This window comes from Eurytemora carolleeae, unplaced genomic scaffold (assembly GCF_000591075.1).
Source record: "Eurytemora carolleeae unplaced genomic scaffold, Eaff_2.0 scaffold125, whole genome shotgun sequence".
NCBI classification, from domain to species: Eukaryota; Metazoa; Arthropoda; class Copepoda; order Calanoida; family Temoridae; genus Eurytemora; species Eurytemora carolleeae.
Genome location: NW_019396104.1, coordinates 234,126 through 378,304, shown reverse-complemented (window position 1 = coordinate 378,304; position 144,179 = coordinate 234,126). Strand labels below are relative to the sequence as shown.

Genomic DNA, 144,179 nt, shown 5'->3' with positions numbered 1-144,179 from the left:
AATAGGAGAGTTGATAGCAGCACTATCATAAATAGGAGAGTTGACAGCAGTACCTTTATAAACAGGAGGGTTGACAGCAGTACTATCATAAACAAGAGAGTTGACAGCAGTACTATCATGAACAGGAGGGTTGACAGCAGTACTATCATAAACAGTAGGTTGACAGCAGTACTATCATAAACATGACGGTTGACAGCAGTACTATCATAAGCAGGAGGGTTGACAGCAGTACTAGAGTTGACAGCAGTACTATCATGAACAGGAGTGTTGACAGCAGCACTATCATAAACAGGAGGTTGACAGCAGTACTATCATAAACAGGACGGTTGACAGCAGTACTATCATAAGCAGGAGGGTTGACAGCAGTACTAGAGTTGACAGCAGTACTATCATGAACAGGAGGGTTGACAGCAGTACTCTCATGAACAGGAGAGTTGACAGCAGTACTATCATAAACAGGAGGGTTGACAGAAGTACTATCATCATAAACAGGAGGGTTGACAGCAGTACTATCATGAACAGGAGGGTTGACAGCAGTACTATCATAAACAGGAGAGTTGACAGCAAAACTATCATAAACAGGAGGGTTGACAGAAGTACTATCATCATAAACAGGAGGGTTGACAGCAGTACTCTCATAAACAGGAGAGTTGACCGCAGTACTATCATAAACAGGAGGGTTGACAGAAGTACTATCATCATAAACAGGAGGATTGGCAGCAGTACTATCATGAACAGGAGGGTTGACAGCAGTACTATCATAAACAGGAGAGTTAACATCAGTACCTTTATAAATAGGAGGTTGACAGCAGTACTATCATGAACAGGAGGGTTGATAGCAGCACTATCATAAACAGGAGGTTGACAGCAGTACCTTTATAAACAGGAGGTTGACAGCAGTACTATCATAAACAGGAGGGTTGACAGAAGTACTATCATCATAAACAGGAGGGTTTACAGCAGTACTATCATGAACAGGAGGGTTGACAGCAGTACTATCATAAATTGTAAACTGTACATAATTTAGACTTCAATCCAACGAGGTCTTAGTGTAAAGGTCAAAATCTTTTTTTTGTCATTCATTAAAAAGGGACCATAGCTGAAAACTTTAGAATGAGATATCCTTAATCCCGATTACTTAATCTGAGTATCCAATGGACACACTTTTGATTTTCTTCTTAAACCATTCTTTCTTGGATATAGTAGAGAAAAATAAAAACCGGTTTTTTTTTAATTTAGAGAGTCCTTCCCGTTTCTTGTATAATCTTAAATGGCGCGCAAAATTTCAAATTTATCGGCTTCATATACTCGACTCTGATTGGTTGAATTTGATACACTTTTCAGGATACAAATACAAGATTAGGTTAATCTCGATATTAAGAAAAAGAGAGGATCAAGCATTAGACTCGATATCCACCATTCTAAAGTTTTCAGCTCTGGCCTCTTAAAATTGTTTGACATGCCTCCAATACAAACTATTTAAGTTTAACACAAATTGCTGAATATTTAACGCAAGAAACGTAGTTTATCCGATGACCTGAGTATTTGAAAACTTGAAGAAGTGTCTTAACAACAAAATTGGGGGTTTTAACACATTCAGAAGTGATTGTGTTCATATTGAACATTGAACAAGTTTGTATATAGTTAATACAGCAAAGCAAATAATTGTAAAACTCATATAACTCCAAAGTAGTTTTCATACAAAGTATAAGATAGGATTCAACTAATTTTAGTTTAAGGAAATAACGAAATTATTTATTATGGGGGAAAGATTTTTTTTGCAGTCAACAAAATAAACCAATGTTAGGAACAGGTCTATAATAACACATCTTTGTATTCAAATTATTTGACAGGGTTAGTTTACATGTGTACATGGTTTAGATGTATTCATGTTGTCAACTTGTTGAAAGGGGGGGCGTACCCGGAACAATATTATAAATACAGGGGGCGTGGCAAGTCTGAGAAGGGGCGGGTCTACCCCAGGGGGAGGATCATGGGAGATTCAAATAAGCATGTGAATTGTTATCCGATTGTTGGAACGTTTTTAAGAAAGAAAAACGAGATTTGAAATCAAAATGGAAAATTAAAAAAAAGATGGGTGACCCTGAGGCCATGTTAGGGATAAGAGACCAATTCAGAGATAATCTTTTTATTTATGCTACACACCGAAGGAAGTACTACCATCATCATGGGGAGGGGGTAAAAGTTTAAAAAAAAAAAAGATTATCCACAGTAGAAATAAGCTATCCCTCTCTCTTAAAATGTAAAACAAGATGAGTGCAAATCACGACGACATTAATTATACTCGACAGAGAACATGATATTTCATTTAATCTCTTCTTTATCTTTTGTTGTTCGATGACAACTCTTTTTCAAAAGATTTCGCTCATTTGTTTTCTTAATAATTAATTAATTTGGAGTTTATTGAAATCTAATAGATTCATTAATCATTAAATTTTTACCCCCGATGGTCTGCGGAAAAAACTAGAAATTGGACATAAAAGGCATCCTTTTTTATACTTTCTAACCCAGAAGTCATGTTTTCCCCTAATAATCATATATTTTCCACGATTTTGAAAATAGTTAAGAAATAGTTTTCAAAGGGGGGGGGTGCTGTTTCAAGAAAATATACAGCCTGGGACGATATAAAAATAACAAGGGCAACGCCACCGACCGGTTACTGATATATACTGATTTATTTTTACTAATTTACTCAAATGATTTAAACTTAAACGCACTTCATAGATGCAAAGGTGTAATAGCAAAGTCGTACCACCAATGTTTAATAATGTGCTTTTTAGATAGGTAAACAGAATAAGTTTTATTTAGAAAAAATCTCACAAAGGGGGCAGGCCGGGCTGGGTCCTTTGCGACTATTGCAACATACCTTAAAAAGAATATATAATAAATAAATTTTTTTTAAGTAGGGAGGGATCAATACAGAAGAGATTCATGAGCTAAGAGAAAAGAGGGATAAGGGGATAAAAGCTAGTTAACAGAGCCAAGGTGAATTATTGAGGGGGGGGGCGGGGGGTTAAGGCGAGGCAATTATATAATGATCTGCTCTATTGTCTGTTAATTGACCTTGGGCTTGACATTGTAGTGGGAAGAGGGGGGGGGGGGTGTAGCCAAGAATTGAAACTGGGCCTAACAATATTTAAAAAAAATACTATTTTTTCATAAAAAGTGTCATTAAAAATAACAAAAATATTTTAAAGAATTAAAAAGGGGAAAAATATTTGTCCCTTGATTCATATCTTGAAGAAGTAGCAGACCCAAGAAACATAACATCCGTTGAATAATGGATGGTGGTGGTAGATGGGGAGAGGGAAGGTGGTGGTAGATGGGTAGAGGGAAGGTGATGGTAGATGGGGAGAGGGAAGGTGAAGGTAGATAGGGAGAAGGAAGGTGATGGTAGATGGGTAGAGGAAAGGTGGTGGTAGATGCGGAGAGGGAAGGTGGAGGTAGATAAGGAGAGGGAAGGTGGAGGTAGATAAGGAGAAGGAAGGTGGTGGTAGTTGGGGAGATTGAAGGTGGAGGTAAATTGGGAGAAGGGAAGGTGGTGGTAGATGGGGAGAGGGAAGGTGGTGGTAGATGGGGAGAGGGAAGGTGGTGGTAGATGGGGAGATGGAAGGTGGTGGTAATTGGGGAGAATGAAGGTGGAGGTAGATTGGGAGAAGGGAAGGTGGTGGTAGTTGGGAAGAGGGAAGGTGGTGGTAGTTGGGTAGATGGAAGGTGGTGGTAGATGGGTAGATGGAAGGTGGTGGTAGATGGTTAGAGGGAAGGTGGTGGTAGATGGGTAGAGGGAAGGTGGTGGTAGATTAGGTGATGGTAGATGGGTAGAGGGAAGGTGATGGTAGATGGGGAGAGGGAAGGTGGTGGTAGATGGGGAGAGGGAAGGTGATGGTAGATGGGTAGAGGGAAGGTGATGGTAGATGGGTAGAGGGAAGGTGGTGGTAGATGGGTAGAGGGAAGATGATGGTAGAAATGGGAGGAGCAAAAGAAGCAAAATGAAAAATTATTCTTCCTTTAAATTCTATTTATCACAAGGATATGTTTTTAATTAAAAATATCCAATTTCGTTCATAGTATACTAGTATGTTAAAAAATACAATTGTTTTATTTTATCTTATCAAATATTTGCTTCAACTTCAAATCAAAGTTTACAAAGCTACATATGCTAAAGGCTATGCAATGTTCACAATACACACTAGATTCCATTAAGATTCATTTATTTTTCATCCCTCTATCCGCCTTGGAAAAAATGGATCAATTAACATTTTTTCAAGATTTACAGATCTTTTTAAACAAAAGAAGACTTCAAATTATTTATCTTTTTTTGTTTCTTATTTTTAAGCTAAAACTTGATGATCCATTCAGAGAGAAGAACATTTTTAAATATCTTTCTTAATGTTCAGTTCAGATTTGGTTTTTAGAGCGGAAAGTCTTTTTTAACAGTTTTCGGTTGATATTTTGCACTGATACAATCACGAACATTAGTGTTCATAAAAATTTGAAGATTTTGTGAGAATATTAAAAAAATTTAATTAATTTTAAATTTTATGAGAAAGGATAAGATCTGAGATTTTTTAGAAAAATCAAATGATATCTCAATCGATTTTTACCTGTCATTCATTATTCATCAACCTACCCTTCCCCATATGCATTCTCCTGAATATGGTACCCCCCCATCATAATTATCCACCCAAATATGGTAACCCTACCCCTTCATATGTATCCTCCCCAATATGGTACCCCCCCCCCACATGTATCCTCCGCCATATGTATCCTGTGTCCCCCTGTATCCGTGTATCCTCTCTTAACCTGCTCACAGAGCAATAAAAATACCAACCGGGACAATTAAACCAATTTCTAAAACTGGTAACATCCCCTTCTTCCTGCCTTCCCACCCTGTCCACCTCCATATATCCAAGGTATAATAGATGTAAGGTGTGGGGTGATAGATAGGATTTCCGTAAATTTAAATGCGTCGTTAAGTCGTCGTCGTTTATATCAATACAGTTCAGATGACTTTTCATTTCAATTTTTTATTTCTACCAACCAAAAAGAAAAGAATGAAAACAAATAAACATCAAAACAAAGAGAAGCTGTCGAATATGCGATTCTCTTTGTAATTTGAAAAAAGGTTGTTAGAAAACCAAACATAAATAGAAATGTCGTCTTCATTGTGTTGATATAAAGAAACTGGTTTATGATAAACAAGCCCTACCCAGAAAATTTCCAACTTTTGCTTACAATCGTTTTTATTTTGTTAAACTAGTTAAAACAGTGATAATACGTGAAAGTCAAATGTGTACACAAACCCCATCCCCCCCCCCACCTTACATCGACTACACCAATTGCGTGTATCCATTTCTCCCATTGATAGGATTCTAATTCTTCTAATCAACATTTTTAGTTGTCAGGTGGATTGATTAGCTCGGATGTATCAATGAGCACAGTTGTATTTGTTGTAGAAAAAATGTGTTAATTACAGCTCTTTATAACAATGAGATACTCGTCATCATTAATTCTACAAAAAAGGTAAAAGCTAGAACAACAGGACATGATCAACTGGAGACTTTTGAACAAACAAATGAATATAACTTGCTTTATAAATTCAAAAGTTTTCACACCATATCTTTATATTAAATCAAGGTTAGGATTTACGAGACTCGTAACAAATTTTAAGAAGTGAATAAAAAATAAAACTATCTTTTTATTATTTTTAGCAAAATTAAAAATGAATTTATCTTTCTAGTTTTAATTTCTAATCCATAATTTATTACAAATTTTAACTACATATTGCATGTTTCTTATAATTTAATTCAGCTATTTCTAAAAATGTTCTCCCCCCCCCCCCCCATTTATTTTGAAAATCAAACTGAGCTGTTAGTAAAAGGGGAAAAGTCTGAAGGTTAGAAAGCAAAATTTCTGTTTAAAGATATTTAACCTTTAAAACTTACACATGGATCTATATTTACCAATATGACCGTATTTTAATCTAAATGTATTTCAATTTATTCAAATATCAATTCATATATCACAAAATTGTATCTACCACATAAAAACTCACTTTCTAAAGATCATTTTCATAATTTATATTTTAATCTCAGGTTTATCAAAACTTATTTTACATAGATAAAAACAAATTAAAGTGCATCACATTTCCATGTATACAATACAATGAGATTTTAAAAATAGAATTATGCTAAAATTAGAGAATAAAAGTAAAAATAATGAGACTTGTCAAACATACACGACTAAACAAATACCAAATATTGTAGTTGTACGCTAGAAAAAGATAAGAATGGTAAACTAAAATAACGCAATATTGTACACGGTGCTCCAGCAATCCGTGTTATAGAAGCCTTTTAAAGCATTCAAATGCCCCCGATTTATGCCTTAAAAATAAAATTATGGGGCTGACTTCTTTTCCTTAAAAAGCTTCAAAAACACGTATCCCCCATTATTTATGGGACACCCTGTATTTTTTGATGCTTTTAAATCAAAGAGACGATGGTAAAGATGCTGATAATCCCAAGGAACCTTTCCTAAAATGATCTCTGCATATGAAATCGCCTGAATCATAATAGTAAAGGATCCCAGAGAAAAAAAATATTTCTTCTCAGTAGTTGAAGGCACCTGGAGAATCACGATTGGATTTTCTGGAGAGGCAAGGCTGGGTTATCTGTTGTTGATGAATACTCGGAGAAGCAAGTTTGGGTTCCCTGTACCCGGAGAAGCAAGGTTGAGTTTTCTGTTGTTGCTCTATGACCGGAGAAGCAAGGATGGGTTCTTGGTTGTTGATGTATATTCGGAGAAGCAGATTTCGGTTTCCTGTATAATTGATGTATACCCGGAGAAGCAAGGTTAAGTTCTCTGTTGTTAATCTGTAGCCGGAGAAGCAAGGATGGGCTCTCCGTTGTTGATGTATACCCGGACAAACAAGGATGTGTTCTCTGTTGTTGATGCATACCCGGAGAAGAAAGGATGGGTTTTTCTTTTCTGAAGTTGATGTATACCCGGAGAAGTAAAGATGGGTGCCCTGTAGTTGATATATACCCAGAGGTAGTTAATCTTTGCCCGGAGAAGTAAGGATGGGTTCTCTGAAGTTAATATATTTACCCGGAGAAGCAATGATGGGTTCTCGGTTGTTTATGCATACCCGGAGAAGAAAGAATGGGTTTTCTTTTCTATAGTTCATGTATACCAGGAGAAGCAAAGATGGGTTCTCTGTAGTTGATGTATACCCAGAGGTAGTTGATCTATACCCGGCGAAGTAAGGATGGGTACTCTGTAGTTGATATATACTCGGAGAAGTAAGGATGGGTTCTTTGTAGTTGATCTATACCCGGAGAAGCAAGGATGGGTTCTCCGCAATTATATACCCGGAGAGAAGAGGGTTGAATTCTCTGCACTTAATGTGATACCCGGAGAAATATTTAGTTTTCATCACTATCCCAGGTTCAAGAAACGGATGAGATGTTTCTCAAATTATGTTTAGAATTCTTCACAAGAAACGGAATGCTTTCGGAATTCAATAGATCCAGAAAAACTGAGAAAAATATTTAAAGATTGTAGAAAAACTGTTCCGTGAAACGGATGCTTGAATTTAAAAATTAGAAACAGCATTCTTTTTAAGCATCAGAATTTCGTGTAGGGTTAACTTTGTGTGCACTACTGAAAAAAACCCTAACATTTTTTTTTGACGAACGAACGAAAGATTAAAAAAAAACGATATTTTGCTCGATATTATTAGAACAATGGCAGGGATATTTCACAAATTTTTACATCCACAACTTACTAATATTAGTAATAAATAATTTCGAATTAGTTTTTTTAAGTTCGATATTGCATAAAAAATGTCAGGGTTTGTTCACGTCAAAACAAAGGTTGACCCGTCATATTTCAAATTTGCAAAACAAGAAACTGACCAGCATGGCTATTTAGGCCAGGTTTGTCAAGATCCAAGATTTAAACAATAAAATACGAATAAGATTGTTGCATGTCTCTTTTGTTTCTTTCAAATTCAAAATATCAGTCAAATATTTGGCTTACACATTTTAGAATAGTAATAAAACAAAAAGCAAAAAGAATTGAAATTGATCACGAACTCATCCTTGCTGATTCTCTCCATTCTTTTCTATAATGAGCAAAACATTGTAATTTAGCTCAGTGAAGTATTTTTCCTAGTTTTATACAATTAAACTATACTGATCTATGTATCCATGAATAAATTATTTTCAAGTCTATGTATCCAATTATCCATAAACGAATGTGCATAAGAGCTTAGTATCCAAGTATCCATGTAAGAATATTAATCCAAGTAAAGTATCCAAGTATCCATGTAAGAATATTGATCCAAGTAAAGTATCCAAGTATCCATATAAGAATATTGATCCAAGTAAAGTATCCAAGCATTCATGTAATTTATGTATCCAAGTAAAGTATCCAAGCATCCATGTAATTTATGTATCCTAGTTTAGTACCCTAAAATTTACGTAAGAATATGTTTCCAAGTTTAGTATCAAAGTATCCATGTAAGTTTATGTATCCAAGTTTGATATCTAAGTAGAAAGTATCAATTTAAAAGTATGTATCAAAGAAGCCATAAAAGAGTATGCATCCATGTTTAGTATCATTATATCCATATAAGAGTATGTATCCACTAACCAAGTATACATGTAAAAGTATGAATTCAAGTTTAGTATCCAAGTATAAATTAAAGAATCTGTATTAAAGTTTAGTATCCATGTAAAGGTATAAATTAAAGTTTAGTATCCAAGTATCCGTGTACAAATTTGTATCCATGTTCAGTACCAAATTATCCATTTAAAAGTAAGTATCCACTGTCCATGTAAAAGTGTGTATCAAAGTTTATGTATCCAAGAATCAAATAAAAATTCTATATCTGTATGTAAAGTCTAGCATCCAAGTATCCATGTAGCAGCATGTATCACAGTTTGGTATCCAAGTATCCATGTAACAGTATGTATCCAAGTTTAGTATCCAAGTATCCATGTAAGTATATGTATCCAAGTTTAGTATCCAAGTATCCATGTAAGTATATGTATCCGAGTTTGTTATCTAAGTATCCAACTAAAATTATGAACCCAAGAAGCAATATATAAAAGTATTCATCCATGCTTAGTATTCAAGTATACATATAAGTATAAGCATCCGAGTTCGGTATCTAATTATCCATGTAAAAGTAAGTATCCAAGAAGCCATGTTTAGTATTATTGTATCCAAGCAAGAGTACGTTTCCAAGCATACATGTAACAGTATGTATCCAATTTTAATATCAAAGTATATATATAATAGTATGTACCCAAGTTTAGTATCTAAGTATTCATGTAAGAATTTGTATCCAAGTTTAGTATCTAAGTATCCATGTAAGAATTTGTATCTAAGTTCAGTATCAAAGTACAAATAAACTAACATATGCAGTTAAGGCTAAAATCTGACTGGCCAAATAAATCTAGGAACGTGAGAGAGGGTATTTGCTATCTATCTATCTATCTATCTATCTATCTATCTATCTAGTCTGACCGGAGTGCTACCTGCCCAAAACTTCAACCTGGCCGTAATCACCCCCTCCCCCTTCTCTCCTATCCTATGAAATCTTGAAAATATTATCTTGGAAAGTAGAACATAGAATTCTCATAAATATGCACATATAGCATATTTGTACTAAGTGCTAAGCTTCAATATTTTACTAAATAAAAATTTGTACGATAAAAGTTTTTTTTAATAAGTAACACAAAAAAGTTTTAAAAAATCTCCGAAAATCTTTTTCCGTGAGAGGAAGGGGATTGCAAAATTATACAACCATGACTGCTCAGTAAAAGACATAAAATAACTAACCGAAGATCTTGATATTATTATTACAAATTATTGATTAGTAAATTCAGAACTATAAAGTATAATTTTCTATCCTTGAAACATTTTTTTTAAAACTAGAAACTAGATTATCATAAATTTTAGACACAAAGACAATAAAATTTCTATTATAAATAATTAGATCAACTTAAATGGTATCGATATGAAACATCTTTAAAAGAAAGATTACTAAAATTCTGTAGACCAGACCCGTTGAAGAACTGGAACTCTAACATGACATGTGAATAAACACATCTAATTCTGCAGACGGAAAGTGGTTCCCAGACCCAGTATTCAGGTTCTCAGAATTAAAGCCCAATAAAAATAAAATTAGAAATTTCGGAAAATAGATAACAGAATTTAACATTAAGAGCTGAAGACCCCCCTACAAATAGAAAAATTTGCGAATTTTACTCTTGTTCTTGAAATTGGCTTAACTATATGCCAATTTAGAGACGAACCCGCGGTATCTCAGAAGTCAAGTCAACCACACCAAAGGCTTATTTAAAACCCATTCTAAACCATTTAAAACCCAAGACAGGTATTTAAAATCCAAACAAAAAAGAGCAGTATCAAGATTTTTTTTGTTTTTCATTGACATCGATGTAACAGTGAAATGAACAATCTCAGATATTTATCAAACACAACAACAGTCTTAAAACCCTAAAATAATATACACCTAGAATTTTATTGTTTGACATTTAAGTTTCTCTGGAACTTTAAAGGGTCTCCTTGAAAATCTGAGAAGTTAAAATAAATTTCGAAATCACGTGTTCTTGATTTTTTCTCTTTGCTATTATGAAAAATGTTGACTGTGACAGGCCTATCTTCGGTCTGAATATAAATTTTAACTAATAAAATATTGAGATAGATTTTTGGGATAACGTTTGAAAGTAAAAAAAAGGATACCCAACACTAAATGTAATTTTCCCAACGGCATACCAGACCCCCAAAGTAGATGAAAAACCAACAGTAAGTTAGATGGGCGTGTTTACACTGTAAGATCTAGGGTAATAGCTTCCTTTATATCTATAAATAAGTATAATAAAAACTGTTAGAACTCAACGGTCCATCCATACTTCTTAAACCTATCTTATCATCATCTTTCACAGGATTGTTGAGTTTAAGAATTTAGTAAAGAATATTTCAAGTTTTAATAAGTAAATTAAAGTGAGTTAAAAACAGTGTGATAAGCGTCGTCTTCTTAAAACATATTTAACGAAATTCTTATTTATTGTATTTTTGCAATATTTAAGAAATATATTTTCATTTTTTAAACTCACATGTTACCACATAAAATCCGCGAAACTTTTTTTTACTGTCAAAGTTGAAAGTAAGGAAATACAAAATGTGATATAGATATAGATAATAGATATCAGATTCTAAAATTCCATTAATATCAGTCTGACCAATAGAGAGATATATTTGTTAAAGATTCCCTAAATTTGAATGAAACTAAGCTTTTATCTGCTATTTAAAAATTTTGCGGATTAAAAAAAAAGTTCGCGGATTTTCAAGAATTAAATTTTATTTTACAAAATTAAAGACCTTTAAAACACTTTTTAAAAATTTTATCATTCATAAGCCTTCCCGGTGGTCAAACAAACAGAAACCAAGACAGACAAGCCAAATTTATATATAGATAGATCCGATGTCTTTTATTTAGTTGATAATAGAAATATACATATATATATATTTGTTTCTTCAAAGTTTAAAATTAACTGACTAACTAACTCGTTAAAGAAAAAAAGGACAAAATGACGAGAAATAAAAAGAAAAAGGAGAGGAAGACAGTTGACATAAAATTATTTCATGACACAATCTTCCATTCAATTCTTATACATCCAGACAAAAGCGATCCCCCTCTTAAAGGTTGTCACAGGGTCATGAGAAACAAAAAACTACATTTATATAATTACAAGAAAAAAATTGAAATGAATTTAGTTGTCTCCATTTAACAAAGCAAAAATATAAAAAGACATGCAGAATTAAATAAAGTTAAATTTGCAGGAAAACAAAAAAAGTAAGAAGGAATTTAATAAACATAGGTCAAAGGATAGAAAAATAAGATGAGGAGCAGACAGATGTTAAAAGAAGTTAGGTAAACTTTTTGTTCAGAGAATACAGCAGAATAGCGATAGTATACAGCAGATTCTGGATAGTAGACAGCAGACTACAGACTGTGGTTAGTATGGATAAAAGACAGTAGACTATGGAAAGTATACAGAAGACAATGGATAGTATGGATAGTAGACAACAGACTCTGAGCTGAAAACTTTAGAATGAAATATCCAGAGAAGTTCATAATTTCTTGATATCCAGATTAAATATTGCTTGTTCTCCACATGAATTTAAACTCCAGATTAATTATTCGACGGGATATCTGGATATTTCATTCTAAAGTTTTCAGCTCTGGAAAGTTTACATTAATCTATGGATAGTTGATAGCTGATTATGGAAAGTATACATCAGACAACGGATAGTAAACAGCAGACTATGGATAGTAGACAGCAGACTAAAGACAGTAGACAGCAGACTACGGATGATAAACAGCCAAGGAATAATCAACAGCAGACTCTGGATAGCTGACAGCAGACTACAGACTATGGATAGTATGGATAAAAGACAGCAGACTATGGAAAGTATACAGCAGACTACTGGCAGTAGACAGCAGACTACGGATGATAACAGCCAAGGAATAATCAACAGCAGACTAGGGATAATAGTCTGTACTACATTTCTTGTCAATATTCAAAACTTGAATATCGCAAAACAAATAAAAATCAACTCAAACTAATCTAAACCTAAACGGAAATTGAAGTTGAATTGAACTAAACCAACACCACTGATTAGAATCCATTATTCAACAATTCAGTTATATAAAAAAAACTTTCAAACAATTTATGTATCACGTGAGACACATATTTTTTCTTACGAAAATTCTACTTCTAACCAATTGAGATTCGCATTATTTTTAAAATTCTTGTTTAAATGTACTTAAAAATCGATGTTTTAAAGAACAACAGATGAGTAGTAATACATCTTCTTTTTAAAGATTATTTTTTTATTTATGCCCCCAACCTCACAGATAAATAATATTTTTTAGATGAAATACACAACTATACTTTTTTTTACAAGAAATTGAAGTTCAAAATCTGCGCGACAGGTGGCAAGAATGTAATACCCTCTTTCAAAACACATTATGAATTAAACAAGTTTTTAATCAATTTTTCTTTACTTAAAGGGACTGTCACGGAAAAATGAAAGGGAGTATAGGCTGAAACCTAAGCATTTTAGGAGTTGATCGAGACCCATAAGAGTTCTATCTGATGTTCCTGTCTCGAGAAAATTGATATAAAACTGTGTCAAATTTATACAGTAGGCTTTAATAGATTATATTCAGCCAAAACGAAACCAATCTGAAAACGACGATGTCCCAGAGAAGCCTAAGTAACTAAGGTTTGCTTGAATTTAATAATTGTCCGTATCACGGGATCAGAACTCCCACCAATTGCAGTACAGCATACTGGCCACGTGAATTATTAAATTAAGACGATAAAAAGAGCAAAACTAAGTTACTTAGGCTCCTCATGGGATATAGTCATTTACAGATTGGTTGCGTATTTGCTGAATATAATCCATTAAAGCCTACTATTTTTATTCAAAATTTTATATGTATATGTAGATTTTCGTATACATTTGTCACAGTTTTGTATCAATTTCTCGAGACAGGAACAACAGATAGAAATGCTTAGGTTTCAGCCTATACCCCATTTTATTATTTCTTTACAGTCCCTTTAAATTTGTTTCTTACCATTTTAAAAACATGGCAAATTTATCGAATAAGCTTTTTTTTTTATCCCCCTCCTAGTTTGATACATTTCCCCCTATATAGAAAAATAAGATCTACAAAACCGTTCCATCATTTTTTATCTTTTGATTACACTTTTTCTAATTAGCAAAAGCCTAAGCTAAGGGAAAACGAATGCTTGTGCTCGAAATGTTTTTGTGCACACTGTTTTCCAATTTACATATTTATTTCTTCAACACAGTTTAAGTTTAAGATCTAACGTGCTAAAAATAGGGTGGCGTTATAAGCAACGATTGGTGCACAATTCTGTGAAAACGGTGGCATAAAAAAGATTAAATGTAAACTCGTGTTTTTTGGTGCAAAATTGAAAAATTGAAGTTCAAGCAAAAAAATCTGTGAGAAAAGTTGCAAAAATGCCCCCCTCCCCCGCCTACTCCTTTTCCTGGTTGGAAGGGGGGGGGGGTAGAGGTATCACGGTTTGATATAAAAATAGCGTGGTAGAACACATTTATCTCCTAGTAATGAGCTGATCAGACGAGTACAATACAATCACTAATAGTCGTGAAACTTAATTAATTTCTCATCAGAAAACTAATCAGACAAACACCAAACTATACAGACAAACTCAAAACCTGACAGAAACCAAACTATACAGACAAACTCAAAACCTGACAGAAACCAAACTATACAGACAAACTCAAAACCTGACAGAAACCAAACTATACAGACAAACTCAAAACCTGATAGAAACCAAACTATACAGACAAACTCAAAACCTGACAGAAACCAAACTATACGGACAAACTCAAAACCTGACAGAAACCAAACTATACAGACAAACTCAAAACCTGACAGAAACCAAACTATACAGACAAACTCAAAACCTGATAGAAACCAAACTATACAGACAAACTCAAAACCTGACAGAAACCAAACTATACAGACAAACTCAAAACCTGACAGAAACCAAACTATAAAGACAAACTCAAAACCTGACAGAAACCAAACTATACAGATAAACTCAAAACCTGACAGAAACCAAACTATACAGACAAACTCAAAACCTGACAGAAACCAAACTAAACAGACAAAATCGAAACTAAACAGAAACCAAACTATACAGACAAACTCAAAACTGAACAGAAACCAAACCAAACAGACAAACTCAAAACCTGACAGAAACCCATCTATACAGACGAAACCAAACTATACAGACAAACTCAAAACTGAACAGAAACCAAACCATACAGACAAACTCAAAACCTGACAGAAACCCATCCATACAGACGAAATCAAACTATACAAACAAACTCAAAATCGGAGAGAAACCCATTTATACAGACAAACTCAAAACCTGACAGAAACCAAACTAAAGTGAAAAACTCTGAACCTGACAGAAACCAAACTACAAAGAAACACAAAATCAGACTAAACCAAACTTTAAGAACAAACCACCAACACAAAAAAGTTAATTTCATTATTATTTATAAATTTCATATTTTCATAAAAAAAATTTAAAAACATTCTTCTTCTGCGCTTCTAATAAACCTATTTATCATTTTGCATTTTTCAAGGAAACATACCTGGAAATAATAATTTTTATAAATAACAAAATTATCAGATGCCGTAATTTTAGAATGAGCATACATCATAATCAATGGCAAATTCAGTAGATAATACATATTTAACTGAAGATTTTTCCCACACTCCTATATGTTTTTCCTAGACCAAGCTTGATAGAACATTTAGCAATAGACTTCACATATTTTTTAATGATTGTAAGTAATGATGTTCAGATATGTGATATTTACTACACTTTTTTGTTGGCATCGATAGAAATATAAACACTAACGTACAATCGACAGCATGTAGAAAGTAGAGAAAATGGTTGTAATGGTATCTTTCAAATCTCCAACCAATTAGAATCTAGTAGATGAGCCACCTTAGATCCAAATATAGGAGCTGACACAGAACCAAAAACGAAGCTGACACGGGAAAAAAAAGAAAGGGGGTTGACATAGATACATGCTGAGAAGATTGTTCAGTACAGGAACTGACAAAGAATCAAGTAAAGGAGCAAATTAAAGGGAGCTGACAAAAGGAACAATAAGGAGCTGTCTTATAAAAAAATAGATAGGGGCTGACATAAAAACATGTTAATGAACTGACATAAAGAAAACAGGATTGGAGTTGACATAAAGAGAACAGGATTGGGGCGGTAATAGAGAGGAAAGGATTGGAGCTGACATAACGAGAACAGGATTGGAGCTAACATAAAGAGAACAGGATTGGAGCTGATATAAAGAGAACAGGATTGGAGCTGACATAAAGAGAACCGGATTGGAGCTGACATAAAGAGAACAGGATTGGAGCTGACATAAAGAGAACAGGATTGGAGCTGACAAAAAGAGAACCGGATTGGAGCTGACACACAGAAAACAGGATTGGAGCGGACATAGAGAGGAAAGGATTGGAGCTGACATAAAGAGAACAGGATTGGAGCTGACATAAAGAGAACGAGCTGACATAAAGAAAACAGGATTGTTGGAGCGGACATAGAGAGAACCAGATTGGAGCTGACATAAAGAGAACAGGATTGGAGCTGACATAAAGAGAACATGATTGGAGCTGAAAGAGAGAACAGGAACGGAGCTGACATAAAAAGAACAGGATTGGAGCTGATATAAAGAGAACAGGATTGGAGCTGACATAAAGAGAACAGGATTGGAGCTGACATAAATAGAACAGGATTGGAGCTGACATAAAGAGAACACGGAGCTGACATAAAAAGAACAGGATTGGAGCTGATATAAAGAGAACAGGATTGGAGCTGACATAAAGAGAACAGGATTGGAGCTGACATAAATAGAACAGGATTGGAGCTGACATAAAGAGAACAGGATTGGAGCTCACGTAAAGAGAACAGGATTGGAGCTAAAAGAGAGAACAGGAACGGAGCTCACATAAAAAGAACAGGACTGGAGCTGATATAAAGAGAACAGGATTGGAGGTGATATAAAGAGAACAGGATTAAAGCTGACATAAAGAGAACAGGATTGGAGCTGACATAAAGAGAACAGGATTGGAGCTGATATAAAGAGAATGTTGAAATCATGTCATGTAAGATCAAGTAAAGAAGAAGTTTGACTTTATCCCTTTTTGGTCAATTGGTCCACATCAGTCCAACCAGTCGTGCAGGGAGTGGGAAAAAGAGACCATTATGTTATGTCCGAAAGCATAGCGGTTAGGACATGACAATTTAACTGAGAATAAAAATTAACACGATATGGAATTGCATTCTTTTGCAATCTTTCGGGTTCTTCACATTTCGTTTGGAATAAGAAAAGAGAAAATAACTAACCATGCACTGCACTAAAGAGGTTTTAAAATTGGACTGAACCCGTCCAAAAAGTTTTAAAGTAGGACTGTTTTTGTTCATAATTAAAAACACAAATCAGCAAAGAACTGTTAATGAAGAAAATCAATTCAGTATCTTTAAATTGGACAGATCTAAATATGAATATAAATTAAACAATTAACCAAATTATATAAAACCCTTTGTGTATTAAATGAAAGGGAACTTGGGAACTTAAAGTAGAAGGTTTCCCATTGCAGTGGGAACTATCTATCTATAAATATCCCCCCCCCCCCCTCCCTTTTAGCAAATCATCAAGATTGGCCTTTCAACACAAAAATGTTAAAATATTCAAAACTGAAATAATTACAACCCAGAACTAGCTGCCTAATGAGGCCACAAACATAACAAATGGGTGCGGAAGGGGGCATTCTTCATAATCGCCATTTTTTGCGCAAATGAAATATTAAATGCAGGAAGAGGGTGGGGGAGGAACTAAGAATGCACCCAGATTACGCGCTTCTATGAAAATTACGCGCCTAGTTGTCAGGTATATCTGACAACCCATATATTTGGAGGGGGATGGGAGGGGGGGACCACCCAACTGTAATGAGTTGATATCAATATCAACTGTTTTCTATGACACGCATTTCCTGTCTCTGGTCACAGTTTATCTAATTCTATAAACTTAACCCTTACTCTATATTTGAAGGAAAACAGGGCGGAAAAATTACGCGCATACTTAAAAGAGATGAAAAATCAGATTTAAACAAAATGTAGCATTGAAAACAGAAAACAATTATCAAACACAAAAAAAATGAAGGTTAAAAATAAAAAGTTAAATTAAGAATAGAAACGAAGGAAAAAAAACAAGAAATAGGAAAAGAAAAAGAATGGAAAAAACAAGAAATAGGAAAATAAAAAGAATGGGAAAAAAACGAGAAATAGGAAAATGCAAACCAAGATGAAGGAAAAAACAGGATGGAGGAAAAAAAAGACGATAAAAAAACAAGTTGGAGAAAAGAAAGCCATAAGGAATAACTAATAAGACAAATAAACAGAAAAACAGAAAGTAGAGAAAACAATAGAAAGTGTATATTTGAGTCTGCGAGGTTGATACCAAATTCAATAAAATAGACTAAATTATGGAGGGAAAAACACAAGATCAAGGGAAAAAAATCGAGAAAAGAAAACAGGATAGAGAAAAATCAAATTGAAGGGGGGGGGGGTTACGAAAAAAAAAACAATAGAAGAAAAGAAAGCCATAATGAATAACAAAGACAAATAAACATAAAACCAGAAAGGCAGATAAAATAATAGAAAGTGTATATACGAGTCTACGAGGGTCCAAGACGTGGGAACCAAACTCATTTCCGCTTCTTCACTACTTCTCTACTGTCACTAGTATTATGTCCAATTCACAGGGGTACCCTATATTCAAGGGACCCTCCATTGTAAATGTTATGTCCAATTCACAGGGAACCCTATATTCAAGGGACCCTCTAATGTAAAATTTATGACCAATTCAAAAGGGTACCCTATATTCAAAGGACCCTCTAATGTAAAATTTATGACCAATTCACAAGGGTACCCAATAAACCATTTCACTTAAACTTTCCAGATGAAATTCACTGCTTTCATATTTTTGTTATCTGCATTTAAACAATTCAGAAGCTCTTTTCTTAAGATCTATCTGAACTTCATTAATATATATGTTTATGCATAAAAACTCAATCTTCTTCCTAAAAATGAGTTAGGATTGTTCAAACAGGGGTGTGTAATGTATATTTTAAAGAATTCCCTCCCCCATGGGCTGGAGNGGGGGGGGGGGGGGGGGATAATTTGTGAAGATCTGGGGGAAGAAATTAAAAACTTCACATCAAAAGGCATTTCTTACCACATTTATAATACTTTGCAAAATTTTATTTTTTCCTCCAGAAAAATTATTTATTTTCCCAAATTGAGCGAAAAAATCTAGAGATTATTTTTCTCTACGCGCAAACACACCCAATATACACCCCTGCCTAATAAAAAAATGTCTCTTTACCTCTTTCAAACGAGAACTAATAAGCAAAGAAAAAACCAAAATCCAATTTTAAACTTTTATCCTATCTGCAGTTCCATGGCCCAAGATATATGTTTATCTAAAAGTTGTACGCTATCTGTATTCGTATCTTGTAATCTTATCTAGATTTTATCCATCAACTCAACACAGATTATACGCATCATCTAAGCACAAAGAATATTGACCCCACACAATGGAAAATATTCCTTCGTCTTCTAGTCTCATATTAGTCTTCCATTTATTTCTTGAAGGGACTGTAAAAGGCAAAATGAAAGTGGATATAGGCTGAAACCTGAGAATCTCAGGAGTTTAACGATACCTTTAAGATGTTCCAGTCTCGAGAAATTGATTTAAAATTGTGCCAAAATACAAAATTCTTATATATGCAATTTTGTAAAATAGTTGTAGTATTAAACAGATCATACTCAGCAAATACGCAACCAATCTGAAAACGACGATATCCCAAAGGAGCCTGAGAATCTCAAGTTTGCTCCTATTATAATTTTTTTGTTTTTGCATTTTAAATAGAAATAATTTATAATATTATTACATATAAAGTCCGTTCTATGTCACCAGAATTTCAGCCAATGGAAGTGCAGTATAGTGGTCACGTGATTTCCGTCTGGATCACGAGACAACGATTATACTATTATACAAAATTGCATGTATAAGAATTTTCGTATAAATAAGTTTAATATCAATTTCTCGAGACAGGAACATTAGATGGATGTCTTGTATGTATCGTTTAACGCCTGAGATTCTCAGGTGTCATTTTTCCTTTACAGTCCCTTTCAGGCAACCCTAAAACCACGAATGGAGTTAAGACATCATGCTCATCAGCACCTTCTTCTGTCTTCTCTTCTTTCTTATATGGGGGGATATCTTGACTTCAGTATTTTCATATCTTTCATCTATAAAAATGTAGAACAGATATTTAAATAATTGAAAATACTTTCTAAACAAACTGAAAATATTTCTTTAGTAAAATTCTGTAATTTTACAAATAGAGGTCAAAGATGAGAAGAGAAGAGGTAAGGGTCAACATTACGCCTCAGTAATAATATACAGGAAGAAAGGAAGGGGAATAGGGTCAGGGGGAGGGGGTTTAAAGTCCAAGTANGAAAGGGTCAGGGTTGGGAGGATTTGATCATTTAAGGATTCTTCACACTCTTCAGTAATACTACTTGATGTTGTATTAGCAGGCATGCAAACATTCTCAGGATAAACTCACTTTCATTCATCCAATCATTCATCCCTTCATCCTATCTTCCTTTCATTCATCCCTTCATCCTTTCGTAAATTCATTCATCCTTTAGTTAATCCTATCATCCATACATGCTTTCAATTCATGCATTCATCAACACATCCATCCTTCACTTTCATTCATCTATTTATATTTTCATTCTTAAATACATCCATCATTTATCCTTGCACACATCCTTCACTTATTCTTCCATTCATCGATTCGTAATTTTGTCTTTCCATTCATTCTTTTAGATTTTTTTCACAACTATTTTAGTCGGTAAATTATTTCCATTTAATTATATTTTCTTTTAATCACAAACTCCAAAAAAATATTTCATAGTTTCATTTTTGTTCTTCATTTAATTCATGAAATTAATTCATCCATTGCAAAATTATAATTAATTTTTATACGAAATTTGTCAAGGTTGTTGTGACATATTGAAAAGCTGTTACATTTTGGAACTCAAGAAATTAAATATGAGAATTATTTCACTACTATCTCATTTATCTGTGACAGATAAATCAACAGCAGTTGGAACGTTAAAAAGACTGTATGAGTGTATATTGGCAATATTGATTCAATCTATTACAAAAATAAAAAATTAGAATATTGTTATCGTAGTAAATAAGAAAGGATTTAATGATAGGTGAGGAAAGATAAAAAATTATCTTACCACTTAAAGATACTCACTCTCCCCTCACAAAAAAATCAAGCAAGTTCTTCATTAAATTAACTAAATACCCCAGAGGGTGGTGTATTTTTCGACCTACACATATCCGCCATACTCCGGACTTCTGACACACGCCAAATCCGCTATACTACACATCCGAACTACTAGCACGTGGTATTGCAGCTGCTAAATGGACAATTGTGGCCGCAGCGCCCGGCCCCCTAGCCTGTCCTATCCTGGGCGCTAGGCCCAGAAATTGTCTTAGGCCTAACCCTCAAATAATACTAAAATAAACAGCTGGCGTAGGTCCGATATTGCAGTAGGTCGGATAGTTAGTAGGTCAGAAATTCAGTAGGGGGGATGTTGCGTATAGACGATGTAACATTACCACCCCAAAGCTTTATAAAATACAAACTTGAGTATATCTGAAAAAATATAGAATCCAAAAACTTATTTTCTGAATTAATCCAACATGTTTCATTTTGTATTAAATAATTGTATAATTTTGGGAAATTGTTTAAAAAATTAAATAAAATGAAGCTTGAAACATAATATATGGCTCTGCAGTCTGCAGGTATTATGAATGATTCAAGATATTTCTGGTCAGACTTCAGTGATTTCTACGCCTTCCCACGCTTCCAATCTCAGGGGCGTCTTCAGAAAACAGGAACATTTTAAGGGGNGGGGGGGGTGCAGTAAGAATAAGATATTATAAAATCTTGATTAAGATTGAAATCTTGCATCTTTTCAATCATAACTTTTCTTGTAGAACAGCTATTAAGAAGTAGAAAACCTATTGAGAATTACAAATATGCAATAAACTAAATTTGCTGTTTTCATACTTGTGCCTAAAATCATAGCTTCAAGGGTTACGAAGTCACAAAGTTGTAAAAGTAAAATCGCATAGATTTGAACTTCTCCTTTGTAGAGTGTGAGTTGAAGTCATTGGAACTCAAATTGGATCTAATGAAAAAAACAAGAAAAATTATTTAGAATTTAATTCGACACCCCTGGGCTTCGTAATGTTTGACCAACTTGTCATCAAGAATTTCTCCCGCGCCCCACCGTCCAAGTTTATTCACGCAGCCGCGCGTAGAGATTACTGCTCGAGCACCCAACTGGAAAATTATACCAGGAGGGTTTGACGTCAGTCTCAATAAGATATTTTCCAAGAAATAATTTCTCACACCTCTTTTTCTTAACCATTAAAATTTTTTGTTCTTTTAATTATTTGCTATTTTAAACTGTTTAACAGAGATCAAAATTCATGTTTTTTAATGCAAAATCAGTGTCTAGACTCTAGAATCCATTTCATTTTGATGCGGATACGGTCCGCCCTAAGAAAATGGTCCAGGATCCACAACCTGATCCGGATCCAGGTCATGAACGATTCTTCAAAATTTACTGATTTTTTGATCAAATAAAAATCTTCCACATTTTCTACTTTTTTCTTGCTTATTTTAATACTGCAGTTTCAGTTTTAAGTAGAAAAAGTTAATTTTTACCAAGTTTTGGTTGATATTTTGCTTTCTTGATCCTAACTTCCCAAATAATTTCATGTATACTTGCACGGTGTAATTAAAAAAGACAAGACTGAATAGGGAGGCAATGACCATCCACCAAAACAATTATCAGTGATTTTCTCGAGTGTTTATAGTTAACTATTTCATCATATACACTGGTAACAATTTTGAACATGAAACAAATTACTATGACAGTTAAAAGTAGGAGAAAATGTGTTATTTTGAAAATAATCTAAACATGTATTTACCCTAAAGGTTTTGAATCAGTGAAGTGTAACCTAAGACACAATTCTCACGGTGCCGGGGTATAAGGTTCGATTCAATCCAATACAGTCCTTTTTCAATTATCTTTAGATCATTCTTCAATTATCCTAATATTGCTAAATCATTCTCTAAATCGCTCAATCGTTGATCAATATTTTGATACAAAGGAGGAGTTATACAATGAATTATACAATATTACATTTGGCAAAGTTCAACAAATATCAAATTTGCACGATGTTTACTTATTATATGTTTTTATCAGTGCTTAGGATCCATTTAAATTTGATGCGGATCCAGATCCTGGATCCGCAATGGAAAAAAATGGATCCGGATCCAGGTCATTTCTTTAAGATTTACTGAATATTTTTTAACAAAAATAATGTTCAAATTTTCAGTGTTTCGGATCCATATCATTTTGATTTGGATCCGGATCCGGATCCGCGGATCCGCATCCGTGTTCATGGATCCGGATCCGGCTCCTGATACGGATCCGGATCCGAGGTAACTTTTGATTCTGTGAATCGGATTTTCCCTATTAAATGTTATGCAAGGTTATAATTTATAAACTATATTTATTATTTTAAAAATGTCGTCATTAATTTACTATTATATAAATGTAAACATTAAATTATTAAAGATAATTTTGAAAAATTTTCGTCATGTAAAATGTAAATAATACATTTACGAACCATTTTGATTTATTTATTCCATGGTTTTGGTTAATTTTTGACGCTACCCGGATCCATATCGGATCCGCATCCTGATACGGATCCGGATCCGACCAAATGATACGGATCCGAAACACTGCTGAAATTTTATTCGTTTTTTTTCGCTTATTTTTTTTCTGAAACTTGATGAACCATTCATCAGAGGAAATTTTTATAATCTCCCTTTTTTCATAAGTTCACATTTGGGGTTTAGGAGTAAAAAAGTTTTTTTTACCCCTTGGATACGGATCCGGATACAGGAAGCCAAAATCTTGCGGATCCAACGGATCCGGATCCTAAGCACTGGGTTTTAACTAAACGCTGTACAATAATCAAGTAATTAGGTTGTCTAAAGAACCCTAATACTGCGATTTTAAGGTCTCCAGCTCTCAAGAAAAGAAAGATGAGAATTTTGCCAATTACTTCTAAAACTAAAGCTAACAAGTGCTAAATTATAAATGTAAAGGGCTACAGAAAAGCATAAGTGAGTTAGAAGCGGTAAAATCAAAGCCCAAGACGTTGCGACACTTCAAAGTCGACCCTGTTTAAAAAATTGATGAGCCTGTTTATAAGCAAGCTGAACTTTGTGCTATAAAGATGCAAGCATGGACATGTGTGTTAGTGGCCGCACAGTTGTCTGTCCGTTTGAGCCTGACCCTGGGTTCATGAGAAGATTTATTTAAATTATCTCAGACTAAAAAAAGAAGAATCTAATCTTTCTAAGCGTCATATTAGGGATACTTTCTTTCAGTGCTTACGATGTAATCCATTTTGATGTGGTTCTGTTCTATTTCAAAGATATTTCGTAGAATTCTTTATTTAATTTCAAAAACCATGAATTCAAATCTTTATCTTTTTTCCGCTGGTCAATTTTTTAACAAGTTTTTACTTTCATTTATCAAGTTGCGTTTAGTGATCAAAAAGTTTTTTCTTTTAAAATATAAAATATGGTTAATATTAGTTTGCCGATCAACTTACTGATGTTCAAATACTTTGCACAGTATCAGCAACAAAGTTTTTGGGTTTATGTTTTGATGATCGAAGACAGTTAACATACCTGAAAAAATAAGACAATTTTATTTTAAAAAGTTTTAATAATCTCCACAAGGAGGGCATTACAACTGGATTTTCCTTAAGCCTTTAAAGGGACTGTACGCGTAATTTCATGTGACCATTCATGCAAAGATGGAAATGTCCGATTCACAGCGATACCTTTGAAACCTTTATCTGCTCAATAATGGCAAGATATTGTCGGTATTTTAGATTTAGGAGTTTTTTTAAATTATAATTTCTTTAGGATTTCCAGGAGTAGAAATGCGAAAGTAACATGGAAGACAAATCACAATTGAAACTATCAGTTTTTCTAAATTATGAACATTTAGATATCTAATTCATACTTGATCGGGCAAGTGTTTAAAGGTACCGTTGTGAATCGGACATTGCCAAGTTTGCAAGGAGTCACTTGAAATTACGCTTACAGTCCCTTTAACTCCAATAATAATAATTATTTCTGATATCTAGTTAAAACTTTTTTACAATCTGACTACCATGTTGCGAATATGTCTAAACTTTTTTCCAAAATATCTAACTTTCAACTTACTATCAGATATGTTTTCTTCAAAAATCTTGACTTGTTTCGAAACAAAACATTATATTTATAATTTAAAAAAAAAACTGTATTCTGTATAAGCTTGCTTTTATTAAGCTTAGCAATAACTTTTTTTAAATTGAAAAACAATCGTTTTGTTGTTATGTCGTTGTTGGTTCGTTTTTTTGCATATATTTTCTGTCGGGGTCAAAGTTTGGCATAATATGAGAACAGAAAAGTTTAGAATAATCATCCAGTAATTATCTAATCAAATATATCAATACATTTTGCAAGAATACTATCCCTTTATATATTTCTATTAAAAATGGCGTCTAATTTATGTTCAATCTTTAAAATTGGTTTGTGAAGATTAGCATTGTAACAAATTACTTTATGTCCAGACAATTTCGGCCAACCACAACCTGGGATTTCCGTCTCGTCCAATCAATGCAGGGCCTTGACCATCTCGACCAATGAGAGAAGACTGCTTGACCATCTGGACCAATAGGAACATAGTATTCAGGTCCAGCAATTATCAGCGGTCTAACGTTAAACTCTCTAGCTTCTTACCACTTAAATGCCGCATTTGAGAACCCCCTCTTGTCCCCTTTATTTTCAAGCGTTTTAATATCAAAATAAAAAAGGTTATTCAAAAGAATCCTCCCAATTTTATTACATTGCATTTGCAAATACTGAAATTTTGATCAAATAAACTTATGTCATAAAATACGAATAAAAGACTGCTTTGTTATTTCGAGAGGGTAATGTCTAAATCACAACGGTAACCTTAAAACCTTTTCCTACAGAATACGAAAAATTATTCGTCTTTTTTTTCATTTTTTTCTAGAGCAGAAATGCGAAACTAAATTAAAAAAAAAATTTTGAAGAAAAGATGAAGGATATCTTATATATTCTTTAGTAGAAACAGCTCTTTGGAGTATTGTAAGAAGGACAAGCCACTCAATAGATAGATTGTCACTTGAAATACCGTAAACAGTCTCTTCAGCCTGAGATCGGAGTCCTCTGCAGACCTTAGGCCTTATAAACACTTAACATGAATACTAGCTCCCAGCCATACTGACGGTTATTGTTTAGAATTATGGTATCTTGTTGTATGACTAGTTTTAAAACAATCAATCAAGTAAACCGACATCATTTTGTACACACAAATATTGATTTATACGGAAAAAATAAAGAAGTCAGAAGAAGCTTAAAAACCTCAATTTAAACAGTTCACAGATATATATATATTATAGGTGTGCATGGATATTAGGAATTCTTTTTTAAGTATGAAAATATTTTTTATATGGTTTTTGACTTCTTTATTCATGACTTATCATAATAATAAGCATGCAAAAAAATCCAAGGGATCCTTTTTTTGAGGAAAATGTAAAAATTCCTTCAGAAAACTTAAAGGCATATTTTTATCTGAACAAAATGTAACATAAAACATGTTATATCAATGTATATTATATATAATATCTTGTCTTTTGAAACTTATTATTAAAACTGTGGAGCAATAAAGTTAAAAATCTTAAAACATGAGTTAAAAGCAATTGATTCAACAAAAAAAGACGTTGGAAGAAGGGGGTAGAAAGGGGTTAAGGGGACATCATCAGGTGGTTCGGGGGAGGGGGGGCTCGACCCCTTTCCCAGGGCTCTAAAGCCGTTTCTACCTTAGACTTCATTAAGCTTGCTTTATTTCCCACGCGCCCAATCACGCGCGTTAACTCCCCTCTGACCCGCGCCCAAAGGGTCGCAAACGGTCGTCATGCGCGCGTAAGACCAGGCGACAACGAAAATATGCGCGCTCAGGATCGGATGTGTTTACTGGTAAGGATTTAACCGCCACTTTTGATAAAGGCAACACTGAACATAAAATATTTATTTCCCAGTATAATAAATAAGTTCAATAATAATTAGTATGGTCAAAAAAGATAACTGCTACCTTCTGCAGATACTTCACTACAGAAATTACATGATTAAATTTTATTTTTGTTCTTCGACTTAATGCAGCAGAAATGCACATGTCACTTTAGTAAAGAAACCACAATTGAAAAATAATCCGTTTTCAAAATTATAAACATGGATATCTAATTCATCCTTGCTCATACAAAGCTTTTAAAGGGAGTGACGGGCAAAGTATGGTAGTTTAGCTGAGAATGTAGTATTGTGGCGACATTTTTTGGGATTCATTGGAGACATATAAAATGGTGTATAAAATCATCCATTTGGGTGGTTACGTTTTCAGAATAGATTTTTATTAATCATTAAATAACGACAACAAAAATCATAAAATGTTAAAAATATTCTACAATAAACTGATGGCATAAATAGATGCAGGTTGAGAAAATAAAAATCAACTGTTATCATCGGAAATAAGTAATGTTTTTTAGTTATTTGTTTCTGCAATGTCTCATTATTCACAAACGTTTTCTGTAGATTTCCTGAAGAAATTCAATTTACTAATGTAAAAGAAATAATTGATTCTAATATTGATTTATTGACAAATATGTTCCTAAACATCTAATTAGTTTAGTGTAGATTTTTTTTTTGCATTTTTCGTCGTCGTTATTAAATTTTTTTTTTTGATAAATCGATTCTCAAACGAAACCACCCAAAGTGATGATTTTGAACCTCGACTTTGCACTCAAACTCAATAATTATGCATCATTAACACGTTTTATTTATATGTCTCAAATTAATCCTAAAAAATTTCTCCACAATACTATTTTCTCAGTTCTACTACCATACATTGCCGGCCACTCCCTTTAAGGGAACCGTTGTGAATCGGACATTGGAGGGTCACTGAACAACACAAATTAAAAGCAACTAACATGCGCATATATTTGATGGGAAAAAGTGAATTCTTGATCCTAGGTTCCCACACCCCCTTATTTTACACTTTACAACCTACAGTCGAACCGTTAAACTCTGCCGGGGAAAATGGGGAAATCACGGCAAAATCCGGGAAATTATTTTTTTAAATGACGGAAATGTTAGAGCTGTGGCCGGGAACCCACAGTTCCTTTTCTAATTAATTTTACCAATTTTTGGCCCAATATGAAAACAAAATCTGAACCATATGGTGGATAATAGCACAAGGCTTCTAAAAATCAATTCTTAAGAACTGAAACCGTAGTATTTGATATTTAAAACATGCAAATTTTTGGTGCATTTATCATATTTAACTCTTTTAACCGTTAGCTTCTGATTTGCTTTACTTCCTTTCTAAACCTGAATAACATTTTTACCTCCCCCCTCTCTTCCTACTCATAAACAGGTATCATTCTTACCAATCTATCTAGCAACCCAACCATCCCTACCCATCTATCTATCTATCTACCACCCCAACCATCCCCCATCTACCTGTCTAATTATCTTCCGGTTTATGTGTAACAGAATTTCTCACCAGTACAGTCCCATATCTTCCGGTAAACCAGTATTAATTAATTGCTGCCTTCTTCTTCCTCCCTTNCATTTCTACTTATGGTGACACCCCCTCTTTTGCTTCATTTGTGAAACCTTATTATTTAATGCTGCTAGGATATTCTTTGCGAGTTTCTTGAATGTTCCTTGAATGTTCCTTGAATGTTCTTTGAATGTTTCTTGAATGTTTCTTCAATGTTCCTTCAATGTTCCTTCAATGTTCCTTCAATGTTCCTTCAATGTTCCTTCATTGTTCCTTCAATGTTCCTTCAATGTGCCATGAATGTTCCTTGAATGCTTCTTTTAATCTTGCCAATTTTAAAATTGCTGTAACTTTGTTATTGTTAGGAATTTTTCCAATCCAATTTGAGTAATCATAATATGAACGTTTTGTTTTTACAATGAAAATTCACTATTATACTACCAAAAATACGCAAATTTAGTTATTTTGTTTGAGCCATATTCCAATATGTTATTTTCTAAAGAAGCCAAGATTTGGATTGTTCAGAACTATTCTTCTGACAAAGGATTAACTCAGCTTCGCAAGGATTACATTGTTAACTTTACCAATCACTAACAAGAAGACTGTTCCTCTTGTGAAAGCCTTTAAGAGAGTATGTGTTGAGAACTTTGTCAAGAGAATCTCACGAGATACTCTGCTGAGGGTTGCTGATAATTTTTGTACCAGAGCCAAATTATGCATTCAAGAGGAAGGTGGCCATTTTGAGAATATCTGTTATAGAAAAAGAAGTGAACCAAGTGACAATTAAAAGGACACCCTGTATGTTCCTTGTATGTTTCTTGTATGTTGTTAGTATGTTCCTTGTATGATCCTTGTATGTTCCTTGTATGTTCCTTGTATGTTCCTTGTATGTTCCTTGTATGTTTACAGTTCCTTGCATGTTCCTAACAGTTCCTTGTTTGTTCCTTACAGTTCCTTGTTTGTTCCTTACAGTTCCTTGTATGTTCCTTACAGTTCCTAGCATGTTCCTTACAGTTCCTAGCATGTTCCTTACAGCTCCTTATATGTTCCTTACAGTTCCTTCTATGTTCCTTACAGTTCCTTGCATGTTCTTTACAATTCCTTGTTTGTTCCTTACAGTTCCTTGCATGTTCCTTACAGTTCCTAGCATGTTCCTTACAGTTCCTTGTGTGTTCCTTACAGTTCCTTGTATGATCCTTACAGTTCCTTGTATGTTCCTTACAGTTCCTAGCATGTTCCTTACAGTTCCTAGCATGTTCCTTACAGTTCCTTGTATGTTCCTTGTATGTTCCTTGTATGTTCCTTAAAGTTCCTTGTATGTTCTTTTCCTAATCCTAAACCAAACCAAATCAATTGTAAATCTGAAAGGGAACTCAAAGACTGCATAACTTATATAACTCAGAGACTTTGATATTCCTTTGATTTGCTCCGTTGTTCCTTATAACTAGATCATAGCACACTCCGAACCAAAATGGGCAAGCTCTAACACAAAAATCTAATTGTATTTTGCCAATTACACGTTTTAAACTTAAGCTAGAAACAAGCATATGTCCAGGGCTACAAAAAGGTATAAATCAGTTGGTGATGTAAAATCAAAGGCCAAGGTGCTGAGATTTTAAAGTCAAGACTGTCTAAACATTTAAGTTTCAGAGTTTTGTCTATATCTCAGTGAGCATGTTCAATATGTCCAACAAATTCTTTTGATATTTTTTAGACACTCCTAACAAAGCCTAAGCTGCTCTTGGTTATTCCATACAACATATTCATTGATTGAATGATTCGTGGTCCTAGTAGATTTACTAAATTTGCAGAAGCATACCTGGGTGTTCATGGAGACTAACGGAGGCATATTATGATCTGTCCAATCAACAGCTTGACTTTTTAAACGATTAACTTCGTTTAACAACATTTACTTAACTTAAACCACATTCAATTACTTATTCACTAGCTTTGCAAAATACTTTGTAATTAATCACCGTTCTATCTAAAATGTTGGCTCAAAAATAAGTTCAAGGGCCTATTTGGTATTGCCGTATAAACCATCAGCCTAATAGCGTACGATATTAATGGCTGATAAATAACAATTGACTCCGTTATACACTTTAAAAATCGTTGATATTTGTTCACAAATTCATAGTATTACGTACATGCATGTTACCCTGAGAGGAACTAAAACTGAACCGAATAATAAAAACGGTTATTCTCTCACTACTATATGTAGATAAAAGAGGAGTTCGAAAAAAGTTTTGACAGTTAACATTTTTTCTGATAGATACAATATTCCGATCTTAAAGCTGTCGGGGGGTAAAAAGAGGGATTAAAAATATCCTAAAAACTAAATATTTTAGAGAACACCCTAAACTAAAGCAGCTGTCTTCTTTCTGCATCTTGGTCCAACAGTTTAAAGCAGGGGGGGGGGGGGGGGGGGGGGGGGGGGATTTCAGAATCTAGGGAGATTCTAAACGGGAGAGGGATTTAAGGGACAGAAGAATTCAAAATAAGAATGTGATTTTGTGGGGAGGATTATTAAGGAGATTTCGGGATGAAAAATAGAAGTAAATAAGGAAGGATTATTAAATATGGGCTTATCATGATCTACAATATATATAGAATTTTTTAGCTAACCTCTACTCATGTCAAATTCACAACGCTGAAGAAAGGTTTAAGGAACCAACAAACAGGGAAAAACTAAGTCTGAATTGGGGATTCAAATGACAAAATAATAAATAATAAACAGGGTAGAAGCAGAAACTGTTCAGGTTTGAAATCAACAAGATTTAAAATTGAATTTAGTCTTCGGCTTTGAAACACTAAATGTTTCGCAATGAAAAAAACTATTTTTAGATGCAGGAAACTTTGAAAAAAAAATCCATAACATTAAAAAAAATCCGTAAAGGAAGGAATAAAAGATCGGGGAGTAATAACAACTTGGCAGAATTGTAGCCGAACTCAGATGTCGTCTTTAATTTGTTAATTTGAAAGTATGTCGTCTTAATAAAAATATTTGGATTTGATAAAATTTGTTCTTTTGCGAATAAATGTCAACTTTCCACAGCCTCCCCCTGTTAACAATTCAGAATTACTTCGATTCATATTGAAAATATTACAAAATGTAAATATTTTTTCTTCTTTTTATGGTTAACTTTTATAATCAGTTTTAAGTTTGTTTAGCTTTTAGGCTGATCAAACTCTAAAAATACGTGGCAGCCATTTTTGAGGTAAAATTATTTTTTTTTCTCCTTATGCGTGTTTTTGAGTTTTTACATTACGTTTACATGAATTTCCCAATTAAGTTCCAATAATGTTTTAAAACTTAAAAACCCAATTCACTTTTCGGAAGAATCCCATGGTTGTTTCACATTTACAAAATAGGCTTTTTATGAAAAATATGTCGTCGAATGGTAATGTTACATCGTCTATACGCAACATTCCCCATACTGAGCGTCTGGCCTACTAACTTTCCGACAAACTGCAATATCGGACCTACGCCAGCTGTTTATTTAAATGTATTATTTGAAGGTAGGTTAGGTTAAAACAATTTCTAGGACGAACGCTGCGGCTAGGACAGGATAAGAGTAGATAAATTCCTACCTTTGATAATGTTGAACGGTTCTACCCTGGAGTATTCCTTGGATTACGAGATATTTTTCACTAATTTCACATTCACTTAATTATCCCCCATTTTAGAATGGGGCTAAAATCTGAAAAATGAAGATTGATGATTTTCCGAAAATATAAAAAAAGAAATAAAAGTTACATACATTCACTTTTGGCTTGAAAACGAAGGAGCAGAGGGGACTATAGGGGATATTATGGATGGTGAAAAGAAACCAAATGAGCATAAGCGTTGAAAACCTTGAGAAAAGAATCACAATTTAAAGGAGGAAAATGTCACAAGAAAAATATTGGAGTAGTAAGAGGAATCTCCTTTAGAAGGAATTGGAAAAATAGGAGACTGTAAAGCTTCCTTTAGGAGCAGTAATGGTTGTTAGAGGTGGTCAAATCCTTCTTTTATGATTTAAAAAAAAATAGGAAGTTTGTAAAATCCTTACAGAGGAGTTAAAGAAGGTTGAAAAGGATGAAAACTCCTTCCCAAGGAGTTTTCTAATATCCGATAGTCTCGACCACTCCACAGGAGTCTACAGGGTTGTAGAAGAAGAAGTTGTTGTGCGGGGAGTCCTTGTTCGATATCGCCTAAAGAAACAATATATTAAATGAATATCCAATTCACAATGGTACCCTTCAAAATAAAGGAAAATAAAGGAGATATCTAAGTTTACATCAGTAACCTTTACAAAATCACATTTGTTAAGATCCTTGACAAAATTATAAAAAGAAGTGATGCTCCAGGGACAATTACAGCTTCTCAAAGTAAATAAATAAATCAAAATACAGACAATTTTTTCATCTATTTTTTGGAAAAAGTCACATTAGACGTTTTTCAAAATTCCCTTAACTGTTTTCAGACGAGCTCTCTAACAAAAATAATTCTATTTTTGATCAGCATAGGTTTTTTTCTATGTTCATTTTTTCCAATTTTTAAATCCCAACATTTTTAAAATGAATAATAATAAGCAAAATGAAAAAAGTTCAAAGATTTGAGTTTTAAATCAACATTTAAAAAAACATTCATTCACTATACATTTGTGCCTTTCTTATAACAATACCCATTCACCCCCTCCACTACAAGATAAATTCCTTCCCTCTCCTGTCACTAGAAGAGAGTCTTCCACCTCTTTCGTTACAAAATAACCCCCCCCCCTTTTCTCCCTCATTGTCAATAGACGTTTTTCTCGAAACCTTCCCTCTTATATCTCTCTAAGATGAATCAGCTGAATCTCAAGTTCTATCTCTGACCCTTGTTCACTAACTGAAAGAATAATGCATCAAGTGCAACATCTTCCTGGAACAAAACAAGTTTTTTTCCTTCATTATCGCCCCCCCCCCTCTTCTACTTCTAATCACCCCTGTTAGCTATCCCCCCCTCCACCACTAACACCAAATGTACTTTCTTTTTCTATTCCAATGAAATAAAAAACTCATAAGACCTCTCAGTAACAATCTTCTTGGCAGCCCTATTGACCCTTTCAAAACAGGATTGGTTTAAAATTCATGCAGGGGAATATAATTTCACTAAAAATGATTTCTACCCCCATCTTAAAAAACCATTTCCCCCTTACATGTTGGGGGAAATAAATAATTTTAAGGTAACAAAAATATATGAAGCAAAAGAAAAAACTTGTCAGTTGGAAGTTTATGAGCAATCCCTACCCCCCTACCCTACCCCCAATAAAAAATATATGGAAGGGGTGCGGTGTTAAATTTTCAGAATAAACACCCCTGTTTTGAGAGAGATAACATCTAGCAATATTCAGCTAAAATTGCATTCTCAAAATATGTAAACTGGAAATCTGTGCATTAGATTACAAATATTCACCACTGCTTAGTATCAAGTACAGTAACCTTTTGGAAACCTGAATTTACAAAAAAGTGCCCGAGGGTTTTGAGAAAACGTCAAATGAAAAATGCATATTGATGCAAAAATTCAAGAATTCAAATGCATAATTCCTGCAGTAAAGGAGGGTGGGAGGGGGGCTTAAACACCTCAGCCAGCTTCTCAATCATTAAAATAATCCTCCAAAAAAAAAACTTTTTCACAGACTCATCAATTTTGTTAAAGTGATCTGCTTGTTTACAAGCATCAGAAAGAAATTGCATACTTCCATGGAGAAAAAAAAATTTAAAATCAGAGTTTTAAGGCGGCTTACATCCAAAACACATTAAGGGGGAGTGTTAACAAATGTGCAGAGGTACAGTGAAAACCAAAATACTGTGCAATGCGTAGACAACATTTAGACAAAAGGTATAACTTCAAATAGTCCCATGAACAAGTAACATCGAAATTTTGAGGTGTACACATACCCATTTCACTTACTAGGTTATTTGATAAGTTACAAGTAAAACTATTTCTTTGTTACAACATCAATACAATAGATTATTGCTTTATTGTCATCTTCCCGTTCCACTGTTTTCTGATTCCCACTGTATTATAAACTATCATCAAATTACTGTTTTAATTTTTTTCCTACACGGTAATTGAATGCAGCCAGCCATAAAAATAATGCAACGAAATTGAGTTTTTAACTGGCTTATTAATCAAGAAGTAAGGACAGTAAATAATTAAAATAAGTTAAAACGTAAATGAAGAATTGAAAAATAGAAATGACAAATGAATGAATGAATGAAGATTGACGGAATGCATGAACACATAAATGAATAATAGAATATATTAAATGATTATTAAATAAATGAATGAATGAAAAAATAACAGTTAACAACTGAACAACTTGACAAAAATAAATATTTAGTATATGCTAATAAAATAAATTAATTAAAATACTATTGAATAAATATATAAATGAATAAATAAATAAATGGAAGAAAAACTAATGAAGGAAGGACAAAAAAAATGAGCTTAACAAGAATAAATATAAAAATATGAATAAATAAATGAATAAATTAGCAATTACATTAATCAAACGCTAAATAAAATGAATAAATGAAAAACTGAAGAAAAAAAATGAATCAATGAACCAATGAATCAATGAAAAATGAATCAATGAACCAATGAACCAATGAACCAATGAACCAATGAGTCAATGAGTCAATGAGTCAATGAGTCAATGAGTCAATGTGTCAATGAGTACTTGAATACCTGAATACCTGAATACCTGAATACCTGAATACCTGAATACCTGAATACCTGAATACCTGAATACATGAATACATGAATACAATACATGAATACATGAATACATGAATACATGAATAAATGAATTAATGAATAAATGAATAAATGAATAAATGAATAAATGAATAAATGAAAAGATGAATAAATGAATGAATAAATGAATGACCTTGATAACCTCCTGTGACAGCACTCCTCCTACAATGGCACAGACAGGACTCAGTTCAGAGAAGAGAAGAGAGAGAAGTTCATCAGAAACCTTGTCCACTGGTACACTCAGCTTCGTCTTGTAATAATCGATCAATCAATCAAACTACAGATCGATCATTCAATCAAACTACATATCGATCAATTTATCAAACTAATCCATTACTTAAATCAATTAAATCAATCAAACTATCAGTTAATCAATCAATCTGCCAGTTAATCAATCAAACTGTCAGTTGATCAAGTAAACTGTAAAAAAATAAAACTGCCGGTCCGGTCTTCATATTTCAAAATCAATTAATCACATTACCAATCGATCGATCAAACTACCAATTGATCAATCAATCAAACTGTCAGTCCATCAAAGATATTCAACTGAGCTCATCTTTTATCTATTTAAATCAGAAATGGGAGTCAAATAAGTCAGAGTTTCCAGCTTACAGTTTAATTGTAAACAAAACTTGTCCAGAAATAAAGTTATGAGAAGAAACCGTCTTGGTGCCTAGAGTCTTCACACAACAAATAAATAAGTATACCAGTTGAGTTAAAGTACGGTAAACTACCTAATTAATCAATACAGTTGATAGTAGACCTTTTTCTTCAAGAGTCTATCATTTTGAATTGTGCCAACGGATGCATTTATTCTAATGATGCTGCGACAACCGAGAAACTTTACTGTTTCGGGAAGGGTTCCCTGACCTCGTGAGTGTAGGTTTGATGCTGTAAATGTGACCGTGAAACCGTGTCCGATGCCTCAATCAATCATGTATGTGAAGATTGCGATACATAAGCTAAATAAAGCATTGGCGTTCAATGGTGGTAAAAATGAAAATACTGTTCTCAATTTAAAGGGTGACCCAGAGTAAAGAGAAGAAGTTGTAACCACGTCTAATAGTAGAGAACAGGTTTGCGCATCTCAACATTTCATCGAGTATGCCTGGTCGTACAATGGAGATGGCAGACGTTGCCTCTTGATGTGTCAAAATGTTTGATGCAGTTTTGAGCACACTGTGAGCAATGGATATTTTTTTTATTCCAGAGTTTTTATGCGAACTGTCCAGTTCTCCAGAAGATGTAAAGATAAATTTGTATTTTCGTCTTTATTTGTGTGATATATTTTATTATTACAATAAGACCAGTTTAAAGATTTATAAAATTTCGTCATACACATAAAATTACGATTTAATAGCACAGGTTCTTACCAGTGTTGAGTTTCTGACTTCCTGGAGTTTAGCATAATCCTGATCCCTAGTAGCAGGGCAGGGAGGGTGCCCTACTACATTCTGGAACTCAAACAATACCTAGATAGATAAATAGATGGAGGTGCATAAATAGATAGATATTTATAGATGTTCATCTTCGGTCGAGACTGAATAAAAATGGTTTAATAAACCGAAAATTTGGTTAACAGAGTTTTTGTTTCAACTAGAAATAAGAGTGTTAGATTTAGATGAATTAGATAGATTATATATTCAGTTACATAGGTGGATATATAGATATTCAGTTACATGGATGGATTTATTGTTGGAAATATACATAATAAAAAAGACAGATAGATGAATAGTGGATAGATAGATATTTAGTTACATGGATGGATTTATTGTTGGAAATATACATAATAAAACAGACAGATAGATGAATAGGTGGATATATAGATATTTAGTTACAAAGATGGATCTATTAGTTGATGATGACATATTCATAATAAAACAGACAGATAGATGAATAGGTGGATATATAGATATTTAGTTACAAAGATGGATCTATTAGTTGATGATGACATATACATAATTAGATAGACAGATAGAGGTGGATAGATAGATATTTAGTTACAAAGATGGATCTATTAGTTGATGATGAACATAATTAGGTACACATATAGAGGTGGATAGATAGATATTTAGATACATATTAGTTGATGATGACATATACATAATTAGATAGACAGATAGAGGTGGATAGATAGATATTTAGTTACAAAGATGGATCTATTAGTTGATGATGAAATATACATAATTAGATAGACAGAAAGAGGTGGATAGATAGATATTTAGATACATAGATGGATGGGATAATGATATAAACATAATTAGGTACACATATAGAGGTGGATAGATAGATATTTAGATACATAGATGGATGATAATGATATAAACATAATTAAATAGACAGATGAACAGTTGGATAGATAGATAATTAGTTAGATAGATGGATCTATTAGTTGATAATGACATATACATAATTAGATAGACAGATAGAGGTGGATAGATAGATATTTAGATACATAGATGGATGGGATAATGATATAAACATAATTAAATAGACAGATAGGTGGATAGATAAATAAATAAATAAATAAAAGATCAACCATCATTCCGTGGAAATCTATTAGTTGATAATGACATATACATAATTGATAGACTCGGAGAAGGTTCCTAGTAGTTAACAGTGTACATGGAGAAGGTTTATAGAAGATGGAAGGTTTACCTGGAGAAGGAAGAAGGAAGGATCCATTCTCTTAACACGTTTTGCATACAGCTCGGAGCTCCAGTCAACCTGTAATACAAACAACTTATTTTATACTATATTGTGTCAAACATAGTTCTGGTTCTTGTGTACATACATTTCACAATATTTCAAGTGAATCACAACCAGCGTACTTTATTAGGTTTAAATTTACAAGACGAATGTGTGCAAGCACAACATTCTAAAAATATAAAAAACTATCCCCAAAAAAGATATTTATAACACCTAAAGTTTGAGGATCATTTTTAATTCGTTTTTTGCCAATATTTTCTGTCAGCAGGGTCAAAATTTGACAAAGTTTAAGAGAAAAGCAAATGTTTAGAATACACTATTTTGTAAACAATTGTTATTCTTACGCTATTCAAATTTTGATCTTGAAAGAAAATGAAGACAAAAAAGAACCAACTTAATAAACATTACTTACTATAACTGTTTTTTGTTTACCTTAAGCGCCTCTGCCAGACTAACGAAGGTCATCGCCTTCTTGACACTCTTGGTGATGGTCTCCTCCAGCTTCTGCTTCTTCTGTCCAGGTTCATCACCACCCTCACTCTACACACACAAATCATCATTATTACAAATTAAAGGGACTGCACTTGTAATCTCAACTTTTGACACCTAAACTAGGTCTATGGTCCCTTTAAGTGATGTTCAGCAATGGGACGATGAATTATGATTTTATCCCAATGTTTGGCAAGTTTGAGACGGCCAAAAGTTTCGGCAAATATTACGAAATTCTTTTCTTTTAAATACATTCGCAATATACCTTGACACAAACATATCATTTTAAGTCTTAACATTTTTGAAGACTTGGTACAAGAATTTATCCAAAAGTTAGGAAAGGTTTACATCCAAAAAACTGGCAAAATATCACGAAATTCTAATCTATAAATTGAGAGTCCCTAGAAGTGAAGGAGGCAGTGAACTGAATAGAAATCATCATTGATGAAAATATTTAAGGATTGGTAAAGGTTCTTTTTTTTCTATTATCTTGCATTTGTTGCACATTGTAAAATGCATTGAAGGGAGTATTAACGAAAAGGGAAAAGGGGTCGAAATTTAGATTATTATTGAGATTAAAATTACTAAAAAAATTAGAGTTCTCTTTACATACATGTCGGATAGAAATAAAAATAGTGCCGATCGATTCTCTATTTGATCCATTCTACAACTTACAATAAAAATAGTGCCGATCGATTCTCTATTTGATCCATTCTACAACTTATTTAATTTTCAGATACTCTCACTTTAAGGTGTGAGGCTTTGTGCATTACAGATTTTAAAGAAACGCAAAAATTTCAAAAATGTTTTACAGTCGATTTTAAAATTCAGGATTTTATTTCAGCTTCCAACAAACAAATTAACCCTTTAAATAGGGCTATTATTTAATAACTCCCAAAAGGAATTTATTTTCTTGTAAAAAAAACATAACTCTTTTTCAAAGACTGGGAAAATTTGAAGGGAAACTTACAATTTTGGGAAGTGGTGTAACTAGGGGGGGGGGCGGATCATGTTTCGCCCCTCCCCCCTCAGCATATTTCGACCCCCTCTTGCCCCCCTTACTTGACTCCAGCATGACCAATATTATGGACCATCTTTTATCAAATTTTGTCAATTAAGAAAAAAAAACCAAAATTTTTCTTTGGGGCGATTCGCGCATCATTTCTAATAGAATTTCTATTTACTTAAAGAAAGTCAGTCAAACTTAATTTATCCTCTACAAACAAACCTGTATAGTATACACATATCTTGCTAACAAAAGCCTGTATGTATAACTACCTGAAAATTAAATAATATGACGATTCCAATGATTTAGACAAAGAAAGAAATAAGATTACAGTTTTATTTAATCATAGAATAAAAGGAAACGGGCATTAAATTTCCGTACAGTCGTCTTTGAACTCTCATCAATTGTGGGTAACCCAATATATAAATAAACGGTTATAACAAGCAAACGATTCAAATCAAATCAATCGATTAAGCTGTCTTGGTCATGGGCTTAGAATGGATAACCAGAGAAACCACCAAGAAATGTTTTCGATGGAACCCAACAGGTAGAGAAGCAAGGGCAGACAAAGAACAACATGGAGACGGAGTGTCGAAACTAAGCTAAAGAGATGGGACTAAACCAAACTCCTGGGACGGACATGAGGAGAAGCGGAGAATCTATCCAAGGATGGACCAGGATACAGGTTGCGTGTGGTCGTATTCAACAAAATGGAGAGACGCGGTTAAGTAAGCAACTGTATATAAATACTAACCTGGGATGGTTGAATGTTCTGAGTAACCTCTTCCTCTACATATTCATGCTCAACTAGATCCATGAAGGAGAACCCGTAGAAACCCATCACATCACCAGCATAGAACTTAATCTAGGAATACACAGTACACTAGTATTATGTCATTATGATCATTGTCGTTGCTATTGTCATAATCAATGTCATATCATAGTAGTCATCATAATTGTCATCATTACTGTCATCATCATCATAGTCGTCTTCATCATAGACATAGTCGTCATCATAATTGTCATTGTCATCATCAAAGCAGTCATTAAAATTGTCATCATTACTGTCATCATCATCATCATAGTCGTCTTCATCATAGACATAGTCGTCATCATAATTGTCATTGTCATCATTGTCATCATCATTGTCATCATCATTGTCATCATCATTTTCATCATCATTATAATCATTATAATGTTTTTCAAAATGGTCCAAAGCAGTCTGTATTAATGTGATTCTGTATCTAAAACTCTTCTCACCTTCTCTGCTCTACAAATACTGTTGATTCGAACCAACTCATCCTGAACAGTTTAAACTTTAATTTCTTTTTGTGGAAAACAAAATGCAGATCTTACTCGAGCGAGAAGAAGAAGGGTTGCTATAAAAATTTATTAACACAGCTAAATACATATACTTTGGTTGTCTGTATCTTTGTCTGTTCGTCTGTATCTAATTACGGCTGAACCGATCGGGCCCAAATTTTGTTTGAGACCTCACATGACCCCTGGCAAAGTATTTGAAAAAACAAAATTTCTAAATGCTGTCTGAAAATTATTCGATAATTGTAACATTATGAAAATCCACGAAAAAATATCATCAAATCTCCCAACTATTTTGTTGAGAATTTGCTCACAGATTGAGCTACAGTTAAAAGTTGAAATAGAAGATAGGCGGAAAGCGCCCTAAAAGCCTAGTATAAAATAATTATTCAGTATATACATAATTTACCCAGTAAGTTGTTTAAAAAGACATTTTTTCTCAATAAAAATTGTTAAATGTTTGAACATTACCATTTACCAACCTTAGGAGTGCAGTTTGCAATAACAATTGTTAACAGTTTAAAGATACCCAACCATAGGACAGGTTGCAATAACAATTGAAAACTGTTTAAAGATTACCAACCTTAGGACAGGTTGCCATAACAATTGTAAACTGTTCAAAGATTACCAACCTTAGGAGTGCATATTGCAATAACAATTGTGAACAGTTTAAACCACAGGACAGGTGGCAATAACAATTGTAAACTGTTTAAAGATGACCAACCTTAGGAGTGCAGGTTGCAATAACAATTGTAAACTGTTATAAGATTACCAACCTTAAGTGTGCAGGTTGCAATAACGTTTGAAAACTTTTTAAAGATTACAAACCTTAGGAGTGCAGGTTGCAATAACAATTGTTAACTGCTGAAAGATTACCAACCTTAGGAGTGCAGGTTGCAATAACAATTGTAAACTGTTTAAAGATTACCAACCTTTGGAGTGCAGGTTACAATAACAATTTTAAACTGTTTTAAGATTACCAACCTTAGGAGTGCAGGTTGCAATAACAATTGTAAACTGTTTAAAGATTACCAACCTTAAGAGTGCAGGTTACAATAACAATTTTAAACTGTTTTAAGATTACCAACCTTTGGAGTGCAGGTTGCAATAACAATTGTAAACTGTTTTAAGATTACCAACCTTAAGAGTGCAAGTTGCAATAACAATTGTAAACTGTTTAAAGATTACCAACCTTAGGAGTGCAAGTTGCAATAACAATTGTAAACTGTTTAAAGATTACCAACCTTAGGAGTGCAGGTTGCAATGACAATTGTAAACTGTTATAGGATTACCAACCTTAAGATTGCAGGTTGCAATAACGTTTGAAAACTGTTTAAAGATAACCAACCTTAGAAGTGCAGGTTGCAATAACAATTGTTAACTGCTGAAAGATTACCAACCTTAGGAGTGCAGGTTGCTATAACAATTGTAAACTGTTTAAAAAATTCTGCTTCCTTCTCCGTTGATGGGGATTTATCAGCTGTCACCTCAACCTTAATTAATAAAGAATATAAATATAATGATGTTTAATGATCTGGGGGAAAAAAAATTTGACTTGGAACAGTCAAATTTTTGTTATCCTCTTTAATACTTTACATCCAAAAATTGAATTTATTTACACCCAATTCAGGGAATACAACAAAATTTATGCGCTCCGCGCAAACTTACCCAACTTCCGGGGAAACCTTTTTTTTTTTTTCATAGTGATTGTTTTTTTCAAGAAAATATACACCCCCTGGCTAGCTGAGTCTTAGTAGGGAGTGCGTGGTCCGTAGTACATTTAATGAAAACTGAGCATCTTTTAATATGAAAACGGCCATGTAAAAATTTAAAATTTATTTTTGTTGATATTTACCATAGGGTTAAGCTGCTGCACCCGCTCCAAGGAGGCTTCAGCTCTATTGCTTCCGATCTAAAGAATATCTAATTATTTTTTAAAAATAAAACAATCAAATTCTGTAGATAGTTAGGTTAGGTTTGTTTGTGAGCAAGGATATGAATCCTATCTATCTATTATGACGCGTCTGTACCCCCTAAGGACTACAGAAACCCACCCCTCAGACAGATCCCTTTGTATACAAAAGTAAACAGACTGGACCGTAGAAATTGTTCTGTACTTGCAGGAAATTTTACGAAAAAAGATGAAAAAGATAAGCAGGCTGGTAGACCAGATTTTCTAAATAGAAACATAGTTGAACCGTGTAAACACACTTTTTAGCTTGTCTCATCGCTTAAGAGAAGTGGTTCAACTTAGTCCAAGCGGTTCAACTTAGCCCAAGTGGTTCAACTTAGCCCAAAACCGGCTTTCCTTAAATTTCATAAAACCGTTTCCATTCAATTTAATAAAACCGGGTTTCCACTTAATTTATTTAATAAAACCGGGCTTCCATTTAATTTAATAAAACAGGTTTTCCATTTAGTTTGATAAATCCGATTTTCATTCAATTTAATTAAACCGGGTTTCCATTTAATTTAATAAAACAGGTTTTCCATTTAATTGAAACCCGGTTTTCCATTTAGTTTAATAAAACCGGTTTTCCAATTTTTTAATTAAACCGGTTTTCCATTGAATAAAACTGGTTTTCCATTAAATAAAACTGGTTTTCCATTTTAAAAAACTGGCTGCCAACCTTATCCCTGGGAGCTAGGAACTGGCTGGTTGCGTCTTCCTCAGTAACATTGGCTGGATCCACCATCTTCAAGCTGTTAATACCAGACAGAACTAGATTCTTTGCTACCTAGAACAATAATATAAGTTAACAATGGTATTTGTTCATTGTTCGGCAAAAGTTAATTGTCAATCTGTTGGTTGCATTATCCATCAGACGCCTATTATCTATGGTTTGTCTTTTGTCCGTCGTTTTCTATCATCCATGGATTACCTTAATTTCTATGGTTTTTCATTTATATTTTGTAATTCCTTTTGTCTAAACATCGGCTTTGGTTTGTTCTTTAAGATTAGTTAATACAGCCAAGATAAATCTTCAAACCCTAAAAACCCTAAAAAACATATTTCTCACCTCGCATCCTAGTCCTCGCATACCGATGAGACAAACCTTGGCAGATCTTAGTCTCTTCTGTGCGTCTAATCCCCACAATCTGGGAGAAAATACGAAGTTTGGTCAAATCAAAACATAAAAATCCAATCCAATCCAATCCAATCGATAGTGTATAGTGATTGTATGTTCGGATCTTAAGGCTGTCAATTCGAAACAAATCAAATTATTTCAAATTAAGACATTGCTGTTGGGATTTGCTTTAGGGTAACAAAACATTTTCCTAAAAAGAAGATCATCTGGTTCAAATTGGTTTAGATATTTAATGAAAGTCTGGTTAAAATATGGCACATAGATTTTTTAACAAAAGTCGGGTTAAAATATGGCACATCGACAAGGAGTATAAATTATTTTGATTTGTGATTTTCGGCGATTTGTAAGGATTTAGCAAAAAAACTTTCCACTCCAGGCCGCCCATTACTTAAATACACTGAGGGAAAAAGAAAAAATTCTTTCTGAAGAGGATTAGGGGGGGCCTTTTACAAAGTGAATAAATACTAAAGTGGACCAAACTCATAGTTGGATGACGACATTTTATGTCCCAAGTATTTAGAAATATGTATATATATATATATATAAATTGGTCTGTATACGGAGTGTACAGTACAACAGAAACTGGACTCCCTTTGTTTACAATCACAGACTTAGAATTTGTATTTAACTTAAATATAAGCTAACGTAAATTAAGATTTCAGAAGTGAATTTTAGCCATTTTACTGCACAATAAATGATTTCAGACAACACAATAATGCCTGCAAGCATAATCTGTAAAACAAGGAATGCACAATTTGTGATACCGAAAAATGAAGATCTTCGAAATATATCTCTTGGTCTTCACTTTTGTATTTTGACAGATTTAAGAGTGGTTGAGAACTAGACATAGTTTTAAAGATATTAAGGGCTTACATTTCCTTTTCTTTTTGGGAGGGGGGAGGCCGACCCCCCCCCCCACTGATCCAGGAGGGGGATGCGCCACCATAGCCCCCCCTGAATACGCCTCTAGATGATAACATAGATCTGTTTTAAGAAATTTACAAACATATTTTAAAATGGAGGGAGATTTGAAACAAAACTAATCAGTTTTAAAGATAAATTCCTTTAGAATTAGAAGTGCCAGGCAAAATCAATGAATTGATTAAGCGACTAAATAGTATTTACATATGAACTACATAGAAACGTACAAAAAATTTTGATTTTAAATCGTGAAAATTTCGAAGTTCTATCTGAAGACGACATTTACATGAGTCTTTAGTCTATTTTTTCTAGTCTTTACTTTCCAAACGAAATCTTTTCATGAAATTATTTCCAAACCAAATTAAACCTTATGGCCCAACCTGTCGTCGTTCCCTTAGTCTGTTCCACTTTAGTATTTATTCACTTTGGGCCTTTTAGGCGTGTGTTCATTTATACTCACCATTGCTTAGGAAGCGGATCCGTTGGATCCGCAAGATTTTGGCTTCCTGGATCCGGATCAGCAAAAATATGCGAATCCACGGATCCGGATCCAAGGGGTAAAATATCAACCAAAAACTGCAAAAAAAAAAAATTTTCATACTCCTAAACTCAAATCTAAACTTTTGAAAAAAGAGATATCATAAAAATTTCCACATTTCTGAATGGTTCATCAAGTTAAAGGATAAAAATAAGCGAAAAAAAAACAAAAAATATGAAAATTATATTTTGTTAAAAAAATTCAGTAAATCTTAAAGAAATGACCTGGATCCGGATCCATTTTTTTCCAGTGCGGATCCAGGATCCGGATCCGGATCCGCATCAAAATCAAATGGATCCTAAGCACTGATACTCACCAAATTATTTTTCGGGGGGGGGGGGGGTGTAGGAAGAGGAAAAAAATATTCCTAATTGAGGTTTTTCAATTTCTAACCTGATCTGTCGATCATACAGCTGGGCCTCCTGCTCAGAGATCTGGATGTTCTCCTGTTCAACCATTTTCTCTGAAAAAACATAAAAATAAAATTTCTCAACACAATAGCAATATTAATGTCATAACAAATCACAGCCTTAGATCATCTATCACGTTATATTAGGATTAAATTGAGTATCAAACTAGATTCTATTGGGATTCAAGTGTGATTCAAGAAGGATTCAAGAAGGTTTCAAGAAGGTTTCAAGAAGGATTCAAGAGGGATTCAAGTGGGATTCGAGAAGGATTCAAGAGGAATGCAAGAGGGATTCAAGAGGGAATTAATTGGGATTCAAGTATTTAATTGGATTTCGGACGAGATATAATAAGGATAAGAATAGAATAATATAAATTGTCAATGGTTCAATACAATTATGTATTGTAGAAGAACTAAATCATATCTCTGAAAAAAACCTTATATCAGGATTATAATATCCTCACTTACGATTATTCTGTTAAAATGGGTTGCGCAAATCTTCGAGAGCAGCTTCATATATGGTATTGGCTGCAGTACACGACAGTTTGTTTACAAACAAGCAGTACAGTTTAACCTCCTCTCTACAGATATACCGACGTACACGGGCCTAAATTTTAATGATTTTTAGAACTTTTGCTCCCCGCCCCCCGGATCCTGATTCATAAAACTATACAGAAACATAAAGTCGGATCAAAGTTGTATCGAAAAATATAAATTAACATATAAAAAAAGTGTAGCTACAAAGCTTAGATGTTGGCTTAAAAATACAATTTTCAATAAAAATCAAAAACAAAATAAGTAAAATGTAGAAAAAATCTGTAAAACTCGATAATTTTTAAAGTTTGAATATAAAATTTGAGAAAAATCTTTTATTTCCTGAAGGAAGAATTGATTTCTCAACGACTGATGAACAAACTTCTCCATAGTTTTATCTAATATGAGATTTAGCTCAAATTAACCCTAATCTACTCCAGTAAAGGGAAAGCGGAGCGGGGGATATTGGCTAAGCTACATTTTGCCTAGTCACATTTTGCCTCGGAACATTTTGCCTAGTTCAGTTTTGACTCAGTAACTTTTGCCTAGTCACAATTTGCCTAGTTACATTTTGCCTTGTCACAATTTGCCTAGTCACAATTTGCCTAGTCACAATTTGCCTAGTCACAATTTGCCTAGTCACAATTTGCCAAGTCACAATTTGCCTCGTAACATTTTGCCTAGTTCAGTTTTGACTCGGTAACTTTTGCCCAGTTCAATTTTGCCTGGGGTAACATTTTGCCTACTGCTTTCTTTCAAACATATTTTGTCCAAAATTAATTATCTATTTTTTTAAAACCTGAACCAGTTAAATTTAAATGAATTCTATGTTGGTTAGCACGTTTAGCATTCCAAATACTATGACTCAAAACCTAAAAAATGATGAAAAATTTTGATTCTCATTTTCGGCAAAATTAGTGTGTATTTACTCTACAAAAGATTAATCATAGTTATGTATCAGATATATATATTTTAAAAATACAGTTTACATCATGGAGCAAGGGTTTGAATATGATTATGTTTCGGCATGGCATGGTATGGTAGGAAACTGAATAATTTTCAAAAAATTGAAGAATTTTTGATGACAAATTTGCGGATTTTTGTAAACTTTCTTTTTAAAAAATTATGAACTATGTAAAAAAAGTCACTCTTATGTTACCCTACGCAAGCAGTTACTTAGGAAAAATGTAGCTTAGCCGGGGATATTCAATATGACTTAACTCGTCAGTGCCCTTTTTGAAAAATAAAAAATAAATGTTATGCTTTTTTGAACTTTATAAATCCGCAAGTGGCCTTACAAAAACAGAATATAAACATTCTGATTAAAATTAAAAAATGTTGTCACGCATTGGTTTCTTGAAAAAAGTTGAAGGTTAATATTGTATTCAGTTAATAATCTGATAATTTCACGCATAAAAAGGAAACATATTTGAATTTTGTTTGTAACTTAATATTTGATAAAGATCTTGAGCACTAATCCCTGAGTTTTGTTTCCTATGCTTGGAATAAACAAGTTCCCCTTGATACTTTATCTTCTCTCGAAGACTGCAAGAGTCTTCAGCACTAACCGATAATATTAATATTCAATATAAAACAACAATAGAATAGCTTTGGGCAAATATTATTAGTATTTATAATATTTCCGATAATCTTTTTTCTCAAAAATATTTAGAAGTAATTTATTTTGCTTGATATAATCTATAGGGGAGAAATAAATTGGAAAGAAAAACGGAATTTTTTTATTATGATGTCAGGAAAGTTTTCCCCCCTTTTAGATACTTTTTTGCAAACATCATTTATCTACCTGAATTCAGCGAATTCCTAATATACTAGGAAAGAAATGAAAAAAAAATAATATTTTGACGTTGTCCTTAAAAATTCGGAGTTAATGGAATAATAAAATATACAATGAACTAAACTTGTAGATTTAAAATACGATAATAAATCAAAAGCGTGTATTTGCAACAGTAAAAACTCAAATTTCTTAATCTAATTTGAATATGTTCCTAAGGTTAAGAAGGACGGGTAGGTGCTCCAGGTTACTGGACAGTAGAAGACTTGCCCCAGTTCCATCCTGAACCTCAACACAAGAGGAACAACTAGATTAAAAAATAATTCTACATTAATTAATTATTTAATTGATCAATCAGTAGGACGGGTATGTTCTGTAGTTTACTGTATATTAGAAGACTTACTCCAGTTCCATCCTGAATTTCAACACAGACAGAGCAACTAAATCAATCAATCAAACCACAAATTAACCCATCAAAGTACCAACTCATAAAGATATCAATAACCAAATGACTCAATTACATCCTAAGCGGAGGTAGAACAACAAGATCAATAAATCACATCAAACACTCAATTCCATCATGAACACATCTAGCGCAACCAGTCAAATATTAATCAATCAGTCAACAAATCCTTTAAATGCAGTCTGTAAGGGAGAAATAGGATCGGGATATCAAAGTTTCAAGTTGGCTGTGTTAGTTTACCTGAGCTGAAAATTTTAGAATGGGATATCCTTAATCCCGATCGGTAAATTAATCTGGAGATTAATAACAAGAGGAGAACAAGTGTCATTTAATCTCGAGATTAAGAAAAAGAGTTGATCAAGCATTAATCCCGATATCCACCATTCAAAAGTTCCCAGCTCTGAACAGATTTGGGAACAGTTAAAGACAGAACATAACAATACTATTAAATCTGCCTTGTTTTACTAACAGAAGAAAAAAAGAAACATGTCCTACAGATTTATTATGTTAACCACTTATGTAACATAAAGAAATTAAATCTGCAAAAGAACCCAATGAGGACTCCTCAGACCGCCGCCACCTCTGTAAGGGTCCTTGGTGTAAACAATATTTTACTTTTAGAATCATTTGATATGAACAGAAGTCAAATGATGCAAATGCAACTCGACTTTCAGTTTAATTTACCTAAAGTTGAATGAATCAGGAGCATTGCAGCCCACGTAGCTGCAAACACCCTTCTCCACTCCACTTCCACAGGACCCGCATTCAACTCTAGAATAATCCTCATTTCATGACAGGATTCGGTGACAGTGGTGAATAATATACGATTATTTAGCTAATTTTAGGATGATAAGTAAACAAAAAATTTTTTTAAAAGGTTTGAAGTATTTCTTTTTACCAAAAGCTTTAAAAGTCTGGTCATACCAGTTCCCCACTGGGGCAATTATTTAGTATCTAAAATAAAAAGAAAACTGAAAAATCACACAACCTGATGTTGATCCTAAGAATATCCTCAATACTAATAATTATTTCTGAAATAATCTCTGTCCCCTCCAACAGTGCTTTTATACATCCCAATCTACGATCCCTGAAAAAGTTAGTTTTTGTCAGGGAGGAATATTTTTGCATTTCTATTTGTTTGTATCAAAAAACAAGGGAAGGTTTATGTCCAGTAGAAATACAAATGTTGACTTAAAATAATTTGATTTTTAACAACTTTGGAAATCCATTGACAAGATAAGATAAGAAAATATATTACAAAGCTTACATATAAAGAACTGACTGCTCTAAGTCTACATCTTCTACTCCCATGAATTCAAGATTCGAAAGCACACCTGTTACTAAAACAATAATGTAAAAAAGTAATGATTAAACAAAGTTCAAGATTTGGATGAAAAAACCTTTAAACATACCTAAATATATATTCTCCTTTTTAGAAACTACTTTCATAACATTAGAAAGTTTCCATAGTGTGCCTGGAACAAGGCCGACAGGAAGCTGGAAACCAGTTTTAATGTAAACATTGACTTTGTTTACATTTTGAACCAGTTGAAGGACGAGGGTTGGTGGAGAAGAATCATGAATAAGTGTTCTACTGCTTATCAAACCTAAACAAAACAATCCTCATTTACAATATATTGTAGAAAAAGAAAATGCTTTCAGATAGAGCCTCAATCAAATGTTAAAATAGAAGATGAGCGCGAAGCGCCCTAAACCCACTGCTTTGGATCCATTTAATTTTGATGCGGATCCGGATCCTGGATCCGCACTGGAAAAAAATTAATCCGGATACAGGTTATTTCTTTGCAATTTATGAGCTTTATTTGCTTATTTTTATGCTTATCTTGATGAACCATTAAGTAATCAGATAATTATCATATTCTCTCTTTTTTCAATAGTTCAGATTTGGGTTTTGAGATTTAACGGATCCGGATCCTAAACACTGCTTTAAAGCATCGAATATACAACGCAATTAGTGTTTTATGATTTACAATTGTTGAGAAAAAAAATTAAATTAAATTAAAAATAAAATAATTTATCTGTTGAGTCTATAAGATAATCTGTCTTGGCATTTCAAATCGAGATTCAAGATCTTTTTTAAATTTATTGACTACGTTAACCATTTTCAAATAAACAGGGGGGTTTATCTTCTAATATTTTGATTACCAACATTACCCTTACAGTGACTGTCCTTGTAATTTCAAGAGACTCTCCATTTAGAGGGGGATAACAGATTCACAACTCTTATTTTATCAATAATCTTGAAGATATCGTCGTTTTCTAGCTTCAAAAGTTACTATTTCGGACAATTTTCTCAGTTTTATTTTTCTGGAGTAAAAAATCCGCAAATCACTTTTAAAGAGAAATCACAATTAAAAAATAACTAATCATTTGAAAATAAATAGCAGGTCGCTTGAAATTACGTCTACAGTCCAATGGACATTAGGCAACTTTGTATCTACCTGAAATATTAATGATTTCTCCCTGAAAACAAGTGTGTAGTTGATCTATCTGCATCTCAGGATCTGGGTGTACAAGTTCAGGGGCAGATACGTTATATACAACATCCTGTAGATAACTTACATGTTCTGGTTGCAATCAAAAAACCAGGGCTGTTATCTTTTTTATTAAATCTTTCTTTAAAAATATTTTTTGCTGGTTTTGGGTTTTCTTTGTTGAATTAGGGAAAGAAATGGTTTTTAGGGAAAAATAAATAAATATACAAAAGTATCGTCTACAGATGAAGGTTACACACGGGTACCGTTGTGTATCAGACATGGTCATTTTTGCATGAAGGGTCCCTTAAACTTACACTTCCATTCCCTAAAATTATAAAAATAAGAACATGTGAATACCTGGTTAATCTCGTAAACCTGTTGACAGGAAAACTCCTCTGAGAGTTGAAGAACAACCTCGGATGTCAGGGATCCTGTCACCATCTAGAGTACAGTCGTCGTTAACATCAATACAATGAAGACGACTTTCAGTTTAAATTTTATTTATATCAAGCTTTTGAGCAGCATGAATACACATAAACATTAAAACAAAGAGAAAATGTCAAATCAAAAACTTCTCTTTAATTACTTGTGTACGTGTTATTCGAAGAAAGCTTGTTAACAATCAAAATTAAATAAAAAAGTTCGTTTACATTGCATTAAAATTATTGCCGACCACTGTACGTATGTTAGTCAAAATCAGTAAAAAACGGAAAAAAAGTCATCTTTAAATTGGAACTGTCGTTAAGGATTTTGTAATCTTCATTTCTTATTAAAAGACAACTTGAAAACGTTCATTCCGATTTTCACGACCCATTAAATAATACCTTAAATGGCTCATCGGATAGTATGGTCAGAACTCCATGGACCTGGCATCTCTTGTAGAACATCAAATTGGTCATTTTAACCAGAATCATCCCTTCCTCACTTGAAACTTGAAGCAGGAAGTAACTTCCTTTTCTCTGCTTAAATATCATGCTCTTACACAGGATCTTGAACTCAAGGGAGGAAGTGAGGGGGGAGGGAGGGGGAGACAAGACAGTGGCGGAGGTTAACTCTTTACAAAGATTAGCAATTTTGTCAGAGAAGTCAACAGCGTTGGCTAAGCGTTTTATGTTTTTGATGATCAGATAAGAGTTGGGTTGAGGATATTTCTCCGAACAGAGAATAGGACGGGTTACTTCAACCAGACACTGTTCTAGGTCCTCCTGGAGACTGGTGAGGGTTATCAAAACCTCGACTGTATCAACTCCATCACTGAGCAAGGTTTTATCAGCATTAGATCTGATAACTCCAAACAGCTGTATACAAAGTATTACATTTTTTACTATTCCATTATTCTTAACAGAAAAGTCTTTATTAAAAAATGCTAAGACTTAAATTCCTTAACATTTAAAAAAAATTTTAAATAATCGTCAACTTTTGAGTCCGGGTATAAACTTTATGCACATGCTTAAAGCTTATTGCTGGCTCTATTTATCTGATAAGTGAAAAAAAGATTTGTTAATGATTTGAAAGAAAAAAAAATGGAATGAATTTTTTCCTTGATATCTAGATTCTGGTCCAAATATTCTGTTCTGAAGCAGTTCTCTATTTCCTCCTTATTCTCCTTTTCCTCATTTTCTTCTTCTTCTCTATTCTTCAAATATTCAATCATCTCTTTCACTTCAACTACACTAATAAAACAAAAATATTACATTTTATATTAAGAGAAGGGAGAAGGGCTGTTTTTTATTTATTGAAAATATATTCCGACTTTCATGAAATAAGAAGAAAATCGTAAAAGATAATAGGTAAAAAAGCGTGCATTTTCCTATAAAATTCGATATTTATGTCTAAGGTTTATATCTATTTATGCTCTGGAAAAAAAATCAAAAATTGGAAATTAAAAGACAATTTTTTTTCTGTCGTTTTTTATCCAAAAGAATGCATTTATTTTCTTTACTCTTGGGGAGAAAATATGATTTTCAAAAAGGATAAGAATGAATATTCAAGAAAATTTACACTACTGAGAGTTGGTTACAGGAAAGGGAAAAACTCACCGATAAACTTTTGTTGTGTCCGTTAAGTTTTCGAAACCACAACTAGTACTGTGCAATAGAAATTCCTGAACATTGAAGCAATGAATGTTTTTTAGATAGGTTTCTTCTACACTGATCAGAGATTCAATTTATAAAATATTCACTTGAATTTTAATAAGCAGACACAAGAAACATACGAGAAAACCTTCTCTGAAATCGTTTATATTATAAATAACATAAAGAACCTATTAGAAATGAATAACATGATCATGAAAAATCGATGATTTTAGGCATTTGAAAAAGTATTAGTATAAATAATATATTTTTCAGTGCTTTCGTTACAAGTGCCAAAAAACCATGATTAAAATGCTTCAGAACTACCAAAAATCCAAGCGAAAAGACGTCCAAAAGGGGAGGTGATAAATACTTTCTTATTACCTTGAGAAGGGACCGTTTTGATAAAGCATCTTGGTGCTTAATGGTTTTAAAGAGCAACTTTTTTAGACTATACTTCCTCGCGTATATTTGTGAAAACTTAGTCTTCAGTCTTATTAAACAATCATCTGCTTTCAAGCACAATATTAATTAAACCAATAATATACCATCATTCCTGGGAAAACCAAGCATAGAGCTTGTTATGGCTTTTTTAGGTAATTTTAGGATTATCGAATATTTTAAATCAGATAAGTATACATGCAAAAGTAGCACCGGCTAACACCATTATTCATTGAGATATTAAAAACTGTCATTATGGCTTTTTAGGTAATTATAGAATTATCGAGTATTTTAACCAAAATTTATTATGGTTTTTTTTTTGTCTGAATTAAAGAAAGTATCATAAGGTGGATCTTTTATCTTGCCTCAAGTTAATAAAATAAAACGGTTAAAGTTAAATTTTTCGAAGATTGTAGAATTCCTTTCATAGTTTTCAAAGAGTTTGAAGAAATCCTCCAATGACAGTGAATACTCTGCGACCAGAGATAGAAGGGGATGAACAGATATTGCGTAGTTTCCGGTTGACAGCATCGAGGATTTATCTCCGATATTTGCTGGACCGGAGTCATCGTTTACAAATAGATAACTTCTTCCACACAAAACTAAATAAAAATTTAAAAAGGCTTTGCTAAAATGGGCGAACAAATATCATTTCGCTGTTTATTGGTTATAAAAATATAACAAATTATTTGTAATATTCTACTCAAATACTAAAACATACGAAGTAAAAACATATTTATTTCAAGTTAGTTTCGTAGAAAGTGTGCCAAAAAAAGGAAATAATTTTTATAATTTTACCTAAAGCCTTTCTCGCTCTGAACTTGACAATGTGGGAATTAAGAATTGACACTGAATCCCCAAGTTGTAAATCTAAAATTACAGGGTTAAAAAATTTCATATATCAGGAGAAAATATCATTGCCAATTCAAGGGTTTTTTGAAATCTCAAAACTGAGGCAAATGTTCTATATCAATGAGTTGATCATGAATTTATTTTTAACTGACTCCTTTTGTTTAAAAAAAGAATAGAAACTTTGATATAATATGGAATCATTACATTAAGTATTTAAAATGAATGCATAAGGCTTTTGAAGGCTGGGGGGGCTACATACCAAAGTTTAAGGTGTGAAGGATTGGAGAGAGAAATAAGAATATCTTCTTATCTATCATGTAAACAACAGAACTAGAATCATAGATTTTAGTTACAACACCTAAAATAAGATCTTCTAAATGATCTACTACATGAATTACTACATGAATTACTACATGAACTACTTGATGAACTACAACATGAACTACTACATGGGACTACAACATGAACTACTTGATGAACTACTACATGAACTACTACATGAACTACTATGTGAACTATTACATGAACTACTACATCTCCTACATGAACTACTACATGAACTACTACATGAACTACTACATGAACTACTACATGAACTACTACATGAACTACTACATGAACTACTACATGAACTACTACATGAATTACTACATGAACTACTACATAAGCAACTACATGAACTACTATATGAACTACTACATGAACAATTGCATAAACAACTACATGAATAATTACATGATCACCTACATAAACTAATACATAAACTAAAGTAAGAACTAATAGAAGAAATAGTATAAGAACTGCTACATGAAGCTTTAAATGAGCTACTTTATGAACAATTAGTTGAACTCCTGCATGCACGAACCACTACACAAACGAGTAAATACACTACCTTTGTACGAAACTAATCTCTCGGTTGAACTCCTGCATGCACGAACCACTACACAAACGAGTAAATACACTACCTTTGTACGAAACTAATCTCTCGGTTGAACTCCTGCATGCACGAACCACTACACAAACGAGTAAATACACTACCTTTGTACGAAACTAATCTCTCGGTTGAATTTGAAGGAAAATCTGACAGTTCTTGAATCCGCATAATTCTAGATTTCTTGCACAGTTGGAACAATGTGACAGGAACTTTGTCATTTTTGAAAAGTGTTATTTGTTTTAACTCAGTTATTTTTAAACCTAAATTTAAATGTCTCGGCTCAAAAGCATCGTAAAGTGTATTTTTAGAACATGGGATTAAGATATTGACATTTGCCCCGAGTTCATTTCTCAAAATAAGTATAAACAATCGATTTCCGTTTGAAATTTTAAAAATATGACTCCGTTCGATAAATAAGCCCTCCATCCTTTCTGAAATAAAAGGTATTGTTTATAAAAAATTACAGATGACTATAATTTGTTAGTGCAGTGCAGTGCCTGAATAAGCTTTAAAACTTTATAAAAATAATAGCCGCAAGGAAATGACATTTACCCGAGCTATTAGAACATTAATTTTTTTAATGAGTTAAGAAATATTTAATAATTATTACACTAGCAATAGTAAAAAACAAATGCTTATACTTCGCGCCTTTGTTGAAGAAAAAATTAAACAAATCAGAGACAAGGTTTGGTTTGGAACTTACCGGTTTGAATCAAATAAAAGACGACATTTAGTTAATTTCACCTGAAATAATGGCTTGAATTGTTCAACCAAGCCTAAATTGCCTGATAAGGATCAGTCACCCAACTGTTACCGCTATTTTATCTTTAGGGGAAAATATAAGAACATGATTTTGAAGTTTTAAAAAAATGAACTTGTCGGCCCGTTTCCATTATTGTCCATTTAAACCTTTAAAAATTGCGTAAAAAGGTGGATGGGGAAAGAAATATTAAGAAATTTAATTTTTCACTTTTCAGACATTTGCTTTAATTCACAGTGCAGGACGGTTTTTGTAAATTATATTGACTATATAGTTTTAGGGCGCGCCCATTGCTTTTATTTCAACTTTTGATTGCGGCTTTCTCTGTGAGCATCTTCTCTTTGTACAATTAAAAAAAAAGTTCGGCGAATTGAACAATATTTCATCTGAGCATCCAAAAACCTTCCATGGGGTCAGTAAGAAAGAATGTTGACCCAATCGATTCTGTCGTTTATCGGTTACAAACAGACATACAAGCAAAGTAAATATGGTAGGCGATTATAATAATACAACGGGGACGACTTTCGAATTCAATTTTGATTTAAATTAAGGTGTTAAACAGCATGGATACGAAAACAAAGTAGTCAAGAGAATTTATCAATTAAAAAAATTTCACATTCTTTTTTATTTTTAAACTTGTTATTCGAAAGGAGCTTGTTAACCATTAAAACTTTAATAAAAAGTCGTCTTCATTGTAGTGATATAATCGCCTACCAACCTTTAAACATTGTATCTGTTTTGTGACGAGAAAAAAATGAATATAGAAAAATCGGCGATTCTTTGTGTTTCATTTTGACGTATAAATAAAATGGTGAAAAGCTTATAATACAAGGCCACTTCGTCAGACAAGTATCTTAATCGTAGGATAAACCTACGATTAATAAATCGTAGGTTTATCCTACAGGGTGTCCCACGAAACATGACAATAGCAAGACGACTTGAAAGTCGTCTTTGGTATTTGAATTTATTTGTGACATTTAGTCTTCTATCTACTTTAACATGTATGATTCTTAAAACAATTATCACATAATTCTCCTAGCCCTGGCATTTCCAAAAAGTGGTCTGCGTTTTTTGTGCTTTCAATATTACTGGAGATATAAAGAGTTTGGTTCAGATTTCAATTTTGTTAAATAAAAGCAAAATTGTCGAAATCTGAACGAAATTCTTCATATCTCGGGCAATATTGAAAGCACAAAAAAGGCAGACCACATTTTGGAAATGGCAAAACAAGGGAAATTTTGTGATTATTATCTCTAGAAATTTACTTCTAAAATTAGGTTGACAATAAACGCAGCAAATTATATCAAAAATCAAGACGACATTCAAGTCGTCCTGCATACTGTCATGTTTCGTGGGACACCCTGTACGTTTTAGACTTGTCGCATGATTACGGAAGTACTGTTTCATCAGTCATAAATCCACCCTAAATAGAGGCTGGATTATCTATCCTAAATCTACCCTGAAACAGCCGATGCTTTCATTATTATTCCTTTAAATCCTACGATTATCTACCCTTTTTCATCCAAAATGTTGTTTATGCACATGCGCATTGGTTTCCACAAATTAGTTTGGCAAATCAAAGACGATCTTTGTTAACCTCAAATATTTTTTTTGCAAAATTTGAAAAATCATGTTTTTTTCCAAAAATCTGCCGAAAAATATTGTTTTTAAGCTAAAAAATAATATTTTCTAAAAAACACTTTTTAGAAATAAAATATCAATATTTTCGTAAAAATATATTTTTTTTATTTTTGAATTTTTTATAATAAATTTCATTTTTACAAAAAATGAACCTTTTTTCGATTTTATCATTTTTTAACATTTTTTATTATTTTTTTTTATTTTTTATTCTTCATCTTATATATTTCTTTCTATTTATGTTTTCATCTATCTATTTATTTATCTATCTATCTCTCTCTCTCTCTCATTTTGAGCCAAACCCAACTAATCGTACGATCTAGGGTAAATCCACCCGTGCGGGTGGATTTATTTATCCTGCTATTAAGACATCGCGGCATTAGCGTTAATGCCGCGATATACACCTCTAATGAAACAGTAGGGTAGGGTAGCCTTAAATCCACCTGGCAGGATTTATTAATCGTGCGATTTGGCTTCAACGAAGCAGCCTACAATCCCGACCTAATCAGCGAGGGGAGGAAGGCCAGCTAAAAAAAAATTCTAGTCCGAGCCACATTCTCCTCATTTTCTCGTCCGAGCCACCTCGACATACTCGTCCTTCCATTCTTACGTGTTTAAAGTTTCCAATTCTTGAAGATAAAACTATTTTTTTAATCTGGCCACACTAGGGCATACATTATGAGTAGACTTAAGTATTGCAATGATTATAGCATCAAGTTCATGGAATCTTTAAAGCCATGAGAATGATGTCAAACTTTGTTGAGGTAAAAGTAAAATCTCTTCTGCCACCGTAATGGCTAACCTTCGCGATACAAAATAAATAGCAAAATATTTGGCGTATCTCTGCATATCATTTTTCCCATGGAACCAACTGGAAAAATTCTATGGTTTTCACTTTAATTTAAAAAAGATTAAAGTTCTAAAAACTCCGAATTATTTGCGGCATATTCTACACCAGCAATATCTGAAAATGCGCGTAAAAATGTAAACAATTCTTAAAAAATTGTTTTACCTAGGAGGATTAGATACTTTAAAAATATAATATTGGAAGGACGAGGATTTCGGTGGTGGCTCGGACTAGAAATTGTTGAGGCTGGCCTTCCTCCCCTCCATCAGCTTCCCTCCCCTCTGAAAAACATAGTTTATTGATAACCTTGTAAACTGCAATATCAAACTTTTGTTTCCAAGTTTAATGAGATACTTATGAGGTTCACAAATACAATGTCCAAGAAGATAATCATTTTATTTAGGGTTGTATATTTTCTTGAAAAATCATAAACCTAGCAGCCCCCCCCCCCCCCACCACCAGCTTTTGAAAATGATATGTTAACGGCAAAGTAAATTTCTAAATTGGGGACAACTAATGATTTTTAGGGGGAAATATGAAAAAATCTAGCCTTTTTATGTACAACTTTTCATTTTTCCCCCAGATCTATCATCCCATTCCGGGGGGTAGGGGGGGGGGGGTAATACAATTAACGGACAGAATTCCAAGTTAACGACCTAATCATTCGAAAAGTTATTAACGAACACATTATAAATTTTCAATCTTTTCATTAACAAATTAAGGTGTTCAGCAAGACACGAGATTCGAAAGATGATTTGAACAAAGTCTTTAATCTTCGAGATAATTTCGAAGCTCGGTGGTTGACCTAATGTTAGGTTAATAGTTGAGGACATAAACGCTAATACAATAGTAGGTTTCTCATTAAACTGTTACCATAATAGGATGAAAAAAATTAGAAAAATTTACGTAAATCTAGTAGCTACTACTAAAGAGTGGCATACATGAAACAATTATAGAATTTAAAAAATGTGCTCTTCAATACATTGACTTAACATTAGTAGTAATTTGTACTCGCCTTAGAATCTGACTTAACATTAGTAGTAATTTGTACTCGCCTTAGAATCTCAAAATTATTAACAATGTTAAGAAACTTGTATTATTAAGTAATTTTAGTAGATTTTCATTGTCTAATGCCATCTTTTATAGTATGAGGCTGTTCGTTAGACCAAATATTAGAAAGCGAAGAACAAAGATAATTTGTATTTCTACAGTGATAACCTGAAAATTTTTAAATTAAAAGACGACTTTTAGAATTTAATAAAGTCTTTAAAAAGTCAAGTGAGCATGAGAAACAACAATTATGCAGTGAAAAAAAGACCCATTTCACTAAATTAGTATTATAACAAACGTTAAGTAAGACTATTTGCTTTGTAACATCAATTTCACTTAATTATTAAGTGTCTTATTATTACATTGCATTGTATGTTTATTAGGAAACCATGAACAAAAGCAGGAAAAGGATATTTAGTGTACGCTTCCAATGGACAACAATATTTTATTTTAAATACAAACTTTAATAAACAGAAAGAATAGTACAACATGTCTTACAGGATTATGCGCTAAGGATGAGAATTTAGAGACGAATGTACAGAATTAGTCTTTTTTCTTATATTCTTGTTTTTCTTTCACATTTAGCCTGTTTTATTTCTTTTTTTTATGTTATTTAAAAACAATAATTCGTCTAGGAAACTAAATTCGACCTCCAGATCGTAAAATTTAAAGAGTTGTGGCCTGTAAGTAGTGTCATTAATCGTTTGATCGTTTGTTTAAAAATAAAATAGACTTCAAAGATCTCAAAAACGATCGCTACGACACGTTTTTTTGCATCTTTTTGGGAAGTTTTATGCAAATTGCATCTGCTAGGATCAAAATTTGACAAAGTGTAAGAAGAAATGTTTAAAAAACTAAACATTTGTTTTTCTTTAACCAAGCTAAATTTTGACCCCGAAAGAAATGATACCGAAAAAAACGAGCCAAAAACGAATAACCTGAACTCACTTTATTAGTTGTGGGGGTCATTTAAGTCTCGTCCTTTGTAGGTAACTCGGTAAATTGTACAGTGTACACAAAATTATACTATTTGTTACATCAAAACACAATGATAAAGGTTATAAATGGTAAACCGGTTTTGACAGGATAAAAATGCGCAAAATTGTTTTTTAACATGGAGAATACTGGACTGATACATCAAGTTCAGGACGGTTCAGTACAACTAGTTTTGCTGCTAGGTGCGCCAATACAGCTAGTTATGCTGGTAGGTTGGCCTGTACAGCTAGTTCTGCTGCTAGGCGCGCAAGTATAGCTAGTTCTGCTGCAAGGTGGACCAGTACAGCTAGGTAGACGAGTAAAGCTAGTTTTGCTGCTGCTGCCCCTGCTCTGAGGGAGGAAGACGACCCTTCTGTTGAACGGGCAGGTACAGTTTAAATTCAGCAGGAAGCTCTTCTTCGGAGTATAATCTAAAAGCAAGGGGTGGTATGGCTTAATATTTTCTTGAAAATCATTTCTTCGTCCCCCCTTTAAAAAACGTTTTCGGCGACACTAATTTTTATTTAAATAACTGGATGTTAAGAAACTAACATTAAATTTTAATTTGTCGTTGGGATTTTAACATGTCAAATATTAAAATTTTCGTATTTTATTATAGTTTTAAGATGAATATTGGAATTAGTTAAAATTTGTTCAGCCCCCCCCCCAAAAAAAAAAATTAAACTATCATTTATCCATAATCAAGTTACTAAGCAACACTTTACCATCAATAAATCAATCAATAACCTAATCAATCGATAATCAATCTTTCCAATCAAAATAAGGTTTTCAAATATATCAATCAATCAATCAAATAATTTATCAAAAATCAATCCAGGGGTTTAAATATATCAGCATATCGATCTATCTATGAACCAACCAACAGATCAATAATTTATCAATAATTTATTAATAATTAATCAAATCAATCCATAGAGTTCAAATAAATCATTAAATTAATATGCATTGTTAAATTAATAAAATATTTATCAATCATGAAACTGTTAGGGCAATATCTGCTCTTCATTTAAAAATAAAAATACTTATTTAACTGAAAAATGACCTGAAAAAAATGTTTAAATTTCTTACATTTTTTCTTCCTTCTTCTAAAGGCTCCATTTCATAATGGAAACCTTTAAACTTTCAATTGTGGTCCTCTATAAAAGCGACTTGCGGTTTTGTGTAACAGGAGAGACAGAAGGAAATTGTCAGAAATAGACAATTTTTAGACAGAAAAAAAACGATATCTTCCTCATGAATGCTTAGATAAAAGCAAAAAGGGTAGTAGTGCGAATGGGGTCACTGGAAAATAGGTCTGTGGGGACCAGGTGAACATGTTTACCTTGTAAAATCTGCTAGATTAAACTGTATCTGGTTCCAGCCGTCATCCAGGCGCATAGGCATTGTGCAAATAAACGGTTTCACCCTTAAATTAAAATTTAAATGAGAAAAAACTTTTTTAATTCTTACTTTTGGCATCCACCTCTACCTCTCAGGACCAGGGGTGAGGGGAAAACAAACAGGGAACGAAATTATGTTATTTTAATTATATGAGCTTGAGAACTGAAACTGACCAAAATGTCTTTTTGAATAGAACATATTTTGACCTATATTCTTTAATAATAGATAACATTTATGTTTTTTTGAATAAAGAATTTACGTAAATTTTTGCCAAAACAAAGTTCTAAACTGATTCCCCAGGTAGTAGTTACTTAAAAGAAACCCCAGTTGATTATCAATACCTAGTAGTTGATTGGTAGTTAGATGCTCGAAATCTTCGTCGAACATTTTTATCATCAAGCACCTGAATAAAGCCAATATTATCTGTTATTACTGATCATCTAATGATTTGAAGGAAAAGTATCAAAAAGTTTATATACTGACTCCCATTTTACATTTTTAATTTTAATCAAAAAGCCTTGACTTACCTGAACTTCGAAAGTGAAATATTTTTTCATATTTTTGATTATCATGACAAGATAGGGCAGCTTAATTCCTGTCACAACCAACATTATTTTAAAAAGTTTATTAGAGTTAAATTCATCAACTTCTCTCACCCACACCTCAACTATAGGGATTGTAAGGTTAGCTTTCAGTGAGCATCCACGCAAATATAGCAGTGGACGATTTACAATGGTACCTAGACCCTTTAAACCTTAGTCTGATTAAATGTGTAAAGGATAAATTCATTTTAACGATTCGAAAAGTTTCTTCCTTTTTGTAATTTCTAATAAGCAAGAAATGCTCAAGTCACTTTTGCAGAGAAGCCATAAATTAAAATAAATAGTTAAAATTGACATAAACATGGATGTATAATTTATTCTTGATCAGACAGAGCTTTTAATGTCACTGTTGTATAAATAAAGAACCCTCACTATTTACGCTTCCAGTCCCGTAACTATATTAAAAAAGATAAGATCCTTCTACAAGTATAAAGGGAGGAGGGCTAAAGATTTCAGACTTCACCCCACAGTAAAAAGCTGAAAGCTTTAGTTTCTATATCGTTGAGAAAAGCTAAACTAGGCTAATGTTAGTTCCAAGACCTAATGTTTTCTTTGGGTCAGCTGGACAAGTTATATACGTCGTTGACACATTAGTTCCTACAATCTCAAGCACAAAACTCTAAAATAATAACAATGCTAACGATTAAAATTATATTATTATAATGATATAATGAGAATAGCAATAATAATAATACTAATACTCATACATATTGTCAGTAGTAATAACGATAAAAACAATTTCTTGTTTGAAGCTGTGCATTCTACAGATAAAGAACACGTTTAACCAATACGGATTAAATAAAAGTTATAACAATAATAATTATGTTATAAACATAATATGTTTAACTCATGAGATTGCTGTATTGCAATGATAATAAATTGTAAGTAATGAAAATGGCAACTTGTAATGTGCGATGAGCAAAGTTCCATATTTAATTATTGGATAGGAAATACTCAATTTTAAAAATAAAAAAAATATAACCAAATTACATTTAAACTGATAAGAAAGAAATTCTTAACCCATTAGTGACGAGACCATTAACTATTAGTGAAGTTGTTTTAGAAGGATCTTGTCCAAACAAAACTTGATCGTACTCATGAAAAAATGATATTCAATAAATTTTTTTTGTGTGCAGTGTGACCTGTAAAACATGAAAATCTAAAAAAATTTGGTAATTCATAATTATTTAATTATCTTCAAAACTTTACTTTTCATGGTTTAGTTATTTAGATCTTTAAAAGAAGATTCCAAAAAATTTATAGATTCAAAACTAAATTACAGGGTGTTCTTTCAAAATCTTGTTTTTTTGGGTTTATTAAAATTGAAAATTTAAAAATTTAGTTTAAGAAAAAAGGCACAAAATTGACCTTCTCGTCACTAATGGGTTAATTCCGGCTGCCTTCAACGACACTTTCTTACATGAGGTAATTCATGTCTCGTAGAAAATTTTGTAGAAAAAGTTTGCGCTATGTTAGAATTTTTTTACGTATTTTTTTTTTTTTGGGGGGGGGGATTTAAAAAATTGACATAACAAGGCAGGTATTTTTATTATTTTTCCTAAAACAATTTATTTTCTCTAATTCAGAGAATTAAACCATAAAAATACATACTTAACATCTGGGGGAAAAAAAGTTATAATAAGGAGGAGGGGGGATGATTTCTTGGAAAAATATACACCCCTTAGTTTGAGAATGTTTTGCGGCATTTTCCGCGAAAGGAAGGGCTCTTTACAGACGCTTTTTTTGTAGAACATCGTTTATGGAGCATTTTCATTTTTTCCCAAATCTAAAATTTAATTGGGAAAATTTGATATTTCATCTATGCCCTAACGTCGCCATATTTTTAAAAAATTTATCTATTTTCAAGGATCGGACACTTAAAAAAAATAATATTGAAAGGACGAGGATTTCGATATGGTTCGGACGAGAAAATGATGAGAATGTGGTTCGGACTAGAGATTGATGTGGTTAGCCTTCCTCCCCTCGTCTCATAGTAATTAGTAACCTGAATATCCTGATCTGTGATTCTCTTGATATGTCCGTTCCTCACTTTCTTATCCCAGATTTGGAGAGGTTTTGATCCTTAACATATTGTTTACATAAAAATCCATGAACCTAAACAGGAAAATCCGCGAAAAATTGTGTGTAAAAATTGTTTTAGGAAAATAGGAACGAAGCGCCCGTAAAAGCCTAGTACTTTAAAAATCGGACAGGAGGGGGGTCTGGCAGTGAATTCGACATCTAAACAAAGCTTTCTTTATCTAACCTACCTATCGGGAAAAGGTATAGCGAACCCCCGTCCCACATATTTTAATCTTTAGAGAAAATAAAAAGGGAAAAACGAATCTTAACTGTTCAGTTTAGGCCCTTATGGACATATTTTTTCTTTCGGTGTCATTTGGCTGAAGTCTATGAACAAGTTTTTAAAAACACGAATAAAGCAATGTCCCATCACAACATGTATTTAAAGCTATTATAACATCTTAGCATTACTTAATATTTCCTCACCACCCAAGGTTATAATGCAAAGAAAGTTAATTGCGATTGCGTATACTTTGCGTACATATTAAGAAACCATGGTTCTCTCTGGACGAAATTTGTAAAGAAGAAAAGATGCATCAGTGTTTGTTTAGAATCCGTGGAGGATGAAAGCATTAATAGATAATTTTGATATTTCACTAAATAGTTTCCTATGACCAGAATACATCATTGAAATTTTTTTTGAAAGATGAATCCATGTCATGGTCAGACTGCGATGTCCGTCTTCTGTTTACATTACCGCCCAGAGACAGTACACTGCAGTGTACAAAAGATGCGAACACCTCTGAAATAACTTTCATTGCATTATAACCTTACACTTACCGGGTCTGTCCTAGTGAACGATAATTTGGTACATGACGAAATTGGTAAATTAATATTTATTTATTATTTTTTAGGGTTAGGTTATGTTAAGACACTGTCTGGGCCGAGCGCTGCGGCTAGGACTGGCTAGGGGGCCGAGCGCTGCGGTCACATGGTCAATTATATCCATGTCTAACATAAAAGATCCATGTACAAAATTGATAGGAGGGGGGGGGGGTGGGGGGGGTCCAAAAATCGTTCTCTAGGAATATACCCACTTACCTATACTGTAAAGTATTGAAAGAAATCCACTTTGAAACGTGTTCTTAAACATTTTAGGCTTTCTGAATCTGAAAATAAGAAAAAATGAAGTTGTCAAATTTATATTCAAAATCTTCAGATGAATCAGTAAGAGTTATTCATTCTTCACGAGTATATATGCTAGGAATGCCAGCATCCAATCCAATTCCAAATACAATTTAAATCATCATGGTTTTTATCATACTTTGTTGTTACCGGAATTTACTTACAAATTTTGAATGTGTTGCGGCAATCTGAAATGCTTGCGCAGACTTCTGTATACCAAGATTATTAATCAACTAATCATAATTCTGCCTGCTTCCTTTTTTCTCCTTTCTTCTTTCTCCTTCTTTCTTCTCCACCCTCTTTCTTCTTCCTCTTTCTTCTTCCTTCTTCCTTCTCTTTCTACTTTCTTCTCTCTTAGTCTTCCTTCTTCTTCCTTCTTCCTTCTTTCTTATTCTTCCTTTCTCTTCCTTCTTCTTCCTTCTACTTCCTTCTTCTTCCTTTTTCTTCCTTCTTCTTCCTTCTTCTTGTTCCTTCTTCCTAATTCTTCTTACTTCTTCTTACTTCTTCTTCCTTCTTTATTTCTACTTTTTTCCTCCTCCTTAACTATCTCCTCCTTCCTCCCCTTCTTTCTTTTTCCTTCTTATTTTGTCCTTTTTCCTTCTTCTTCCCTCCTTCTTTCTGGTACATCCTCCCCCCTCTTCCTTCTTTTCTTTTCACTATTCCAATCTTCTACTAGGTATTAAGTTTGGAGAGAGGATATATAATCAACATTTGAATCCCCATGACTATGGACCTAAGATTGGAATGCGTTATAATTTGGTTGTAAATTCTACAAGAGAAGCAGTTGGGTAATGTTAAGAAGATTTGAAACATTAAAGATGCTGGCATGTAATAAAAGAAATCAATATAACCTGTTTGTGATAAATATTTGGAATTGTAACATTACTGATTGTCATGAATTATAGCTATGATTTAATACATTGTGTCATGAAGCTAAAACATTTTTAAAATCTAGGTTTCTATGAGCTGTTGCTTGAAGTTAAAGTGTGGACCCTTAAAATTGTGGAATATGAAGACGATTTTTAGATTTGAATTATGATTTTAAATAGTCCAATTATAATGAAAAACAGCAATTGTGGATTGTACATAAGCAAATTTTAAAAGTTGAACAATTTAGAATAACTATAAAAACCAAGAATTAAATTACAATTAATCAGACGACTTTACAATCTAATTTTACAATCATGATTGATGGAACGAAACCCACGAAATAGCCCTAGTCCTTCCCTTTCCAAAATGTGGTCTGCCTTTTTTGTGCGTTTAAAATTACAAGAGAATATGTAAAGTCGTCTGATTAACTGTCATTTAATTCTGGATCTTTCTGATTATGACTGTATTTAAAGACAATTATAGTATTTTAATAAACGAGCGATTTTTTAAACAGACTTTTGAAAAAACAATAGTTTTTTTTACTGAACGAACCATTTTATTGAACGAACGATTTCACTGAACGAACAAATTTTAAATACTAGGCTTTTAGGGCACTTCGAGACCATTTTTTATTTTAATTATGTAAAAATCTAACGAAAAAAGTTTGCTGATTTTATAACAAAAACTCATGGATTTTCAAAATTCAATGAACATAAAATTTTGTTGGAGGCTAGTTTTTGAAATTTTGATCAACCATGAACCTTCTTTATGGTCTTGAGAGGTCTTACATAAAATTTGGGCCCGATAGGTTAAGCCGTTTTGACGTTTATCGAATACAAACAGACAAGCTGACTTAAGCGCGCCCTAAAAGCCTTAGGGCGCTTCGCGCCCTTCTTCTATTTCAATTGTTGCATGCATTGCAAACCAAAAACAAACAAAAATTTCGCGGATTTTAGAAAAAAAATGTTGTGGATTTTCAAATGAAGATGTTAAAGATCCGTGAATATCACTCTCTTTTTAAGTTATAAAAAATCATTATCAAATATTAAAAATACACTGTTCACTACAGCAGGGATCTACCAGGGCTAGGGGGTGGGGAATACTATATTCCTCAATGATTATATTGCTGGTAACCATAGAAACATAGTAAACAATATTTGGGGGAATCAAGAACAAAATCCACTTGAAAAATTTCCCCAAACCTAAACTTACTATTTACAGGAACTCAAGTATTGATTTATAGCCTTTTCTAGTATTAATTGTAGCTTTGAATACGACCATTATTTCTCAAACATTTTATATAAAGTTTTGTGTATTATTTTTTTTGTGGAGACTTTTAAAATTTTAAAAATCAAAAATTGGTCTTATTTGGTAAGATTTAAAGTTTATACAGTGGTACCCATCAAAACTGTAGAATAGGAAGGCAACATTATACCAATTTGTGTACTAGTGTTTGCACTAATTTTCCAATTGTACCAACGTACATTTACACTAAAGTCACCTTATCAGAAACAGGTTTGTATTACGATTGAACATTATAGTGCAAATGAACACAAATCTAGCTTTACTGTGCTCAATTTGACTAAAATTTTATTTTCCCGCCAGGAATATTTAGTTCAAATGATCATTTGTGCAATTGATCTGGAATATTTAAAATATTTAACTTTTTTTTCTTTTTTTTTGTAATTATTAGTGCAAATGAACATTTCAAGCAAAAAATTTTTGTACAAACGGAATAATGTTTTTTTTCTGTAAATATTAGCGTAATTGGACATTAGTGCAAATAAACATTTCCTACAAAAAATTTGTTCAAACGGACTAATGTTTTTTTCTGTTAATATTAGTGCAATTCGACATATAGTGCAAATGAACATTTTCAACAAAAAAATTTGTTCAAACGGACTAATGTTTTTTTCTGTTAATATTAGTGCAATTCGACATATAGTGCAAATGAACATTTTCAACAAAAACTTTGTTCAGGCGGGGCAATGCTTTTTTTAAAAAATAATTATGATTTATTGGCAAAATGAATTGAACATTTTTTTGTTCATTTTCACTAAAGTATGTTCATTTTTACTTTAGGGTAAATGTGCAAAATGATGAAATTTTAGATTTTAGTTCGATTGAATTTTTTTTTGTTCATTTGTTCTAAAATAAGTTCAATTGCACTAATTTTAACTATGGGCGAAATGGTAAAATTTTAAATTTTAGTTCGATTGGTCATTTTTTTGTTCATTTGATTAAAATATGTTCATTTGTACTAATATAGTAAATGTGCAAAATGGTGAATTTTTAGATTTTAATTTGATTGGACATTTTTTGGTTCATTTGCACTAAAATATGTTCATTTGTACTAATTAGGCTAATTGTGCATAATGGTAAAATTTTAAAGTTTAGTTCGATTGAACTTTACTTTTTTTGTTCATTTGCACTAAAATATGTTCATTTGCACTAATTAGGGTATGTGCAAAATGGTAAAATTTTTAAGTTTAGTTCGATTGAACTTTTATTTGTTCATTTGCACTAAAATATATGTTCATTTATAATAACTTCGTTTTTACCCACACTTTAAGCTTTTGGACAATTGAACATTTTTTGTTCATTTCTACTAAAATATGTTCAATGGAGCTAATTAATTAAATGATTAAACAATTAAGTGTTCATTCGCACTATATTGCGAATGAACGTAAGTCCGAATGTTCATTATGTCCGATCAATCGAATTAGTGCAAACAATATTTTACCCTTGATGCAATAAAAAAAAATTAAATCAATTTTCCAGAAGCTTAAAATGTGTATTTGTATTACATTGCACAGTTGCTATTTTTTAATGATCATGTCCTATTTAAAGTCATAGCTTTAGACTAACAGTCGTCTTCTTACCTACAGGTTTAAGGGTCCTACTGTTTCTTCCTAGAATATAATTCATATGTTATATTTTTTTTTAAATAATTTTTTTATATCATCAATTACGTAGTTATAAGACTTAATTGAAAAGCCAATAATTTAACAAAGGTTTTTTAATTGGGTTTGCAATAAGTGCCTGAACATGATTAAACGCATGTCCAACGTTCATCGTGTATTGTCCAAAGAGTGTCTCAGAAAAATTATGAACATTCCCACTTCTAAATTATAAATAGAAATACTCCGTTAGATTAAAAGATATTCCAATTTTGTAAACTACCGATTTAATCTTTTCAAAATTGAGTTCTCTATAAGTTTGATTTTATTATATTATGCAAAAAGTCTACTCTTGCCAACGACATCAACCATATGATTTCTTTGGCAAGATTAACAATTTCTGAAAACAATGGGTAAAATCATTTTGATTAAATGTATTGAAAAATCGTTTTGGTCAATATCTTTGGTCAAAGTATTGGATTCGGAGCACGATCATTTGCTATCAACTCACTTTCTATCCACTCACTTGCAATCAAAATCAGTTGCTATCAGCCTCCAGTGCTATCCAAACATTTGCTATCAACTCACTTTCTATCCACTCACTTGCAATCAAAATCAGTTGCTATCAGCCTCCAGTGCTATCCAAACATTTGCTATCAAACTCATTTACTATCAACTTAGTTGTGATCACATTCATTTGCTATCAAGCCTCATTTGCTATCAAGCCTCATTTGCTATCCAGTCTCAACTTCTATCGACACATTTACTTTCAAGCCTCACTTGCTAACAGGCCAACTTCCTATCAATCCTCAGTTGCAATAAACAATTTTGCCATCAATCATCATTTGCCATAAGATTTTCAACTTGATCTTAATCCTTATTTTCAACAATTTTTTCCCAAAAATCCGCCAAAAAAATTGAAACATTTCTCAAAATTTTGAGTTCTTCATTCTCTGGCAAACTTTCGTGGGCACTGGGCATGGAGCCTATCTACTGTTAATTAAATGAATGAAATTATTAAGTTAGGCCAAATAAGAAAATATTATTGAAAAGGGCTATAATATTCTGCAAGCAAGAATAAAATTTTATGCACAAAAAATATACATTTTTTAAATATTTCTTATTTGAAATATTTTTAGGACACCCTTTTTCACAAAACTTGGAAAGCTAAATTATGAATAGAAAATTGTAATTTTGTTAATGATTTTAAGTGTCCAGAACTAGTGTGAATTTATAGTTAGTTTTAATTTAATAACATAATAAACATAATTTATATTTATAAACGTTTTTTTACATTTACTTAATAAATGTTTTAACTATATCACACATAATAATCGCAATAATATAAAAACAAAGAAACGAATTAGTTATTACTCGCCGGAATATCTAATTTCGTGATCCTCAATCTCTGCATTATAGATTTCGTAAATCTTGAATATTTCAAACTCAGAGTTCACTTTCTTTCGATACTTAAAGGGAGTGTTCGCGAAAAATGAAAGGGGGTATAGGCTTAATGCGATAAAAAAGCGCTTTTGATCGCTTCTAATCTTACTTCTATCTGTTGCGTCTATAAGGAGAAAATTGTTAAAAACGACTAATACCGAAGAACGTAGTGTCCATACAAATTCAGAAAGATGCAACATTTAACTCGGTTCGTAAACAAATCAATTTAATTCCAAACAAATCATTCAGATATTAAAAACAGTAGTCATCGATTATTTTTCGATCAATTCGTATATAGTTAATACTTCATAATATTTTTGATTTTTTTTCAATAATTTTCGCTGGCGCTGGATTTTCGAACATTACTGAAAAATATGAAAGTGTCGTCTTCATTTTCAAAAATCCTCGAAACAGGAATAAATGTTTTCAAAAGTAACTCTCAGATCATGAAAAATACAAAATATTATGAAATATTAACTATTTACGAATGCGTCGAAAAAATAATCGATGACGCTTGCTTGAAATATCTGAATGTTTTGTTTGGAATTCAATTGATTTGTTTACGATCCGAGTTGAATGTTGCATCTTTCTGAATTTGTATGGACACTACGTTCTTCGGTATTTGTCGTTTTTAACAATTTTCTCCTTATAGACGCAACAGATAGAAGTAAGATTAGTAGCGATCAAAAGCGCTTTTTTATCGCATTAAGCCTATACCCCCTTTCATTTTTCGCGAACACTCCCTTTAGTAATATAAAATCTTTGATCATATTCACTTGACTTTAGAGGCTTTACCAAAATAATTTGTGAGGGCATTAAGCTGAAATATGAAGAAAGAAGAAGATACCAAGCCTTTATTCTCTTTTAAACTGTTCACTACTGTCAAGGTAGAGTGAGAATCATGTAACTTTGAAAAAGAAAAACGAAATTAAAGCAATAGTGTATTTGATGTTATTTCAAAGCAAATAATTTTTCTAATAACTTCTTTAATCACTTATTCACTGAAATGGGTCTGTATGCACAGCACAATTGCTATGACTCATGTTCATTGGACTATTTAATGCCATAGCTTGAGTTTAAAATAAAACTTTGTGTGTTTTATATTACAGGGTTACCCACAGTATAAAGGATGAGACTTTAAGGATGACTTTACGGAATGAACACTGTCTGTTATGAGGTTTCCTCATATTAAAGGGACCGTTCACTTTAAAGATTCCCTGCAACTGTAAATTTGTTTCGTTCAATCAAAAAATAGGCCATGAAAGACTATATTCGTGGCGGAATACTTAATTTAGCCTTGGAATTGTCAAATTTAATGAATTGCAGGTCGTCTTTACAGTCTCATCTATTGTGGGTAACTCTGTATATACATAGTCTATGTGCAGGTTTCAGATTGGAGAACCAGTAGGATTTCATCATACTTTTATTTTTAAATATCATTCAAAGACCATTCCTAATACACAAGTCACATTTAGAATAATTTAACAGTTTACTGATTTTCGCTCCAACCATAAGTTAAAGTTTTAATGATTTACAACCTATTTACATTATTTACACCTAATTTCCTGGGAAGTTTTAAGTGTTTACTTCCCCAACGATTTCCAGGATCTAGAATCCCGAAAAAGCACATAGTTGTACACAATTTTTTTTCATTATTTTTTGAAAATTTGTAACTTTAAATCTAAAACTTAAAAATATTGAATAACAGAATCACAGAAACTTCGCAAAATTTAAATAAAAAAATTCGCCATTTTAGTTCTGGTCTAATTTTTAAGGAAAAGTTATTTAAATTCTCTAGTTCCTTTCTTCTTAGTATATTCTAAAGTACTAAACATACGATGTTCAGTTGCAACCTTAAGAACCATTGAAAAACAATTTTTACGTAAAAATTATACCAGATCTGAAAATTGCGAATTTTCTTATTACAATTTGGCAAATTTTCTGCGATTCTGTGATTCAATCTTTTTAAAATTTTAGATTTCTATACCTATAACACCGATTCCCTTTGGTCCCTGATCTCTGTCCTTATTGCAAAGACGACGGATTAAATCCCTTGTTCCCTGAGTACTTGTGAGGTCCTTCACAAAATTTGGACCCAATCGGTTCAGCTGTTTTGACGTTAATTGGATACAAAAAAAAACATACAAACAGACAAGCAAGTATATATTAAAATGATTATCTGTTAAAGATTGTTGTTGTTGGTCTAAGTATTGGGTTAACTGGTTGGAAGTCCTATAACGCCAGTTTAAAGTTTCTTGCTGTTCCTGAATCTATGCACGAGACACTTACATCCATACAAGGTAGGAACATGCTTGTCATTTTGGGCATCGTTTTTAGATATTTTCTACTCCATTACATGTATTAACTGTAAATTTTTCATAATTTCAATTTTGTCATAAATTTTTTTGGCCGAATGATTCTTAACTTTATGTATAGAACGATTTATTATTCAAAAAAAGCTTTGTTGAACTTAGACAAAAATGTTTGCAAAAATAATCTGTAAATGATTCTAGTGTAGTACTTAAAGCATGGTGTAGTATTTAGAATATAACAAGATACTAAAACCCCTTAAACCTTTGTCTGAATCTAAGCTGCAAGTAGAGAACCTGGAGAATAGGAGCAGTACGCTCCAGGATCTTATACAGGATAGACGTTAGAGCTGAGCTCCGTTCATCCCATTAAGGCCTGGGGACTTGTACTTCATGGACAGTTCTCAGGATGGTCTATTCTACCAGGACTACTAGAGGACTATGGAGGACGCCAGCCTCCTTCCCATCCTTCAACATGTATACACAACCTCAGAATCCTAAGCATCACTAAGGATATCAGAGGACGCTCTTTATTCTCCAGTTGGAGCTATAAACAGAGTTACTGGGGCCTTGGAGCAGCTGAGGTGTTTATAGCAGAAGCTCTATGTTCTTGAGTTAGTTCCAGTAATAATAACACTCGAGGTCAGAGCAACTAGGACTTCTAGGATATCCAGGACACATAGGAACTAGGACATGTAGAAGCTCCATCTTCTCTCAATGGACACACCCAAGATATGGAGCAGCCAGAATACCAATATAGACCAATGTCACCAGGTGTAGAAGAGATCTTGAGGATCTACGAGGACTGGATCTATCGTCCTCCAGACGTGACGGAGAAATCAAGAGATCTCACCATACTCATCTGTAGATCTCATTAAAAGATTCGACCATACTCATCTGTAGATCTCATCATGGGATTCATATTCTGTAGCTTTTATAACTGAACCAATTGATCTCGTACCAGCCTGTCTAAACTACCCACCGGAATATTCTGGATGCAGAGCAGAACTAAGATATTCAAGATATCAGATGCCGTCTAAACCTGATACTGGATCTTTTACAGACAGCTCTTTATGTATCGTGAGCAGCTAGAAGTTCCAGTCAGACTTAGGACTCCAGGAGCAGAAGCTAAACTTGATAAAGGTGAAATGCATGAATAGTACTTTTTGTAAATGTCGTCATTACAAGTTTATGTTAATTTCTAGTTTTTAAGGGAATCTTCCATTCCAACCAAATAAAGAAAATGAGATATTGATTCTTAAGGGACACTAAGCACCCTCAATTCTAGGTTCACACTAAAACTGCACAGACACACACTAAACACTCACACAAACATCTGTTCTTTCTATCTCATCCTTACAAAACAAGATAAGAATGAATTAGTGAAAAGTATATTTAGTTTAAGATCTAATGTAGGATTGCATGTTTATAATAGATTCCTCTTTACTCCTTCTTCCCTTCTTCTTTATACTAGATCTATCATTCCTCTTTCCTCCTATCTTTCATTCCTGATTTAATAGTTCTTCGGATCTTCATGATTCCTCCTTGTAGATATATATCCTTGTTGTCCTTTGTTTATCCTTTTTCTATTCAGACTCTTTTCTCGTGTAACTAAATATAAAATGTTATTAGTGTTGTGAACTGTTTATTTTGAGATAACATGTATTTTATTAAGATATTAAGTGAATAGTACTTTTAATTTATGTTTTGAGCCCTCCCTTTTTTATCTAAAAGAACTCAGAAACTATAGGGGTCAAAAAGGGTTCGTGAAAATACAAAAGTCTCATCTAGCAGTTCTAAGTATGACCCGGAGCTAAAGTACGATGTCTAGACTCGTACCGGGCTGGATAAAGAGAAAAGGACGGACGGAGCGTTGAAATCTTCAGTCTGACACAACCCATCGAATGAAATCACTCCTATCCTCTTTCATGCCTCTCCTTGCCAACAATTAGCTACTACCATCTATTAGAAGAATTTTAAACCCCCTAAAATTGAATAAATCTCACTATAAAACCATCCATCGTTCATTATTTTAACACCAAGTTTAAATCCAAGTAAAGTATCATTTTCCCTAAATTTGTCAGACTCCATGCTAAAGGGAGCAAGTCTTTAATGATACAAAGGAGACGATGCTCTTTACAGACAGCTCTCCACATATCCATTATAGAAGAACAATATAATCTTGATATAGAAGATGCTGCTCTTTACAGACAACTCTCCACATATCCATTATAGAAGAACAAGATGATCTTGATATAGGAGACGCTGCTCTTTACAGACAACTCTCCACATATCCATTATAGAAGAACAAGATGATCTTGATATAGGAGATGAACTCTCCACATATCCATTATAGAAGAACAAGATGATCTTGATGCATAAGATGCTGCTCTTTACAGACAGCTCTCCACATGCCCATCATAGAACAATGAGGATAGCAATAAGGATAACAATGATGATAACAATGATTAACAATGATGATAACAATTATGATAACAATGATAATAATAATGATGATAATAATGATAATGACGATGATAATAACAATGATGATAACATAGCAGAGACTCTAGGAGCAGCTCGAACTAAGAGTAAGGCTAACATAGAAGAGACTCTGGGAATAGCTCTGGGAGCAGCTCAGATTGTAAGAACGGCTAACATGATGAAGACTCAAAGAGCAGCTCTAGTAGTTAGAGTAGCAGCTGAAGACACAATCAGAGCACCCCAGGATAACGGAGACTCTGAAAGCAGCTGAACAAGATAGAGTAATAGAGGAAGCAGCTTAGGCAGATCCTGAACTGTAGCAGCTGAATATCTAAAGGAACTTTTGAAAACATGAATAACGTCACAGATGTATTTAATAAATAAACTATGAAACTGATCGATCCCAATTTATTTATAATCTGAGAGATATGTATAAAGAGGTAATTAAATGGATCGGTACTAGGGTTGTTAATCGTTTTTGTAAACGATTGTTTCGTTTTCGGAAAAAAACGATCGTTTTTAAAAACGACCCACTCGTTTTGAACTTTTAGAAAACGATCGTTTTTATTAAAACGATTTGCGACCGTTTTTTATACGATTGTTTTAAAAAAAACGATCGTTTTTGAAAAAATATTTTATTGACAATTATGTTAACGATCGTTAACGAAGGGTCGTCGTTAACGATCGTTAACGAAGGGTCGTCGTTAACGATCGGAGTTAAAACTCCTTGATATTTTCTTAAAAACTACTCAATGATAAGTACAGATGCCCTTCAGGTCGGTTTCCTCTCTTCGTTAACGAAGGGGTCGTCGTTAACGATCGTTAATGAAGGGTTGTCGTTAACGATCGTTAACGAAGGGTCGTCGTTAACGATCGTTAACGAAGGTTGTGGTTTACGATCGCTAACGAAGGGTCGTCGTTAACGATCTTTAACGAAGGTCCGTCGTTAAAGATCGTTAACGAAGGGTCGTCGTTAACGATCGTTAACGAAACAACGAATTTTATAAAAACGATCGTTTTGAAAAACGATCGTTTAAAAACGACCATTTTTAAAAAACGAACTTTTTTTAAAAAAACGATCGTTTTTAAAAACGAACGTTTCGTTTTCGATTTGTCGACGTCGTTTTCATAACGAAACGATCGTTTTTCTGAAAAATGAAAACGTTAACATCCCTAATCGGTACTAAAACGAGAACTCTAGAGAGAAATATTTGCATAAACCCTAAACCATGGGTGCAATTGATTGATCTGGCTTGTATTTGAAGACAATCATCATTATTACACTAGCTTGTTTGGAAAGACACTTAACAAAGGCTTAAAACATGGTGTCACATAACAAAATTAAGAAAACTGCAGTTTTATCGTAATCATAATAAAACTAGGGTTTGCAGAGTTTTATGAATTGTAACCTTTTTCGTTCCCAAAAATAGGTCGAACTTTTACCCATCAGAAATTCCAAATTCGTATCTAATGTGGTCCGACAGATTCTGCTGGTCTGCTGGTCTAATTCGTATCTAATGTGGTCCGACAGATTCTGCTGGTCTAAGAATTAATCAAAAAAAAACGAATAAAATTTATCCCATAATAGCTTCAAAAGTGTCAAAGCATATTTTAGTAAAATGAAATATTGTAAAAAATTACATATATATAGATTGCTGGTTTCCACGGATTACACACAAAGTTTCTAAATAAAACATAAAAGTACCAACCTCATTACACTTATCCATATCGCTTTATATTAAAAGTTTCTAAATCCTATATAAAAGTACCAACCTCATTACACTTATCCATATCGCTTTATATTAAAAGTTTCTAAATCACATATAAAAGTACCAACCTCATTAAACTTATCCATATCGCTTTATACTAAAAGTTTCTAAATCACATATAAAAGTACCAACCTCATTACACTTATCCCTATCGCTTTATATTAAAAGTTTCTAAATTCTATATAAAAGTACCAACCTCATTACACTTATCCATATCGCTTTATACTAAAAGTTTCTAAATCCTATATAAAAGTACCAACCTCATTACACTTATCCCTATCGCTTTATATTAAAAGTTTCTAAATCACATATAAAAGTACCAACCTCATTACACTTATTCTCTAGTTTCTAAATCCTATATAAAAGTACCAACCTCATTACACTTATTCTCTAAAAATAAAAGTTATAATTTTGCAAACAATATTTCCCCCTCATCCTTAATCTCTTCCAACACAAAAGTTTCCAACTCAAACACAAAAGTTTCCAACTCAAACACAAAAGTTTCCAACTCAAACACAAAAGTTTCCACCTGATTTGTTCAGAGGGTGCTCCTGATCTCCGTCTGTCTGTGTGCAGAAGATTCAAAGTCGGAGATTGCTCAGAGACAGGTTTGTTTCAACTGATAGAAGAAATCATTGTGAACACGGCCTGGGATCGACCGTATCAAATGAATTTGAGCCACGTTGGTGAACTACTTACTGCCGGTTTAAACTTTAATCACCGATTCAAATTAAAGATTAAGGAAAGATTTGCATTGGAGATTCAAATTTGAATCAATGGTAGACAGTTCGAATTCAATAAATTTGGTTCCCTGGTAAAACAGCCAGTTTGATTTAACGAAAACTTTGTTTGAATTTTAGAATTGAAAATATCGCTCGGCTAACTTAGCTTTCCTTTAATCATATTTCGTCCTTATTACTTCTGTTTGGTTAACTAAGTCCTCTTTTTGGACTTTCGGTAAACTGTTTGCCTTGCCTTGTGTCTATCAAAACAAAATATTTATAAAATTAAAATCAAGAAATTAATTAACTAGAATTGTCAAAGCTAAGGGTTTTTGAAACAGGTTAGGATAAAGTTTAAGATATTTTTAACACACTGTATCTTGAATACAGTTTCTTACAGATACAGATACAGATACAGATACAGATACAGATCTTAACCATAGAAGTATTTCTGCCAGAACTGAGAAAATAGTCCTTTTCCATAATCTCAATTTTTTATATTTCTCATGAACTTTAGAAAAGTTTGGGGTTGCATCTATGTTTGACTTCTACACCAGTGAGGTAAGTAGATCAGGGACGTACACAGGAATTTATCACAGGGTCCGGTTTAGTTTTTTTCTTTCCATGGGAGGTGAGGTGGGACTTGGGCCTGATCCCGCCCGCGGAGCCCTCGCCCCGTGTACGCCTCTTAATTTTAAATAAATAATGACTTGTATCAACTTTACATTTCAAATAAATCGATTGTTAATTACAAAGAAGAAAAAAACCAACACTCGAAATATAGCAAAGTAATTTTCACTCTTGATTTCAAATGAATGAAAAACGAATTTTCGTTTCAAAATAAGAATTATAGTGATCAAATCAATATTACTTTAAAAAATGATTTAAACTAAAATTCTATATACACAATAAGATTTATTAAAAAAAGTTTACTTTTTCTAAAAACTTATCGTCTCAATAACAATTCTCCCAGAAATTCTGCTTTTTAAAAAGTTGCTTTTAATGCTATATCAAATTAAAAAAATATATATTTACATATATCTTTTAAATCAACTTTGTAAAAAAATGGCTGTATATATAATAAAAATATTTGCTCTTTTAAAACTAACCAAATCAAAATATTTGGAGGATATTAGCTGTAATTGGATTGATGGGACTATACCTCCATATTCAACATATGATGTATCTTTCTTGGACATGCTGGATAGCTCCAATATCCCTTACAGGATAGATAGACTACTCCGAGGATTAGATGTTTTGAAATCTGATTCCAAGTGGGACCCAATCTTCGACACCAGTCCAAATATCAGCAAAGAATTTAGGTCATTTACACTGACACAGTCCCCAAAACATATTGGAATGATTAATTAACTTGAGCTAGGTAGCTGAGAAGATTGCCGCATTTACTTAACAATATTATTGTGCCATAAACATAAACAGAAAATATTGTTTGCAAGCAAATTCTCAAAGATTTTTTTGACGTCAAACTTTATATAAATCCCTAGGTATAGCAACAAGGCGTATTTTCCGGGAGAAATTTTTTTTATATTTTTGAGAAATTAAATAAATAGTGTAAAGTAGATATAATTTTCATAAAATCCTTTTTTTTAAATGGTAACACAGAATTTTATGAAATCATATTAGCATTACTAGAGAACTTTTTTTTTATATATTTTTGAGAATCTTTTTTTTGTAAGAATAAAACAGTACATATCATTTTCATAAAATAGTTTTTTTTCAATAGCAACACGCAATTTTTTGTAACCATATAATCATTCATTTATGTTGTCAGTACATAATAAATCTGGGGAGACCTTAGAGAGCAGTACATATGTACGTAATAATCCATTTAGTTGCATAGTGTACTGTCTATAGGGTATGTTAAAAAAAAGAAATAATTTACAAAAATATTAAAAAAAGTTCTCCCAGAAAATATGCCTTGTTGCTATACTCATTACTTAGCGATTTCTATATTTTGGATTTCTATAATATTTGACGCCGATTTTTTAAAATTAAAAGCTTTATAACTTTCACAAACCACTCAAGCATTTTTGGCCTAAATTTCTTGGTTTTTGCTGGTCATCTGGCTGTAAAGGCCAGATTAATTCAAGTTCAGCTGCTGTGAAATTAAATTGCACTTTTTGTGCAAAAATGTAACTAAGAAGACCCAGACATATCACAATTTATTTCAGAACAATCAAAATTTTTGTTTGATTTATTTTTCTATCCTAGGATGAATATGTTCCCTTATGTTAACAACTTCACATTTCTTTGTCACACTTGGACCAAAAATATTGCCAACTTATCAAGATTCAGACTTCATTCTTCATTTATACCAGGTTTTTTATTCTGAAATTAGAGTGATTCCTTATTTGCTTTGGAACTGCAGAAAATCATGTCATGACTGAAAACTAGGGTTTCCAACGAAAGCAAACTTTCGCGAAAAAACGGATTAGAAGTTTTATTACGTTATAACTATATATTGATAATTTCTCATTAATCCATGAATAAAGCTAGAGATGTTTGGTAAAAGGCTCATATTTTTACTCAACGAATGATTTTATTGAACGTACGTTTTTACTTAACAAATGATGTTACCGAACAATCTTCAGTCAACAAATAACCGAAAGAGATGAAAAATGTAAGATAAATTTTAGAACAAACCACATAAATTTATTTTTAAACGATTGATAAAAAACCAAATGGGTCGTTCATGAACGATGACCGAACAAAATAAATTTTTTGAATGATTGAAATAAAGCCGAAATGAGTCATGACGAACACTGAACGAACGAAATAAAAAAAGCCTAATGCAACCATCTCCACCTAACAATTACTTTTTCCTGAGTGCAGTTTTCACTCTGAATTTTCGTCATATCCCCCTTGCAATTTGAGCAATTATTTTCGCACATTTTTTCGTGCAATATTTGCACACCTTTATTCGCAATGTATGCGCAGAATTAGCGCATTTCCATTCCGCTGGAAACCCTACTCACAGTCCACCTGTCACAAAAATAATTGTTTCTTTAAACTAATCCTTAACAATTTATTCTTTTAGATGTGTATGTTTTTATTCACAATGATGGAGAACTTCTTCAGAGTTATTTACGCAATGATCTGGAAGAATTAGTTGCGTCAGAACATTATAATATGCATGTTCAGGTTTCAGTGGTCAACCTGGCTTCATCAAGGGCCTTAAAATGTTCTAAAAACGGTTCAAACTTTGACTCTTGTGTGTTCAAAGATACTTTAAAACAGTTTGGGACCAAGTGTATCCCTTTTTTCATGACAATTAATGAATTGGCAGGCAATTTTAGTGTGTGCAAAAATTTCCAAGAAAGTCAGGAAGCAATCCAAATTTTTCAGTCCAGTGGTAGATCATGCGAAAATCCTTGCACACAGGTAGAGATTGGCGCATTTTGTTTGTTCATCGTTCTTGAAGGACCTTTTTCGTTTTTTTTAATCATGAAAAATTTTTTGTTTTGTTCGTTCTCAAAATGATCGTTTTCTCACTGAACAATCGTTTGGTAAAATCGTTCGTTCAGTAAAATTGTTAAACAATATCTTTTTTACTTTGTTCGAAAAAAATTGCAAGTTCAGTAAAAAACGATAGTTTTTTTTCAAACGCTGTCGGAAAATTTGTTTGTTCAGTAAAAAACGCAACATCATTCATGAAAAATTTCATTCGTTGTCAGAAATTTGGTTCGTTCACAAAAACGAAGCCCATCTCTACACGCAGGTTCATGTTGATATTATCAAGACTCCAGTAGATAAACTTTATATGAAAGTTAACAGTCTACCGGTTAGAACAACAACGAGGGCTTACTACTTCACCATTCAACAAGAAGTCATTATTTCTCAGCTTCGCCAGAGTTATTCTTTTGTTTCGTTCATTGCTGATGTCGGAGGGTGGACAGGTCTTTTCCTAGGACTTTCAATAGTTAGCTTCATCAAAGTTCTCCTGGAGACCCTGAAACTTCCAAAACGGTTAAGTGCATTAACTCTCCGGATATCACTTTTGGTTGCTAGTGTTATGATAGGCATGATAACAATTTATTGTTGTTTAAAGTTAGTAGATAAAAAAACCGGTTCGAAAATAAACATTGAACCAAGAATCAACAACCTAAGTCTTTCTCTCTGCTCTCTGGAGAATGTTTACACTAATGAGGTGAATAAGCCTGGAGATATTTTAGAGAGATATATTGGTGATAATGCATCATTCTGGAATCAAAACACAAAGCTACAAAATAAGATTAGAAAAATGGAAATTTGGTTTAAAAATGGTGAACGAAAAACCATCTTTGATGCTGAAATCAATTTAACTACACACTTTTCAGACCAATCCATAAATATTCCGATTAAGGGAACTTTTATTGAAACTTGTCATACTCTAGACCTTCACTATAAAAATTCAATTGATCGAATAGAAGTTCGAGCTAGAAAAGAGCTGGTTTGCTATCTTCATATTACTGGACAGTTATTGCATTCTGACTCCAGACAGGGGTTTAGTATAATGAACCCGTCCTATGTTCAAATTGTAAACCTAAAGGATATAATATTATTCTCGTCATCTACCTTTTTCAAGATGAAAGTATTGAACTTAACTGATATTATCAATACTCCTTACTCTGATATATTCACATACGATAAATGTATCTTGTCTCTTGTCAGTGGTAAAGAAAATGTAAGCAATAGCATTCTTAATCCTAATGAAGGTACAACATATACATTCGGATTAGAACAGAATAAATTCAAAGGATTGGGACGACTTTTATCATCTCATGCGAGCACTGCTATATGCGAATTTCCCATAAATAGACTTAACATCAAGTATATCCAAGAACGTTCAAAGAAACGTACAGAAACTCAGAGAAATACTGACACATATCATAAGCCCTCCACAAGTAAGTTTTTGCTTTTAACTTTTTATTTCTTTATCAATAAAAAGATATACAAAATCGGAAGAAAAAACGTTTTATAAAAAAATCGCAGAAACATTCCTTTTTGCATTTCAAATTTAAAAAATATTATTTTCAGATTATAAAAATATTTCTCTTGACTTCAATCTTCATTTTCCTGATTTTGCAGTTGTTGATCAGGTAATGAACATACAGTCGTCGTCGTATATATCAATACAATGAAGATGACTTTCGTTTTCAATTTTGATTTCTACCAAGCTTTTAAACAGCATGGATACAAATAAACATGGAAACAAAGAGAAACTTTTATTATTTGTTTACTTATGAAGGAACTGAGTTTTTGCCATAAACTCAAATTTTCTAATTCCTATATCTTTGCAGCCTAATGATGTAAACCTTTATATTTCAAACTTAGTTGATCTAACAAATTCATAGTCAGTAATGTTAAAAGTCTACGACAAAGGGGTTGAACAATCACTGTTTATGGCAAAAACTCAGTTTCCTTTCATTTTTGAAAAAGCTTGTTAGAAATCAAAACTGAAATAGGAAAATTGTTCTCATCGTGTTGATATAAACGCCGACCACTATCTACTCCAAGGACTAAGGAACCTCAAGTTTTCCTGGGATTTTTGTTTAAAACAATTGTTTAGGTAAATACATCTCAAAAAAGATTTTGAGCATATTCAACATAAATAAATCAAAAATTGAACATATCAAATCAGAATTTTTTTTTAAATGAATCATTACATGAAACCCAGAAAAAAGACCAAATATAACAACCAAATATAACAACCAAATATAACAACGAAATATTGCAACTCAATATAACAACCAAATATAACAACCAAATATAACGACCAAATATAACAACCAAATATAACAACCAAATATTACAACCAAATATAACAACCAAATATAACAACCAAATATAGCAACCAAATATAACAACTAAATATAACAACCAAATTTAACAACCAAATACACCTGAAACACATGATCTGAACAATACAACATTCAAACAACGTATACCATGTTAAAACAAAACATAAACATTTAAACTTCTCATCAAAACCAATAAAAAATAGTAAATCCGACAGCTGTGGTATTTGAATAGGTCAAGTTGCAAATATGAGTAAACAAGAAGTACTTAAAAGGCTGCAAACGTATTTTCATGTGACCCTCCATTAAGATATGACAATGCCCGATAAACAACGGTACCCTTAAAAACTTTGTCAAATCCAGAATGATATCAATGAATAAAAATTTTGATCACGGACTAGAGTATTTCTCCTTTAGTAAAGCATATAGGAATTTTCATCCTGGAATTAACATTTTCAACGTAGAAAAACGACAATATCTTCCACATTACTGATCAGATAAAGCTTTCAAGCGAACTTGTGAATCGGGCATTGTCATCTTTGTATGGAGGGTCATATGATATTATGCTTACAGTCCCTTTAAAATGAAAATTAAATTATAAAATATTGTAACACCATTATGAAATTTTTTTGTGTAGGTTTACTTCTCGTATGATGTTGTTGCATTTATATCAGAAGTTGGAGGATGGGTTGGAATAGTATTAGGTTATAGGTAAATAATTCAAGAGATTGTCAATGCTTTAAACTAAGAGAATAGAATATATGGTAGAGTGGAATTTAGAAAATCCCTTGGTATCAATTTTATTAGTCCCTTTCAGCCTGAAAGGAAGTTCAAAGTGTACAAATCATGTAAATGCTCACAAATTATATGCAGTAGAGTACAATAATATAGTATGTTCCCTAGACTATCCATTTCAATTTAAAAATTTTTAAGGCTATTAAAGAAACTTTATAAAATGAATTAGGTGAATAAAAACATCATTTGATTTATAGTTTTAACGAAAAATCATCGTTTGTAAAGTGAAAGGCATAGAGTCTATGTGAAATGATCATTGGTCAATTATAAAACCAGCCTATTTCATAATTTGATTTTCTTTTAATATTAATTTTAGATTTTCTATAAAATAATGTTCCAGGGCCCAAAAGGTTATATAACACAAATATGTGAAGTACACCTGCAGTATGGAAACAGTACAACAAAATGGCCGTTTTACACTTTTTTCTAGTAAATTCCACTCTAATATATATTCTATTCTCTTTGGCTGTAAACGTAATTTCAAGTGCAAACCCTTGAAACCTTCATATGTTCAATAATATGCAAGATAATGTCGTTTTTTTAGGTTTAAGTTAATTTTGAAAGATTCCTGTATATTTTCCTGCGCAAGTAACTTTTGTAGAACAATTGAATTTTTTTTTGTTAATTGTAAACATTGCATAAATATATAATTTCTACTCAATCAAAAAAAGCTCTAAAGGTTACCGTTGTGAATTTGCATTGTCATTTTTGCATGGAAGGTTACTTGAAATTACGCTGACATTTCTCTTTATTTGATAAAAAACATAACATATGTAAGCATCAGCAAACAGTTTCGTTTGGAATTTTGGAAGATTTTGAAAATTACAGAAGGTCCATTTGAAATTGCATTTTCTAAAAGTTTGCTTTACAAAAAATAAATACATTTTGCAATTCATAAGACTTCGTTAAGTTTTATGAATCCTTTAAAAGGCCTAAAATCCTAAAATGTCTGAAAGGACTGAGAGAAAATTAGATGTAATTAAACTGTTGAGAAAGCCGAAAAAGGAATATTAGGAACACAATGGCGTAGATATAAATAAAAATAGGGATTTTCACATCAATTTAAAATGCAATTCTTAGACAAATGTTTCTAAGGCCCGTTGGGAAGTCGTTTCATGTATGCTATAAAATGAAGCTAAGATCACTTAAAATTACGATGACAACCCATTTTAAGTTACAAATGACATTTTATATGATTATTATTATAAAAATAAACCTTTTAGCTTGCTCCATCTTGGAAAACATATCAAAAGCATGATACAACGCTGGAGTGTGAAGTTATCAAGACAAGTATATTTCTTGATATTGATGGGTCTAACAGTATTAATGTCAGTTCAAATCATTGTATCCGTTAGTAAAGTTAATTCTAAACCAAAAGGAACCTCCATAGAATTTCAAGAGTTTAGATCATCAGTCAATCTATCTTTAACAGCCTGCAAGCTTGATGTGGATCTTGGAGAAACTGATCCCGGGGTTCGGCCATTGGTGAAGATAATTCATTCGTTGAACAAGTCTGAATACATTGATGAATATGATTCAGATGCTTTTAGATCAAACCTGACATACTTTTACTGGTTTAACAATGGTTTAATGCATATTTGCAATACCATTAGTTTAAATTTAGCTGATGAAATAAGAATAGTTCACTCCTATGGGAGGCATTTTTACGATGAAAACATGATACTCTACATCCATGAAACTGGATTGTTTGGATCTGGTTATGAGTTCAAGGTTAACAATGACTATTATTGGGGGAATACTATTACTCTACTAGATGTACAGCAGATTATAAACCTACCAGATATAAATACTTGTCAGCTAAATTCATCCTTCGATATATGCAAACAGAGATATGTTTCTAATAAATACAGGACAAGGACAGGATGCAATCTTAAGCTAGAAAGGTAAACTGTATTTATTTTATTTAATAACATTTTATTCTACAATAAAAAATATTCCGACTGATGTGGGGGTGGGGGGGTCCAAAATCACTATAACTCTCAGAAAATACCAAAGCTTTATTTTGTCATAATTCTTGAACAGTAAAAGGAACTGAGTATCTCTCCTCATCTCAATTTTTTGTTTCAATCTGATCTTGGAATATTTTTTATTATTAAAACTTTGAACTCTGCTGTGTTTATAGTTCCTTTATTGCATAACAGTTTTCACAATAATATTAAAATCTTATTTAAGTATGGCTGATCCAGGTCTACCAACTTGCAATCTTAAAGAGAAGAATATCTCAGACGAGATCAAAACTGCGTTTAAAGGGACAATTAGCATAATTTCAACTGACCCTCCATGCAAATATTGAAAGCCTGCTTAAAAGCGGTTCCCTTAATACCTTTATCTGAATAGTATATAATTCTGATAATTCCTTTGAGTTTCCCTGCAGTAATAATCAGTTTAAAACATTTATACCTAATTCTTACTTTATCATGAACAATGCTTTTAAAGGCACCGTTGTGAATCGAGCAATGCTTTCAATGAAGGTCACATGAAATTACGCTTACAGTCCTTTAAAGAGTTTCAAGTGAGCCCTGGAACCTGCCTCCTTCCCTGCAAACTAACCTTAATCGATCTCAAGCTGTATTCCTACCACACACCAGTAAGTATCTAAAACATTTTTTTTAATTCAAAAATTTAAAATTGAAAAGTTACCGCCCGTAATCATTTGAGAATTTGGTTATTCGTGTACACCAAAAATGTGTAGCAAAAAAATGGAGTTTGAGTCGAGTAATCAGTTTCTTTTCAGGATAATGTTGAATGCCCATCTACTCGCTGCAACCTTCACCTAACTATCCGTCTGCCAGGAACCGAATTTAATGAATTGGAGAGAGGTCGTTGAACTACCTCCTTTCCGGTTTATATCCTGAATCACCGATTCAAATCCTCTTAAATCTTTAACTTTGAATCGGTGATTCAGGATTTGAACCATTGGTAGATAGTTCAGCGATCTCTCTCCAATTAATTAAATTCCGTCTGCCAGGTGTCATGATGGTTACAACATCTGAGTATATTTATACTATTTGGGATTTTGTTTCGGAGTTTGGAGGTTGGGTTGGAATACTCTTTGGTTACTGTCTTCTGGATCTGGCTGATAATCTTGTATTCATCCTTTCTACAGCATATTAAAGGGAATGTACACGTTGTTTTGAGTGACCCTCCATTTATAGAGGGCCTGTCCGATTTACAACGATACCCCTTTAAACTTTGTCTGATCAAGAGTGATTCCTGTTTAAAATAAAGAAATATTGTTTTCACTTGTGACCTCTCTGCAAAATCCATTTGCGAATCGTTGCTGCAAAAAAATGGAGGAAATTGTGCGTGAAAATTAAATTGAGGGGTTTCTGGCTATTAAAGTTAAAACCTTAGTTAAACAGGATTAGTATTATAGACTATTAAAAATCTCGGTATTTTTATATCGAAATATCAATTCAAATTTTTGTGAAATATTCTAAAATAAAAATAAGAGAGTAAAATTTTAAATAAACAAAATTTGTGGGCCACAAATACAATACTTTCTTTACTTTGACCCGACTCCGCTTAAACACCACTGAAGACTGAATGATATATTATTGTTGAGTTAAAGAAGGGGGGGGGGAGGGTCTCGAAATGAAACGTTTGATCAAGGTAGTTTTCCCTGGAGAGAGGTAGATTTATTTTCAAGTTTTCAAGTTTTTAAATTTTCAAAGTTCTCAAGTTTTCATGATTTCAAGTTCAAGTTTTCAAGTTTTCAAGTTTTCATGTTCCCAGAGGTCTTCTCAAATTCGCCACAAATCCATAGAAGATAACACACGTAGAAGGTATATTTCAATCCTGTGAATAAGTACGGTTAACAATAATGGATCGATAGAATATTTAAATGTTAACAATGTTTTATATTATAAATATGCAGATTTGTTGAGGATAATGGGGTAAAATGATGCGTTTGGTTATCAAGAATAAAACAACATTTAAACTTCGATGAAATAGATATCCGCCGTTTGGTTACAAAAATTTGTTGTTTTACTGCGAAATTACGGATTTTAAGCTTTACAATTTTTTGAAACGTGTTCACTATACATGAATAATGATAAGCTACAATTTTTTTTACTAAAACGTTTAATTTCTCAAAAATATAAAAAAAAATTCTCCCAGAAAATACGCCTTGTTGCTACACTTAGCGATTTATATAATGTTTGACGCCGTTTATGTTTTGTCGGAGCCAAGAAATGTTGGGTTTGGTCAGCGGAGAAAATTCTGGCCAAAGACGACCTTACAACGGAGCAAATGAAGTTTATGGTTTACAATTATGTATTTTTTTTATCAAATGTGATCTTGATGTAACCCTCTGTGTGTAAAATAAAAATAAATAAAAATTTTCACAGGAAGGGGAAAGAAATAACTTATTAATTTAAATGTCCGGGAAATGTAAATCTTGGTAAAATTATGTTAGATGTTTTAGTTATTTCTTATTTGCATCTTAGCGATAATTAAACTAATTTTTTGTCAAAAATAGATTAAAAACCAAAAACTTAATAAAACCGTCGATAAAGACGACGACATTATAACTCATCCCGTATCCAAGTTCTTGAACTAATTACGAAATACCCCTAGTCCTGGCATTTCAAAATGTGGTCTGCCTTTATTGTGATTTCAATATTAGCGGAGAATTTTGCTCTGAATACAATATATTAAATAATACACAAAATGTCTAATCTTTACAATACAAAAAAAGACAGACCACATTTTTAAATGCCAGGACTAAGGGTATTTCTTAATCATAAATTCAAGAATTTTACATCTTAAGTTGAGTGTCGCAAAGTAATTCAACCATTCTTGAAAATCTTCTTCTTCCAACTGTCATGTTTCCCGGGACTACAACCCTGTATGATGTGATGATAACTTCTTTCTTCGGTCAAATTATTGACACAGCTGGACAGGTGGTGCACACGTAAGCATATATACTATCAAGACTGCGTAACTGATGGGGGGGGGGGGGGCATCAGGACACGTGCCAATCTCCCCTTGAAAGATTAATTTTAAGATGAAATAAGTGCTTTTTTACTGTGTATTTTTTTAGGAGCTACGACGTCACAAAATCGCACCAGAAATGTCGCTTGCAATGTACAAAATATCAAAATATTAATAAAACGCAAAATCATTAAAATTTTTTTTTTGATCATTAAAAAAATTAGATCCGCAATTTTGCGGATCTACATTCTATACTGACAGCGTAAAAAATCAACTTAACATCATTCATTACACTGTTAAACGGGAAATTAAACTTCGAACGGAAGAAAAAAGTTTACACAATTTTCAATTTTTTTTCGCTGCATTGTTTTTTACCTAAAGGGATAAGCGTGATTTTAGCCTTGCACATATTTAAATATCCCTGATTCACAACAGTGCCCTTTAAACCCTTGACTAGGCATGTGGTTAAAAAAGCCTTTAAAGGGACAGACCGGCTATGTAAGGTAGATTAACTGAGTATGCATTGTTGTGGACAAATTCTTTGGGATTAATTTGAAACATATAAAACTCTTTAAAGATCTGAGTTTGAGCACAAAGTCGACGTTCAAAATCGTACTTTTGGGTAGATACGTTTTCATATTTTTTTTTATTTATTAAATAACAACAACAAAATGTACACAAAATTGAACAGTAAACTAATTAGTTGTTTAGGAACAGGTTGAGAAAATATTAACTCTTATCAACGAAAATAAGTAATCTTATTCAATTATTTGTTTCTATAATCTCTCTTTAATCACAAAGATTTTCTGAAGATTATTGAAAAGCCCCCCCAACGTCGTCCAGGGGATTGAATTTGAAGAATTTAAAGAAATCTGTGAACAAATTCATAGAAAACAAGAAATTCAATATAATGATGGAAAAGGAATTAATTAATTCTAACTTCTATTTATTGACAATTTCTTTTAAGAAATATGTTCCTAAACATCCAACTAGTTTACTGCAGAATTTTTACTATATTTTTCGTCGTCGATATTTCAGGGAATATTAGTTTCAAAACTAGCACTTGGCCAAGTCTTTAAAGTTATCTTTTTCGGAGTATATATTTTTAAATCCAAGACGAGTAGAACAAAATTACATATATTTATAAAAAATGGCTGAAACTATTTATTGAAACAATAAATGTCAATTTTAAACTAATAATAAGGTGTGAGAACTAGTTTTTGATGATTCTTAATTGCATTTTCGAACATATCCCGAGACAATTAACGAAATTAATATCAATGTCAATTTTCAAGTATTTACGCACTTATGAAACAAAAAAAGATATTCACAAAATAGAAAATAAATACAAACTGTTCTTTTATAATTTAAAAATCATTAAAGCATTGAGAAATCAAAAAATTAATATCATTTGTTTTTACAATACAGATTTAATTAGAAATGCGGGAAATTGTTTGTTTAAAATGCTTGAAATAAATCATAGATATTTTCTAGTCTAATTTATAAAACTACCCTTATAGGGCGCTTCGCGCCCATCTTCTAAATTAATTGTGAACATGTTCTCTTTGTGTGCATCGTAAAACAAAACAAAAATAATTCCCGGATTTTCACAAAAAATTTCGTGGATTTTCAAAATTTTCAAAAATTTAATGAAGATCGAATTTTGATGGAAACAAATATTTGAAATTTTGATCATTCATAAACCTTCCCTGTGGTCACGTGATGTCCCACAAAAAAATGGTGCCCGATCGGTTCAGCCGTTTTGACGTTTATTGCATACAAACAAGCCAAATTTATAGATAGATATGGAAACTTAGATTCTGGAAATAATTCAGGATGTAATGCAAGGAAAGTTATTTCAGAGGTGTACGCATCTTTTGTACTGCAGTGTACTATCAATGGGCGGTAATGTAAACACAACACGTATGTCAAAGCCTGACATGGGATCCACTTTTACATAAAAAAAATCAATAAAATATTCTGGTCATAGGAAACTATTATGTGAATAATCAAAATTATTAAAATTTAATGCTTTTAACCTCCTCGAATACTAAACGAACTTACAAATTCCGCCCATAGAGAGCTAGTTGCAATATGTACGCAGAGTATACGCGACACCAATTAACTTTCCTTGCATTACAACCTTGATTTAGTCTTCATAAGATAAGTTTTGTTTTTAGTGATTTATTTTGCAAGTTATGAAGGTGAGTTTTGTTTTGAATTGTGGATTATACTCAAAACGGGAAAGAGGGTTTTGTCCACAACACTGCATACTCAGTTTAACTACCTTACATAGCCGGTCTGCCCCTTTAATCCAGAGTGTTCGCTAGTGTTCTGTGTGAACTCAACGCTGGGGACGTCACATTTATTTCTGGAAAAAAAATATGTTTCTGTGGATTTATAAGAAATAGTACGTCATCCTCATAGTACGTCATCGTCATGATCATGTCAAAAAGGTGTAGTGTAGTTATCCGTGCTGACCGGACGTGTCTTTGTGAGCTCCCGGATTAAACTGACCGACAACCCAACACCGGGTTAACTTATTCACATGCTCCATATTATGTGAAAACACAAACACTCAGATAACTTGTTTAGTGCATTTATTTCCAGTAAAAAATATTTCTACTATCTGGCAGTATTCTGCACCATAAATTAAATATACTGCAATGTGTACTATACAATTTATTAAAGCAAACAATGTTAGATAAGTAGATAACTAAAAAAAATATGGATAAGAGAAATTATAATCTCTAGAAAAGTTTGTTAAATAAGAAGTTGTTTACGCATAATGCATTATCTCAAAATGTGATAATGACGCAACCAATTTCCAATATTGTTTTTATCACTCACTAATTTCTTAAAAATAATTTCCAATCTTATTCTCGACTACTTCTATACCTACCATTTAATATCCTTCCTACTCCTACCTACACCTTCCATATATTATCCTTCCGATTCCTAAACCTTCCAATCCATATACTACCCTTCCTATTTCTACAACTTCCATATACAATCCTTCCTACTCCTACACCTTCCATATATTATCGTTCCTACTCCTACACCTTCCATATACTATTCTTCCTACTCCTACACCTTCCATATATTATCGTTCCTACTCCTACACCTTCCATATACTATCCTTCGATCCTACTCCCTACACCTTCCATACACTATTCTTCCTACTCCTACACCTTCCATATATTACCCTTCCTACTCCTACACCTTCCATATATTATCGTTCCTACTCATACACCTTCCATATACTATCCTTCGATCCTACTCCCTACACCTTCCATACACTATTCTTCCTACTCCTACACCTTCCATATACTACCCTTCCTACTCCTACACCTTCCATATACTATTCTTCCTACTCCTACACCTTCAATATGCTATTCTTCCTACTCCTACACCTTCCATATATTATCCTTCCATATACTATCCTTCCTACTCCTACACCTTCCATATAATATCCTTCCTACGCCCTACACCTTCCATACACTATTCTTCCTACTCCTACACCTTCCATATACTATTCTTCCTACTCCTACACCTTCCATACAATATCCTTCCTACTCCAACACCTTCCATAAACTACCCATTCTACTCCTACATCTTCCATATACTATCCTTCCTACTCCTACATCTTCCATACACTATCCTTCCTACTCCTACACCTTTCATATGCTATTCTTCCTACTCCTACACCTTCCATATATTATCCTTCCATATACTATCCTTCCTACTCCTACACCTTCCATATATTACCCTTCCTACTCCTACACCTTTCATATACTATCCTTCCTACTCCTACACCTTCCATATACTATCCTTCCTACTCCTACATTTCCATACACTATCCTTCCTTTTCCTNCCATATATTATCCTTCCATATACTATCCTTCCTACTCCTACACCTTCCATATACTACCCTTCCTACTCCTACACCTTTCATATACTACCCTTCCTACTCCTATAACTTCCTCTAATTCCTATTGCCATGTTTTTGTTTGTTTTTGAATAATTTTTCTATTTCTTATTTTGGGGTACATTCTTTTTTTTATTATTAGATCGCCTTAAATTTTTATTGTTCGTTTTATATCTTTTCTTAGATTTAATGATTCACTCTCTCTTTAACTTTCATCATGGTTTTATCTTTATCCCTTGGTAACTCCTTGCTAAATCCTAGATTGCAATGCAACTGTGCAGAAATGCAAAATGCATGCATTAACAGATTTCAGCTGAATTTGCAGATTTTGCAAATGGACTCTGCACAATTGTATTGATTTCTGATGATGTTCATTTTAATGTGCAATATACAGCACAACTAAATATTAAAAATCTTATTTCAAAACCAGGTTTTAAACATTTTTTTAAAATGAAGTTTAAGAAATTACTGTTTTCAAGTATACATTCTTGACTGTTTTAAACATAGTCGTATTATTATATAAAGAGAAACTCTAAAAGTTCTTGAATTTTAGAACATTAGGACGAGAAGACAAATTACTGAATTTGATTGGTGAACTTTTATATTGAAACTAGCTCAAGAACATAGCGTTGCCCGCCGTTTACCCGCGCTTGGTCGTAAATTACAATGTTACCCAATCAAATTTGAGGCAAATCCGGCAAGGGGTTGCCGAGTTATGATCGGACATACAAACAAACAGACAAACGGTTATTACAACTTTATATATATACTAGCTTGGGAACCCAGCGCTTCCCAAGTTACTAAAAGTTATTCATGTCGTTTACCCGCACTTGAACGATTTACCGGGAAACTAAATTTTCTCTATTAAAGTCGACCTAATCTTGACTTAGAATCTCAAACCCAAGCTAAGAACATTCACGTGGGTCTCCCGAATTCAAAGTTTGAGGCAAATCGGTCCATGGGTTCCTGAGTTATGATCGGACAAACAAACAAACAGACACCCAGACAAACAGAAATTACAACTAAATATATATATATAGATTGTCCCAGACAAAGTTTTGTCCCGATTGGTTTAGCCGTTTTGACGTTTATTGGATACAAACAGACAAGCAAATTAAATATATATATATAGATAAATACTTTTCTATTTTCAGCGATTTGATTTTCTATACGTTACACAAAAAGCTTTTTTAAACTTTAGATTAATGCAAAAACAACAACAAAAAATGTTAACTAAAAAATTATTACATTAAATTATCAATTTTTTAATTGCAAATTTATAATGATAACTTTAAACTTTTAGCTACCCTTTAAAATATATTTCTAAGATTCTCTATAACGGTAACCTAGATTAAAACAAACTTATTTGAATCATCTTTGCATGAGAAACAAATCAAAGTTTTTTATTTATAAGATTAAATAATTACAAATGCCTATATTCAAGTAGACGACTTTTTTCAGCAATGCTTGCAATGTGTTCTGATTCTTTCTTCCCAAGATTTGTGAACATCCACTCCAAAACCTTGTTGAAACCAATACCTTGAACTCCTTGGTTTGCAACATTCGTCGCTAAAAAATAAATGATTAAAGTTTTCCATTTTGCAGTTTTCCATTTTTACAGTTTTCTAGTTTTCCAGTTTTGAAGTTGTCAATAAAATAAGATTAATTATTATGTCTGGTTCAGCAGCTAAAAATTCCGGAAATTCATGAACATTGCACTCGATATTACGGACTTAAACATTCGATTCATCACTACGAGGCAATTTAGGTTGCGGCCCTAACTGTTAAAATCAAGCGCCACATTTTCCGAAATTTGACGAGATGATACTCAATCTTCACAACGGTAGCCTTAAAAGCTTTGTCTGATCAAGTATGAATTAGATATCAATGTGTACAAGCTGATCAACTGATCATTTTCAATTGTGGGTTCTCTACAAAAGTTACTTGCGCATGTTACCACTGGAAAACATATAAAAGTTATCAGAGTGTAACACTAGCCTGGAAAAATGCAATATCTTCCACGTTATTGATCAGATAAAGGTACAGTTGTAAATCAGAGACTAGATTAAATGAATAGCAATACGTGGTTAAACCGCGAAGATGGGGTTCAATCATTTCTCTACACCTAAACCGGGCACAAGAGAAGTTGTTGAACTACGTCTGACTAATTCAGCTACTTTTTTTGCAACTATAAATGACTAGAATATCAAAATCTGAAGCAAATGTCCAGTTCCTTTAAAGTCAAACGTTAGCATTTTCATTAACATTAGAAACATCAGAATCAAATCAAATAGATAGTAGATACTTGGTTAAGGAATTAATATTTCAAAGTCAGGTTTACTGGAAGAAAAGTTACCCACAAAGGATGAGGATAACACTGGATATTTATAATTTTAAGTTAGTAATATGTTAAATTTAGTCATCAACTTTAAATAAGGTCTTTCTAGGTTTACTTAATGACTTGACAATATTTAATTGTGTTTAGTACAATAAAATAAAAAACTACTTTTTATTTTAGTTTTGATTTTTAACAAGCTTTTTCAAATTACAATTTTTTTTAATTGAGAGCTTCTCTTGACTTCTATGTTTATGTGTATCCAATTACCCATGCTGCTTAACAGTTTGATATAAATCAAATTTGAAATCGAAAGTCGTCTTCATTGTATCAATAAAATGCGTATTTTACTTTTGGTCGGCAATTGGAAGACCGTTCATATTTTCCAACCCAACCGAAAACCATCCCAAAATTTACAAAAAAAATCAAAATAAAATTTTGCTTAAAATAAATATAACTGTCTTTTCTGAGAGACTAAAGTTTCATCCTTTATGGGAAACTTTATACAAACCTCATATAAAAAATCTAATTAACTTACCAATATTAGCCCCGATTTGAAACCTAGGTATTATTACACAGTTTGCAAAATTATGGCCATCAGTTCCTCCATGAGTGAAAACAGTTCCAACAAGTGGATTGCTGTTATCAATGAACCATCCAAACCCATAGTATCCCCCTACAATAGGAGTATGCAATTTGGTCCATTGCTCTGCAGGAAGAAAGTCTGTATCTTCGAAAAGATGAGCAAGCAGATATTTTCTCCATGAGTCCAGGTTGCATTTGATTCCTCCGTCTGGGACCATTGATGAAGCAATATTTGAGAAATCACTTGGCGGAACTGGAAGGTTTCTGTAAGCCCAAACATCACTGAGATGTCCCCAAGGTTGGTTGGGAGGAAGGGTAGGATCTGTGGTTGTTGGACCAAATCCACAACCTTCCATCTCTAGAGGATCAAACAATAGTTCTTGACAAAGCTCTTCGAAGGTTTTGTTAGTCGCCACTTCCAGCATAGCACCAGCAATAGTAAACCCTCCAATAGAGTATTCAAAAGTATACTGTGGAACATACGGATCATCCTTGAGAGGTGTCATATCAATAGGACTAATAATCGATTAAATAAAAGGTCGTTTAGACTAATATTCATTTGGATTTTGAACTGACGTTCAAAACGTCCAATTAATATGAATTTGTTTAATTGAACTATTTAAAAAAATTAAGTATTTTCAGCACAAAAAAATAAGATGTAATTTTAAGTGATTGAGGCCAGGTTACGACAATCTTTAAGCCGAGCGCTGCGGCTAGTACATACCAGGGGCCACCACTATGATGATGCCTATGTGATATATATATTTTTGTATTAGTTGATTTAAACATGATGAATTTTAATTTGGCTCATATGCTCAAATGTTCAAATGGACTAAAAACCAGTTTGTGAACTAAAGTGCAATTGAACGGCTTTTAGTCCAATAGATATAGCATTCCTTGAGTATTGTTGCTGATAAATAAATTCTCTCTGCTCTATTATCATATCCATCCACCCAGCTTGTTTTGTTAAATATATAGTCTACCAAATCTACATATATGGAACTAATGGGCTCCAGACCAGGGGCACCACTTCCATGACTAGCAAACAAATAGTTCATTACCATTGGAATTAGTTTTTTAAAAAGTCTAAGGTTTTTTTTTTACTCTTTAAAGCCATCATAGAAATCTTTGAGATCAAAACTGTTTTCTGTAAAAGTAAGTTGATGTGTTTGTATCCACATAAGTTCAAAAGTAGCATGATTCGAACCAGGATTGCCTGGTGTAGTTTCTTTTTGTACCAACCCGTCTAATGTATGTGGTTGATCCAGCGCGTTCTCGTTTAATGTAACAAAATTAAGCGGCGGAACCACCCTGAATCCAATTCACGTCAAAATATCTGAACCGATTAGGCCAAATATTTTGTGGCAACTCACATGACCCAATGACGGTCAAAATTAAAAGAAATATTGACTTGCAAAAAAGACGAGTTTTACTATTTTTTAAAAGATCTGCAAAACTTTGCTTTTGTTTTTATGATGATGACAAATCAACAGGACTTGAAATCAGATTAAGAACTAAAGTGTGTAACTTGTAAGTATAATTTGGAATTTACTTACCTCAAGAACAGTTCAAGTGTAGATGGCCAATATCCTTCATTGACCTCGAAGAGTCCAGCGTCATGAAATAATTCTTTAACTGTTGTATTCCATTGGATCAAACCCATGTCCACTACTTTAGCAGCAACTGTAGCCACCATTGATTTTGTGTTCGAACCCATTACCCATCTAGAAATTGAATATTAGATTACACTGAAGAAATTATTGTGTTCAGTCTATCTAAATTACAAAAGACAGTTCGATATATTGAACAGTCTCTTATCTATGAAGAAAACTCATTTCCTAGTGTAGGAATCATAGATATATGTATGTATATGTATATCTATGGTAGAAATCTAATGTATGTATATGTATATCTATGGTAGGAATCTAATGTATATATATGTATATCTATGGTAGGAATCTAATGTATATATATGTATATCTATGGTAGGAATCTAATGTAAGTATATGTATATCTATGGTAGGAATCTAATGTATGTATATGTATATCTATGGTAGGAATCTAATGTATGTATATGTATATCTACGGTTGGAATCATAGAGGTATGTATATGTATATCTATGGTAGGAATCTAATGAATGTATATGTATATCTATGGTAGGAATCTAATGTATGTATATGTATATCTATGGCAGGAATCTAATGTATGTATATGTATATCCATGGTAGGAATCTAATGTATGTATATGTATATCTATGGTAGGAATCTAATGTATGTATATGTATATCTATGGTAGGAATCTAATGTATGTATATGTATATCTATGGTAGGAATCTAATGTATGTATATGTATATCTATGGCAGGAATCTAATGTAAGTATATGTATATCTATGGTAGGAATCTAATGTATATATATGTATATCTATGCGGTAGGAATCTAATTGAAACTGTTGGCTTCTGTTGGCCACCGTTTCACAGATAACGACGATTAAAGGGTCTGTATGCGTAATTGCTAGTGACCCTTTATTAAAAAATGACAGTGCCTGATTCACAACAGTACCTTTCAAACCTTTATCTTATTAATAATGCGGAAGATATTCTCATTTTTTTGGGTTAAAATATGATAATATTTACATGTTTTCCCGCATTAGAGTCATTTTCGTAGAGAACCCACAATTGAAATAACCAGTTTTTAAATGATAAACATTGATATCTACAAAAAATGTTCTTTCTTTCTTTTTAAGTCTCGTCACAGCAAACACTTTACCAGAGTAGGAACCAATGTTATTTGGATAGGGCCAATATCAAATACATTTCTTGCAGTGTATGAACCATTAGTTACAGAGCGTTCCACTACAAAACATGGAAATTCACAGACAACTTTTTTTTCGATAACTATGTTATAGCAAAGTTTGCATCGAAAAAAAATTCTATATCGAAGCCTACTTGATTTGAGTCATATTTCATAAGACAAAGTTATAGTGTAGGTTTTGATAATTTTGTTAATTCAATAAATTGAAATCTGAACAAAATTTTTATTTAATTCTGGTAATGTTTAAAAGCAAAAAAGGTAGATCAAATTTGCCAAATATTAAGAATAGTTTTTTTAATGATAATCTTGTCAAGAATCGTTTGTCATTAAATATTTATCAGAGAACAATGACGATCTTCAGACCGTTTCTGAATTGTAATGTTTATTGGGTTCTTAAATTTTTACTTACTGATCGTCAAAATGGATTGCAGCATCATCCCCTTTCATCCTCTTCCCACTCTGCAACATTCAACATCATAAAATCATTTATAAAAATTTGTGAACGAAAAAAAAGTTTAATAGATATATAAAGTTTTTTCTTGAAAAGGTTTATGATTAATTATATGGTAGGTTAAAGACAAAGTCAAAATAAAAAATTATTACTTGGGCTTTCATAAGATAATCCAGTTTTGTGAAAAGTGATGCAGAAATTCCAACATGGTGAAATTGTTCAACATCTGCATCCAGAACATCCTGGAGGTTATCAAGATTTTCAAACTGAGCCTAAAATTTTAAATGTTAAAGATTATTCATAGCTATTTGTAAAATTTTAACCTTTATCGTTGCTTTTATTTTGTTATCAATTGCCTATGTAAAATGTATGACTATTAAAGAGATTAACAGTTCCACAGTAAACTAATTAAATGTTTAAGAACATATTTTTAATAGAAATTTGTCAATAAGTAAATATTAGATCAATTATTTAATTTTCATAATTATATTAAATTTCTTATTATTTCAGAATTTGTTCGCAGATTTCTCCAAATTCTTCAAATGTCGTCTGTTCAATAAAAATTCCTGAAATTCTACAGAAAATGTTTTTAAACAATGATTGATTACAGAAACTAATAACTGAATAAGATTACTTATTTTTGATTATAAAAGTTAATTCTTCATTTCTCAACCTATTCCTACTAATTAATTTACTGTAGATTTTGTGTTGCAAATTTTGCCGCCGTTATTTAATAATTTAAAAACATCGATTCTCAAATCGAAACCACCCAAATGGATGATTTTGAAAGTTGAGTTTGTGCTCAAAGTCAGTAATTATAAATCGTTAAAACGTGTTATATGTCTCAAATGAATCCAACGAATTTCTCTACAATAGTACATTGTCAGGTCAACAAAAAACATTGCTGGTCACTCCCTCTTCATTTTAAACTTATAACTGGCGTTTAGTCCCGTTAATGAGCTAACAACTTAAAGTCGAATTCCAGAATTTTCCGTAAAGGAATTGAGTCTTTGTCACAAGCTCTGATTTTCTAATTCCTAAATCTTTGCAGTCCAATGTTGTAGACATTTGACATTTCAAACTATGACTTCTGTTAGATCTAATAATATAAGTTTGAAATATCAAAGGTTTACTACATTGGATTCAAAAGATATAGGGATTGAATTTGTGGCAAGGACTCAATTCCTTTGTTAAAAATTTATTTAATGGAACTTACCTCTATCAAAAGGTTATGTGCCATGAATTCATTTTAAAAGTGTTTGTTTTGATTTTAGAAAGTAAGACAAAAAATAAAAATGAAATATTGTTTTTTGTTGTAAATTTTCTATTCCTAAAAAAACAATTCCTCTTGTTCCTTCACAAATCGAAAATTGATAGTTTTTACATTCAGTAAAATGGAATTTCCACTAGTTTTCAAAAACTGTCTTTTGTTTGCTGTTCCTTTCCCACTGCTCTACGTACATGTTTGAACATTTAATCATTAAGAACCTTAGATTTCCTTGTTTTTAATGGGGAATTATTTGAAATAAGCAAATATTTTCTTTTATATAAGGGCAACACACCCTTTGGAACCATTTCAAATGCATAAGCTTTGACTTTTTAAAGAGAGAATAGACAAGAAAAGATTAGATGATACAAGACAAACAATTTTTGTATAATTTAGGAACAGTTTTTTTCCCACTCACTCAAAATACTTAATCTTACAGAATTCATAGTCTTTAGTATCAAAGGTCCTTGACATTGGGTTACAAAGCTATAAGGATTACATATCAGATTTTGTCTAAAACCTCAGTTATTTTCGCTTTCTGATTTTGAGAGCCTACCCTAGCTAGAGCAAAGAGTCCACAGAGTGGACCTAGTATCTTCATGATGTGTACTAGACTAAGATACTGCTGGAAAATTAACCTGAATGAAAGATAAAGTAAATCTTCACGTTTCTGTACAGTTTTTTCTTCTTCAAAGTTTAAAGCGAGTGTTTATGATTTTGAAATGAGAAATTGCCATAATTATAATAATAATCTTATCCTTCTTTCACCTTGACAATCTTCATTTTTTAAAAGAAAAGAAATGGAAACTGTAAACCTGAAACCGTAAGAGTTTTTGAAAACTCAAAACGGTACAACGGTGAATACAAAAAGTTTGATTTATGTCCTCTCTTGTTCAAGATTATAGCTTTTTATAAATATTTTTTTGGCCGAATTCTATCTTATCCTAAAATTTCATCAAAATCAGAATTAGAATTAGAGAAAATCTGGAAAATTGTCTTGAGTAAATTCTATTTTTTTGGGGGCTATCAATTAATAGATATAAGAATTAGACCGGAGAAATATATATTCAAAAGGATTAAGTACATTTTGATTAAGAAAGCAACTGCTGTGCTATTTTTATGGACGACTGGACAACACATAGAGAATGGTTTTTTGAAAAGAAGACGCTTATCACACTTTTTTTGTGGACTAACCATGTATATTTTTACATATTTTACACCAACAGTCCCTTTAAAGATAAATGATCACTGATCAGTGTACGTACTGTGATTATAAAAAATTCCACTGTTTGAAAAGGTGTACTATGTTTGCTGAAGAACAATTGATAAGAACACTTATTCAAAGACATTTTCAGTTTAAACTCAATCTTCAAGATGAAACATTTTCTTCTCCTAGGTATCCAACTTAACCTTTGGTATAGGGGCACTTCTGATTCACAACTGTACCTTAAATGCTTTGTCTGATCAAGTATATATCAGATATCAGATATATCAGACTAAATGTTTTCATTTGTAGTGTCTTTGCAATAGTGCATTACGCATTTGTTGCTTCAGAAATAATGGAGGAATTATCATAAGTAAACACTTTTAAACCGAGAAAATTAAAAACGGCGTACTCTTTTACATTACAATCAGATTCAGGTTTCAGAGGTACCGTTGTTAAAATTATGTTTACAACCCTTTAATAAATACTTTCTCTTTTACTAATTTGACCATCTTATTCTTTTGTTGATAGATACATATTTTTCGTACATTCTTGAAATATTAGAGTTGCAATAATCGATTTTCAAGACATAACTATTGCTCTGAGACTGTTTACATTTTTGAATTTTTTAGCTAATATATATATCCAAAACTTTAGGGTAAAATCTTGGCCTCGATCAGACATACTGCCTGAAAGCCTTTTTTTACTTATATCGGACTTAATCAAACAAAAGGAGGCGAATTGCACAATTTTTGCGAAGAAATGTTTAATATATTTTTTAACATATGTGTTTAAAGGGAATTTGCACATTTTCAGTTTTCTTAAATAAACGTTTAATTTTGACATTAATGTAAATATTTTTCCATATTTGAATTTGTAGTCAAAGGCTTTTAAAAAAAGCATTGTTTGTAATATGGAATATATATTGAAGAGAAGGGATATCTCAGAAATCCTACACCNTAGGGTATATTTATTTAAATTTTTTATAATTTTAGCGGTTTCGCTTTCCCTTACTTATGGAGACTTTGTCCTGCCCGACATTGAGAAGTACAGGGTTCTCGGCTATGCTGGAGGTTATGTAAACCCAGTTGGAGAACAGGTAAACAGTTATCATTGAGGACAGAGATCTCAGTACTTATATCTTTTAAATTCTGTACCTATAAAAAGCCGTAAAAATTGAGTGTACGTTAGCGTACTGTGTACTCAACGCAGATGAGGCTTTAAGCAGTCCCTTTAAGAGGTTTTATCTATATAATATGAGAGTAGGAGATTACTGCACTGTAAACCCCCAATTTTAATTGTCTTAATAATGAAAGTATGTTCTAAATATATATTTGTTTTATATTCTAAGAAAGCATTACACAACACATATATATGTATTAAATATATCAGTTGAAACACAACAATCTTCTTATATAACATTTTATTCATAAACAAATTGTTTCATGCTTTTATGCAATCATCGGTATGAATGATTTGAGAATTTTTCACAGATGTTTCGCGGATTTTAACGAGATGTTAAATTAATTTTCAAATTAATGTATTATATATATGTACATATTACAGATATATATATATATATATATATATATATATATATATATATATATCTAGATGAATGTTCATGGTGGACAAAGAATGTCTGAAGACCCCACACCAGTAGGTAGAAATAAGGCCGAATATTTGTTGTTTAAAGGGATTGTTCATGAAAAATGAAAGGAGTGGATTTTAAAATCAATTGGCAACAATTTTTTTCTACAGAATTCCTTTCTTCGCTGTAAGCACCTCACAGTTTTGCATTACTAAAACATAACATGAAAAAAGATTGATAGCAATCGATTTTGAATTCAATTCAGCTTTAGCTTGTGGCTATATGCCTATTGCCTGTATCTCCAGAAAATTTTCTAGAAACCTCTATTTAAGTCGAATACTTTCATGCCTAACAGACTATTTGAGCACAAGGTCTTGCATAAAAATGAAATGGAAAAAATTTAAATATCCTAAAACACCCAGAAAGCAAAATATCTTGTAAATTTTCTTTTATCGAGTTTTGATTCTTTGAAGAAGAGATTAAGTAAACTCTCAAGAAGACATATTTGCCTGTCAACTATAAAAGAAGGATGTTTGGGGGAGGGTCTTTTTTAATCTGATTTTCTTCTCCAGTTTGCATCTTTTCCTTTGAAATTAATTGTACATTGGTCGGCGTATATATAAATACAATTATCTCGACATTTTTATTTAAGTTTTCAATTCAGGCTTTCAAATTACAAGCTTACAAGTAAAATAAAAAGAAGCTGTTAATTAACAGCTGGTTTAAAGCTTTGTAAAAATAAAAATTGAATAAAAAGTCGTCTTTAGTGTATTGATTTATACGACGATCGCTGTACTTTTAAAGATTCTGTTTCAAATGTACTGCAGGGTCGTGCATGGTATAGGAGAGTTTAAAAAAAGAGTCCGGCCCATTATTTCAAGAAACCCCCCCCCCTTTAATTTAAGATTCTTTATAAAAAAAGCGGTTAAGTCAGAAATCATGAAAAATGGAAAAAATATTGGAATTTTTACAAAAAAAAACTATTATTAAATTATTGAGTAAAAATCTTAGATTATATATTTTAGGACCGTCTGATAAATGGCAAATGGGAGAAAGCTCAAAAATGGTTTTAGGTAGGAACTAATAATTTTTCCTGGAAAGCTTTAAGATTTTTCTCATCTTGAATTCTTTTTCTTTAAAGTGTTATTTAGCTTTGACAATTGCTAGAGTAGCAGCCCAGGGATTTGATACTGAAATTCCGTTACAGGTGGAAAATTCAATTTATAATTCCTCTCATCCTTCTCATCCTTCTCAACCAACTAAACCTTCTAATCCTTCTCTTCCTTCTCATCCTTCTCAACCTTCTCATCCTTCTCTTCCTTCTCATCCTTCTCAACCTTCTCATCCTTCTCTTCCTTCTCATCCTTCTCAACCTTCTCATCCTTCTAGTCCTTCTCATCCTTCTCATCTTTCTCAACCTTCTCAACCTTCTCAACCTTCTAATCCTTCTCGTCCTTCTCATCCTTCTCAACCTTCTCAACCTTCTCAACCTTCTCATCCTTCTCTTCCTTCTCATCCTTCTCATCTCTCTCAACCTTCTCATTCTATACTCATCCTTCTCATCCTGTACTCATCCTTTTCATCCTGCACTCATCCTTTTTATCCTGTACTCATTCTTCTCATCCTGTACCCATCCTGCACTCATCCTTCTCCTCCTAGACTCATCCTTCTCATCCTGTACTCATCCTGCACTCATCCTTATCATCCTGTACTCATCCTGTACTGATACTTTATATTTTGTACTCATACATAGGATGAGAAGGATGATTGATGAATATTTTAGCTGATAGATGATTATTTTGAAAATATTTATTTAGAATGTTCTTGATTTCCAGCTCGGGAAAGGGTTTGAGAATATTATTTTTATTCAACTACTAACTCGGGTAATCTTGATTTTTGATAGTATTACTAAATATGGTCAAATTCATGCGACATTACTGGTTCGACTTTGTGACCTCGTAGCTCATTTAGTTTTGATTACACACCCAAGTATAAATTTATCTGTGGCCGAATTTAAAGAATTTGAGCGGCGGTTTAAATATGGTTGGTTCCACTTAAAATTGTATCAAATGTTTCAAGATTTAAGCCGGCGCTTAATTTAAACCGGGTTTTGACGGATTTAAACCGCGGCTCAAGTTCTTTAAATGCCATCTCTGGTTACTTATCAGAAATTCAAATCATTTTATTCTTTTTATTACCTCTTTAATATAAGAAGAGTTAGTTATGATTAAGCACAGAAAATATTGACATCATGCGTCCAATTTACGTAAATTTGACTTGTGCTGTTTTATATCATAACTTGAGTCCAACAGTCGTCTTTCTTTTCACCAGTTTTATTTATCCCGCTGTATATTCTGTTTGATGTTGATGATGATGATGACAGGGTTACCGACAAAGAATTATACATCATGACGAGTGTACAGAATTTATGCAGAATCTTTCACAGCCTTGATTCTACTTTAAACTTGTTTCTTCTTCGCCTAATTTCTCCGTAAATCCCTTAAATGCTGTATTTTAGGCAACATATCTCCAAAATTAACCTACATATCGCTTAAAATCATGATTTTATGTCGTCATTTTAGTCTCACACTTTTTGAATAACCCTGTATCAGTGACCTAATATGAAATTAATGTTCCAGCAATCTGGGCTTCCTGGTGCTACTGATATGGCTGTCGGTCATCTGGATTTTTTTTCTCAACTTCAACAAGAAACAAATTTTGATGTAGGGGTTGATAACAGAGCTCTTAGGTAGATTTTATCCTCTCGTAGTTTCAAATCTTATCCTCTCGTAGTTTTAGATCTTATCCTCTCGTAGTTTTAGATTTTATCCTCTCGTAGTTTTAGATCTTATCCTCACGTAGTTTTAGATCTTATCCTCTCGTAGTTTTAGATGCCATTTTTACTTTTTTCTAATTGTTTTACTTTCACAAAATGACCCTGTACTGCATTGCAAAACCTGCTGGCTCAATTTGCAATGAAATCCTCACGTTTTGTTTGACCTCTCGACTATGACCAAAGATGGTTCGTTTGTTCATCGACCATCGTTCTGTTTTTATCGATAACGTTTTTTCAATTCTATAATAGTCTAAATTCTGCCACAAAGAACTGATTCGATTATCCATTAAGTTACAAGGACCGCTATTTTCCTCTTGTTCATTTAAAATTATATTCTTTCAGTAATTCTATCATATCGATCAAGAGTACTATTTTTTTTCTCAAACGATCCTAATTATAATACCATTTCATTTTTTGCGGAGTTTTTAATATCTAATTACAAATTTTGTGAAGGCACGAGCTAACTGAACATTTTCTTGGTGAAAATGCCCAGGCATACCCACTCACTGAAGAGGAGTCTATTGTAAACTGGCCAATAGCAGCGCATATACTTGAGCTTGTAACTAATAAAACATATGAACAACTTGTGTACGACGAGGTCTTTGATCAACTTGGTAAGTATGTATACCCAAGTTGTAAGAATGTAGAGATGCTCATCGTTTTCATTTTTTTACTTTTAAGAGGCGTTATAAAAAGAAAGTTTTACTTATGATGTCAGTACACAAGCATAATGTATATAGTAAAGGTTTATACGTCTTTTTAGGAGCAACAACCTCGCCACTATTCATTACTTAAATCTTAACTTAACTGTAAGCGTAATTTTTAGTGACTCTTTATGGCAATAAATGAGTTACAACGGTACCCTTAAAACCTTTGTGTGTTCTTCGAGTACAGAGATTTGTGTGCTTAAACTTATCAAAACCCGCTTGTATTCATTGTCCTCTTTGCATATAGGGTCACTTGAAAGCACGCTTACAGTCCCTTGAACTTAACCTATTGCATCTGTTATTAAACTGAAAAAATGTTTTGCAAAGGTATTGAGGGATGTGGGTTTGGGCCTAACACTGTTGATCCTTCCCTGCCCCCAAGTCAGCCCTGGAGTCATATAGCTGATGCATTTGGACTTTATAACATTCCCATCACACCATCAAACCAGGTAGAGCTATCATTCCCATGTCATATCACAACATCAAACCAGGTAGAGATATAATTTCCATCACACCATCAAACCAGGTAGATATAAAACCTTCCCATTAAAACAGGTTAAGATAAAACTTTCCCATTTAAACCAGGTGGAGATAAAATCTTCCCATAAAACCAGGTAGAAATAAACCTTCCCATTTAAACCTGGGGGAGATTAACCTTCACATCAAGCCAGGGGGAGATATACCTTCCCATCAAACCAGGGGGAGATAAAACCTTCCTATAAAACCAGGGGGAGATATACCTTCCCATCAAACCAGGGGGAGATAAAACCTTCCCATAAAACCAGGGGGAGATAAAACCGTGCCATCAAACCTGGTACATATAAAACAATTCTCATTAAACTAGGGTGAGATAAACATTCCCTTTAAACCAGGTTGAGATGATACCTTTCCATCTATACAGCTAAAGACAAATCTTTCCATCACACCAGTTAGAGATAAACCTTTACATCAAACCAAATAGAGATAAAACACATCCCACCAAATCAGATAGAGATTAAACCTTTCAATTAATAAGCGGAAGATTAAACATTCCCATCAAACCAGGAGTAGATAAACCTTCCAATTAAACCAGAAAGAGATAAAACACTTACCACTAAATCAGGTAGAAATAAAACTTCACATGAAACCAGGTAGAGATAAAACCTTCCCATCCAACCAGATAAAACTTCACATGAAACCAGGTAGATATAAAACCTTCCCATCAAACCAGGTAGAGATAAAACTTCACATGAAACCAGTTAGATATAAAACCTTCCCATCAAACCAGGTAGAGATAAAACCTTCCCATCCAACCAGGTGGAGATAAAACTTCCCATGAAACCAGGTAGATATAAAACCTTCCCATCAAACCAGGTAGAGATAAAACCTTCCCATCCAACCAGGTGGAGATAAAACTTCACATGAAACCAGGTAGATATAAAACCTTCCCATAAAACCAGGTGGAGATAAAACTTCACATGAAACCAGGAAGATATAAAACCTTCCCATCAAACCAGGTGGAGATAAAACTTCACATTAAATCAGGGGGAGATGAAACTATTGAACCTAGTAAGATAAACCTTGTTAGATAAACCTTCCCAACAAACCAGGTGGAGATAAAACCTTCCCATCAAACTATGTGGAGATAAAACCTTTTATTCAAGCCATGTGGAGATAAAACCTTCCCATCAAACCATGTGGAAATAAAACATTCCCATGAAACCATGTGAAGATAAATTAGACACTTCCCACCAAAACTTCCCATTGAACAAGGGGAAGAAGAAAAAAACATTACCACCATACCAGGTGTAGAAAAACCTTCTAATTAAACCAGGCAGAGATAATCCTTCCAATAAAACCAGGTTGTGATAATCTTTCCAATCAAACCAGGTGACATAAACCTGCCAATCAAACCATTTAGAGATAAACCTTCAAATTGAACTAAGTAGAGATAAACCTTCCCATCAAACCAGGGAGAGATGAAACCTTCCCATAAAACTAGATTGAGATTATACCTCTGTCAGGCACAACTAATGGAAATAATTGGAATTTTTTCCAATGGAAAATTTTCTGTTATATATCTATTTAATCAGCACCATTGTTATGCACTTGATTAAAGGACAAAAGGGTATTCCGACTGACTGAATAGTCCCTTTAATGATTTGTTTGTTTAAAGGCCGAGTCCTCCACTGCTCTGGCACCTGCGAATGGTCTCTATTGTGACATGGAGTCTTTTGGGTAGGATTATTGTTCTTATAGAGCTACAAATATAAAAGAAGGGAACACTCGATAGAAATTCTAATAATAATAATCATTATTCAACTATAAAACTATATAGAAATAGTTATTTCAGAGGTGTAAGCATTTTTAGTCTCTGAGCTGTAAAGTAAACACAAGACAAATGTCACAGTCTGACATAGGATCCATCTTTCGCATAAAAAATCAATGAAATTTTCTGGTCATAGGTAGTGCTGGGCACTTTCCAACTTTTTTCAGCCGTTTCGTTAACATTTAGTTAAAAAAGTATAGTTAGTTAATGAAATCAATTTTATTAACAACGTAAACGTAAAATTTTCAAGACAACTGTTAATGGCTCCAGTCCTTAATGGTCAAGTACATTATTAACGGCTTGAAGCGCCAAAAAAAAATCGTTAACGGTTCAAAAATCGTTAATAGTGCAGCCATTTACGGTCTATTTCAGAATTAACGGACCACAGCGCCAAAAAAAATGTTAATGGTTGTAAAACCGTTAACCATGCAGCCATTAACAATCTTTTGTAGTATTAACGGCGTTAACGGTTTGTCAAATCATTAACGACATTAACTGAACAAACTCAATTTTTTTTATCAAAATTTAAACTTCAAATTCAGAAGACGGTTTAAAAATTAATGGTTTTTGCCGTTAGTCAACGGACTCTTCCGTTAAATTTCGAAAACCTCCGTTCCGTTAACGGAACTTTGCGCAATGCCCAGCCCTATTCATAAGAAACCATTATGTGAATCATCCAAATTTTCGAAATCAATAGATTTTATCCTCCTTAGAAACTAGAGTACCCACCAGACAAAGAATACCCTCGATTTACAAGCTAGAGATAGGCGCATTCAAGCTAGAGATAGGCGCGTTCAAGCTAGAGATAGGCACGTTCAAGCTATAGAAAGGCGCGTTCGGTTTTTTCATTTTGTTTGTTCATCGTATAATTTCATTTCGTTCTTTTTTTCCCAACCATTAAAAAAATAGTTGATTTCATTTGGTTTAACAATGATCGTTCATTTTCCATCTATTTCGTTCGTTTTCTCACTGAACGATCGTTCAGAAAAATCGTTCGTTCAAAAAAAAGATAGTTTTTCGAAAAAATCGTTTGGAATATAAAAAATATTGTTTTTTAAAAAGTGTGTTTAAAAAATTCGTTTTCGTTCGCTTTTAAAAAGGATAATTTTTCATTTCTCTAAACGATCAATTTCGTTCGTCCATCGGTGGTTTTTTTTTCTGAGCGACACCCTTTTTCAGGAAAAATTTCGTTCGTTCTCAAAATGTTTGTTTGTTCAAAAAACGATGACCATCTTGATAATTACAACGAAACCTTTTAAACCTTTAACTGATCATCAAGGGCAGAAAAGTTCATGTGTTTATTTCTAACATGGTGTCAAAGTTGTCGGAAATTGAAGTGTACGCTAGCGTACAGTGTAAACTCACCCCATTTGATGTTTCATTCATCGAAAATCCCAAATATTCAATAACGCAGTTTTGAAAAATTCTAATTTGAAAAATTGTCTGCGACTTTTAAAAAATAAATATGAATTTTTCTTAATAATAAAAGCTCTGACAAAGTGTTCAATAATTACAAATGTCTCTGTAGAAATAACAATAAATTGTCAGCCTTGTTCAGTCAATAGTAAAAGGGGTACTTTTATAAATCGGACACGCCACTTTACAAAAATTTACCCCTATGATCCTTCAGATATCTTATTTCAGGAGGTTAATGGCAGTTCATTTAGAAAGGCCAGATGATTTTCTACCACAGGATGCTTGGGACATAATTCAAAATCCATAGTAAATATCTAAGTTTTTATTGTAAGATTTTGTTCATATTTTTTGGCAACTCACATGACCCCAGGAAAGAGGGTTGATGAAAATTCAAAAATTTTGCCTCAAAAATATTTCAATATTTTTTATTTTTGAAAATTAACCATTTTAAAGAGAAAAATCTGCAAAAACCTTTATTTAGTAAAGAACGATGAAATTGAAACGGGGCGCAATGCACCGCAAAAGATCGGAGAATTTGAACAATTTAAATTTGTTTGATTCGCTATTAAAAAAATGCAAAAACTGCTGAATTTTATACATGTTTCCAGTTTATAAAATGATAATTGCAGGAGAGTGGGGTGAAGCGCCGTGGAAGTCCGTAGTTGGAAACATTTTAGATATTTAATCTTGGTGATTTTAAAAATTTAAACCAATATTAAATTAAGAAAGTGTTCATTGAGTCCTGAAAGGGTTTAAATGGTTTTCCAACTCATTTAACATTTTAAAGATTGGAATTGAATTTTTCCCTTTCCGTCCTGGTTCGTAGTTTTTGTAATACAAAAATTTAAAAGTTAATACCATATTTTAAATGAGTGGGTTTTAGACTTTTAAAAGAACATTAATCCAATTATGTATTAATTTATGTTTAATTAATTTCATTATTGGCAGTGTATTGCAGTTGAACTGAGAATGTGGTATTGTGGAGAAATTTTTTAGGATTCATGTGAGACATATCATACGTTTTTAATGTGGCATATTTGTTCAACAAGAACTCAAATTCAATTCTTAAAATTCTCAAAGATTTGCCATTTTAGAAAGATGATTTTTAGAATAATTTTTTTAAATTACCAAATAACGACGACAAAAAATGTAACAAAAATACTACAGTAAACTCTTTATTGGTTTCTGCTATATCCTATTGTTCTCTAAAATTTTGTGTAGATTTCTTGGAATTTTTTATGAAAAGACGACTTTTAAAGAAATTGAAGAAATTTGCGAACAAATTTGTAAAGAATAAGAAATTCAATATAACGACGAAAAAGAAATAATTGATTATAACATTGATTTATTGACAAATTTCTACTGAGAAATATGTTCCTAAACATCAAATTAGTTTACTGTAGAATTTTTGATACATTTAATGTAGTCTTTATCTAGTAATTTTTAATATTTAATTCACATAACGTAACCCCCCAAATGGATAAATGTCGACTTTGCAACCAAACTCGGTAATTATACATCATTAAAACGTCTTATATGTCTCAAATGAATCCAAAAAATTTCTCAACAATACTACACTCTCAGTTCGACTACCATACATTGCTGATCACTACCTTTAATTGAATTTCAATTCCATGCAGTTCCATTTATTTTTTTACATTTAGCTATTCAACTGCTGGATTTGGAATGGACTTCATTGATCTTGGAGATGACGGTATTATGGGTTATTCCTTTGGCTATGGAAATGCGCAGGTATTCTTACTATCTACTTAATTGTAAGTAACCCGCGATATTCTGTATACATCTTTATATAAGCAACAAGTTCTTATTAATCTTTTATTTTTTTTTAGAGCTCAGGCCAGAGTCATTCAGCGTTCTACATCTTCTTTAAATATGGATTTGCAACATACACCAGAGCCAATGCTTTGATAATTGTAAGTTGAATCATTTTTTAGGAAAACAATTTAGAATTTAGTGTAAAATAATTGAACATTTCAAAAATTAATGAATTGAATGACAAAAAGGCAATATAAAAACCCAGCAAAAGCGTTTTTGGTCACAAAGAAAATAAAAAAAAATAAACCAGATTAAATAAGTATGCATATTGCTCTTCTCATAATTATAATCATACCTATTCCAATAAAAATAGTTGAATTTTATAATAAAAAGACATAAAAATATATGTATTGTTCGTGTAGATACAAGATATAGGTAGGGCTGGGCATAAGTTCCGTTAACGAAAAGGAGGAAGAGTCCATTAACAAACGGCAAAAACCTTTAATTTTTAAATCAATAACGAAACGGATTAGTCGTTTTTTAAACAAACGTTATTGGTTGAAAGTTAATTAAAAAGCTAACAACGTTATATAGTTATTTTCTGATTAAGAATTTAAAAAAAAAAATTTAAAATGTTGTCTTCTGTGTTTATATACCGTTTGCGCCATTAATACTGTAGTATACCGTTAACGGCACAGGCCGTTAAAGATTTTTTAAACCGTTAACACTGTTAGTACTGTAATATACCGTTAACAGATGCGCCGTTGACGATTTTTTTACCATTAACGGTTGTGCCTTTAACAATTTATTTAACCGTTAACGAAATTTTTTGGCGCTTTGCTCCAATCACGCCATTAATTTTGTAATAACGGTACCATTAACGGTTAGAGCCATTAACGATTGTTGAAAATATTCCCTTAACGCCGTTAATAAAATTGAGATAGTTTACTAACGGTAGTTTTAAAAAACCGGAAAATGCTGTTAACAGAACGAACGCTCCTTTAAAATTAACGGTTAACTGAATTTTTTATTTTTTAACGATTGGAACTAACCGTTAACGAAACGGCTAAAAAATTTGGAATGTGCCCAGCCCTAGATATAGGACATTTTCTAAAATATTATAAAATTTCTGTTTTTAAAACACTTTATTTGGTTCTAAAATAATATATTGAATATAATAATAATATGTGGAAGAATTTCACAACGTAGAGTTTAAAGAATCTCAATGACTACCACCACAAGAAACAAACGCCCCTGCAGACAAAAAGATAAAATACTATGCATTACAATCTGCATAGAGATAAGCATTGGATTTTGATCCGTTTTTCAAATATAAGGTGGGTTGGCTTAAAGGGCTATCTAAAAGAATCTGAGATATTATCTTCATAGCAAAATAATATTTTCTATAATTTTGCTTCATTATATTAAGCAACAAGTTTTCTCTGACCACAGATGTCAACCAAAATGATATTTCCTATATTTTAGATATCATGAATACCATTAGGTTAAACATATAAGATTTGGGTCAAGCCTATTTAAAATCGAATAACCTTTTATGTTTAAAAAAGTGGGTCTGAAAATGATGTCCATTAGTATTTATTCATATTTTTCCCTTTAGCCTGGTATGCGAGCTAATACCGGACTAACCATGCTAAATGACGCTTTAGCAGGTAAAATTCTTTTTTTTTACAGGGTGGGTAAACAAATACAGAAAACTTTACAGGGTGGGTAAACAAATACAGAAAACTTTACAGGGTGGATTAACAAATACAGAAAACTTTACAGGGTGGATTAACAAATACAGAAAACTTGACTCACACAAAATTGCATACTTTACAGGAACATTGGCTAGAAATACTACTTGATTCACATTTTATTTAATACCATAACCGTTTCAAATGATTGAAAAATTTTTATTAATCAGACATAGATTGAGACATATTTCCCTAAAATAAATTTTTTCCTAAAAAATATCAATGTGCATAATTTTGTTTTTTTTTCAACCAAACTTTATGATCGATATTATGTACATGAACTATTTGAACCATATCATCCTTTTAAGAAATTTTGTATAATTTTTAAATTTTCAGCTGCAGCATCTGGTGGTTTGGTGACTAAACTTGATTTGAACTTTTTGTAATTTTAGAATTTTATACGTTCAGTTAATCATCAAAATAAATCTTAAAAAACATCTTGTTTTGTACTTCTTTTTTATCTCTTTATCTATTTATCTATTTATCTTTTTACCTATTTATCTATTTATTTATTTGTCTATTTATCTATTTACATCTTTAACTATTTATCTATGTATCTATTTATTTATTTATCTTTTTTAATAATTGTCTATTTATCTGTTTATTTATTCATCTTTTATCTCTTCACCTATTTATCTTTTTATCTATTTAACTATTTGTCTATTTATCTAATTATCTATTTATCTATTTATCTATTTATCTATTATCTATTTATCTATTTATCTATTTTCCTATTATCTTTTTATCTATTTTCCTATTTATCACTTTATCTATTTAACTATTTGTCTATTTATCTATTTATCAATTTATCTATATAGTCTATTTATATATTTTTTTATTTTTCTATTTATCTAATTGTCTTTTTATCTATTTATCTATTTATCTATTTATCTATTTTTATCTATTTATGTTTCTTTATCCAACTCTGAATTAAATAAGATCAACATATTTAAATGGGATACGATATCCTTTAAATTAGTTCGTTGTAAGACTGAGTAAAATAATGTGAAAATTCGCTGTAAAACTTATTTTTAGTTTTATAACCTCGATGTAAAGTCTATCCCACAGTGCATTTTAAACAATGATTGTAATACACATCTTGGTAAAGGGTGTCTTGAAGAAGAAAAATAAAAAATCTGACCTTTTTTTAATTTTACAAAGACAACTTCTAACGTTGTCTCGTAAAATATTGAATTTTTGAAAATCCATTATCTAGAATCCCGCTGTGTACTGCAAGCAAGTTTATTCCGCAAAAATATTCTGAGTTTCCCATAGTGGTATATAAAACGTAGATAGATCGATAGATAAGCTTGAAGGCAGACAATTTCATGCCTTGGCAAGTTAATCGTTCCATACTGCAGTTTTCGCCAGCTGAATACTAATATGCTTATTTCAGCTTATCTCATAAATGTCCGGGGTTTTAACTTTTTTCCCGGGAAAAATTGATTCTTCTATAAAGCTTTCGAAATCATTTGTGAACAAAATGTTGGGATATCTAATTTTATTTTTGTTGCAATTTAGAACAAAATATTCATAATTTACCAATGTTTTTGTCAAGATCGATATCAGGAACAAAATCGTTTTTTAAAGAGTGCTCGTCTCCTAAAACACTTTTATGTTGTTATTTGTAGTTGTTATAAATATTTTTTTTTATAACAATTCTTAGTGACAGCTACAATTTACAAATTTTGAAAACTTTTTCCTGTTTTAAGGTCACTTCTGTACAGAATATAAACATTTTGTTTAATTACACGACTGAGAGATATCAAAAATATTGGATTACCTATCTGTAAAACGTCCTGTCTATGAAATGCCTGTCTATGAAATGTCCTGTCTATGAAATGTCCTGTCTATGAAATGTCCTGTCTATGAAATGTCCTTTCTATGAAATGTCCTGTCTATGAAATGATGTCCAATCTATAGAATGTCCTTTCTATGAAATGTCCTGTCTATGAAATGTCCAATCTATAGAATGTCCTTTCTATGAAATGTCCTCTCCATGACTTTGTTATCCATGGAAATGAACACCAATAAAATGTTTACTATGAAATGTCCCAACACCTTAGATTATTGTGCAGCATTTACGTGTTATAAATATTAAAACCATGGTACAGAATTTGTATAAATATTGAACCACTGTGCATAATTTTTATAAATATTTAATCACTGTGCAGAATTTGTATAAATATTAAATCAGTGTGCAGAATTTGTGTAAATGTTAAGCTGGTGTGCAGAATTTGTATAAATATTGAACCATTGTGCAGAATTTGTATTAATACTGAACCATTGTGCAGAATTTGTATTAATATTGAACCACTGTGCAGAATTTGTATAAATATTGAACCATTGTGCAGAATTTGTATTAATATTGAACCATTGTGCAGAATTTGTATAAATATTGAACTACTGTGCAGAATTTGTATAAATATTAAATCAAAGTGCAGAATTCGTATTAATTTGAATCACTCAGCAGAATTTGTATAAATATTGAACCGTTGTGCAGAATTTGTATAATTATTAAATAAAAGTGCAGAATTTGTATTAATATTGAACCACTGTGCAGAATTTGTATAAATATTGAACCACTGTGCAGAATTTGTATAAATATTAAATCAAAGTGCAGAATTCGTATTAATTTGAATCACTCAGCAGAANGGTCGGAGACAGTTGACCCAATATTCCTCCCCATACCCTCCCCCCCACATTTGCAGTTTCCTAAAAGCCCACCTGTCCCCTAAATATCCTTGTGACAAGATGGTCCCTAAAAGTAAATTAATTGAACCCAATCAAAAATTCACGGTTATCTATTTAATTTGTAATTTACAAATTTTTCAGATTTTGTATCATTTATCTAAACCTGCAATACACATGTCACGCTTTAGTGCGTCTTCAAAAAGTGTGTGCTAAAGTGCGTCTCTTTAGGTTTTTCCATAGTGCGTCCACTTTTTTTCCGTAGTGGTGCACACACATGTTGTAAAAGGTAAAAATTTGAGAAATCAATTTTTGTCGAAAACGTCAATGACCAAATGTAGAAAATTTGGTTTGGCATTATCTTTTAACTTTGAAATAAAGAAAAGGTTTGCCTCCAAAAAAAATTTGCATTAATTAGAAAGAAGCACATTATTGACTGGGGGTTTTCACCTAAATCGACTTTTTCTCTCTTTAAACTTTATTTTAACCAAAAATATTTTGATGCATGAAACTTTTATTCTGATATTAAACTTTCTTTTTTTTTAAATCAGGAAACATAAATAAATAATTTCCACAACTTCTTGATTTCATCCGTGTTCTTCAACAGATACAGGGTTACCCACAAAGGATGAGAATTCAGAGACGATTGTAACAGAATTTGTTTGGTCCGATCATTTGCATTTAGGGTTCGTTGTAGTGCCAAACTGGATTGTTTCTGTGCTTCATCCTTTAGTAGTTCATCAAAATACTCAACTGAATGCAGAAATAAAATACCGAGCTTCAAATCTTCATATTTTTAGAATAATGGGCCGTCTTTACAGTCTCATCCTTTGTGCTTTACCTTGATTAAATGATAAACCAGGTTTACCTTGATTAAATGATAAACCAGGTTTACCTTGATTAAATGATAAACCAGGTTTACCTTGATTAAATGATAAACCAGGTTTACCTTGATTAAATGATAAACCAGGTTTACCTTGATTAAATGATAAACCAGGTTTAATTAAACAAACAGGTCGGAGTATGGTTTATTGTAAAATAACATTAACCATTGTTAAACATTCTTAAGCATCGTTAATTGTCGTTAAATATCGTTAACCGTCGTTTCAAATAGTTTTTTAATCGCATACACTCGTGAGCCAACATTAACCGTCGTTAACCATCGTTGATAATCGTCAATTATTGTTAATATTGTTAACTACCTTCAAACAAGCTTAAACATCGTTGTTTATCGATAACCTTCGTGAACGATCAACCGATGCCTAAGCTTTTGGCAACAATTTAATTTAAATTAAAATTAATTAATTTAAAATAAAAATGAAATAAATGGGGGGGGGCTATAAGGTTTACATCTGCATTGAAAAAGATCAAATAAACAATATTTTGAATCTTTCTGGAAGAAAATTTCCCCCCCCACACTTTTATCTTATTTTTTTTTGGTATATAATGACGATTTTTTTCTTGTTTTGTGAATAAGCAAGGCCAATGAAAAAATATTGCAGAATCCATGCAAAAATATTGAATATTAAAAATGTTATAAGAATAATCATAAGAATAAAATCTAAATGTTCCTGAACTCGTGACTTCTTATTGCCGCCCTTGCCGAAGAAAAAGGGAATAATTGTTCAAATTTAAAATACCCATAGAATTGTTTTAAAATGCATTATAAAGCCGTTCTTGCAATCTAGCTAAGTTTGTTCTTTGAATTAATATAAAAGAAAATTTAAAAGGATTTTTAGAAGCGGCTATTTGGAAAAAATCGACCTAAGAAAAAAAGGAAGATTGAACCCAGACTGAAATAAAACATATTTTCTTTTTTTTCTTTCAAATTTGTATTCAGATTATCATCTTCAATGAAATAAACTCTCAAATAGACAAGCCAACCATACTATATATCTAGTGAAAACCATAAAATTGAGGAAAAAGAAAATTTTAAATGTGTACACAGTACACTCTCAGTACAGCTGTATTCTTACGTCACAATTGTGTCCGATAAAATTATTAATAAAAATGATAAAAGTGCTTATCTTACAGTAAAATAAGCACAATTTTGTTTTCTTTATTTTCTGTTTTTACACTTTTTTTATTTAATTTTGGAAAACATGCCAACCAATGGGAAAAAATGTTGTCTTCCTTGTTATATTTGACACTTGTGACGTCATGTATAATTGTCCCATTTCTCTAATGCCACCTATTGTACTTGCTAATCTAATTGGGATATTAAAACAATATTTAAAAATATTGCAATAATACATTTTTTCTTGCAATTTCGAATTAATATGACGAACAATTTTGATGGTTTTCTTAAAGAGACATTTGTTGCCATTTTCAGTGACCCTTCGTCTAACGAGTGTGATTGCAAATTCGCAACCAAACCCTTTTTAGTATCTTTATCTGATCAGTAATATATGGAAGAAATCATCATTTTATAGCTCCCTAAGCACAAAATTCGAAAATTTCTTTTTTGACAGAGAAACCACACTTGAAAATAGTCAGTTTTTTAAAAAAAAGAATGGATATTTTTTGATGAGACAAATATTTAAAGGGTACCAATGTGAAATGATCATGCCATTCTTTAAATGAACGCGTGTTCCTTGAAATTCCTTGCAGTAGACAGGTGGGGTGCAGAGCTTTCTGAATTTCTATTTATATATATATATTTGAGTTGCACAAAGCTGATGCAAGGTTTCATAAAGATATACTCCGATAAAAGTTTTATGTCAAAAACTTAAATTGCATTTGACTTTATTTAAACCTATTTACTCAGCATGACAAGATTTTTTAGCAGTTATGCAAGTAAACTTTTCACAGAAATATCCGTTCAACGGAATTTCTGCTACTTTTATTTCCCAATTTCAAAGAACAAATACATAAAAGATTTGTGATAAAGATAGGCGATCTTTAATCAACCTATTCCATAACTTTACCTTGATTCAAATCAAATTTCATTCAAGAGAACCTGTAAAATCTTTCCCTGGGATGTTTAGAAATATGAACATTTCCCTATATGATAATTGAAAGACTGCAGTATGGGTTTGGTGAATTATATTTACGTACTAAGCCTAGGGGTACAGTACCCAGCAGTAACCAGCAGTACCATGCAGTACCATGCATTACCCTGGGCCTGCAGTACCCCAATATACCCCACAGTACCCTGCAGTACCCTGCAGTACCCTGCAGTACCCCACTATACCCCACAGTACCAAACATTACCCCAAAGTACCCGACAGTACCCCAAAGTGACTTGAACTCTTAACTAAGGGAATAAGAAAAAATATGTCAGTTTAAGAAAGTTTATATAATAGTTAAATAGTCAAACTTGAAAGAAAGGATGTGTGGGCTTGGTGATTTCTAGATATAAATATATGCAATCCCCCAGAACAAAAAGTTTAATCAAAAATTAAAATTTTTAGGGGTTTGGGACGTTTCCAATGAAATGCAAAAAAAATATTCCTGGTGCACCACTAGGCAATATAATTTACCAAAACCATACTGTAGTCTGAAGGAAATGTTCATCTTTCTTAATATCCCTGGTTCTTAATTCAATTTTAATGATAAGAAAATATTTTTCTAAATAAATATAGCTTTAAAAAATAAAAATATTATTAAATCGCAATATAATTTACCAAAACCATACTGTAGTCTGAAGGAAATGTTCATCTTTCTTAATATCCCTGGTTCTTAATTCAATTTTAATGATAAGAAAATATTTTTCTAAATAAATATAACTTTAAAAAATAAAAATATTATTAAAACGACATTCGACTTGTTTATTTAGAGACGTAATTCAATTGCATTGTTTTAAATGCTCTTCGTTTTTCTTCAAAAAAAGGTCGTGGCTCGTTTTTTCGCAATAAACGTAAAAATAAAGAATCACTGAACCTCTCTAATAAATAATCTCAAAACCTCGAAAATATTTAAAAATCACGCAACCTCGTGTATGGTTCACATTCACGAAACCTCGATTGTGAAAACCTCTTGGTTCTGACTCAGCAGATTCTCAAGCCTCGGGTTCAATAGAATACAGAACTTTGGGAAACTAGAGATAGATAGATACTTTTATAGATAGATAGATAGAAACTATTATAGATAGATAGATAGATAGAGGGATAAATAGATAAATAGATACTTTTATAGATAGATAGATTGATAAATAGATATTTCTTTGAATAGCTACATATATTCATTTCTAATTCTATCTTTAAATTCCTTTTTCGATTAATTTTTCCATCTATCTATCTATTCCATATACACTATTGGAGCCCTATCATTTTGATCGTAATATCGAACCAAAGAAAGCATTTCAAGTTACGAACATATTTTTCGAAATTATGAATACAACTGAACATATTCCATACAGCTGTTTCTGAAGTCTTAATTTCTATGAATAACTATTTATGAACCTATTTGTTTAACTTCCTATATTTTTTTATCCTATCTATCTATTTAGTAGCCTATCTATTTGTCAAACTATCTATCCACCTTTTCTTCTTTCATCTCTAACTTATAAAAGTCAGCTTTTCCTTCTGTTGTCTTGAATACAGAGAATTCTTTAGTATTCTACAGGGTGAACCAATTCTTTAGTATTCTACAGGGTGAACCAATTTCTACTTATACTACAGTATATGAACCAATTCTTTAGTATTCTACAGGGTGAACCAATTCCTGAGCATTCTGCAGGGTTAATTAATTTATAGTTATACTACAGGGTGAACCAATTCTTTCGTATTTTACGGGGTGAATCAAGTTTTGATTATTCTACAAGGAAACCAAGTGTTGAATAGTCTACAGGGTGAAATAATGAATAGTTATACTACGGAGGGACCAATGTCTAATTATACTACAGGGTGAACCAATTTATAAATATTCTACTGGGCTAAACATTCTCTAAATACAAGCTGAATCAAGTCCCAAGTATTCTGTTTGGACGTAAAATAGTTAAGTACATTTTTGACTACATTTACTAAATATTGGTTTCATTACATCTACTAAATATTGAAGAAGCTTTGAATATCTGAAATCTGCACATCCAGCATTCATAATAAACATTAAATACAATTAGATATAAAATTTGCTAAAATTACATCTCCATGAGTCTTTTGTAAACTAATTCTAACAATCGTAAATTCTTGTATTCCCTTTAGTATTATATCTTTTCATCTAAATTTCTGGTAAAATGTGTCAACTTTGTCTTGTTGCCAAGGTAGTTTAGAAAGGTGGCTTATTCTCCATGTTCTCCAATGTACGGGAAATGTCGTCTCCTAAGCAATGGACAATAAATTCTGTAAATGACTGATTATGGAGACGAGTGTAGGGATCAGTCATTTTCGGATTTCACTGTCCAGTGCTTAGGAGACGAAGGAGAGGACATTTTCCGTACACTAGAACGGATTCACCGACAAAAGGTCAAACGACAAAGGGTCAAACGACAAAGGGTCAAAAGTGCGACAAAGGGTCAAACGACAAAAGGTCAAAATGATAAAAATATTTTTTGATTTGAATCATTGGAAACTCGCAACCCTCCTATCAATTTTTTACATGGATCTTATATGTTAGACATGGATATAATTGACCATGTGGCCGCAGCGCTCGGCCCCCTATCCTGTCCTAGCCGCAGCGCTCGGCCCAGAAAGTGTCTTAACTAACCTAACCCGTGGTCGCAGCGCTCGGCCCAGAGAGTGTCGTAACCTAACCTAACCCTAAATAATAATAAATAAATACTAAATGTAACAGATGTCAAAATAAAAAAAAAATTTGCCCCTTTGTCGCATTTTTTGACCCTATGTCGTTTTACTCGTTGTCGCGCTTTTGACCCTTTGGCGTTTGGCCCAGTGTCGTTTGACCCTGTGTCGTCTGACCCTTTGTCGGTGAACCCTGGAACGCATTGAGAGTAAGCAATCTTACTAAACAACTTTGCTTGTTGATGAATCCGGCTGTGCCTTAAACGTACTTTTAACTTGTTGAACGTACTTTTAACTTGTTGAACGTACTTTTAACTTGTTGAACGTACTTTTAACTTGTTGAACGTACTTTTAACTTGTTGAACGTACTCTTAACTTGTTGAACGTACTATTAACTTAATCTTGAAACCAAATTACAAATATTTTTACCAGTTATAGGTTTAGAGATGATATAGACATTAATGTCCTGTGACGCGCAACTTCTAAGTTTTTTGGGTGGTCATGTTCAAAGTGTCAATTCTGAAAAATCTCTTGTTTAAAAGTTTATCTTTCACAAAACCTTTCTCTAAGTGCACTATGAGTGTGCAGTACACCCAAAACCTTTCTCTAAGTGCACTGTGAGTGTGCATAACACCCAAAACCTTTCTCTAAGTGCACTGTGAGTGTGCACTACACCCAAAACCTTCCTCTAAGTTCACTGTGAGTGTGCAGTACACCCAAAAAATACTTTTTTAAAGGAACTGATCTCCTCAAACTCTAATTTTTAATGCTCATGTCTTTGAAACAACTTGTCGAAGACCTTAGCTATCTCAGACAATAAATGCTATGTCAAAACCTCAACAGATTATAGAATAAAAGGTTAACTGCACAAGGTTGTAAAGATATAGGAATTAGAAAATTTTGATTCGAGACAAGTGTTCAATTATTTCAGACTCAAAGCAAGATTGATTTTTTCGAACAATTTATTAATTCAATAATATAATATGTTGTTCTAGCAACTTATATAAAACATAAACAACAACATGCAGTACACTCGATAAATATGCACATAAATGCAGTACAAATATAACATTGAGTACATTAGCTGTGCAATGTACATAGTACATACACGTATAAATATGTACTATTGTTTCGGGGATACAGGGTGTTTATGTCAAGTTTTGTTATTTTTAAAATTTGTCACCAGGATTAGATTTGAATAGCTAAACATATCACGCTTGATAGATATAAAAGCGTAGTTGAAAATAGCTAAACTAGCCTGATTAGGCTAATTCAAATGATATCTGATTTAATTTGTCTGTTTTGGATAAATTTGTTTTAAAAGATAATAATATGGGGTTTCCATATTTAATTAACAGCTGAAAGTTTATAAAGATGTGACGGCAACGTGTTTTAATCTCTCCGGATTGGCTATATTACAATTAATGATAATAATAATAATAATAATAATAATAATTACTGAGATCAACACAAGGAACATAATAGTATTGTTTTTAAGGAGGACTATACTTTATAAGAATCATACAAAACATAAGAAAAATTTCCAAAATGGCTGAAACAGAAAAATCTACGAAACATGAATCTTTGGTTTCCAGCAATTATAGGTTCACACTTCTCACAAAACGGTTTTTACCACAGAAAGTATATTTGGTGATATGTATAGGGGTTGATGGGTGCAATGTTGAACTCCCCCCCCTGGAGGTGCCAAGGTTTATATCGACCCCTGCGGGATCTCAGCCTGCTTCTTCTTGGGTATATTGATATACTGTGTAGACAGGTCCAGGGGTGAGTATTGAGGGGGAAGTTTAACATGGAACCAAGGGTGTGAAAGAATAGATTCAAGGGGCAGGCGCTCCAAGGGGTTTAGGGTTAAACAGCTCTGTATTAGGTCTTGGCACTCACGGGTAACAATCTTTCTAAACCTCACCTGAAACAAAAACAAATAAAATATTAATGCAAATTTTTTATTTTTCAAATATAAAAATTGTATAACTAGACAGGCAACAAGTACGTTAGAATTATTTTTTTAGACGAAATTGTTATAGTGAAAAAAATTTATATTCTTTTGGATTTATTTGCTTCAATTGGAATAGATATTTGGTTTTTGTTAAGGCAATAAATGAATCAAATACAATTATCCAATATCTAACCAAAATGTATTCAGGGCACCATGTAATATCTTTACTTTACTGCACAGACACATTAATATGAAGACATAAAAATGAAAGGATTAAAAGCTTGTCCTGATGGTAAATTACATTGGATGTACTTTGATAATTCATGAATTCCAGGGGCGTATTCATGCTTATCTATCTATCTATCTATCTATCTATCTATCTATCTATCTATCTATCTATCTATCTATCTATCTATCTATCTATCTATCTATCTCACTGTCTGTTGAAACTTTAACCCTGTTTGCTGTGAAGCTAGTTATCTTTCTATTAATTCATCTATTTGTATATTTATCATTTTTATTCGTTATTAATTTAGCTTTTCATCTATCATTTTTCAGTTATTTACTCCATTTATAATTTTATTTATTTATTCATCTCTTTTATCTAATTTTCTATTTGTCTGATTATATATCTATCCACTTATTTTTATCTATTTATCTATTTTCTATTTCCATATTTGTCTATTTATTTATTAATTTATTTATATATTTGTGTATTCATCTATAGTATGTATTTATCATTTATCCTTTATCTATCTTATTCATTTGTTTATCTTTTTGACTATTTGCCGGATTTTTTTTATCTACCTATCTGCTAATCTATATTTTTTGTCTATTCATCTGCTTATCTGATTAACTATTAATGTATTTATCTATCATTTATATATTTTTCTATAAAAAATAGAAGTTGAAATTACGTCGCACATTTAGATAAATTCTTTTTGCAAATCTGTTAAGATAGTTAAAAAATTTATCTACGCCGAAATGTAAAATTTCCATGAAAATCCGGAATATTCTTTCTTTAGATTTATAAAAATGCAATTAATCACTGTTTTCTTGAGAGGTTACTGTGATGCACTCAAAATGATACTTTCTGGCGAATTATGACTCACTTGAGATTGTTTACGTCAAATATTACAAGGAAAATATGACTTAATAATATTATTTTTAACCTTCAAAGGAAATCTGTCAAGATTTATAAAGCTCACGTCACGTCGTCACTCGTGGAAAATATATTTTTTACAAGTTAAGGACAATATGATAAAAATACATATATTTTCTGAAAGTATGATTTTGATGCAAACAAAATACACGAAAAACATAGGTGCAAGAGAATGAATTCAAAGCTTTAAAAAGACAAAAAAAATTAAAAGAAATTTTAATCACATTAAAAAAGCAGTAAAATCTAAAAAAAGAAAAAAAAACTGTTTCTCATACTTAACCTTACAATATACTTTGAAAATATAAAAAAGGAATATTTTATCGCGGCACCACAGATCAAGACTGTTATGAAAAGTTGATGCATCAATTTTTAAGACTGGGTCAAAGTTAAAGTTTCACAACGCATTGTCCTTTGATTTTAACTTACTAACTCTTTTTTAATTCTTATCAGGCAGACGTCTGGTTTACCCAAAATAGTTTTTTTTGAGGGNACCACCCCCCCCTCCTTCTATTTCCTAATTGTGAAACAAATCTATAACATTTGAAATATTTTTAGAATGCCCTTAGGCTTTACTTTAATAATCTGCAAAAACATTTCATATTTGCTAAATTTATAATATTTATTGCAATATCAAGTTATTAAGCAAAAAATGAGCAAAAACAAAAAGTGCGCGAAATATGATAAATTATACATTTAAAAAAACCTTTGCCACGGCAAATTTAAATATGCAAAAATATTTGCAAAATTTTCAAAAAACTAAAATCATTTATTAGGATAACTTAAAATGTGTAAATTTTCTTCAAAGGCATCTGTGCACAAATAAGGCATTCAAGGCATTTTGCCTGAGGACTCAGGCAGTAGGTATTAAAGTCCCACTGTGAGCCTATAGTGAGGACTGAGGAGCATGTGTTAGTTAGAAATACTTTTTTAGTTATCTCCAAAAAACGTTATGGGGGAGGGACCCCCCCCCCCCAGCCGGAATAGGGTTGTTTTTGACGCCTTAGACATGAAGATACATTTAAGATCTGTAAAGCACTTGTTTATAGCTTTTGTTTTGAAGAAGTTTCTCGTTATAGATGTAAGCTTGAGAGCTTGCAAGTTGCAACCTTTGGACCACTCAGAGCAAACTCTTAGATAATCCTTATATCTTTGAAACCTTATATCGTAAACCTTAAATATTTTAAGCTATAAATTCTGCCAGATCAAATAGTCAATGTTTGAATTATGAATTATGATTGGAGTAATTAATTTCTTTCTGATTATTAATTTTTTCCTTTCAGGGACTATGCGCGTAATTTCAAGTTAATCTCCACACAAAGATAATCAGTTTTCAAAATCAATAACAACGTTACTTATTCCTGCTAGATCAGATAAAGCGTAAAAGGATACCGTTGTGAATCGGGAATTGACACTTGAAATTTCCCATACAGTCCCTGTAAGAGATAAGTCTGAGAAACAATCTTGAATATTATTCTCTGTTGATGAAACTGCACCAGAACTTCAGAAGTAGTATTAGAAGTCTGCAGCCATATATTGCCAGTTTATCCTTGTTAATATACTTAGCAGACTAACCACGGCTTTACCACATCAATGGGACTGTTCACACTTTTTCAGGTATTCTTACAGAATGACAGACATATCATGCATTCTTTGTCAAACCTTTCAATGGTACTCTTGTGAATCTGACCTATCACTTATAGATGGGAGGTTTTGAAACAGTGTCTACACTCTACAGTCCCTTCAAACTAAAGTTTATAATTATTTTTGTTTAAAAGTTAATTTAAACACATCAAATTCCACTAAAACACATTTCATTACAGTTTAGTTTAGGATAAAAATTATATTTTAAAGACATCTTTATAATTGAATGTTTACTTCTCTAATTCTTTAAGGTTAGAAAGTCGTAATAAACCTCCCTCATTGATTCATCGATTTCTTTAAGTTTGTATTGAAAAAATAAAACGTAAATGCATTTTCTTAATCTGCGTCATAAAATAAATATTCTTTTATATGGTAAGGATGAATAATAACTTATCTTTTTTGCTGTCTGTAAGGAAAAAAAGATAGAAAAATATGTTTTAAAAGTTTATTTAAAAAAAACTAAATAATGTTCAAACTCACCATCGTATTCAGTGTAGGGTTCATCCTTCAGAAAAGCTCCGGAGCCGAAATCAATGAGTTTAAGTTCTCCGGTCCTCACATCAACCAGCAGATTTTCATCCTTAATATCTCGATGTACGATTCCTCGGGCGTAGCACGCGAGCACTGTTCCTACTACTTGCTGAAAGAAGTTCTTGGCAACTTCTTCGTGAAGAGCCCGCTTCTCTGTTATGAAGTCGAAGAGATCCTTGGAGTGCATTGAGCGCTCTAGAACGTAAATATAGGAATCCCGACGTTCATAGAAGTCCAAGAGTTTAATAACTCCAGGGACGGATTGAACTGAATGAAGAAGTTTAAGCTCAAGTGGAACAGTTCGCCCACAGAGAGTCGACCATTCGGTCACTCTTGCCTTTGCGACATGTTTAATTGCAACAGGTTTAGAATCTCTGGTTCGGATTCCGGCGTAGACAACTCCAAACCCTCCTTTACCCAGAACATCTCCAACTTTGTACGCTTGCTCAAAGGGTAGAAGTGGATGTGATCTCTTCATCTCGTCTGTCTTACGCTTATCAGCACAAGACATACAGGATTCCGTCTCCAGACTGTTCAATGCTTCATTTTCTGTCTCCATAGGGGTCGATTTCTCACTAGTAGCACACATATTTAATAAACTAGAGTTTACTGGGTTAGTAACTTTGAACCCTGGTGATTCAATGTACTTGGTTCTCTCTCTAGGGTTTGGACTACAACTGTCTAGCTCAAAGTACTGTTTCCGTCTGAGAGCGAACTAACGACTGGTGTAGGGTTCAGTGCCTCCGCAGTATAACAAATAGATAGATAGATACTCACAGATAGATAGATAGTCGTTCCAGCCCGTCCTTTACTTTGCAAAATTGTAGCTGACTCAAGAGTTGCAGAATAATATGTGAATGCTAAAATCTGTGAAAGTACAATTGACCTTTAACAAGTGAACCCAGAAATATGCGATAGTTTAATCATAATCTACAGATCACCGCCACCCCCGCCAAACCCGCCATCCCCCCCCCCCCGCCTCTCTGTAAAAAGACGCAATGTCTACGTCATCCTAGCTGTAAGGCCTCCATGCATACATTACATTTATCCTCTACACTTTTCATATTCTTAACCCAACATTTCAATTATAATATTCATTCATTTATTCATTCAACCACTACACCACGGTAAACTAAATATTGGACGTGAGGTTGAAATCTTACATATTTTCAATCAAACCTCGTCCTATTAAACAACTATTTAGAAGAAGAAGAAAACCTCTTGAATTTTAAAAAAAACTAGATTTTTAAAAATATTAAAATCAAAACTAGAGGAGCTACGAAATCACAAAATTGTACCAGTAACGTCGCATGAATTTGACCTTCTCCTTTTGTGTCTAGTTTGCAGTGACACAACTCCAGTATTTTGAAACCAAATCATGTTTTGTTTTCTTTGCAGTGAAAAAATAAATTATTATTTTTAATAATAACGTACATTAATCAATCAATTGTAACCTGTTAAATTTTGAATAATAAACATTAATCCAACATTAATTACTTATAATGTTTTTTTTTTATGATCAAAGTGGGACAAAAAATGTAAGAAATATGCAAACTTAACAAAACTAATCAGTTCATTTAACTCCGAAGCCTTAATGCTCCAGAATAACAAAATGCAAAACGATACTCACAGATCTATTTTATCCAATAATGGAAAAATTGTATAAGATGTTTCCTGATGGACACTGTAGAAATTAAGACTAATTCATTAAAGCTCTGGTTTGGAGAAAAATACATTATCAGTTTTGTTAACTTTGTAAGGGTCTAAAATAATCATATTGCTTCTATGACACTTTCCAAAGAGAGCTATGGCCACTTTTTAAATACGTGATCATTCCCTTTAATTTAGGTTTTCAGTCCCTTTAATTTAGGTTACAGAAGTGTTGATCTTTATTCTGCATTGTCCGTATCTCTGTCTAGGGTTAACGTCCGTAGACTGGAATTCTGTACAATCTGCAGTGAATAACCTTGACTAGCTCGTTCAATTATATCAATCTATCTATCTATCTATCTATCTATCTATCTATCTATCTATCTATCTATCTATCTATCTATCTATCTATCTATCTATCTATCTATCTATCTATCTATCNATTATATGTAAAAATTATATATATATTAAAAGCTAAAGTGATTAGCTTTCAGCCTATACCCCCTTTCATTTTTCCTTTACTGTCCCTTTAAGCAAAATGCGGTAAAATCAAATTATCATTTTCTGAAAACAAATGTATAACTATTTAGATAATTTAACTATAGACGCGAATAAAGTGACTGTTCTTGTTTTATTGTTGAATTTTTAAAACTGACCAGCTAGCAATTGGACACAAACAAAGACAGTCAACAATTTACAAATGCTGATTTAGAAAACTAAAAATGTTTCGTTTTATTGGAGTGATGTCCACAAATTAAATAATTGTAAAAAGAAAACAAACTAAAGGAATTGCAAAGTCGCAAAGTTGTAACGGTAATTTCGAATAAAATCAACCTATTCATTATTTACAATGAGAACCAAAAAACTCTGTAATAAGAAGACGACTTTTAGACTCAAGTTATGACTTTAAAAAGTTCAATTAACATTGTTCAGAGTAAACAGACCCATTCTTCTTAATAAGTGATTTAATGAGTTACTAATAAAACTATTTTCTTTGTAACAACTTCAGAATTCCATTAATGTCGTCTTTCTATTACACAGTTTTCTAGTTATTGCTGTACTTTGTTCAAAAAGTGTTCAATCAATCAATCAATTTTCTGCAAGTCCAAAACCTGATGCCAGAGAAAACACCTGATGTTGATCGTATCAGAAAAAAATAAGACGTAGATACTATTTACAAACTGCGCCGTAAGGAAAAATACCATTTTTGAGAACTTAATCATTTTTCTTTCAATAAAGGAAGATTAGATTATTATTTTCTTGGAAAAAAAGATCACGTTATTTTTATTGATTTTAAAGACATCATTGCAGGTTTTTTCCTTTAGTAGAAAATATCTAAAAGCATAAATAGATGAAAACGGATAAATTTGCGAAAATCACAAAAAATAGGCTACAGACAGAAAAGTAAAAAAAAAGTTTGTACATAAATACAGTAAACGTATATAAACAAATACTAAAACGTAATTTTTTTTTATTTTTGTGATACGATTATGTTTAATTTTCTTCTCTTGTATTAAAAAAATAATGTTTTCAACATTGGTTTATCATTCGATTTGCGTTATACTTTCTTTTAGAAAGATCTCATTTCTGGTTCTTTTGGATTTTTTCAGAGCCAAAATCTTTGTTGAATGATTTTCTTTAAAGTCAAAAAATGTTAAGAAAGGCAAGTGTACAAACTTTATTTCTACTTTCTTGAAAAATTAGTAAAAATAATTGACAGATCAATTTTCTATTTATTTAAATGAATATTGAAATGATAGCTTTTAAAATACTCCATTCAAAAAAATTGAATTGAAATCAAAAAGCAGAACATAAGAAATTAGATAAGCAGAAAAAGTATTTGGCAAAATTTTAAAATTCCTTTATTTTATCAACCTGTAAATCTAGCAGGATGTTTTTTACTTTAAAGTTAAATTGTGTAAAAAAACTAGACTACAAAAGGATTAGTAATTATTTAATGCTTTTCCCTACCATTGCATCTTTTTATCTAGCTTAGCAACAATTATTGAACCCAAATGCAAAAGTTTATTTAAATTGTGCATCTGCAAAATTTGCAAAATTTAATGTTGCAACTGATGGGGGGGGGCTGTATGAAGAAGCAGGTTTACTATTCAAGCTTAATGCTATAATGCCAAGGAACCTGGAACCAGGAACCTGTTTCCAGATTCTGGTTCCTGGTTCCTGTTTTAGGGTTCCAGGTTCCTGGTTCCCGGTTCCTGGTTCCCGGTTCCTGGTTCCCGGTTCCTGGTTCCTGGTTCTTGTTTCTCTGTTCCAAGTTCCAGGTTTCCGGAGGTTTCCTGGTTCTAGCTAGCATGTTTTTGAATTCTGGTTCCTGTTTCTTTGTATCTATTTCTTGGTTCCTGTTTCTTGTTTCCTGGTTCCAGTCTCCAGGTTCAAGGGTTCCTTGTTCTCGTTTCCTTGTATCTATTTCTTGGTTCCTGTCTCCTGTTTCCTGTTTCCTGGTTCCAGTTTCCAGGTTCAAGGTTTCCTGGTTCTCGTTTACTAGATGCTAATTCCAAGTTACTGGTTCCTGGTTCCTGATTTTAGGTGTCCTGGTTACAGATATCTGGAAACAAGAACCTGGAATTTACATTGATTTATCTGTTCGGTCCTTGTCCTAATAATCTGTCACTTTCCATCCCAAAAGGACCATTAGAAAATTATTATTTAATTTTTTCATACTTTTTGTCTGTAGGAATAGTCAACTTTGGGAATTCAAAGATTGTTAAGTTATAGAAGAAAATGTGACTGAATTCAAGTTGAAGAAAACTGAAAACAACTGACTCTGGTGCAGAGCAGAAACAAAATACCATCGAAGTTTCCTATCTATTTATCTATCTATCTTCGATCCTTTAATGGGAGTGACCGGCAATGTATGGTACGGTGGTAGGCGATAATATCAATATAATGAAGACGACTTTTTTATTCAAGTTTTTATTCGAATTACAAGTTAACAAGTAATTAAAGAGAAGCTTTTTGTATTGACAATTTCTCTTTGTTTCGATGTTTTTGTTTATCAATGCTTTTTATAAGCTAGATATTTATAACATTTGAAATCGAACGTCGTCTTCATTATATTGCTATAATAACCTGAAATGAGAATATAATATTATGGAGAAATATCTTAGGAATCATTAGAAACCTATGAGACGTTTTTACGGTGCATATGATGATATCGGTTCAGCAAGAGCGCACATTCAATCTTTAAAATCCTTATAGGTTGTTCATTTTTGAGGGATGATTTTGAAAATCGGTTTTTAAAAAACTTTCCAGGAACGGCGATGAAAAATGTAGTAAAAACACTAATAAACTAATTGTTTGCTTAGGAAAAGGTTGAGAAAATAAAATTAAATATTATCATCGAAAATAAGTAATCTTATTCAGTTATTGGTTTCTGTAATGTCTCATTGTTCACAAACATTTTCTGTTGATTTGTTGAATTTTTTTTGAAAAAAACGACATTTGAAGAATTTGAAGAAATCTGCAAACAAATTCTTAAAGAATAAGAAATTCAATAATATGATTGAAGAGAAATAATTGATTCTAATATATAAACTTAGTAATTATACATAATTAAAACGTTTTATATGTCTAAAATGAATCCTAAAAAATTTCTCCACAATTCTACAATTTCGATTCAACTACTATACACTTGCCGGTCAGTCCCTTTAATACTCTGTGACAAAAAATAATCATACTTTTCAATTACCGTGTATACACTTAAATATTTTATCGGTCTTTCTGTCTAGAAATTTACTAACAATAGTCTACTAGTACCAGTCTATTTTTATCTACACAGAAGTCGTTTTATATCTTTTCTTCGATTTTGATTATTAGCAATTTTTTATTAATTTAAGAAATCCCATCTTGTCACAAACTAAAATGTTTAATCCCGATATCTTTGCAACTTTTTCAAACTTAGGCTCGTTGATCTAACAGAATTCACTGTGTGAAATTTCAAAAGTCTACGACATCGAGTTGCAAGATATAAGGGTTAGAAAATCAAAGTTTGTGACAAGTACTCATTTCCGTTGTCCTTTTTTGGCTTATTTGTCTATTTTATGATTGGTCTATTTGACTAACTATATTTCACTGACTATTTTTCAAACTGTCTTTGTCAATCTGTCTCTGGTTAAATGTCTATCTGTTCAGTTTTTATATACAACTACTTGGCACCGACCTGTCTGTCGCTAGGCGCCTACTTTATAGACTGTTAACCGTATCTAAGCAATAACACCAAATCTAAATAAGTTTTATCGCTAAAAAAGAAAGAACTTGTCTTTGATCCCGGGGCCGGCACCTTATATTTTTAGTAGATTTTTAATTCTTCATTAAACAAAACGACGAGCAAAAAGTAAAATAAAAGGAGATACTGAAAACAAGGTTTTTTTCAGGGGGGGGGGTGTCTCTTAAAAATATCAATGTTTGGAAAGAAATTACGGATACATGGGGAGGGTTGGGGGAGGGGGCTTGATTTACTTAAATCATTTTCGACAATAGATTTAATCAAGTTTGCATATTTTTGAATATTTCGTCATCTTTTTTTTACTTTATATACATTTAACTTTTTTATATCCAAGGGAAAGGAATTAAAAATATTAAAGGAATTACTTCAAAGTTAAAAGAATTTTTCATTTTATCATTCTGAAACAATTTCAGTTTCTTGGAATCAATTCTTTTTGCAAATTTATGTTTTTCTGAAGTACGATGTACTCTTATGGTAAATTTATCGATCCCTTTGGATCCAAATTTGATCCATTTTGGTGTTCCTCTTGCTCCCATTTGATCATTTTACGTCTACTTCGATCTACTTAGATCCATTACAATACCATTTCAATCCCATTTGGATTCTACTTATTTGGCTCCCATTTATTCATATGTTTCATTTTCATTCATTCCGATCTATTTGGTCTAATTTTGATCAACTACGATTGATCTGTTTCAATCCACTTCGACCTGCTTTAATCTATTATGTTATATCACGATCTATTATGTTATATTTTGATCAAACTCCGTTCATAGCTATGGATTGTATCATTTAAAAAAATTTCAGATTTTCATTTTTTAAAATCTTGGTTATTTTTTGGGCCCAGAACAATTTTTCTTGATTGATTTTTAGGTTTTGATTTTTAAAAAATCTAAAATTTTGAAAATATTTTTTTCCTGAAATATTAGAAGATCTTTCATAATCAGTTCCAAGAAATATACCAGTTTTTCTCTAAAACGACCTTGAACCAGATTTTTGAAATCTTAAAATAAAATATCAGGACAATTTAACATATTACAGACAAGTGTAAGCATGGAGAGAGACTTACTTGTAAATAAACTGTAGTCAACTATAGCAGTGGGGCGGATGATAAGTCGCCTCGTGTATAATGTGTTAGGATATGTATCCGTTAAAAGATGCCGTCCTAGAGAACATGCTTTAAGCGTGTGTTTGAACGTGTGGAAAACCAAGCCACCGTTGACTCCAGCGTTCTATTTAAATTCAAGCCAATAGGCTTGAATCACGAAGGAGGAGAACATAGAATTCACCAGGCTAAGGCCGAAATAGGGTTAGTAGTTAAAAAAACCGAAACGAGGAGGTTTTACCTGTCCTATGAGGCGGAAGAAAGGCGGAGGTTCTGCCAGAAAGCTCCGGCTTTATTTGACTCATTAGTGTCAAACATTATTTGTTATTTTTTATACTGTAAATATATTCTTTTCTATACTCTTTAGACTTATTCACATCAGTTTCAGGCTATACATTATCTTTACTTTCGACCATTTTTAAACATGGTAACCATAGAGAATAGAATATATAGAGAGGGATTTACTAGAAAAAAGTGTAAACGGCCATTTTGTTGTACTGTTTCCATACTGCAGGTGTACTTCACATATTTATGCTGTATAACCTGTTGGGCCCTGGAATAACATTTTATAGAAAATCGAAAATTATTGTTAAAAGAAAACCAAATTATGAAATAGGCTGGTTTCATAATTGAGCAATGATCATTTCACATAGACTCTATGCCTTTCACTTTACAAACGATGATTTTCCGTTAAAACCATAAATCAAATGATGTTTTTATTCACCTAATTCATTATAAAGTTTATTTAAAAGTTTAAAAAATTCGAAATTGAAATGGATAGTCTAGGGAACATACTGTATAAATGTACTCTACTGCATATAATTTGTGAACATTCACATGTTTTGTACACTTTGAACTCCCTTTCAGGCTGAAAGGGACTGAAAAAATTCATACCGAGAGATTCTTCAAATTCCTCTCTATATATTCTATTCTCTATGATGGTAACATGCTGACAGCGGTGGGATGTTCACCACTTAAACTGCAAAGTCTACTGATATAAATTAAAAAAATATTCTCAAATTTCTAAATATCTACCTTTTCTGTATATTTGCATTTACAATAGAAAAATTAGAAACCTTACTCCTCCAACATTATGTAGAAACCTAATCAATTCTTGCTAACCTCTATTAATAAAAATAAGATGGTAATTATTTTTAAGTGGTCATTCGATGTAATAAAAGCCCACGCAAAAAGTACGTTTTATACAAAATAACATTAAATGCGTAGTACTTTTTATAACTTTCTTGATTATATAAACATTTGTACTAGTTATAAAAACGCAAAAAAACCGAACGATTTAAATTATTACGAACGAACTTTAACGAACAAATTTTCCAAAAGATTTTGAAAAAATTATCATTTTTTATTGAACGAAAGTTCTTTTAGCCACAAACTTTTTTAAAAACTTTAGTTTTTTTTAATAAATTAACGATTTTTCCAACAAACTTTTTAAAAAACGATAGTTTTTTCGATGAAAGAAAGACATTTTTATCCACTTATTTTATTTACTCAACCGCTGAGAAAATACAGTTTCTTTCTTTCAACCGCTGGGTTTAAGATTTTAAACGACATTTGCTTTGAACCACTGAAAACAGTTTTTCTTATACAACGTTTTGGTTTAAAACGCGCTGGGTTTAAAATTTTAGATAACTTTTTAATTGCTTTCAATCGCTGGTTTTACGATTTTTTAGCAAAATTTTTGCTTTCAACTACTGGAAAACAGTTTTTCTTTCAACTAGTAGGTTTAAAGTTTTAAATAAATTTTTTTTTCAATCACTGGTTTTAAGATTTTTGCCAACTTTTTTGCTTTCAATTGCTGGGTTTCAGAATTTAAACATTTTTTGCTTTCAACCAATTGAAAACAGTTTTTCTTTCAACTGTTGAATTAAAGAATGTTTGCTTTCAAACGCTGATTTTCAGATTTTTCAGCAACTTTTTTGCTTTCAACTACTGGGTTTAATATGTTAAATATTTTTTGTTTAAGGGTTCAATAACCTTTTGCTTTGAAGCATTGGAAAATAGTTTTTCTTAAAACACATTTTCTTTCAACCGTTGGCATTAAGATTTTCACCCGCTGAGTTTAAGATTTAAAAATTTTTTTTTCTTTCATCCGCTGTGTTTAAGATTTTAAATAACTTTTTTACTTTCAACCGCTGATCTTAATAATTTTTAGTATAAGAGTTGATAGAAAAGCATAAATCCACTAATTAAAACCAAACAAATTATTAAAAATCTTAAACCCAGCAATTGTCGGCAAAGATAAGTTTTTGAAGAAAATTTTTTTTTTTCCAGTGGTTGAAAGCAAAAAAGTTGCCGAAAAATCTTAAACCAGCGCGGCGGTTAAAAGCAAAAACCGCTAAGGTTGAAAGAAAAAGTTTTTCAAGAAAAACTGTTTTCCAGTGGTTAAAAGCAAAAAGTGGTTCAAAATCTTAAACTCATCGGTTGAAACAAAAAACTTTATTTTCTCAGCGGTTGAACTAATAAAAAAGTTTTAAATAGTTGATAAAAAAAAATATGATTTTAGCAGATGAAAAAAGATGCATTTTTTTTTCTATACTGCGTAGAGTCTAGGCTAGATTTAAACCGCTTGTTAAACTGCTCCCGCTGAGTTCTTTTCTCTTCTAAGTATGTATCATTTATGTGCTTTGCCGAGGGATCCGATAGGTTCAGCCATTTTGACATTTATTGGATAAAAACAAACAGATAGGCATACAAGTAAAGTATATTTATAGAACGGCTCCAATCATCCTTTTTTTGGACACCTTGTATAAAATATTTTATAGATTTCAAGAATTGAAAAGACAAATAAAACAGATGTTTAGTTGGGTCCATGATACTTGGAATGATTGACTTATGCAAATTAGATAAAAACTTTTCTGGGTCCAAACTATTTATCTTCTTCAAAGTTGTTTCAAAAAAAAAGTTTCTTTTAAAATTTTAATCTTGTTGCAAAACAAGGTTTTTGCATTATTTATCAGAATTTTCTATTTTAAAATTTTTTTTTTGAACCATATTATTGGATTTGAACTTTACATAAATGTTGAATAATTTGCACAAAAAAATATGAAAAAGTGAGTATGCAGAAAGTGACCAAAAATGTCGTTTGTGAATTGTTGAAAAATGTAATATATTTTTAAATTACAACAGAGGAAAATAAAAATGTTTGTTCTTTTTTTTAGTAAAAATCAGAAAACATTATCTAAAAAAAAATTGAAAATGTAAAAAAAGAACATTGCTCTAGATTAAACCCTACTTGGTTATATGAGTAATTTAAAAAAAATATTCTTGTCAAAAAAAAGATTTCAACATTAGACCAGAAGATTTACTAATTAACAAAAATAGATTTAAGTATGAGTTTGATTATTTACCTTAAATGTTTTTTGTTGGTTAAAAAATTCAGGGCTGAGTAGAAACTCCCCCTAGTTCGGATTTGGCAAGCTAGGGTAGCTAGGGTAGCCAGGGTAGCCAGGGTAGATAGGGTAGCTAGGGTAGCCAGGGTAGCCAGGGTAGCTAGGGTAGCTAGGGTAGCCAGGGTAGCCAGGGTAGCTAGGGTAGCCAGGATAGCTAGGGTAGCCAGGGTAGCTAAGGTAGCTAGGGTAGCTAGGGTAGCTATAGGGTAGCTAGGGTAGCTAGGGTAGCTAGGGTAGCTAGCCTAGCTATAGGGTAGCTAGGCTAGCTATAGGGTAGCTAGGCTAGCTAGGGTAGCTAGGCTAGCTAGGCTTGCTAGGGTTAATATTTGCAATATAGATTTATTCTGCGAGTCATGAGAGAAAGGGCTCTCTGTTTCAAGGACAAATATTCAGCCTCCCTTCCCTTCCCTTTTATTTATTTAGAAGTAAGATACTTCTCATAAAAGAAATTTACCTTTTTCTTTTCTAAATAAAGCAATCTTATCCCGCTGTGTACATGCAATGCACTGCACATTGCAAAAGAACTGTGCAAAAATGCATATTTACATTTTTCTACAGAATCGGTGCAAATTATAGATATGCATTATAATCAGAATCAAACAAACTTGAATATCTGTTTTATGTGTATATATATTAAATAATGTTAATCTAGAAAATTAAAATTAAAAGTGATCTCACGCACCTCTGCCCCTTAAGTAAAAGTAAATTCAACCTATATGAAGCATAAAGTCAACCTTGTTGCACCGGCTAGTCCTGTTGATTGTCTGCTTTATTAACCCAATGTCCGTGCGGTACAGTACAAACTGGGACCGGAAAGGTTGACCCGGCTCGGAAATTCAAATGTACTACGGCTGCTTGTGTGCTTTATTAACCCAATGTCCGTGCGGTACAGTACAAACTGGGACCGGAAAGGTTGACCCGGCTGGGAAATTCAAATGTACTACGGCTGCTTGTGATCTATCTATTCATTCGTATATCCATTATCTTCATTTATATATATATATATCCTCCACACTTCAAACTAAGACAGAAGAAGAAGGTATAATTCATGCGACTTAACGACTTTGTGACCTTTTAGCGCCTTTAGTGTTGATTTAAAGTACAAATGTGAGAAAAACAAATTTATCCGGATAAATTTAAAAAATTAAACCTTTTTTAGTTTTGTTATGATTGAAAACATGTAATAAATCAATCTTACGTGCAGTTTACTTTAGTTTGACGTGACCATCTCTGTCTATCTCTGTATTATGTCAATGTGTCTATTTTCATATTTGTTTATATGTCTATCTGTCCCTATATATATATTTATATGTGTGTCTCTCTTTCTGTCTGTTTATCTATCTGTCTATCTATCTATTTGCCTATCTGCCTGTCTATCAGTCTATTTGTCTATCTGTCTATTTGCCTATTTGTCTATCTGTCTATTTGTCTATCTGTCTATTTGTCTATCTGTCTATTTGTATATCTGTCTATTTGTCTATTTGTCTATTTGTCTATTTGTCTATCTGTCTATTTGTCTATCTGTCTATTTGTATATCTGTCTATTTGTCTATTTGTCTATCTGTCTATTTGTCTATCTGTCTATCTGTCTATTTGTCTATATGTCTATTTGCCTATCTGTCTTTTTTTCTATCTGTTTATTTGTCTATTTGTCTATTTATCCATCTGTCTACTTGTCTGTCTGTCTATTTGTCTATCTGTCTATTTGTCTATCTGTCTATCTGTCTATTTGTCTATCTGTCTATTTGTCTATCTGTCTATTTGTCTATCTGTCTATTTGTATATCTGTATATTTGTCTATTTGCCTATCTGCCTGTCTATCAGTCTATTTGTCTATCTGTCTATTTGCCTATTTGTCTATCTGTCTATTTGTCTATCTGTCTATTTGTCTATCTGTCTATCTGTCTATTTGTCTATATGTCTATTTGCCTATCTGTCTTTTTTGTCTATTTGTCTATCTGTCTATTTGTCTATCTGTCTATCTGTTTATTTGTCTATATGTCTATTTGCCTATCTGTCTTTTTTTCTATCTGTTTATTTGTCTATTTGTCTATTTGTCTATCTGTCTATTTGTCTGTCTGTCTATTTGTCTATCTGTCTATTTGTCTATCTGTCTATTTTTCTATCTGTCTATGTGTCTATCTGTCTATTTTTCTATCTGTCTATTTGCCTATCTGTCTATTTTTCTATCTGTTTATTTGTCTATTTGTCTATTTGTCTATTTGTCTCTCTGTCTATTTGTCTATCTGTCTATCTATTCATCTATTTATACGTACCTTGTCTAATTAAATAAACTAGCTTCAGTTGTATCGCAGATGCAAGGCTTTGATGTCTAATTAGTGGGAGATCAAAGAACTTGGAAATATTATATGCTCTGGATACAATGTACTCCTTACGTTGTATATTCTCTATACGTTGAACATACTCTATACGTACATTGTGCATTGTATTATATGGTACATTATATGGTACATTACCGTTTATTATACAATTTTTATACATTGAACATGCAAACTGTAAAGTGTGTATTGTACAATGCACAAACCCATTAAATAGTACCTTTTATAGTTTAAACATCTTAAATATTCTTTATATTGTATATGCTCTAAAACATTGTGCATTGCACATACTCTATGCATACACCTATACTCACCTAAATTCTCAATAAATCCATTGTATACAGTTTATATTAAACATAGTGCATATTTTATAAATTGCACCAATGTGAAAATGGGAACTTTTCTGTTTGGGAAATTTATGGTCAGAAATCGAAATATTCAAATCTACTCATTTATTTTGTATACATTATACATTATATATTTCTATTCATTGGAAATACTCGATTCATTTTACATTCTCCATACATTGTATATTCTCTTTTATATGTACTCATTCATGTACATACCACAATACATTGTTATGATTGTGCATGCATAGTACATTGTATATCTTATGCATATTCTATACACTTGCGCGATTTATAAACGTTTTTATTAAACGTTATATGTCCTTTATAGTTCGCGCATTATACATTTTTATTCATTATAGGTCCATACATTGTACAATGTACAAAATACACACAAAATCAACCTCTCTTGAAACCTATTTTATTATAAACACCCCCCTTCCCATACATTTACTTATGTCAGATTGTTTTTTTCTAAGCATTTTTTTGGGGGGTTTAAATGTAGACAGCAAAACTTTTTGAATCTGAGATTGTATGGCCTTTTTTAAAAAAAGGTCTCATCATTTTTACAATTTCTTTATATTTTTTTGTACAAAAAATAAAATTTCTTTGATTTTGTTTTATCAGTAAATTCATTAAGAGAGCTACATTTTATAATTTGTTAAACTTGTTTAAAATTGTCATCAAATTGTTATCAATATACAAAGTTTAATTTTGTAATTTTATATCTTATGAAACTTAATGTAGCATGATAAGCTAAAAACAATGAAGGTCCAGATGAAGTATAATGAAGTATAAAACTAAAAGCGATTTTTAATTTTTTTAAATGTTTTCAAACAGATTAATTTTTAAGGGACAGGTGTCGTAAAATTAACTTTTTCTAATTTCTTTATTTTTCCAACAATGTGGTCTCCAGCAAGACTCGATAATGTTTGTATATATTTACATCCTTATTGATTTCTACATCACCTGGCCGTAACAATATACGTAACAATATACATCTATATGAATGAAAATATTTAAAATAAAATATTTGTCGAAGGTTAAATTAAATCTGATCGATAACTTATCAAAGATTTACTGCGGGCATCATTGGTTATTCAAATAGTATATTATAGAAAATAGGAGGGATAGATTTATAAACAGATAGATAGATAGATAGATAGATAGATAGATAGATAGATAGATAGATAGATAGATAGATAGATAGATAGATAGATAGATAGATAGATAGATATAGATAGATAGATAGATAGATAGATAGATAGATAGATAGATAGATAGATAGATAGATAGATAGATAGATAGATAGATAGATAGATAGATAGATCACAGTGATCAAAAGGCGTCAAGTTCTTGCGCAAAAATTAGCGTTTTTTTTAATTACTTCTTAGAAATTAAAGTTTAAAAACAATTGCTTCAGAGTTCTAGAATGAATATGTCTAGGGCTACGAAAAAGTACAATTACGGTAGTGCGATGAAATCAAAGTCCAAAGCGTTGCGATACTTTAAAGTTGACCCAGTCTTGAAAATTGTTGCAGCTTTTTATATCAGGCTAGATCTATGTATGATACATATATGGCTAGATCTATGAAAGATACATATCAGTCTAGATCTATGTAAGATACGTATATGGCTAGATCTATGTAAGATACATATATCGCTAGATCTTTGTAAGATACATATGTCGCTAGATCTATATGAGATACATATATATGGCTAGATCTATAATGTGAGATACATATATATGGCTAGATCTATGTGAGATACATATATATGGCTAGATCTATGTGAAATACATGTATATAGCTAGATCTATGTGAGATACCTATATAAGGCTAGATCTATGTGAGATACATATATAAGGCTAGATCTATGTGAGAGACATATATATGGCTAGATCTATGTGAGATACATAGAGATGGCTAGATCTATGTAAGATACATATATGGCTAGATCTATGTAAGATACATATATGGCTAGATAAATGGATAGTAAGATAGATAGAAATTCCCAGCATGTACAAAGGATGGTTCTTCAACCATATCCTATCCGTCTCTGCTATGTATGTAAAAAAGCAAAGTGTGTAAACAGTAAGTGAAGAGAGCAGATTATCTTTCCTTTATTTGTAAGAAGCAAATTGTTAAAAACGATTCATACCAAAGAACGTAGCGTCCATACAAATTCAGAAAGTTGCAACATTTGACTCAGATCGTAAAAAAATCAATTAATTCCAATCCAATAATTTAGATTTAGATTTTATTTGTTTTATATACAATGCACTTAAAATTAATAAAGATAGATTAATAGAAAGATAGATTAGAAAATAGATAAAAAGAAGGATAAATAGTTAAATAGATGTATGTATTGTGTATTTATTTAGATAAATAGATTAAAAATGTCACTAGTGCAGATGAAATTATAACAAAAGATAAACCTTTACTAAATATTATCAAATATAATTAACATCTGTTTATATATCTATATCATGTATATCATTATTTTATCAACATTTTGCTAACACTAAATATTGATAGATCATAA

General features: G+C 32.3%; 8 protein-coding genes across 11 annotated transcripts; 2 read left to right on the top strand and 6 right to left on the bottom strand.

Moving 5' to 3' along the window:
• Positions 1-145: 145 nt before the first annotated feature.
• LOC111695033 (repetitive proline-rich cell wall protein 1-like) lies at positions 146-4,632 on the bottom strand. The gene is made up of 2 exons (XM_023464175.1): positions 4,626-4,632; positions 146-786 (listed from the first exon to the last, which is right to left on the bottom strand). Exons 1-2 carry the CDS (start codon positions 4,630-4,632, stop codon positions 146-148), a joined length of 648 nt encoding a protein of 215 aa, XP_023319943.1.
• Positions 4,633-32,226: 27,594 nt separating this feature from the next.
• Positions 32,227-45,856, bottom strand: LOC111695042 (SUMO-activating enzyme subunit 1). The gene is made up of 12 exons (XM_023464192.1): positions 45,776-45,856; positions 43,855-43,933; positions 43,465-43,572; positions 42,690-42,746; positions 42,235-42,327; positions 40,775-40,816; positions 40,269-40,379; positions 38,452-38,559; positions 37,969-38,037; positions 36,684-36,782; positions 35,444-35,560; positions 32,227-32,720 (listed from the first exon to the last, which is right to left on the bottom strand). The coding sequence occupies exons 1-12, from the start codon at positions 45,838-45,840 to the stop codon at positions 32,631-32,633; spliced, it is 1,038 nt and encodes a 345-aa protein (XP_023319960.1). The 5' UTR covers positions 45,841-45,856; the 3' UTR covers positions 32,227-32,630.
• On the bottom strand, positions 45,845-55,808 carry LOC111695040 (uncharacterized). Of its 4 annotated transcripts, none has more exons than XM_023464184.1 (18): positions 55,482-55,808; positions 54,703-54,801; positions 54,390-54,461; positions 54,013-54,193; positions 53,535-53,643; positions 53,118-53,182; positions 52,619-52,751; positions 51,903-52,376; positions 51,436-51,519; positions 51,043-51,148; positions 49,993-50,187; positions 49,848-49,920; positions 49,569-49,667; positions 49,265-49,351; positions 48,332-48,424; positions 47,806-47,888; positions 46,668-46,723; positions 45,845-46,398 (listed from the first exon to the last, which is right to left on the bottom strand). In XM_023464184.1, exons 1-18 carry the CDS (start codon positions 55,801-55,803, stop codon positions 46,270-46,272), a joined length of 2,460 nt encoding a protein of 819 aa, XP_023319952.1. In that variant the 5' UTR covers positions 55,804-55,808; the 3' UTR covers positions 45,845-46,269. The 4 variants fall into 4 exon arrangements, with proteins under 4 accessions (XP_023319952.1, XP_023319957.1, XP_023319956.1 ...); XM_023464189.1 differs by having other exon boundaries at positions 54,703-54,773; XM_023464188.1 differs by lacking the exon at positions 55,482-55,808 and adding an exon at positions 55,336-55,388 and having other exon boundaries at positions 54,703-54,773.
• Positions 55,809-60,030: 4,222 nt separating this feature from the next.
• LOC111695032 (cilia- and flagella-associated protein 20) lies at positions 60,031-65,870 on the bottom strand. Its single transcript, XM_023464174.1, has 7 exons — positions 65,774-65,870; positions 64,656-64,732; positions 63,191-63,269; positions 62,576-62,643; positions 62,390-62,451; positions 61,988-62,073; positions 60,031-61,100 (listed from the first exon to the last, which is right to left on the bottom strand). Exons 1-7 carry the CDS (start codon positions 65,823-65,825, stop codon positions 60,973-60,975), a joined length of 552 nt encoding a protein of 183 aa, XP_023319942.1. The 5' UTR covers positions 65,826-65,870; the 3' UTR covers positions 60,031-60,972.
• Positions 65,871-71,872: 6,002 nt separating this feature from the next.
• On the top strand, positions 71,873-89,320 carry LOC111695031 (uncharacterized). Its single transcript, XM_023464173.1, has 15 exons — positions 71,873-71,957; positions 73,259-73,370; positions 78,175-78,240; positions 78,872-78,915; positions 79,483-79,676; positions 80,587-80,693; positions 81,413-81,756; positions 82,094-83,258; positions 83,392-83,453; positions 84,790-84,863; positions 86,171-86,851; positions 87,141-87,217; positions 87,473-87,555; positions 87,703-87,760; positions 87,937-89,320. Exons 1-15 carry the CDS (start codon positions 71,898-71,900, stop codon positions 88,080-88,082), a joined length of 3,273 nt encoding a protein of 1,090 aa, XP_023319941.1. The 5' UTR covers positions 71,873-71,897; the 3' UTR covers positions 88,083-89,320.
• Positions 89,321-95,207: 5,887 nt separating this feature from the next.
• On the bottom strand, positions 95,208-101,916 carry LOC111695038 (uncharacterized). Its single transcript, XM_023464181.1, has 7 exons — positions 101,840-101,916; positions 100,169-100,288; positions 99,975-100,024; positions 98,308-98,475; positions 97,648-97,789; positions 96,705-97,242; positions 95,208-95,400 (listed from the first exon to the last, which is right to left on the bottom strand). Exons 1-7 carry the CDS (start codon positions 101,882-101,884, stop codon positions 95,255-95,257), a joined length of 1,209 nt encoding a protein of 402 aa, XP_023319949.1. The 5' UTR covers positions 101,885-101,916; the 3' UTR covers positions 95,208-95,254.
• A 679-nt stretch (positions 101,917-102,595) lies between these two features.
• Positions 102,596-115,314, top strand: LOC111695035 (uncharacterized). The gene is made up of 15 exons (XM_023464178.1): positions 102,596-102,679; positions 103,483-103,586; positions 104,102-104,150; positions 105,104-105,151; positions 105,230-105,285; positions 105,896-105,961; positions 106,718-106,827; positions 107,368-107,528; positions 107,949-108,070; positions 109,777-109,838; positions 111,574-111,651; positions 113,010-113,097; positions 113,196-113,279; positions 114,740-114,791; positions 115,212-115,314. Exons 1-15 carry the CDS (start codon positions 102,658-102,660, stop codon positions 115,259-115,261), a joined length of 1,152 nt encoding a protein of 383 aa, XP_023319946.1. The 5' UTR covers positions 102,596-102,657; the 3' UTR covers positions 115,262-115,314.
• Positions 115,315-128,438: 13,124 nt separating this feature from the next.
• Positions 128,439-129,465, bottom strand: LOC111695037 (serine/threonine-protein kinase pim-3). Its single transcript, XM_023464180.1, has one exon. It carries the CDS (start codon positions 129,125-129,127, stop codon positions 128,453-128,455), a length of 675 nt encoding a protein of 224 aa, XP_023319948.1. The 5' UTR covers positions 129,128-129,465; the 3' UTR covers positions 128,439-128,452.
• Positions 129,466-144,179: the final 14,714 nt, after the last annotated feature.

What these genes read in the sequence shown, in the direction of transcription:
- LOC111695042 (XM_023464192.1), bottom strand. Translation starts at nt 45,840, where the DNA reads ATGGTTGAACAGGAGAACATCCAGATCTCTGAGCAGGAGGCCCAGCTG. An exon ending in GTCTGGCAGAGGCGCTTAAG is followed by an intron (nt 38,038 to 38,451) that starts GTAAACAAAAAA and finishes TTTGTATTACAG; the next exon opens with GTTGACTGGAGCTCCGAGCT. An exon ending in CTTCCTTCTTCCTTCTCCAG is followed by an intron (nt 36,783 to 37,968) that starts GTAAACCTTCCA and finishes TTATCTATCTAG; the next exon opens with GTATTGTTTGAGTTCCAGAA.
- LOC111695040 (XM_023464184.1), bottom strand. Translation starts at nt 55,803, where the DNA reads ATGGAGGGCTTATTTATCGAACGGAGTCATATTTTTAAAATTTCAAAC. An exon ending in CAAAACGGTCCCTTCTCAAG is followed by an intron (nt 53,183 to 53,534) that starts GTAATAAGAAAG and finishes TTCAATGTTCAG; the next exon opens with GAATTTCTATTGCACAGTAC. An exon ending in GACACAACAAAAGTTTATCG is followed by an intron (nt 52,752 to 53,117) that starts GTGAGTTTTTCC and finishes TTGTTTTATTAG; the next exon opens with TGTAGTTGAAGTGAAAGAGA.
- LOC111695035 (XM_023464178.1), top strand. Translation starts at nt 102,658, where the DNA reads ATGAAACATTTTCTTCTCCTAG. An exon ending in CGAGGTCTTTGATCAACTTG is followed by an intron (nt 107,529 to 107,948) that starts GTAAGTATGTAT and finishes TGTTTTGCAAAG; the next exon opens with GTATTGAGGGATGTGGGTTT. An exon ending in TTGGCTATGGAAATGCGCAG is followed by an intron (nt 113,098 to 113,195) that starts GTATTCTTACTA and finishes ATTTTTTTTTAG; the next exon opens with AGCTCAGGCCAGAGTCATTC.
- LOC111695038 (XM_023464181.1), bottom strand. Translation starts at nt 101,884, where the DNA reads ATGAAGATACTAGGTCCACTCTGTGGACTCTTTGCTCTAGCTAGG. An exon ending in ATTATCTTATGAAAGCCCAA is followed by an intron (nt 100,025 to 100,168) that starts GTAATAATTTTT and finishes TGAATGTTGCAG; the next exon opens with AGTGGGAAGAGGATGAAAGG. An exon ending in TCAAATCGGGGCTAATATTG is followed by an intron (nt 95,401 to 96,704) that starts GTAAGTTAATTA and finishes TTTATTTTTTAG; the next exon opens with CGACGAATGTTGCAAACCAA.
- LOC111695031 (XM_023464173.1), top strand. Translation starts at nt 71,898, where the DNA reads ATGAAGAAAGAAGAAGATACCAAGCCTTTATTCTCTTTTAAACTGTTC. An exon ending in GATCAAAACTGCGTTTAAAG is followed by an intron (nt 87,218 to 87,472) that starts GGACAATTAGCA and finishes AGTCCTTTAAAG; the next exon opens with AGTTTCAAGTGAGCCCTGGA. An exon ending in CCTAACTATCCGTCTGCCAG is followed by an intron (nt 87,761 to 87,936) that starts GAACCGAATTTA and finishes TCCGTCTGCCAG; the next exon opens with GTGTCATGATGGTTACAACA.
- LOC111695032 (XM_023464174.1), bottom strand. Translation starts at nt 65,825, where the DNA reads ATGTTTAAGAACACGTTTCAAAGTGGATTTCTTTCAATACTTTACAGT. An exon ending in TTCAATACTTTACAGTATAG is followed by an intron (nt 64,733 to 65,773) that starts GTAAGTGGGTAT and finishes CAATATGTTAAG; the next exon opens with GATCAAAACCTCTCCAAATC. An exon ending in TCTAGCAGATTTTACAAGGT is followed by an intron (nt 61,101 to 61,987) that starts AAACATGTTCAC and finishes GAAAATATTAAG; the next exon opens with CCATACCACCCCTTGCTTTT.
- LOC111695037 (XM_023464180.1), bottom strand. Translation starts at nt 129,127, where the DNA reads ATGTGTGCTACTAGTGAGAAATCGACCCCTATGGAGACAGAAAATGAA.